A 121896-nucleotide genomic window follows, 5' to 3' on the forward strand; every position below is an offset into this window, starting at 1 on the left:
CTCACATATTCTCACTCCTCTCTTCACCGCTATTTTTCGGCAGCATTTTTTCCCCGCTTCTTAAATATATAATTAATAATAATAAATTAATATAATGCTCACGTTTAGAAACCAGTTCAGTTCAGAAGTGCTACCACCTTACCACTTCAGAAGTGCTACCACCATCGCTGGTGGGCTTGGCCTTGGCCAGCAGTGGGTCCATCCTGGAGCCGGCTGGCACTGGCTCTGTTGGACATGGGGGAAGCTTCTAGCAGCTTCTCACAGAAGCCAGCCCTGTCACCCCCCCGCTACCAAAACCTTGCCACGCAAACTTAATACAGGTGTAGAGTTGTAGCTCTCTTTCACAGCCCCGTAGGTCCTGGTTCACCCTTCTGCCCTGCTGTTGCCTCTGGTCTTCTACTGCACCACAAACAGCATCAAACTGGCCCTTCTCGTAAAAGCTGGGTGCAAGCTGCGTGGTGGATAGTAAACTTCCCCCAAAAGGTCAGCCCTGGTGAGCGACAGAAGGTGTATGGAGTCAGGCCAAGCTCAAAAAATCACCCCCAAATCCTGGGGAATACAAATTCTAACAACAGATTCAAGTGTGACATTTTAAAGCAACGTCACTTGACACTTCATTTTGAATGTGAGGTTAAACGTCTAAAGGAGACTGCAAGTGTTGAAAGTGTTCAAGTCAACACAAAATGGAGCATTTATTTTTGTTCCATCTATAACTGATCTTGTTCTGTTCTGTTTCACCAGCCAAGCCCATATTTTCCCATCCTGTAACTGGGAAAAAGAATCTAGCTTCCCCACTGGGGACCAGCCTCACAGACCTGGGAGATGGAAGATATGCTATGTGGAACACGTACCAAATAAACCCTTTGCCCTGCAATGCAAATAAGCCTGTAATGGTTTTACCTCCCCAGCTGGGAGGAAGGTTTTTGTGCACACATCCATCTTTCTGGTGCATGCACAGCTCCACAGGTTTAAATCTCAGCTTGAGACCCTGACATTTTCTTCTCACTGTGATAATAATCTCCGAGTGAGCAAAACAGAACTCTAAAAGCTTCCCCTACCAAGTCCCACCCTAGCTAATGCCACCTAGCTGCTGAATCCTCATGCCTGTGAGTTGGATATTCCCCTTGGCACAGCCCAACATTTTTTGTTAAGGCTTGCAATATTTTGCATGATTTTGAAAATTTTCAACCCTCCTCCGCAGTGCCACCTGCTCTGCGTGTCTATCTGCCACCTTTCACTCTTTATTCAGGTATATAGATGCTCTAGGACAAAGATGATCACGTCCAGTGCCCATGTGCCATCTAGCACAGTGAGGCGATGGTCCACACATGGGATTTCTCAGAGCCGTGATTATGGAGGCAGTAGTGATATCACCAAGGGATACAGGAGGGTGACGGGCTGCGAAAGGCCACAGCAATGCAAACTCATGTTTTCTACAGAGAAGCCCTTGGGTGACACATATGCTGTGATCCAAATGAACTGTGATGACTGCTTTACCTTCTGGACAGATTTCCAGGAGCTAACAGTCCCTCAGTCTCAGACTGCCCTTTGCGATTCGCCCTCGGCTACACGTGCAGCCCTGTCTTATCGGTGTGACAGCTGCCCTCACCCCAGGACGGATGACTCAGTTCCCAAGCAAACCCTCCTCCCTAGCCGGGAACTGCCATGGAGCCGTGGAGAGAAAAACTTTGATCTTTATCAGCATGAAAATAAAGACTTCTTGGAGGCCACCCTTCCTCAAACTCCCAGCTGCTCCAGCCAAGCAGAGCTGCAGCCACTGCCAGTAGAGCTGAGCATGCCAAGAGAGTGGTAACACGTGGGGGGGGATTAGGAAGACACAACTGCTAAAACAACAGCCTGTGCAGGTCAAGCCCTGGGTGCAGGCAGCTGCCGGTGGCGTGGGCAGCCAGAGCGGCTTATGGAATCACCTGTTACATGGTGGGGGCAGCTCCTGTCGGCACTCTTGCACACACACGTGTTGGTAAAACTGATTTTCAGCCTCATTACCATTATTAAAAGCATGATTTATTCAGTGGCACACATGCAAGACCATAGTATTTCCTTGCTTGCTGTATGAACAACATGGTTTCAACTTCAGACGCTCCACGCTCCTGCTTGCACCTGCGTCTGCTTTGTCTTCCATTTTCCTTGTAAAATGCTTAGTGTGGAAGAAAACGGGCAGAGGGGGAAGTCACACGTGGTTGGTCCATGGTCTGTTTTGGCAGGACAGTTGGGACCAGAGGGCTGCTGTTGCCTCTAAGGGACCACAAATGCAGATCTACCCAACGGGGTCCGGGCTGTCAGCACGTCATCCCTGAGTTCTCCTGTACTGCTTCTTTGGCCTTGACCATGAAGTAGGTGATACAACCTGCTCCCTGCTTCCTCTGGCAGCCTGCTGAGAGTTCACAAGCTGCTGGGCAAACACTCACTTTTTGAATTATATTGTCTGTGCTATCTCTCTCCTAGCAGGGCAGCTATCTGCAGCATGTATAATATGCCAGCTTTTCCTTAAAGCTTCCACCAGTGTTCATGGTTTTGTTAGTGAGGACTTTCTCCTATGGCATTTCTGTACCCTACACAGGCATTGGCAGGAGGACCAGAGATGGAAATATTCCATGCTGGGGGATCAGGAAGGAGAATTAGACAAGCCACTGATGCAGATGTTGAAACTTCCATGCATCAAACTGCTGGTCTGAATAAAGTGGTTGTCCCTGATGAGTTGGATACAGGCTTTAAGTGTGATAAATACCCATCCTAAAGTGAACAGAGTTGGGAATCCATGAAGTGCAGAAAGCAAAGGAGCCACAAGCCAAGGAACCTTATTGTGCCATGATGTATCTCTGAAATGCTTTGCCAAGCTCAAAATCCTCTGAATCTTCATGTCTTGCAAGGTAAGGAAGATTTCAGCAGTGACAGTTGACTTGCAACATGGCAAGCGACAGCCACCTGTGCCGCCAGACCCTGTCGGTGTGGCAAGGCAGCCACCCTTTCAGCTGGGGCTGACAGCCGGAGCTGGTCCCATGCTGCCCCTCCATGTAGGAGGATGGGGATGGGGCCTCTTCCTCTGCTGCCCACCCAGTCTGGTTGACAGCAGAGGTTGCTCTGACAGAGCAGATGGATACACACTATAAAACAATGAAAGAGGACTGTGTCCTCGCCTGCTGCTGGAGTACTTCCAAGAAAGGTATGAAGGGTAACGCAAGTCCATGGCCTTGGCTCTGCCCAAAGCAAGATGTGCAAGAGGACCTGTTGAGGTCAGATTGGCTCTTTCACAAATAAAAAAAATCCACCAAGGTAAAGTGTAAATATCTTTCCTTTCTTGTAAGAGAAACCTTGGTGCTGGCAATCAGGGTCACAGCAGGTTTCTGCAGCTCCGTGCGCCTGCTCTGCTGCAGCCCTCGCCTGCAGGGCTCAGCGTGGCTGCCTCCACCATCGCAGTGCTCAACATGCCTTTTCTCAGCTGGCAGAGAAGAAAATGTGCTGGAAGGAACAGATGAAAGCTTCACATTCAAAGAGCTCAAGGTAAATGAGAAGGCCGGGGGAGAAGCACAAAACGTACTACAAGGTGCACCTACTGCACTGGTGTTACAGCTACCCTTGAGCAGGCACAGGAGCAGGGGCATTTGTCAGCTCAGAGGTCAAAACAGACCAAAAAGAGCACAGGTCTGGATTAGCAAGTTGGGCAGGAGAGCAATCTTGAGCAATCAAAAGCACTTAGTTCAACCTGAGCATTGCTGTGTTTCCTAACCCTATATTTAACTCCCCGTATACTTAAGGTCACTTATAAAGGAAAAAAATGCATTTTAAAAATTTCCATTGGAAATTCAAATAGTTACAGAGGTCCTAAGGTGAAACAAAGGGGAAAATAGAAGATGTTGAAACAAACGTAGTTTTCAGCTGTATCTGTTGTTGAAATCATGAGTAATTTCAGTTCTCCCAAATGCCTTTGTGCATTAATTTTGTGAACGGGAGATGTGAGAACTACTCATGGGCATCAGCTCAGGGGCTATCCAGCAGGAGAAAATTGTGGAAGAGTTTAAGACAGAGGCAGCTCAAGCCTGTGCCTGTGACCTGGTGTGCACATGATGAAACAGGTTCCTGACTGCACTGAACTGACTGCATATTTCTTATGAACATATAATCACCAGACTGCAAATAGCAGTGGGTGTCATAGTTCATCAACCCCTGAGCCTGACATCTGGCTTATATCTGATAAGCCCCCTTCAGCTTAGTTTCTGGAGTATCCACGCTGGAGGCAGTGGCAAGAAAATGGATCTTCCTTGCCGTGGAGCAAGACGGGCTCAGCAGCCCAGAGGCTGTTGGTACCAGGGGGAGCCAAGGGTGCTGCCAAGCAGGGGAGCCTGGGGTTTTGGGCTTCTATGGTTTTTAGGGCAGGATGGTGCCAGACATACCTTTTGGCACCAAATCTCCTTCTGAGCATTTATTTGGGACTTTTCCCTCAGCACTGCCAAAGTCAGGGGCAGCTCAGGTCAAGGGCGGCAGTGCATCAAGTGGGAGAAGGGAGTGGCATGTGGCACCTTTTCTTTCCACCTCCCTGCCAAGATGCCTCCCAGCCTGTGGACTTTGTGTTTTGCAGGTTTCCTGTATGGGAGCATTTGGACCTCAGTGTATGGTCTTTTCCCTTTGTTCTGAAAGGGGATATTTTTTTAACAGATAAAGCATGAAGCAAACAAGTGTTTTAAGGGGATGTTAAATTATGAAGAGTTTTGGAGATAATTTTTTTGATTGTGAGTTGATTACCCAGAGTACAGATGAGAAGAGCAAGAGTGGCTGTGCAGAGGGGCTGCTCTGCTGGGGCAATATGCTTTTTCTGTTTCCTTTCCAAGAGGCATCACCAGTCATGCATCCCAAGGTCCCTGATGCCTGGTGGGGAGCACTCAGGAAAGATCCTGCCCCACCCTGTGACAGCAACAGTTATGGTGGCTCATTTTTTGGAGTTGGCATCTACCCCCACAGCAAAGCTTCAGATGCATTAGAAAAGTGGTGCCAGCACCGGCAAAAAAAGTGTCCCTCAGCTAGTGTGACCATCTCAGGTTTGGACTTTACCTTTGACTGTACCCACTGCAGAGCAAAGGAAGTCAAGCTCTTAAAAAATCCTTTGTAATGGCTTTTTATATCAGAAGCGTTTTGATCCTGATAAGATTTTAAGTTGTCATATGCTAAAAGCCAGAAGTTCTTTGAAAAATTGTCTTTCAGCTTCAGCAACACCATTCAGTAGGAGGACAAGCTCCTGTCCATGATACCAAGGTGGCAGAGAGGAGAAATCACCCGCAGCAGTGCCTGCCTCTTCCCCCGTCTGACAGCGATCCAGGGAGCACAACCCACGGGCTGGCTCCCACACGGTGGGGAGCTCCCACACTCCTGTACTGCTGCTGGAGAACTGGCCCCCAAAATCCATTTCATGCACAAGCCTGGGACACAACCCAAGCGCTGCCACCCAGCTTCCCCTTGTGCAGCCTGAGAAGCTTTTCCTGCCATGTGCCCTCCTGAGCTCTACAGAAAGCACAATGCAGTGACCATGGCTCCTATTATAAATAAGGTGTCTGATCCCCTAAATACCATGCATATATCAACTAATATCAGCTAAATAAGGATGCACTCTGTGCTGTTTAAGGGGGATCTTCATGATGTTGTAGGTTGGTTTTTGGCCCAGAAATACAGGTGAGCAATGCCCTTCCTAGCACCCTGCACCAAAGCAGACGAGCTCCTTGCAGTCTTTACCATGTTACACTCCTGATGTTGCCAGATGGTAGGTGAAGACACCGTGTTCAGGGGGTCTGTAGGCTGATGCTGTGATGCTGTTTGGACACGGGGCACAGTACCAAGAACGTGCACCGTCCCTACTCACAGTGTTGTCAGCAGCCAGCATCATCCCTGCAGCACAGCAGGGGCCACCCTGGGCTGGGGGACGAGAGCCAGTTAGCATTACCTTCTCCTCTTTAACCCTGCAAAGGTCACCACTACAGAGAAAGCTGGTGGTCAAGCAGCACTGCTTGGCCTGATATTCTGCAGAAACGCCACACAGCTTTCAGGCTGCTGAGGCTGAAGGTGGTATCACAGCAGCCACGACGCGCTCTCCCTTTTTCTCTCTGCTGTTTACACTGTACTTACTGCTTCTTTCTAAATAATAATCCCCCTGTTACCCAGCATAGCCAGAAAAATCAAACATGTGTGTCTGAGAAGCGAAGGCCTGATTCCTCTGTTGGATTTTGGATGTCAATGGCAGTAAATCAGTGGCGTTTTCCTAAAATGAGTTGCCAGAATGAGGACCAGGCAGCAGCCTGTTTCAGCTGTGTCTGTGATTCCTTTGTTATGATTCACCTTCCACAAATATCCAAATAAACAACTTTGCTGGCAGGAGTATTCTGGTGAGAGGCAAAAAGCTGTAAAAAAGTCACTGAACTCTCCCTTTGAACAGAGAAATCTCCTCCTGACAATTTGATCATTGAAGATGCCCTGGCTTGTGCCCCGTGACCCCTGTGCCGGAGGCAGGTATCTGCACCGTGCACTTGGCGCGCTGCACAGTCACACCACAAATATTCACAGCTCTCTTTTGGCAAGTCTCAAGGAAATGCATATTTTTCTGCTGCGCTGTCTTTTTGAATCGTTACATAATAAAGTATCATTAAATGCTGTTCCAATATTCTCCTTGTGTTTGCTGATCCTGGTATCTGGAAGCAGATTATGTTGTTACCAGGACTTCACCATTGCAACAAGGATTTCTCCCTTATCAGAGACTTCCACAGACTCTTTTATTTCTTGATAGATTCTATGTTCCTAAACCAGCTAATTTCCCAACTATAGTGACCAATGTATCAGTAGATCAAGCGATTTCATGTGGATCAATGCATATCTAGTATTGCTTTTACTTATCTGGACAAAATCCTTAAAATTCTTGTGCATATTGTACAGATCAAAATTATTTTTATGCATATTGAGCATGCCTCTGCCTGCTGTCATGTTTTTAGGAATCAAATAATGTCTTTGCCATTCCGAACTGAACTGGCAAAGAACCATTTTTGGAGGAGAGAGAAGTAAATTACAAAATATTGTTCACTAATATATTTGGTTGTAATATATATGTATTTCCCTCTGTGTTCCAAGAAAGAAAGAAACGAACTAAGCCCTTCACACAGCTCATCTCTATAACTGACCAGATAAGGTTTTTTGGCTTTGGTGTCAACAGTATGACCAAGACAAGGTCCAGAGTCCCTCCCAGGATTTCAGTGTGTGCAGCAGTGCCAGGTTAGAGCGCGACAGTAATGAAGCAAAATGTGGCCTCTTTACCCAGAGTGAAGCCACCATGGTGGTGTCTGCAAAAATTCAGTACAGTTGCGTGAGATAGCAGCTTGCAAAATATTTGAGATGCTGAAATATATCCAGAAGACAAATGCTTTGGACAGGCTGACAAATGAGCCTGTTATCCTCTGTCCTTCAGCAGATCTCACGCCATGTATTAACTGCTGTCTGAAGTGGCTCAGGGCTGATCCCCTGGGTGCAATGCTCTAATTTTTTTGGGTTATGTATATGGGTCACACAGAAGTCCAAGGCCCGGAGCATGCACAGCCTGAGGCGCGCAGCTCACCACACCACAGAGGTCTGCTGGCTCTGCAGCCATCTACAGCCATTGCACAGGAAAGTGGGTCCACGGAGGGGTGAAAAGACAGCAGAGAAATAACTCTCTCCTGAATTCAGGGCTATAGATTGTTTCCTTTTTCTTGTTCTTAAGAAAGCATTCACGGAGCATTTCTTGGCTTGGGCTGTTTGTATGTTTGCATTATTACATGATTAAGTTGCTAGTGAATAGGTACCCCAGAAAAAGAAAAGAAACTACAGACCAAGGTATATTTAAATGTAATTTGTTGTCTAAATCCTCTTTCTAAAGCTAAGCTCAAAAGTAAAGCTATCCTTCCCATTTTCTTCAGACAGTGCACACGTTCAGGGTACAGAAATAGCCCAGCATCCCTTTTCAACAGTTTATGAGTTGTCAATTGATGCTCACTGTGTTCTGTGTTTAGAAACCATCCAGAGCAGCAGGATGTAGGTACCAGGCCCAAGAAGTCTGTTTATGTTTCATACACGTAGTTATTTAGGCCAGCTGTGCTTGTGAGATTTCTTCGTATTACTGCTATTGTGCAAAGAGGCACTGAAATACCGTATTTCAGAAGGCTGCTAAATGGCAATGTTTGAAGTCTTGACTGCAGACCAAAGCCTTTCTAATTTGGATTTCTGGATCTTTTCCTGGAGCTGTGTGGATATTTTGGGAAGTCATTTAAAGGAGCAGCTTTTGGGAAGGGAGGTGGTTCACAGGAGGATCTTTTCCTCCCAAATCAGTCCAGGTCTTGAGTACTTCTGAAGAAAGACCAGTGTGTTGAGTTGCGTGCTGACTATTTTTGCGCTGTCTCATCAGATATGTGCCCCGAGGACTGCCGTGAGAAGCCAATGCGTTCAGGGAAGGGGTCCCACCCAGCAGCGAAACCTAGCGTCCTTCCCTGCTGACGAATGGCACAAGTAGATAATGCACAGAAATAACGACCATGAAAGAAGCTAGAGAAGGGGCAGGAGCAGATAAACATGCAGAGACACTGGACAGCACCATCCTTTCTCTAACAGAGAAGCTTGCATGGAAACGTGCTATCCCCTGCTGTTGACATCCCTCTAATTTATATGATATTGACTTTGCTCCCAGCAAAAGGGCAGAAATCTACAATGAAAATATTACAATAGCCATCATAGACTAATGCAGAAATAATTATTAATTGGTTGTGGATCTGCTGTTGAGGCATGCAGCTCCATGCAGCCAGGGCTGTGGAGATCAGCCGTGCTGCTGGCTGCCCCGCAGGACAAGTCCTGCTCCAGCTGCAGCTCCCTGGCCATGAGCCATGCCTGCTGCTGTGAAGAATAAAGGAATTTGTCTCTTCCAAAGCTCTTGAAACTAGAAACTCATCTTCCACAGGGATACAAAATATTCCAGGAAACTTATTTTTTCATACATTAATATTTTTTTTGCTTTTGTTTTTAAATTTGAATAAAGTGATCAGCAGTTTTCAAAAATCAGAAACGTGATTGCAAAGGATGCTAAAAATGTCAATCTGTTTTCTCTAAATCCTCAGATTTGCTCCTACACGACCATGTTCATTTGGCCAGACATCGAAAGATTTTGATAAAAATCAAGAATTCCCTTAATCCTGCAAATCTAGTTAATTTTGTCTGTTTAAACAGCAAATAATTTTTTTTCTTGTTCTTCATTAGGCAAGGAAGGGGTGAGCTGAGAGGCTTATCGTGCCCCTATGTCTGTCTGCCACAGGCAGCAAGCTGCAGATAACTTCCAGAAGTGGGAGCAGAGGGATGCAGGCATACCTGTGAGGGAGTCAGAGCTGCCCGGTGAATGCTGCCACTATATGAGCTGTTGCCTCAGAGGAGCTCTGCCTGCTGCATTCCTGACACCCAAATGGAGGAGGAATGGATATGCAGGTATGGCCTCTCCCTAGGTTGCTCCTTTGGTGTGTAGATGTGGCAATGTCTGAGTGTAGGCCGGCACAGAAAGCAGCTGCCTGGACTGGAGGAAAGATGCTCCCCGGGGCACTGGCTTTCACATCCAGTGCTCTGCAGCAGCCAGTGCTGTTGCAAATAATAACCTCCAGGCAGGCAGGAAATTTCCAAGTGAGGCAAAGTTTGCCTGGAAATGCCCATCGGGTGCTATAGGAAGCACGTGGTGACAGCCCCTGGCCTGAGGATGCAGGCTCAGGGTCCAGGTGTGGAGCCATGCTTGAGAATGGAGTCATCACAGCTGTCCTGGGACATGCTTTGAAAAGCATTTTAAACCCTAAAAGCAAATAGAAGCCTTATTTTTATGTCTCTGTGAGAGGATGGCAGGAGGTGAGCTCTCCTTCCTTGCCAAATATGTATATTTAGGAGACCAAACCCCGTCCAGTCTGGGGTGGGAGTGCAAGCCAAGCTGTTTATGAAGCAATGCCCTGTGTCATTTGTGACACGTTATGATTACAAGTTACTAAACTAAGCTTAACTCAGTAACAAAACTAAGGTCGACTGAGTAACGGTTACCCACATGCCTTCCCCCATTCCCTGAACTGCCATCTCCCCTTCGTGCTGTACATCTACCCTCCACAGCCCAGAGGTGTTCAAGGTGAGGAAGAAGCGCCCATCCCTGTCCCAGTTCCACTGGTGTCTCCGCACACGCCATCACTGCTGCTCCCCGCTTCCCTTCAGGGCCGATCTGCTGATGGAAGGGCTGCCTGCAGGCAGCACGTGGCTGCGGGGACACGCGGGCAGCACACCACTGCTTCTGCTGTTCCTCAGCTGCCTTTGCGGGCTGACCTGCCCGTGCTGCGCGCCGTCTCATGGCTTCCCCCCCCTCCTTTCTCCTCTTGCATGGCAGTACAGAAAAATCTGCAAATTAGTGTTCCCCCAGCAGAGGTGTTTTTCTTTTTGAACTCTTTTTGGGCAGCAGTAGATGGGGTGCATGTGAGAAAGAGACAGCGAGACAGGCTGATGTTATGGAAAGGCAGTGCTCTAACCCAGGAGGGGCAAAGGAAAACTTATTTTGTTGTTTTTGGATTAGTTTACCCAGAGTTCCTCTTTGTTTTTCTGCCAGGGCTGCTCTTAAATGTCTGACTGTACACTTTTCAGTGGTTATTGAAAGATCATTGCTTCCCACAGCTCAACATTTTTTCCACCCAGCTTGTAAGCACTCAAGTGCCGTGCAGCTCTGACAAACTGTGCTCTCCCTCTCTGAAGCTTGCATGCCCGGCCCCGGGGGCAGCTCATGGATGTGGGGAGGCGGCCAGCAAGAAGGGAGGCACCTCTGCGAAAAGCATCCTCTTTAGATTTGATCAGCTACAAAGCTGGGAAAGTCCAGAGGTGGAATCAGGAACAGCTGTGGAATCAGGACTAACGGTCCTGAACACGGTGCTAACCGGTGCTAACCGTTGGCTGGGCTGGGTGTGAGGGAGCTGCTTCCAGTTGGGAAATTGCCATGGGATTAATTGAAGGAAATAGCAGAGCAGAGGTGGTGTCGGGAGCAGGGGAACACCGTGTACTTGTCCTGCAGGCAGTCCTAGCATGTGGCTGTGATGGGCTTACCCATGGGACATCAGCCCCGCAGCCCACACCACTGCAGTGAGCTGATGCCGTCCTGCTCCCCCCACTGACACGCAGCTGGGGGGAAGCGCTGGATGTCGGGGCACTGTGCTGTCCCTGCTAATTCCTGGTGCAAATCAGTCTCTTCACAGCAGCCTTGTCCTCAGGCTTAGGTTAGGCAAGTGGCTCAGGCTGGCAGCTTCTCCTGAACTGCGAGTTTGGGGCAGTAAGTTTTGATGCTCTGGGAAGAGTTGGCTTCTCTAGGCTGTCTCAAAGGCAAATAAAGACACAGTATTTTGCAGGCTTGGAGGGAATATGCTGCCCATCCCTAGCTCTCTTCCTCAGCCATTATAATAGATGCTGAATGTTCTTTTCTTTGCTGTCACCCTCACAGGTCCCTTAATTTTAAAGGTGACAGAGAAAGCAGAGGCCATGAAATGAGCATGCCAGGTATGTAAATCCTGACTGAGAACAAGTACACCATAACAGGGTTTGAAATCTTACTCCAGCAGATCACCTTGACCCCCATCTGTCTGCAGGGAGCACCAGCAGTGCAGAAAGGCAGCTGGGGAAATGGGATGCTATGGGTGGATGGAGCTGAGCAACGCAGTCCTCTGGGCTGGGTACCATGCCCTGTGTGCCAAGGTCAGGGATGGTCCCAAATGGGGCTGATGAGACACTGACTTTTGTGAGACATGAGCCAGGATCTGCTGTCCATCTCCTGGAGGCAGTTAAATTGACAGACTCATGTAGATGCAAGGCTGATGTCCCTTTCCTTGCCTCTGACTGCGATTCTGTTTCAAAAGTGGTGTGTTATTTCTGGCTCTCACAACAGCAACCTGTGTTCAGTTACCAAGTGAACTGGCCTCCTTTTGTTGCTCTTAAGTGCTTTCAATCCCTGTGCCCTGCAAGGAGAAAGACTAGCTGCTCTAAGAAAAAAAAATACATACAGTAAATTCAGAGGCATTTTAGGCATCCCAGCAGTGCACTAAGATGTTTAAGATGCATTTGATGAAAGCTGCCCCTTGTTGAACTGTTTCACCACACTCTGTTTAATGCAACTTCTGTCTCCTTCCCTTGAATAGCATAATAATAACCACCGTTAGTCTTGGTTGCTGGTGTGTGAATAACAAACAGCAGCGATGGTCGGAGGCTGGCCCTGGTGAGGAGGCACAGTGCTTCCACTCTCATCTCCACAGGAGAGGAAGTCAGCAAACACTGCCAGCCCTCACAAAATAGAGAATTCATGCACGCCGCTGTGCACACAGTGCATTACTCATCGGACAGACATATAAGCATCCTCTGCCCAAAACAGTCAGCAGTCAATATTACCACCCAGCTGAGATTGCATGTGCTGAAACGCACCGTCAGCCGTGAGAAGGGCTGCAGCGTTCAGGAACAGGGCAGCAAGAAACACAGCAAAGGAGTTTCTGCCCCAGGGAAGGTGAATAGAATTGCTCCAGCCATTGACAGGTAGCAGGATAAGAACCAGAGGAGAAGTCGTCTTTTCCCAAGCGATATTTTTGTTCTACTGGCTCCTGGAACAAGGATCATCTAGGAAAAATTAAGACATCCATATGGTTAGGTGGCCCATGGAGTAAACAGGTAACAGTGAACTGTGGTGGTGGGTTACAGAAGGAGACTGGAGCACAAGGGAGAAAGTATTAAGTCAAGCACACAGGGCTGCAGCAGAGCAGCCAGGAGAAGAAAGAGGCATTAATAAACATTTTTTCCACTATGTTGCAAAGGAGGGTTTGGAAACAGTCATAGAGGAATTTAAAATGTTTTATTAACAAACTCTCATCTTATCAAGGGGATTTCCCCAGTGGATCTCAAACACTTTACCAATGAGGTTATCTCTTGTGTCCAAAAAACTGATAAGAAGGCTGAGGCTTAGCTAAGGAAAAACACCTACCCATCAGCTATGGAGAGAGCGCGGTCTGAATTCCTGTCCCACACCAAGGTCTGCCCCATTTCACACTCCCCATTGCAGAGGTGTGTGTAGCAAAATTCTCCTTCTCAAAGCGTAAGGTCCAAAGTGTGATGGAAGTAGCAGCGTTCCTCAGTTACGTAGCCCTAATATTCCCCGCAGCCCAGCTGCCACCGCTCTCAGCACGACAGTGGAAGCACATTATCACGAAGAAGGTCACGGTGCAGCACACTGAATACACAAATATTATTCTTTGCATCTTTTGAGACTGAGATGTAACACACACAGAGAAATGTCCCTTTCTGACTTATCTGAAATGTCCCCCAAATTAGCTGATTATCCTAAATATTACAGCTCAGGTGAAAGTTGAAAAGAGGGAAAAGAAAAGCCTGGAAGCTTTTCTGTAAACCTGTAAGCTTTCCACACTGGTTTCTTCTCAGGCCAGGCATGCTGTCCTGCAGATGCCCAGCCAGTTTTGCTAATATTAATTTCCAAGTGGAGGCAGCACCTCAACCTGCACTGGGTCGAGAACGTGCAGCATCCCTGCTGGTAACAGCAGCCTTGGTTGATTCAGCTGGTAGGCAGCATGCTGCGTCCGGCTGATAATGTCACACAGGGCGGTAAGAAACCTGTTGTGATAATTCCATCCTCTTAATCACCAGCTGCTCCTAAATTTCTCTGGAACACGTTTGAAATCAGTTAGTGTTTGCATAATCCTGCCACTGGGCTGAAACTTGGCAGCTGCAGAGAGGGCAGGTCTCACCAGTTGCTGGCGTGCAGAGCCGTCGTGTTCACTAGTCACCCTTCACCTCAGCAGCTTTGGGGGGAGATGCTGCTCAGGCCCTCGTGCAGCATGAGCCAGCCCCGCCAGAGCCTTTGGGCACCATCTCATTGGAAATGTGCCATAACAGAAACGATGTATTTGTGCACACTCCAGAATCCCAAGGCAGGAAGGGTATAATACGGTGCCCTCTCTTTTATTTCTGGAGTTTCCTGCCAGAGTGCAAAACTCTTAGGCTTTCAAAGGGTCTAAAGGGGAGAGAGGGAAGGCAGCAAAGTGCCCTACTTCTTGCTTTCATTCTCATCTTGGCTTGACAACACATTGCTGCCGCTAGCACATCTCCTTTCCCATTCTCTCTTATTAGCAAATGCGCTTTTGACTGGTTGAATTATTCATTGCAAACAATTTACCAGGCCACATAAGGCCAACTTTTCTCTGTCTGTGAGTTATCCACAAATGAACATGTACTTTTTTTATTGATGTATTTGTTGTCGGTAACTGTTCAGTAAAAAGCCTGTGCATGCTTGAGATGGCGAGTTGTTTGTGAGCTGCTTTTACCTTGGACTGGCCTGTCTCTGGGTAAGAGGTTTCTGGGAGAGAAGGGAGCAGCCAGGCATGGAGTGAACGTGGAGCAGTCTGACCCCATTTATACTGGAAGACATCTAATAACCATTGTTCCTTCTGTCTCACAAGTGCCCTGATTTGTCAGAGCAGCGGCCACCGTGAACATTAACACTAGCGAAGCCCTGCGTGCATGAATGTTTGCACAAATGGGACAAGGCAAGGTGATGCACTTAGTTGAACATATCATCTCAAGTGAACATTCTGCAGCATTAGGTCAGGATAACTGCTCATACACCATCAATTTATGCTGTAGGAGAGATCTGAATCAAATGAAAATCCCAAACTTCCTAGACAAATTGTGCAATAGGAGTTTTGTGTAGCCAGAACAAACACCTGCTACAGGTTTAGACAGTCTTAATCTGTTAATGAATCAATAGGATTTTCTCCAAGTGACACATTTTTCTAGCAACTCACCCATCTACTATGATATTTTTTATTTTTAAGATGACATTCAGTGCTGGCTGTGCAAAATTTAACCATGTCATGGGGTCTGGAGGCTCTTTGAAGAAGAAAAGTGCAAGTATTCATCTGCTGTAATAGAGAAAAACTGCTTGAAACAATGAAGCAGCACCAGTTTACACCAGGCAAACATTTCCAGTATATACCACAACATCACCCAGCTATTTCTTTTACGGAGTGGTCATAATTTTTGGTTGCTGGAATACAGTTTACTGTAAAGAGCATTTCTCACCAGGGAGGGTGCCGTGCTCTGGGAGATAAAGGCAATACAGCCGGCAGTGGCTGCTCGATCCACCCGTATCACTGGAAACAACTCAAAACCATCAAGGATGATTCTGTGACTGACAGTCTGAGAACAAACTGCATTATGCTGTTGAGAAAAAAGATGCATTATGAGAAGTGCTCTTTGCAATACAAACTTTCTGTCTTGATTTAGCTAAAGTTTTTCCTATTCTCACCACATTTCTGTAACTACGCTGTTTGTTATCTTGCAGAAGGACTTTAATGTCTTTGCACACTTTCCTTCTTCCACAGAAAAAGAATTAGGGCAGAGAGAGAGAAGGAGCTATACGGGATTGCTCACCATTGCCTGCATGCACTACAGACAGGCTTGCTACCTTCCTTGTTCTGCTGTGCTGCTGTAAATCCTGCCAGACATTACGTTTCATTCACAAATTCAGGGTCAGGCTCGAGCATTAAACTTCCATGGGCATATCTCATCTTGCCATCTGCAAAAAAATCACTGCTGGGTGACTGCTCTGCAGCAAGATAAAATGTGAGCTATGAATTCACAGTCACTCACAGCTCTGCCCACAGCTGCATGCTCCCAGTTTTCTGCCTCCTTGCTACCTTCAGACTAATTCTGAGGAAAAATCTCCTCTTCTCATTCACTCCATGAACAAGCCTGGCAAGGGTTGAAACTGGGCTGCTCAATACCTGAAGTTCCATCTCCATGACCTAGAGAGTGCAAAGGAAGAAATGTTAGCATACTGGAATCTATCCTAAAAACAAGCTGAAATATCCTAAAAAATAGAGAACTACTGCAGAAAAACTATAGGGGAGGTACCATACTACCACTCTAAGTAATGAGATTTAAAAGTGATATAAAATCAGTATGAACTAATCCTGCAGGTGCCAGTATAGTCCTCATCTCACTGATGAGCCGAAAAACTCTAAAATATGCTGTCAAGTAGGTAAGAAATTTTTTTTCTCTCAGTGGAGCCCTTTTCCTGAAAACTTATCAACCTCTTAACTAGTTTCACTTTCCCTCAAGAACATGAACTGTTGGAAATGACTAGAAGTGTCACCTCTCCAGTTTACCCTCTCCATCTGCCTGTACTAGGCAGCAATGCAGAAAACCAATACAAGGAGACTAATAAAATAGTCCACATTTCTAATTCCTGCAGTCTGGGAATGGAATAACAGAGGGCATTGTGTCATCGGCCCCGTTCAGCTTGGGGCAGCCCCTCCCTGCCCACTGCCATCAGTCCCAGTGGGCTGAGGCTGGAGCAGCTGAGCTTTCCCCACCACTGATGTTTCATGGCTGCCTGACCAGCTCCGCCACATGTGTAATTAGGAACAGGTTATTAGTAAAACAGGCAAATGACAGAGGAGCTTAAAAATGGTGCTCAGGGCAGGTGATTTGTTAGACCTGGGTAAATTTCATTGTAATGGGACAAAAAAAAAAAGACTAATTGTTGACCTCTGGTGGCTTGGTCTGGTTTGAGGGCACGGTGCTTTCCAGCCACCCTCACAAGATGTGGTGGCTGCTGTCTAGACTGCTGCAAACCCAGACCTTGTGCTGGCACAGTTTGAAACCTCATTGTCAGCCTCGGGTCCTGCTTTAAAATGCTTTTCTCCTTTTTCAGTGGAAACTCCTTAGAAAACAAAATGGCTCCCTGCTAGGCACACAAGTGATTCAGATCATGCTCAGACAGCTTTTCTCACACAAATTAATTCATGGTTACTTGAACTTGAGATTCATGCAGGATGGTCATTTGTGCACATGAAGCAGTAGTTTGCTCTACAAAGCTGAGGGAGCAGAAGGGGGAGAAACAGACAAACAAAATCCAGCACCTCCCATTCTGATGTAAATATATTCCAGGGTGCTCAATGCTTGGACGAGGTTCAAGGGAGAGCCACAAAAATTACTTGCAATCTAGAAACATATCTTCAGCATGAGAGAATGGAGCTGAGCAGTCTATTCATGCAGAAGGAGAAAGGGGGGTGACTCAATTACAGTATGCCTACATAAGGATGCATTTTCAAGAACAAACACTTTTAAAATTGACCTAAAATGGGAAAATTGAAATTAAGATGCAAATAGCCAGCAATGAAGCTAGGTAATCGTTAAGGCAATTCAGAAAGAAGGTAATTTTCCCATCGCATTAATAGCAACAGAAAGAGTGGTTGTTGGCCTTTTACAAAATATCCTGCAGCTCAATCAGTAGTGACAGGCTGGATGCAGAAGCTGCTCGATGAGGATGTACAGCCCACATTAATGTCTTCCAAGGGATGTCATCCTCTATCCTTCCCTTTTGCTTGGAATATATCCATGCATCGCGCTCCCAGGTATAAGCAATACCATCTATTTGGCTCAGGGAATTGTTGTCCATCCATCATCTTCCTTTTAATAGCAATAAGACTTGTAGAGTTTATTGTTATTAACATCAATGGGACTTTTCTTCACGTGCCTCAAAGAGTGAGGGAGAACTCCTGGGCTGATCTGGATTCTGCAGCACTGATGGCAGATTTTTCTCCAAATACTGTGAGCAAGGACTTCTCAGGAGCCAGATCATCACAGACAGGTTGATGGTGTGAGCCTGTGTAGGTAGTAACTACACCTAAGTAAAATGTGCCAAGTCTGAAAGTAGGAACAACTCATTGTATTCATCAGAGCAACCCAGAATTTTTGGAGTGACTGTGGACCCCATCTGAGGTTGGAGCAAGTCATAGGAGACTAGAGTGAGTGCTTATTCCAGCAACCTTTCCAAGATGGTTGTGTCAGCTGAGTTTTTCTTCAAATACTCAGTTCCTAGGACTGGGAGCCCAAAAACTGTGTGACAGTGACACATCAAGTCTGGGATGAAATGATACAAGCAGAAGAAAAATCGTTCACATCCTATTACAAAATTATGTAGCATCTTAATAACGTTGAACTACACTTTTTCTATAGAGCTCTGAGCTGCTTTTTCCAACCCACATTCTCTGGAAAATCTCTCTGCTAAAAAACACTAGTTTGTGGTGACATTTTTTGCTGGATCTGCTCTGTCCTGACAAAGATACAGCACAGACCAGGAATTAATTGGGTGAGTTGAACACTTGGTGGCTATCTTAGATCTTGCTAATATGATTCTTTTTTGTTGACTCCAGCTTTTTAAAACTGGGGCTTATATTGACTTCATGCAGGAGCTATGAGACCTTCTGAAGAAGCACAGGGGATGGCGGTGCTACAAAGAAAACAAGACAGTGATCTGCTGTCTGGCTGGTCTTGGAGCCAGCTCAGGCCTTGCTGTGGCATTTGTGGAGCCAGGAGGAGGTGGCCAGGGTACCCGGTCTCTATTTAGCCTGGCACCCACAGAATGGCACAGGAGCCCATGGAGCATCTGGGCACAGGGAGACCTTGGTGGCTTACCCCTCCTCCCGACTTGGGGGTACCCACAAGCAGAGCTGCTGGATCAGTGCCAGGCCCCTTCTCTACCTGAAGGTGGCTCATCTCACTGGTATGGATGTGGCTCAGAGTGTATTCAGCTGTGTATCATAACCACGGGCATCCCTGAGACGCATCGCCCTGAGCCTCAGGCTCAGCAAGACCTTCCTGTCATTGCTCTTCCTCCACAGCTTCAGCTTTTCCTCTATCACTTGCCATTGCAAGTGGTGCTGATGTGGCGGTTCAGGCTCCAAGCTCCAGGCATGGCGCTGGCCTCTCTGCAAGCCAGCTTGTTTCCACTGCTCGGATTGATCCCTGAGGTGCCCTCCCAGAGCACAGAGGGACTATTCCTGCAAAAACGCAGAAGTGTTTTAACACTTATAGTCCAAAAGCACAAAGACAGTCTTACTGTAAAGAATTACACAGACTTATAATAACCAAATTATAACAGTTAAGCAAAGAACTACCTGGACACTGGACTGAAGTGTCTCCACTGTGAAAAAGAAGGTTCAGATATGAAAATGTATATTTTGGTTTTAAAATATGAAATCAAGTCCTTAGTTTGCAGTTTGTTGCTACATGATATGGTTCTTTTTTGTTCTTTTTAAAGGAAAAAGGAGTCTAAGATACAAATAACATTTCCTGATATGGAAAGCAGAAAATACTCCTAACATATTTTCCAAGGTCAGCTCAGAAGGCGAAGCTACTTCCAGACTATACGTACAAAAATTAACAAGCCGAAAGTTAGAATCCTCTTCTATAGTTAGTCTGTTTATAAAAAAGACTGAACACCTTGGTCCTCTCTTCACCCCAGAAACATCCTGTCTGACCTCAGTGGGAGATTCTGGGTATTTGGTACTCTTAAAACTTGAGCAAGTGTCTAAATATGGACTCAGGAGCCAATGTTTGAATCTCTTACGTAAAAAACCCTCGAAGCCTGTCATTTCAAGCAATGAGACAGCAGAAGAGGAATCTATAGTTTCCATGTCTTCACATAAATGAAGTCTGAACCTATTCTCTCTCCTTTTTGTTTACTGTGCAAACTGCTTTCCCCACAAAAAGAAATGAGCTTCTCAATCCAAATGTCATTTTTAAAGCAGTGAGTAAGGAGTGCTCACTGACCTCCCAACAGGCTCCTAAACAAACAGAAACCAAAGTGCTGATCATGGCAATGCAGCCATGAAATGATTCAGTAGCAAGCTATGTACGTTCAAGGATCAGCAGCCAGGCAAAGCACCATAATGAGTTTTAACTTGGGTTTGCTGAGGACTAAGAGCTGTAACAGAGATCTGCAGCACCTCAAGAAGCTGCAAGGTGTGTCCAAGTATTCACATTTGCAACGGCTGAATAAAGGACATGTGCCCATAAACACTTGCAGCTCCTCAAATGTGAGTCCACCTTACTCAGGATGGGTCAAACACACCGGTTATCTTCCCATTGCTGCTCAGAGCGGCCCTAAGGACAGAGTCCAAAACAGATCAGCTGTTTCTCCATAGTCCTTGTCTGCAGAGATGCCCATGAGGGCATCCAGCAGCTGCTCTGGAGGAAGAAGGGGCAGGTATCTGCAGCTGCAGCTGGGCCTGGCATGTTGTGCAGCTGCAAGTCAAAGCATTATCCTGCCTGTTTTCTGATCAGGCAGAATCAACATTGCTCGAGGGTCCCTGTGGATTTTCCACTTACAACAAGGTAGAGACATCAAGAGGCAGGACAACACATCAGGCAAGGATGCATTAAAAATAACTAAGAAATACAAAAACAGAAGTGTGACTTCTTTGTGTATTTTGGTTGTCCTGTGATCATCCTGAAATAGCGCGTGTCATCCAGAGCAAGCCCGAAGCCGCAGTCGCTCTCCTGACACCTCCCTACCAAGCAGCTCACATCAGCCACAAGACCCTGCTGCCCACAGGCAGCAACTGTCCTGCCTCTGAGTTTAAACAGTGCTGGGCTGTGCTTGGCTGTAATGAAAGACTAAGCACATTGGACATAAATAATCTAAAGGCAAGTTATACTCACACCCTAATCCAGTTACAGATTTAATTTGCACATTTCCTCTTTGAAAGCAGCTCTTTTATCTTCTATATAGAGCTGAACCTCTCCCAGATGCCATTTGCAAGCCAGGAGAGGCGCTTTGCATCAGAGCCAAGGCAACAGAGAGACCTGCAGGAGCATTTCTGACCTACCCACCATACTCTGCATGTGAAGTGCAGGACAGAGTCCTTCCGTCAGCCCTGTTCAGCAGCAGTTCCCCAGCCTCCCCCAACTTCCCAGTTAGCTCTAGGTCCAGATGGGATAAGAACTCCAGAGTTTAACAATAGTCCTTAGCTGAGCTTCCCACTCAGTTACTTATTACAAGCAGCTATAGAGCAAAGCAGAAGTAACTACAAAGAGCTGGTTTTTACTAAAGCAGTACTTGTGGCTCTCAGTTTATAAAACCTGCTCCTTGTTTGCATCCCTGGCACCTCATTATAAAGCAGAACAGGCTACCAGCTGTTCTTTTCTAGTTCCTCTCCCAGTTCTCTGCTCCTTTCTGGGTCAGTGGTGCGGCTGAAGGTGTGCTTGTGTAGCCGTCTTGGGGCAGAGCAGCAGCATGCTACAGAGCAGAGCTACAGTTTTCTATCTCTATGCAGCAGGAAAGAGGTATGTGCATAGAGATGGCTTGTTATCTGAATCTAGGCTAAAAAAATCCAAACTTGTTGAAAAGCGTGAGGAAAAGTACTCGATCACAGCTCTGTGTTGTCTGGTGGTCCCAGGAAAAAGATGTGGGTGTTTCCAGTTTCTGTGGATAGCTCTGTTATCGCGTTATTTCCTTCTTTGATGTTATTTGTTATGTTCCTGTAGAAACTGGTGTCATTCTAGCAATCACAGGCACCCAGCCCCTGTGAGGACGTGCTGTTGGGGCTGTGATAGCCTGGGCACGTACTCTTAGGCTTTTGTCTCTGTTTACAGATATTTGGTTGTACTTGTCGAGCAGCAAAGTATCACAGAAACATACTATTTAAGAAACCTTGTAGACGAGGTCTGCCAGCTGCAGACAATGACAGAGGGAGAGCACGATGTACAGCCTGCTTTTATGAAAATATTTATTATTTACCATTCCAGCATTTCCTGCAGTTTTGGGATGTTATAGCTGAAAGGTTTCATTAACAACTCTTTCATGAGACTCTTCTGTTCTCTAAGAAATCTCATATGTATAAAAACACACAAAACATGAGGAATATCTGCTGGAGACATAGTCTGGCCTTTGAAACACCTAAAACTAATTCCAGAGCAAAGCTGTGTTTGTATAATCTTAACGGGTTATGCTGCTCTGAGAGGCCAGGTGCCAGCTGAGCTGGCTCTGTCTTTGCAGCTCTGCCCTTACCCCACTCCTGCCCATGTGACAGGGTCTACCTGCCACCACCTTCCCACCTACGGCAGGAAACCTGACCTTAGGTGCTCCTACGCAAGGCTTCTCCCATGGCAATCAGGGCTTTAATCCCCAAGTGAAGCTATTTTCATGTATTTGGCAGGGTGACACAAGATTACAGCAATGTGTAGGGGTGTTATCCAGGACAAAAGGGTCAGGCTTGTCAGCAGCAGAGCTAGGAGAAATGCCAGCGCTGGTCGGTGGGTCCGTTAAAGCTGCAGACAGAGGGCTGGGAGTTGCTACAAAAGGCAGTTCAGACATTGTGGGTCCTGCTGCTCCCTCTGTGTGGCCTCTGAGGCACAACTTTCTTGAGAGGAAAGTGTTGTCTCACGTCAGAGCTCCTCTGTTCAGCAAAAGCTTGGTTTGAGAAGTGCTTTCCAGCTAATGACGATTTTTCCTGGTGGCAGAATTAAAAATTACCGTTACCCACAGAAAAGAGATTTTTACCAACTAAGGAGAAGCTTGTATTTTCCTGTGCAGATAAATGGAAGGATTTCATATTCACAAGTGGAAAAAAACCAAACTAAAATCCTGGAAGTGGCAGTTTTGTCAAAGAACCATAAGCCTGGCTTTGCAAGAAAGTTCAGCGCAAAATCTGAATCTCAAATTCCTATGCTAAGATGACGTTTAGCAAGTCTATTGTTTAGAATAATTACTTTGGCTTCCTTTTTGAGAGCAAATGCCAGCCAAGACTGGGAAAAGGGTTTTTTAAAAAATGTAACAGGATAATTCAGTAATTGGCCTCCTAGCAAAACATGTTTGTGTTTACTCAATAAAAGCAAGTCATTTTCTGGATCAATATTTGGATTACCTCCAATTCTTCACTGTTTAGCAAAAAATGGGACAAATCCACTAAAAACTGTTATTTATTTGGAAATTGGTAGTGGTTATTATGAATCAGCTTCCACAGGCCCTGATTCAGCTTAACATTTAGCCTCTGGGCTTTTTTATTTATTCTCCTGAATTCCTTAAACCTACTCAGTTCCACCTCTCTGCTTCCAAGGCCTGACCTGGTGTACCTTTCTCCACCAGTGTTGCTGGTGTTGCTGGATGGCAGATGTAGGTCTTGGAGGAGCGGGAGGTCAGTAAGATCAGGACACTGGTGGTGGTAGGTGTTGCTGTGAGAGACACTCATTTCTTGATGACAAAAATATTCTGAGCAATTCAGTTCTGATCATTAAAGTCCCTCACACTATTATATCAGAGAATTCATGAGGATGTTGGCATTCTTCTCTGGTTAGGAGTATTTGCCGTAGGAGATTAACTCTTTCCTACTCACCTTCTGTAGAATATGTCAGCTGAAAATTATTCAGTAGTTTGCAGCAGCAGAAAAATGATAAGTGTCATTAATACAGCATCTAAAACCATACATTTGAAAGAGATGCACATGGCATGGCCAAAATCTTCAAGAGGCTGTACATACATGGAGCTGCCTCCCTGGAGGACTGCTGGTCTGGAATTAAAGCAATGGAATTTATTTGGTCTTGCCCAGAAGTGAATGGCATGGGGGAAGGGAGCACACTGTCTAATTCCAAGTGGTTAGTTGCCTGGGTTTGGTGTGAAGTCATCCTTAATAAGCGTTTTCACGACATGGACTTCAGAAGGAACATGCCGTCTGGAGAACTACACTGAGTCTGCTTTATTTTGTGGTGATCACGAGGCAGAGCAGCAAGCCCAAATGGCTCTGCCTCCTGAAACCTCAAACATGATGATCCACATGTGTTGGGAAACCAGAGCGTTGCATGGTAGAAAGAGACTGTGCTGCAGTTTGCACAGAGATAACGGGCAGAGTTAGGAAAGTTAGAGTTTCTCCTCCACAGGAATTTGACATTTCAACCTTTCCAGTCTTTCTGTTTAGGGGAAGACTTACTGGCTTTAAACAAAGCTTCCACGCTAATGATGCATTTAATATTGTGCATCTCCACTCATGCAGACTTTCCTTATCATTCATGACACGTTCCCTTTTTCAAGCCTAACTATTCATGTAGCTGCAGACTGTGGGACTCCGAGGGTGACCCTGAGCACTACCTGATCGATTAGATGTCATCTTCCTTGTGGCAAAGGGCCAAGCTCTGCCTAGCGGATCCCGTGCTTTAAGCTGTAGCTCCACGGGTCCCAGATGCCATCTGCAAGCCAGGAGAGGTGCTTTGCAACAGAGTCAGGACAAGACAGAGCCCTGCAGTTTGTGCATTATTTCCTGCCCCGGGGGGTGCTACAGGGACTGAAACCACTCCTGGCAGACCTGGCTGCTAACCAACTTCCTTCCATTGATTAGATGAAACAAATAAACTCATGCAACTGTTGTAATAAGGTATCTGAAGGCAAACAAGGCTGCTAAGCAATTAGTGTCCAAACCATGCTTTATTAGTCCCTTGGGTACATCTTATTACCGAACAAAGCAGAAGATGTCTCTGTCTGGTTATTATATTGGCAGTGTGCAGTTCTGATCTGATTTGGGCTGGTGCAAGGCAGGAGGAGTAGGGCTCTTAGATGATCATTTCCAGGCCATGTCTGGGGAGAGAACATCTCTTGCTCTCACTGCAGCGGTGACAGGTCTGGGTCGTGCAGGCAGTTTGTGCTGGCAGGGGAGGGCAGGAGAAGGGCGCTCAGTCTGTAAGCAGTGCAACATAGAGAGCAGCAGTTTTTATTCTGGATTAGCTGTAAAAGATAAGGCACAGATAAAAGGCAGTTTTGTGTAGACTCTTAGACACACAATGTGGATCTTAAAGGCTTTGTTACACAGTAAAATTTACAATGTAGGTGCTGCAAAACACATGTTTGTTTGGGCGGTAATTACGAGAAATGAATGGTCTGCTTCTAATAGATAATATAAGATATTTCTTAGCTAAAAACATTCAAAGCTGATCAAATGTTACCATTAAATTCTAAATCCAAAAATACACAGAATCCGAATGGGGACCAAAATCAGGCTCAGTAACTGTTGGCAAATCCCAGCAAATTACACTTCTGTGTTGAAAGGAAAACACAGGCATGCATCGGTTGGTTTTGGCAGAGCCGAAACAAATTCGCTTTCTCAAATCTGCTGATATGTTTATCGGGGTAAAGTGAATGAATGCATTGCACTTGCCAATACAGCACACAGTGGCAGCAGAAGATAGAAAATTATCTGAAAAGAGATGACAAACTATTTTGCTGCATACACAGGGCTGTTACTTGACAATGAATTGCGCTTCTGAGGAAGACGAGACCCAGCAGCAAAGCTGGCTGCTGACTGTGGCTCTGGGAAAAGCGGTAGGGGACATTTTGGGGAGAGGCTGGTCACCCAAGCCCTGCAGCACCCGACGCACCCGATAGCCCTGGACCTCTGAAGAAGAAGGGAGGGTCTTTGGCCTTAATGGGTATTTCTTTTTCAAAAGCCTGAAAAATCTTTTCATCACATTTGCTTTAATTCTTATGTAGAGTTTGGGCTTGGGTGGAACAAAGAACATTCAAGAAAAGGGACAGGAACTTATGACGAACAATATCCTTTGCTTTCAGTTTTCAGCCTTTCTGTTAGCTGGAAAATAACAGATTTTTCTTGGCAAATATCAAGAGACTTTTTGTGACTGAGTCTGCTCTAATGGACATGAACTGTGTTGTGCTTCTTAGGCCTGGTGCACTTTCAGATGATTTCACCACTTTACAATTCAGCCTTTATGATAACATTTAGCACATACTTGTTGAACCATTCAGTGCAAAGGTGGCATCAAGTCCAGTGAAGGGTAGCATTGTGCACAATTGATCTCTAGATGGTCTCTGTCTTACAAAAAAAAGCAAGCGAACAACACAAAGGGCTGAGATGTTGTAACTTTTTAAGGTAGGCAGTAGAAATTTATTGACTGTGCTAATGTGATTTAGCAAATTGAGCAAAATAACATGTGGAACTATCTTTTAGTTCTCTGGCACTGTGTGGGTTTTACTTTGTCAATCGTTTTAAAAAGCAGCCAGCCATTTCTGGGAACGGGAATGCTGATTAAAAAAAAAAAAAAGGTGGGGGGAAAGAAAAACCTTACCGAAAACTTCTATAGCTTAGTGAACATGATCAATCCAACTCAGCAAGACTAAACCAAAGAGAATTCATTGACCAGCTGATATTTAGAAAAGTTTTTGTTTAAATATGGCTAAAATGCCACAAAAATTGGATCTACTCCTGAAACCTTGACACAAGCAAAGTTCTTATTGTATGTACCTCTGGGCTTATGGTCACACCTATTTTAACATCTTTAAAAAATGCTAGTAGAAAAGCAGAGAGTCATCAGGGCTTTTGCAGGGCTTAGAGGAATGCAGAGCAAAAAACAGTTTAAAATTAAAGTGCCTGGCCCAAAATATGTTCTTCACACCCCTTTTTACCTGCTCCTCTGCATAGTTGCATAGTCCTTCGCAGATCTGCTGCTAGCCGGGTGATGGACAGGACTCCCCTTGGATGTCTCTTAATCTGCCTTTAGACAAAGGAGTTGAATGTGCTGCTCATCCACCAGCATAAACAACCCTGAGGAGCACCAGGCACAGGGACAGGTGGCTGTGGTGCTGTAAATGTGATGTGTCACCCAGATGTGCAGAAGTGGGGGATGGCAGATGAGCTACAATCCTTGGCCCTGCAGCCTACCCTCAGTGGTGTCCCCTATCCTTCCCCTGCTCTAGGGGAGACCCTCACTGCAGTGTGGCAATGCAGCAGCTTGGCCAAGGGCCAGCCAGTACTCAGCAGCACATGTTCAGGTCTGAATTGTGGAAAATGCAAGGTTTAACTAGCTGTGGGCAGAATCTTTTATCATTTTTACACTACCCAAGATGTTCATCCAAGTTTGGGCAGGATGAAATTAATTGCTACTGCAAAATGATGCAGCACCTCCAAGCAGGGCCTCTTTCAGCCCATCTGACCCTGGCATACAAATCATGTTAACTCCTATAATTTGCTGAATATTCTTTGAAAAGCTTTTAAAGATTTTCCTTCACCACATGCAGAGTTACAGCTTACAGTTCCCAGCAGCTGTCAGGAAGGAGAGGACAGACAGGTACAGACAATAGCAGCTCTTGGAAGGGAGACCTGTTATAATGGCACCTGCAGAGACTGATACGATGTGGAAAGGAGCCCATAAATTGTTGCGTGGTTCTAGGACTTGATTTAATGTATACAAAAGAACCTGGAAAAAAGGCTGAATATCCCCTATCTTGTCAGGACACTGGTATGTAATAAATAACCCCTGTAAATATGTTTACCTCCTGTATTCACAGCAGTGACAGCTTCTTGATGAAACACAGCATTTTCATGAAAACATTTCTGGTTCTCCTTAAGAGATAGGGGAAGGTTCACCTGAACAGCTGAAAAAGTAATTTGTCCATCTTTGCCACCAAAATGACCAGTTTTAATATTTGAATGAAATCCAGAATTCCCTCTCCTGGTTCTAACTGTCATCTGTCAGGATTTTATATGTAGATGACAGCTGCTTTAGCTGCTGCTAGAGACCCACGTGACAGCATTCAAGGAAAAATACTATTTTGTTGGCAGTTTATTGCAAGTTATCAAGTGGTGTAGGTCTGGGATGCAGTAACCTCCCACAGCCCTTCCATCACCCAGCCGACTGTCTCTGATGGAAACATCTTTGGGAATCATGAATGACTATGAGCTGGCTTCTAGCAGCTCCGGGCTCTTTCTCAGCTCTACTTCCCTCCAGCTTTCTGTGGTGGTTGGAGGTTGCCAACGTGCGTGGCTGAGCAGAGCAGGATGCCAGCAGCTGAGATAACAGAGGATCTGCCCCTGGTCCTGAGGTAGACAAAGTCCTCAGTAGCCCAGATGAGCAGGAAATTACCCAGCTATAAATCAGCACTCAGGTAAATATACCAAAGATTTCTGGTTAGATGGAGAGAGTGCTGGACTTGAGACTTCTGCAAGGGTTTTCTGCACATGGATCGGGGATGGAGCTGGGCTCTGGCAGCTCCAGTACAGTAAAGGCCTCCGTGGCAGCAGTCAGGCTGCTGGACCATGGGCCTGACAAGTCCAGGGTGGGCAGCAGCCACAGGTGCTTTTATATTATGAGCTTGATTCTGCCTTTGCCAGGAAACAGCAAGCACTGTGCCGGAGCAGGGACTGCACTCTGCCCAGACGGAGGAGTTGCTGCAAAGCAGCTAAAGAGGTCATGGTCTTCACAGCATACATGGGGACAGATCGAGAGCAAAGGAGAAGGTGGGAAGCTAGTTTAAAGGAGACGAAGTGTGGCCAGCAGCTGCCTGCGCTATGGTCTGTGTGCGTGCCATGGTCTGTGCAGAGCTCATTTCTAACACAAGCTGTGGCAGGATGGCTCAGAGAGAGGAAAAACTCTGCTCTAGCCCTGCCTAGGCTCTGCATGACTGCCTGGAGAAATCCTACCTACCCCATCAGTATACCAGTTCGCCCTCAATTCATGACTTTTTGAATATTTTGTGGCTGGCCATAGTAAGAGAGCACCTCAGCAGAGAACCAGCCTGTAATTTGAAATGGATACAAAAATGCACTTCTCTAAATACATATGATCTGTATCACCTAGCCTATTTTCAAGCAAAGACAACCACACGTAGAAAGATGTGATCAGGGACCTAATTAGAAGATAAAACCTTGCATTAAAGCTAGGTGCAGTATGGAAATTGCTATTTCCATTGAAACTGCATTTTCACATTCTGTTTGTGGCTATATGCTGTTATCGCCCTGCTTTAAAAGTGCTGCAGTTATTGTCTGTTTTCATGAACACTGCTGAAGCTGATATAAACACATCACCAGAACATCTTGTATGCAGTACACAAAAGTCCCTTTTCCTTCCAGAAGTGCTGTGGTGTTCATTTGCGTCATAGATTTGTGACCAGGCACATTTAATAGCATGAATCAAAGTGCTTCTAAATGCAACATTTGATCCATTGCACCCAACGAGGCTCTGCATGTCCGTCAGTAAATCCAGGTCAACTCCAGAATCAGACCAGCATAGCCATACCTGGGGCTGTTGGTGTGTTTTTGGATTGCTGTAGAAACATAACAAGCCAAAACGCTCCTTTTTTCCCCACTCGGGTTGCTTAGCAGGGATTGCAGCCACAAGCTGCAGCAAGCAGGGCGCTGGTCATCCAAATCCCTGGGCAGTGCTAGGGACCCCCTGCCCAAGGAGACCCTGGAAAAAAGGGTATCTTTGGCACTTGCTAACGCTTAGATGCACCCGCCAGCATTTCATGGCTGTGGTGGGGTGCAAAATGCCTCCGTCTCACCAGCTTCCTTCCTGCTGCCAGTGTTTCCTAGCCTTGGAGAAGATGATCAGGGAGCACAGATAGGCAACAGAGGGGAGCTTTGTGCAAGCAGCTGGAGGGTCCCTCCTTGAGCAAAAGAGATCTCTGCAGTTTCCACAGGGCTTTTTATTCTTTTTGCTTCCTCTTGCAGTCTCTCCATCTCCCCCGACCCTTCTCAGCTGTTTGATGCTGAGGTACTTCCCTGATGGTCCTTTCCCTTTTCATCACAATCAAACAGGGGAACAAACGTATGGTTTTTCCTCTTGTGTAGAGCTGGTGAACTCTTAAAAGGCTGTTGTTTTTTTTTCTCCAGGAACCAAGATTCCTGAGGAATCTGCCTCCTCTGCACCATTCTCATGCTGAGGTGGAGTTAGTAAAATTTTTTGCAGATGATAGCAGTTTCTCAGAAAAAGGAGCGAGTTCTGGACAATTTATAGGCTTATGCAAAAAAAAAGTAAATCAGTCTTGTTCTAGTCTCTAGCAGTTGGGACTGTGCTCTCTCTTCATTGCATACAAGCAACTTCCATCACCACTAATATGCAAATAAAGATATTTGACCTCAGTCTTTCGTACAGGGAGAAAACCTTCAGCCATGCCACATACCCTACAGCCAAGGCTTGTTGCACATCAGACTATATTTTCTTCCCCAGCCTGAGTCTATGTGGGCAAAGAAACCCACAGGCTCCTGCATACCCACAGTTATTAGAGAAGACCCAGACCTCTAAGGATGTTTCGGCCCAGTCCTTCCTCAGGTGAGGTTTTTCACAAATTATTTTCCATATTGCAGAAGTGTTGTAACTACAAAACTATAGTGATGGAAACTGGGACTCAACCGGCGAGAGCTGTTTAGTCAGTTGTTAATATATAGCAGGCAGCTTGCAGACACTGAAAGTGCAGCTAGATTCCTGTCTTCACCCAAGCATTTTCTGCATACCAAAATTAACTGTGGTCATCAAAGAAACCTTGGATTGGTTGACAGTGAAATCCTTTAAGCAAATGCACAGATGAATCATTGTGCTGGGTCTAGGGCAGGGGGAAAATCTGAATTTAGGATTTGTGCTCTCTGCAGGCCCAGGGGAAGGGTGAAACCCAGGAGCTCCTGCAGATACCTCCTTAGCAAGGCTTACTTAGTGTGGTGCAAAAGTGGCTGGTATTAAATATTGCTCTCTCAACTGGTAGTATTATGTGGTTGTGCTCCCCAGCAGAGCCGTGCTCCGTGGTATGACACAGAAGAGATGTGAGGCTCACGTATGGCAGCGGGAGCGCCGCTCCGTGAGTTAAGCTCTCGGTGCTCTGCCAGAGCATCCATGGGGTGGGTTTTTTGCATGAAGCTACGAAAAATTCAGAAACTGAAGGACTGTCCACCTACAGCTATAGCCTTCCTCATATCTCATACTTAAGACAACTTACTCAGCTACCGTGTGTTTGAGAACAGGATGTTAGGATTGGGAATTTTCCATTTGTGGGCTTTGAGAGGGGCTTTTAATAGGGCTGGGACAACTGTGCTGAAAGAGACAACTGAAAGTGCTCAGCAAAATGCAGGCCGGGAAGGGACTTCTGCCTATGTATACTCCTGAGGGGACACAGGACAGTGGGGAGGGGAAAGCCATTTCAGCAGGGGATAAGGCTGACTCAGGAACAGGCTGAGATGGCCACGGACTCATTTTGGCTGGAAGCTAGGAAGGGTCTTCAGAGTAGGCGGTGTTGGATGCCCCGCAGCAGAAGCGGAGGGAGAGCCTGCCTGCCTCAGGTCCTGTGGGTGCCTGTGGGTTGCCAGACTCCTTGGCTCTGGCAGCCCCTTATTTCTCCAATGACAGTCACTGGGAGGACAAAATATGTGCAGAGCTTCACCTGTTCCTGGCATTGCTAATAACATAGTAGGCTCCATGAGGTTTATGAATGCTCCTGACAAGAATGACAAGAAGCTCTGCTCCTGGAGCAGCTGGGGGAGACATTACCAGCTGCAAATAAACTCACAGGCAACATAAAGCAGCCTCCCTTCCTCTTCGGTGCTTGGTTTCACTTCCCACCCCAGCCAGGGTCCTGCCAGTATCCACACTCCATCTTCACCCCATGGTACACCTCCTCAATCCACGGCCAGGGACAGGGACATCCTCAGCCTCCAGGGGCTGGAGAGTGACAGTGCCATTGCCATCTGAGGGCACAGGGTGGGAAGCCTCACCCTGTCATCTTCCTTCTGGAGCCCTGCAAGAGGAGGGTTAATAGGTGCAGCCTGGTGCGATTTAGAGATGAACATCCTCTTCTCCAGCCTTCACCTACGGAAAGAGCAAATCTCATGTTTCTCAGACATATGTGCTTTTGCAACAAGCTGTAGCTATTACCACAGTGCAACAAAGTGCTGCCACAACGGCTGATGCGGGCACAAAGGTCTCCAAATGGTGGCGGTGGCACAGAGATTCCCACTCACAATGAGACATGTCTGTGGATTAATTCTGGCCCATCAGTGTGCTCTGAGCGTTTCAGTCATGAGTCAAGCTCCAAACGTCATGAGGTTGACTTAGAAACATGACATTCCAGAAAAAATAATTAAGAGGTTCCTTGTGTTTTTGGCATCTGGGGAGCTTTGAAGTTAATCTCAAGTCACGGTCTTCCCCGCACAGCCACAGCATTGCAAATTGACTTTTTAATACAGGGAAGCTGAGATTTTCACCTCCTGACCTGCCTCCAGGAACTGGGGTTTTAACTGCAGCATTAAACATCACAGGACTTTCAGTGAAATCATGAGGGCTGGCAGCAGTCCTGACATAGCTAGGAAGGATCTGCTTTAGGACATGGCTTAATACTAAATCCTATACTTCTGATCTTGAGTGGATAAAGCCCAAATCTGATTTTTCTGTTCCTCTTGCCTCCACATTTTATCACTTTATGTTGCCTATAAAAGTGGTCAGAGTTGATGCAGATGAAGAGTAAGACTTCAGCAAATTAAACTTGCAATTGGGAAAAATAACTCTGTCTTGCAAATGGAAGTTAAAGGCCCATTAGCTGAACTCTGGAAGAAGCTACCCCTTTTCCAGGGTACAAAGCAGAGCCAAGTTTCTGCACCTAGTGCAGAGCATAGGTTCCTGACTAAATTAATGCTGGCTTGGAGCAGGGCTAGCAGTGAAAGCAGGGCATCCTGCCCATTGCAACACCTCAGCTGGAGGGGCTGGGATTGCCCAGTGCTGTCTGGGTGGACGCTGTTAGTTTTCTGGTCCTCTAGAAAGTTGCGGTAAATCGTTCAGGTTTATAGCACTTTCCTACATCCCTTTCTCACCCGGCGCTGTGCTGGGGTAGCATGCTGGTTTGTTCAGAATTGATATGAGATGTCTGGAAATAAGTTAGTTGATAAAATACCATTTGACCTTCCACAGGCTGTTTTGCCCCTCCAGGTTGTTTTGCTCTCTGGGGTCCAGTTTGGGGCACCCCTCACATTTCAGTCTAGGGGTTTGTGTGTCTTTTCCCGGTTTGTTGTGACTCTCTTTTCTACTGGGTTGCTGCCTGGCAAATGCTCTTCTTGTAGCTCAGTTTATGCCAGCCCCTGAGGGCACTGCAGTGCTCAAGATGCTCTTTGGATCTCACGTTTCTCTTTAAATATTTTGCCTGTGGTTTCTGGCTGTCTGAATCCCTCCAAGAACCCCTAAAAAATAACAAGCCCTGCTGCTGACTGCAGGCTCCACCTCCACCAATGCTTCCCCCTGCACCTTCCAGTCCGGGCAGCAAGTTCATGTCCTGCCTGACTCCGTTTTGCAGCCAGTCTGACAAATGCCAGCACAAGGACCCCCATGCAATGTGGGAGAGACTGCCAGACCCCGAGTGCGATGCCTTGACTGCTGCTTTGTTACCAGGATGGATTTGACCAACAGGTCTGCTCCAAACCACACATTTTTATTCTTGAGACCCCTACTGCCATGCTGCTCCTGGGGCACCACTTTGGGACCCTGCCCTGTGCTAGCTTGGCAATATATGTGCCCCAAAATACTGGGGAGTAAACTGATGCGCATTTCCTCCTGGTCATACGACACTAAAATTGGCAAGAACTGACACACGGGAAAATTCACAGGGAAAACTGGCCTTTTACCCCCTATCTGTTAAGCTCATTAAAGGTAGCTTTTAGCAGCAAAAAAGCCATGCCATGAACAGCTAAGAAAATACCTAAAGTCAGTGCTAGTGCTTAGATGGGAAAGTCGGACCCTTGGGCATGTCCTCTTGCAGCCAGCCTTTCCAGGCGTCCTCTCTACCACCAATACATGGGCTGTGAGACCAGCTCCTTCAGAAAATGTTTCTTGGGAAGCTGTTTCATTAAACCAATATAAATGTGCCTTTACCATTTCCTACTCCAAGTGGCTATTCTGGGTTAAAAAGCAACAGGAATGTTAAGAATTATTAGGAGAGGAACAGAAAACAAAGCAGAGCCTCCCTATAAATCCATCTCAAATATCACATCTGCTTCAGCCCTGCTGTCTCGGGCAGATACAGTGGAGCTAGAAAAGGTACAAAGGCCACCAAAGGGATGGATCAGCTTCCAGGCAGTGGACCACTAGACACACTGAAGCTCTCCTCCTAGAAAGGAGGTGACAAGGGAGAACACAGCACGGGTCTGTAAGCTGCAAAGGATGTAAAGGAATGAATATTCACTTGTAATACTGGCCTTTGGAGGCATAGCCTAGAGAGCAAGCAAACAGCAAAAAGCAATAGTGGAAGAAAACCCCCACCAAATGCTGTTAAACACAACGATACAAGCGGCTAAAGACAGAAATCACCGGTACTGTGGGTTCAGTGCAGTTTCTGGCTGGGGCCACACGCATGTGCTCGTGTCCCCGCCCGGGATGCGCTACGGGGACTCTCTTCTGGCCCTGTACCGTCGCTCCCACAGTTCTAAACTTCCCAGACAGCATCGGAGGTGCTCTTCTGGAGACGGCTTTGGCTGGCCCGAAACAGAGCGAAGATGTTTTCCAGGTGGCGCAGCCGCCCCTTGGCAGCGGCCGCCGCCGCGAGCAGCCGCCCCGGCGGGCTCGGCCCGCAGCCGGCTGCTGCCGCCTTGCGTGCCGGGGGCGGCCGCACGGCCCGGGCACCGCGCGGCACCGCCCGGAGCGGCCCGGCGGGGCACACGCGTCTCCCAGGCTCGGCTCGGAGAAGCGCGCTGAGCCGCCTCCCGCAGCCCCCTGCCCGAGGAGCGGCCGGGCTCTGCGCCCGGCAGCTGGCGTAATTTTAGAGACGGTTATTCTGTGGTTTCGGTACCGCGGCAGAAAGGGGTGTTTTACGCCTGTTGGAGCGAACTGACTCTGTGCCCTTTCCCAATAGGTTTTTAGCATGATGGTTAGGCTTTTTTGTTCCTTATAAATTCAGTGCCCTTCCGTGCAAAGCCTGTTTCATCTCTTGCCGCGTGCAAAATCACCCAGCCTTGTGGGGGAATCAAGCTAGGAAAAAAATGTAGCTTTTACCATTAAGCCCTCAACTGTAATCTAAGGACTACTTAAAAAACACAAGGTACAGATTGCTCAAAAACATCTATTTGGAGAATAGCATCAGAGCATGCTCCGAACTCCGAGGGGATGCCGCACACTCAGCTGTTCTTTCAGCACTGAACGGCCCCATCCCTTTGCAACCTGGTTTAAGTAGTGATCTGGTTTTCTTAGCGAGACTACCGTCTTCCGGCAATATTCATAGCGGAGGTGCAAAATCAGGGAAATTGCCATTTGTGACAGTGTTCCTTGTTCCTATTCCATGACATCCGGATTATTTGCATGAGGGCGGTGATGTCTTCTCCCGAGTTCATTAACCGGGAAGTCAGCTTGCATTCATTTCACTTTGGACATACTCGGAGCCAGGGCTGCTCTGATAATTTTGCCGATAGCATTAAAGGCAAAAGAGATCATGGCAAAGATGTTACAAAATGCCTACTGAAAACCTCCCGCTGCTTCGGCTGTGCTGTGGAGCCAGTTTTGGGAGCAGCCAACTGCCTGCACGGCCAGGCCAGCGCCCCGCTGCCCACAGGTGGGCAGGAACAGGGACCATGGCCTCCCCCAGCGCGCCACGGCGGCAGCCCATGTGGCCACGTGTACTGTGCCCCGCAGTGCCACACTGAGAGGCTGAACTTGCGCCAAAAGCCTGTTGAAGGAAGGGAAATAACTGGAGGTGACATTTGACAAGTTAGTTCTTTATTCAGTGCATTGGACTCGTACATCACTGCTTCATCAGCTAACAACATTTCACACATTCCTATAAAAACAACGCCGAGTCCAGTCTCTTGTTAAAAACGCTCAGTGTAAAATGTAAAGCAGTCTATCAAATATTTCTTGAATAAGTATAGCTTAGATCCCAGTAACAGGCTGTGTCCAGTGCGCTTGGTGCTGGGTTGCAGCAGCGGGTGGAGAATGGATCAGTGGCTCATGGTTGGTGCAGGGCTTCATTAACAAATGTCTAGACTGAGCTCATTAACATCTCAGCCAATGTTTATTGGACTGCTGTAGAGCCTGGCCTCCCTCCTGCAGCTGCTAGCTCGATTATGCTGCTGCTTTGAGCATGGGTGCATCTGCACCTACAAAATCCCTAATGCAGAACTACTGCAGCACTGGAAAACCTGATTTGGGCTGGGACAGCCTGTCTGTGCCCCGCACTCAGGACAGTCACTGGCGGCACAGCATGGCACGTCTCACCCCGTCCCTGCAACCGGGCTGGCAGCAGCAGTCAACAGCACAGCAAAACAAAGAGAAATGCAAGGCGCTCAGGCCTGACTATCGGGCTAGAGGGAGACGTTTTCAGGTTGGAGGGGTCTTACACTGCAAACCTCCAGGCAGGGATGCCTACACGCACATCAAATTGGGCAGTTAGGTGGGTGCTGGGGAATGCGGGCAGTTGGAGCATCCCTGCTCGTGCTACCGCTGGGGTATGTCCCTCAGCCCCACACATGCTCTGCTCCCCGCTCTGTCTCCCACACAGGCAGGTACAGTGTCCTCAACCCTGTCCCACCCATGTGACAACACAGGGAAAGCTCCACAGGTATGGCTTGGACCTGGTCCGCCCTCTCCTGCAGGAGTCACTCGGGGCAGCACAGAGCGCCCTGGCAGCGGCACAGGGCTGGTGCCAGCCCCACCACTCCCTGGCAGAGCGCTCCCAGCAAATCTCTCTCTGCTCATCCCCCTCCCTGCTCATGTCCCACCTGCCCTGTGCTCTGGCCCCAACTATCACCCTGCCTTATCCCTGCCCTCAATTGCTCATTCATTCTGTGTGTAAGGAAGGAGACGGCACATTGCCAAATTAGCTATCTCAGACAAAATCTATTGAGTTTTATTGAGCTGCCCATTATGGGGCCTGGACTGTTATGGGCAGTCCCTGTGACGAGTGTGCGGTGCTAAGGCATGGTGACCGTCCGTCCGGCGCTCCTGGCTGCTGTAAAGTGCCTCTTATTCCTCAGACCAGAGAACCTCTCATCCAGCGTCAGGCTGGTCTGCAGGGGAAGGGGAGAGCGAGTCAGTCCCGTGTCTCGTGGCAAAGCATGGCCAAACTTGTAGCAGGGTATTGATTAGGGCCCATCAGTCAGGACGGTGCTTCACAGCCAGTTAGTCAATTAAACCACTCAGCACACGGAGACAAGGAGCTCGACAGACTGTGTGGCTGGAAAACCTCCAAGCAGCACCCAGCCCCAAGACACTGGGCGTCCTCGGCAAGAACAGGAGCAAGCAGATGGCATTTGAGCACAAGGCATCAAGTAAAACCAAACCGTCCAGACAAGAAACACCAGCAATGAAGGAGGTGAAGCAGGATTTCTGACCTGCCCTGGGGCTCTTGGACCATACTTCAGCATTGGCACCGAGAAGGTCACCAAAGCAGAGAGAGAGCAAAGCCCAGAAGTGCTGTGTGTCTCTGAGGAGTGGGAGCCCTGACAGTGAAACAGTCCCCCTGGGGCCAGGACCACTCACAAGGAATATCTCCCTGCTCCAAGCAAGCACATGGACAGGCCAAGAAGGACCAACACAGTGGAGAAAATTGGGGTGAGTCTGTAGTTGCTGAACAGTCTTCTCAGGTGCCTTCAGTTTTGTGAGCAACCTAGCCAACACAGCTACGGGACTTTCCTCTCAGGTTATGCTAGATAAACCCAACTGGCAGCACCAAACACCTGAGTGTGATGTTAACAGCTTAGTGGCAGGGCTGCTGCAGGGTACAAGGTGCCGCCTGTGCCGTTGACAATCCTCTACCTGGTTGGCCATCGCACGGAAGTTGAATCTCAGCAGCACCCCCTTGGGCTGGGGCTTGGCTGCCCGCGGTGGGGGCCTCTGGCTTCGCAAGAACGGGCGCTTGGATCCAGGCCTGGGGAAAGCACAGATCTGCAGTCACTCAGGACGCTAAGGCAGCTCGCTTCCTATTGTCTGCAAACCAGCAAGGAGTAAGGGAGACACTGCATGCCCCATACGTCCCCATATGTGCCCATTTCCAGCCTCCGCGCTCCTCTCACATAGTGAGCGTGCGGGGTCCCTTCGGGGCGTGCAGTGTTTCCCCTGTGACACCCCACAGCAAACACAACCAGCCTGCCACCTCCCACACACTGCCGGTGCTTCCATTTCTCCTTACTCTGGATAACAAATGAGCCACACAGTAATTACCGTCTCCTTTCAGATACTCCGTCTCCTTTCAGATACTCCGGGAAGGGAATGAGACATCATTTGCTAACCATTTTGGGTCTGAACCATTCATTGCGCATTTGTTATAGAAGTGGTGAAGCTGCAATAATCCTAAAGAGATTTGCAATGGCTTTTGTAGGGCTCCCATCCTAACAAATCACTGCATTTACTTACATGCCAGTCTGGCCTGCCTGGGGATTAGCCACAGAAACCGTCAGAACTGCCCCAGGGCTGGGTTTCACTTGCCACCTGCCGAGACAGGGAGATGCATCCAGCTTCAATTCAAGCATGAAAGAGCACGTCGTGTTTGCAGCGTGCCTTTGTTCATCAATTACCTTCTCATCCTTGGTGGTTTTCCTTCTCCATTTGCATCCATCTGCTGTGAAATATATTTTTTTAAAAATTACTTAAAGAATTAGCTCTCAGAAACAATGATTCCTTTTCCAGTATTTCATCTGGTGTGTTCAAATAGCCCTTTCCTTGCATGTTGTCAAAAAAATTGCTAATTCTGGGTTGCCTGCTGGCACAGTGATCTGTATGGGGTGGCTTTACTTTCCCCTGCTTGTGCTACTGTATAAGCTGCAAGGTTTACTTTTACCACCTGCCCAGGTTTTCTTTTCCAGCTGCCACAATAATCATAGAATGTTCTGAGTTGGAAGGGACCCACAAGGATCATTAAGCTGTACTAAAAATTGCCTGACCTGCAAATCTTTTCCTAGGAATATATTCCTTGTTAAAGTCATCCATCTCTCCCAGCTACTTTTGGAAGCAAACAAACAGCTGGACAAAGGCTGGTAAAACTGAAGGCTTCTCACCATCAGCAGGTTGCAGAAAAAATGTCTCGATACTGACCCTTCTCTGGAAGTTGGCTTTGGAGAACCGCTGCTGCATCCGCTTCTGCTGGAAGGCTGGTCCTCTGTTTAGCAGAAAAGGCCTGCTGGTAAAGGAGGAGAGAGAAGACATAGATTAATATGATACCAGGACTCTTCTAATGTTTAATGCTGAAATACCTAGCCCAGTGTGGTATTAAAAAGTAGTATGAGAATCAAATGAGGCTGCGTGTTACAAAGTTTAGTCCAACAGGTTTTTGCTGCCAGCAAAGGGTTTCAGAGAAACTAATTTTTCTGTTCAAATGAAACAATAGCTTGTCTTTGTTCTGAATTCTGCTCACGAAAAAAAAAAAAAGATTAAAAATCGTGGAAGGAAATCGTAGTGAAAAATCTGGTCAGAAAGGACCTCTGGAGGTCATTCAGTCACTGCTCTACTCAGAGCAGCAAAAGACGGGATTGCAACGGAGCTTCCTTTTGAGCTCGGTGAACAGAAGGTCCGCAATGAGACAGGCACCAAGACTGCGCCCAGCAGCCTGCCTTCGTCACAGCTCCTGGGGCGCAGCGTCTGCTCCTGCAGCCCCTTACTGGGACAGACTCCCTCTCCCTGCCTATCCCTTATGGCTGGAATCTATATTTCCTGCCGTTATGAAAATAAATGCTACTTCACCCTTCACAAGTTTTCCCCAAAGTGACAGAGGAAAAGTTTAATAAAAATACAAAGGTCATATTTTCTGTGCTTTCTAAAATACAATGACGCATCTAATACCTGAATTATTAACTATCAGCACAAGGTTGTTTGATTTCCAGGTGCTTTTCTAACATACCCAGGGGTATTTTTCTCACGTTGCATGAGCACATGGCTGTAGCTACTCCCAGCAGGCACAGGCTGAGAGCAGAGCCTCTGGAGCTGCACAGGGCAAAACCAAAAAAGCCCAGAGTTACCAAAGATTTTACCTTCTCCCCGGGGCGTGGGTGCTGGCAGCAGCTGCTCTGAATCTCCTGGGGCCTGGGGGTGGCCGTCGCCGTCCCTCTGGCTGCCCGCTGCTGCTGCTTTTGGTGAAAGCATCGTTGGTTTTGTTGCCCTGAAAGAGCAGTGAGACCTCAGCAGTTGCCACCCGCGCCGCAATCTCAGTGCATGACGAGGGAGGCGAGCGTGAGAGATGTCACCCAGCTGTCCTTCCCTCCACCGACTGCCACTGCCTGGAAAGCCAGTGCATTTATTTGGCATTTTCTTTGGCTCTGTCTAGGGGGAAATCCAGCCTGCTCCCAAGAGCAGGCAGTGATTGCTGACGCTGCAGCGGTTCTCTCGCTACTCTTTGACATGTTCAGCACCACTTGCAATTGCTTCCAAGGGGGCTCAGCCCCACGCTGTGTGCTCGGCATTCCCTGTATTCTCATTCCCAACTGTTCTGCCGTTGCAACTTCTGCAGTCTTGCAACAGAACAACCCTGCTCTGCAAGTGCTTTTTTCTTTTCTCCTTTGACTTTCTTGATGGGAAACTGATTCCTTGCTAAATCTATTAAAACCTGGTCTTTTCCATGGTCTTTTATATCTATAGTAGCAATATTTCTACCAGGCAGTCCTGCTGTAGTCTCAACACTTGGATTTAGTACACACTGTTGCCAACAATCACTATGTGTGCCTCGGTTCCTGGGCATGAAACTACAAGTACCACAAAGAATGTTTCATTCCAGTGGTGCAGAAATACCAAAAAAAATTAGTCCATGAAGAGCAAATCTCTAACAAGCCAGGCATTATAGCTTTGCTCAGGTTTTTTTTTTTGGTTATTGACTCTTTCTTGTTTGGACACGTATGTTGCCTGGTCCCAGCCCTGAAGCATGAAGCACATCAGAAGACCGCTCAGCAGTGTAGGTCCTCCTGCAGTCACTTATACAAACTGCCACAGACTCTGTCCCATTTATTTCTGTGGGATGACCACCATCACTGTTACTATCCACTAACTGCGATGTTTCCACATTCTTCCCACTTGGTTTATTTCTGCAAAATGGAAGCTACTGTAGAATTATGCCTCCTAGCAACTGCTTATTACTTTCTGTTAATACCCAGCCACACTCAATATCTGAGTCATTGCAGTCTTTATCTTCAGGAATAACCACACTCCATGCACATGCATGCTCAGTTTAGGGCTCTCTTATTCATACCCCCAGGACACAGCCATTAAATGTGCCACCATGTTCGCCACTTTGCTGTTTTTTAAAAAGCTTGCTGAGCTTACAGGGCCTCCTAATTGAGTGGATTTCCATCTGTGCGGAAAAAACCAACCCCCTCTCACAGAGGACTATATACCTGCTTGATTTCCAGCTTCTACACCATACCAGTCTAATATTAGTGATACTCAGAAGAAAGCTGTAAGAATTACTTTACTGGTGGACATGTACCTTCCTTCCCATCTCTTTAGTCTTAAATATAACTCAAAAACCAAACGAAAATATTTCAATCTTTTTTTTAAGTGTTTTTGAGCAGAGACAAGACTTAAACATTTAAACTTGAAAAAGGGAAAGCCATGAATGAAAAAGAATGCATTTTACACTGAAGCACGTGGGCATCTGACCCATGGCTGTACTGGGAATCACTGTCTCAGGGGGAACACCCACTTGCTAGTGAAAAGTATGTCTCTGAACCAAAGCCACCTGAAGTCAACAAAAATCTGTCCTTTGACTTCAATGGACCTTGGAAAATGCTCTGGGTGGAGGACAAATAGTGGTGAATCTTAACATACCTCCTCTAAATTATAATAGTAAGATGCAATGACATGGAATTTGGTTTTATGGAAATATTTTTAAATCTTTTAAGAACACATTTTAAAATAATATTTTTTGTAAAACCCACGGAAACAGATTCAGTAAAATTATGCCAAGTCATAAGCTTATAAAATCAACTGGAAAATTGCTATTTTATATGCATGTGTGTCTGTACTCACCTATGCATACAAATGCTGTGAACAGGCATATAAAAGATGGTGCCTGTAAATTTTTTATGTCTATTGTTCTTTGGGGTGATCCAGGATCATAAAATCCAGATTTCCACATGACATTTGGGAACAGCTGTACCTTTCTTACCCCCCTACCTCTTGGGCTGATGCCTGGCGATTTAAAGGGCTCACTCCATTTAATGCGGCAGCTGCTCTTCTCCTGGGACCAGGCACAGTATTCCTGAATTGTCTCCGATTGTATTGTTGTTGTCCAAATCCTCTTCTAAAACGGTTAGGTCCTATGAAAATAAATCTTGTTTTAGCATTCTTCAAAACTCGATCTATGCTTACAGTTTTGTAAATGGATTACAAGGGTAACTTAATATTATATAGCAGTATCTATATAAATAGTGATGCAAGAATCACATTAATTTATTCCAGAAAAGTAAATTAATTTTGCAGATTATTAAATAATTTATCTTTCCAATGTCTCACTAACATTCTTATTATATGTAAGACTGACAAACACATTATATGATTTGAAAGAATATAGAAGAGAAAAGGCTTCCACAATTCTGATTCCTAATAAAGGCAGGAACACTCGCATCAGGAAACCTGTCAATCTGCTGTCAGAGCTCACATTGCTATGAATTATCTGTGAAATGGAAAAGTCCTTTTGATACAGATACACAAGTGACTTGAGCCAGCCCCACAGCAGCCTGGAATCGCTCTGAGTGCCCACATTATAGCACTTGATAAGTGAAGACTGGACCATAATTTATAGATGTGTATATACATATTTTGTATATATATATATTTTGTATATATATATTTTTTTTTAGCTTGATATATCCTTACTGCATATATTGAAGGGGGCACCTTCTGCTGCTGTTTTACATAACTGCACAGTACGTACACACCAACAGCCCATCTTGCATTTAACAATTTCCCCTAAGCCTGTTTATGATTTTGAAGTGTGCTGATGTGTCAAGCGAGAGCAACGCACTCCGTCAGATGGAGGCACAGTGCATTAAAAACTAATTACTCCAAATGATAAACTTCTGTAGTCATAATGAATTAGACATTTTCCGAGTTGCTATACCAGTGAAATGTGCACACATACTCAGAGGGGTGTATAAATCAGGCATAAAGCAGTGCATGGCAGAGGGCAGCAAGCGTGCGGTTAAATGCCTGCACCATACAGCAGAACCTCACTGATACAGACCGCAGAGCCGTTAGACACATGTATTGATCCCGTACCATCGATTTCTACATCACAGCAATTTATAATGACTTGGAGCAATTAGAAATGAAGTGTTCTGAGGCAGTGGTGACATTGCTGTCAGGGGCCATCACCACAGTGATTAATGAAGGCTCCAGCCTCAGGGTGTAACACTGGCCAGCACCAGCATGGGCTGGTTACACTGGAATACAAGTGAAGATGATTTGAGCTGCTCTGGCTCTAAAACAAAAGGGCATGAGGGCATGCCCATGGGAAGCACCTCCCGAAGAGCACGTCAGGGTGCTTCACTCCCTACAGCCCGAGGTACTGGTTGGGAACACTCACAAAGATGCAACACTGTTCACAGGCTCTGTGGGGCCAGTAGTTATTTTCTTTGCAAACAATGCCCTCTCACTGCAGAAGTGCAGGTGTGTACATGTTCCTCTCCTGACAAACACTTGAATTTTGGCAACCTGTGTGTTTTTGACCAGTCGTGGTCCCACTGTGTTTAATGGCCCTTTTTTTCCTCCTGATTCTGTCCCCCGTTTGTTTTTGCCTTTTTTGTTCCCTTCAACAACCACCCTGGGCTTGCCCCTCTCTCTCGCCCGTTTGCCAGACCACTCTCCTGCTGGCCACCAGGCCTTCCAGCACAGCTCTCCTGCACCCCAGAGAGGGCATCTCCTCTGCAGCAAGACAGACAGAGCTCAGCTGCCTTTCCTGGGGATTTCATCAGTGCAAGGGGAGGGACTGATGTAAAAGGCAGCCCTGACTAGAAAGTCATGCCCCTGCCAGTCAGTTCCTATTACAGAGCCTCTGCTCAGCGGTGCACTCAGGCAGGCCTCAGCCAGTGTAAATAACTAACGACAGAGCCATCAGCCTCCAAGGGGTACCCCGTGTACAGCAGCTGGGGGCCGAGGCCTCGGTCTGTCACGTGTATCCTGGAGTGTGACACACGTGAGGCTCCATCGCTGCAAAAAGTCTGGCAGGTATTTATTAATGAAAGAACATTTGAATAAAACCCCACAGCATCAGCAGCTGGGGAAGAGCCCCACTTTGTTTGGGTGGATGCTCAGGGCCTGGTGCTGAGCACACCTGAGGCACCTCTGCCCAGCAAGTCCAGTCTGGGGACAAGCTCCAATGTCTGACAGACTCTTTTTCTGAGGAGATTTGAAATTCAAATTTCTTGTCATTAAAAATCATCTTTCCCCCACAGGGGAGATGGTTTAAGCCATATTCCAGGAGAGATAACAACACTTCGCATGCATGAATTCTCTTGCTGGTTTAATCAGTGTAATACCCTTCTCCATGCTCCGTCATTACCATGCTAGCCTGTTCTGATCGTCATTTTGATAATGGTTATCATGTCTCAGCCCAGAAGGGACTGCATTTCAGCAGGGACCAAAGTGAATTGAGCCCCCGAAGAATTACAGGCTAAATTCCCAGTCGTGCTGAGCTTCCCAAAATTGTTACTGACATCAGCTCCACACAGCATGGTGAGTTCCTGTACTTTGGCAGGGCTGAATTCAGACTCAGTTAAAACCTATGAAGTACTAAGACTAGCAGAAATAGTTCTATAAATGAACAGAAAAGTTCACCTTTCTAAGGAATGGCTAAAAAAAATATTTTTTAAAATTTATTTGACTCTGCATGCAGTAGTCACTTGAGCGTGCAAGAATACCAAAGAGACTGTTTTTGACAGAAATATCAGTTTGCAAAGGGCAATTATCATTATTCTGTTTTGAACTGGAATGGTTCTTGGTAAGTCAGTATGTGGTGTAGACCAAGAACATGCGAGTGGGAGGCAGTTCAGAGACAAGCAAGGTTGTTCCCAGCTATCCCACTGTCCTGATACGCCATTGGCACTCCAAAGGGAGACTGCAAAGACATTGCTGCAAACTGTCACTACACTATTCAATGAAATGATATAGCAGTAATTTTTTTAAAAAGCAGAATTTTGATAAAGATGGCATTTCATGCAGCAGATGACTTTGGTGTTGTAGATAAAAGCTAGAGGAACCAAACATAGATTAGTGTGTGATCGCATGGAATTATAAAAAAACTCATCATAAAAATAGCATGGTTGGCAAAAGTGACAAATTAGCTCCAATAGCTGAGCTATCAAAGACAGTTACTGAAGGGGTAATTTAAGTGTGTTCTGGGAAAAAGAGGATTAGGAAGAGGCATAATTAAAATATGCAAAGCCAAATGGGAATATTAAGTCACTTTGAATTAGTAATTCATGAGAGGGTGGAAGGGGGAGAAATGGATGAATTTATGCTCTGAAAGGGCCCTGATATTCCGTTGTTGCAGACAGAAAAGCTATTCAGAGCCTGAGTACATCTTATACACACACAGGAATTAGATAGGAGAAGCATTTAAGAGCTGTATTTTGTTACACAAATGTGTTTTCTAGCTTGGCAGGCCTCCACCATCCCAAGGTGCTCACCTACCTTGCAAATTCCTCTGCATCCAGGTGCGGAAACGGGGCCGCCCGTACCCATATGCCGAATTCCTGTTCTTGACCTGCTGCCTTCGACTGTCCCCCGCAGCGCTGGCATCTGTTTGCTCTTTCCTGTGGCGTTTTATGATGTCATCTAGGTTCAAATGGCAGAGGGGAAACCCATAAAACCTGCACTTTCTACAATCAGTAATTCCCCCTTTCAATGCTTGCAATTGTCCACAGTAAAAATGGAGCTTGTGGCTCTGTGAGCTATGCTGGCCAGACAATAGAAGATTAAGCTTAGCTCAGAAATTATAGGACCAATTCACTCAGCTCCTGCAGGCTGGAGATTAGAGTGCAGCAAATTATTTTAAAATGTGCTACCATCCGGCACACATCCACAACGCACAGCACAGAAATTTCAGAGACACGTCCCACCAAAGGACCCAATCCTGCAGATTTCCCACAAGCATAAGGGAATATGTTTTGCAGGGGCACCAGGAGCTCGGTGCTGGGCAGAGAACGTTTTTTGAGAAGGTCTGACTTGGGAGGCTGCGGGAGAGGTGGTCAAAGGGGGGAGAATGGGCAGAAGCACCCATGGGTGCACCAACACTGTGATGGCCACTCCAAGGGCTCCCCCTGCCATGCGTGGGACATGGGCACTGCCCTGTGGAGAGGATGTGTCCCTGATGTATAAACAGTACAAATGCTGTTCAGGTGACATGCAAACACAAGTGGGATGAATGTTCCCCTAGCCCCTACATTTGTAAAGGGGAGAACTGACACTTGGTGCAGTGAAGGCTGCGATGCGAGGGCTGCAAAGGGCACAGAATCTCACTTGTACAGGGCAACTATAAAGAAAGGGGACATCATGGTCCTGCAAACACTCATAGAATCATAGAATGCCCTGAGTTGGAAGGGACCCACAAGGATCATTGAGTCCAACTCCTGTCCCTGCACAGGACAGCCCCAAATTCACACCATGTCTCTGAGGACATTGTCCAAGTGCTGCTTGAATATCATCAGGCTTGGCGCCGTGACTGCCTCCCTGGGGAGCCTGTTCCAGCGCTCCACCATCCTCTGGGTGAATAACCTTTGTTGGTCACCAGAGAGGAGAGATCAGCGCTTGCCCCTCCTCCCCGCCTTGTGAGGAAGCTGCAGACCACGACAAGCTCTGCCCTCAGCCTCCTCTTCTCTAGGCTGAGTGGAGAACCAGGTGGTGGTTCTCCATGGTTCTTCCATGGTTCACCAGGCAGTTGTAGGATGGTTTCATTTCAATTCCCATCTCCTGGAGTCAGCTACCTGCATGTCCTTCCTCAGTGCTTTAAAAAAACAAAGCAAGTTTCTAGCCCTCGGTGGTATGAGGTGAAGCTTGAAGCTATAAACCTCTGTGGCTCAAAAACCAGTGAGCAAATGTATGTAACACGCATGATGAATATCAGCAGTACTTTGTATTTTAAGTTCCACAATCTTCCACTCTTTCTTTTCTGACTATCTGGGGTAGATGCTCCTGCTTAATTACTTAATATAGCTAACCAAAAAACATCTGGATAAGGATGTTATCAACCGCAGAGCAAGAACCTCTTAGCTTCTCCCATCGTCTGGTGAAGCAGAGAAGGAGAATATCCCAAATACAGGCTAACTGTGCAGGGGATGCCTGCTCTCTCCTGCAAAACTTGGGTTCTCCCATATAGACCTGTCTGCACCACACCAAGGGAACCAGCTCTCATGCTTCACATTGAACACATCAATTCAATTTCCATGCTTGCCCCACTGCCAGCAGCAGTAAGGTATTTTGGGATCCCTGCACAGCTCTCTGCAGGCAGGAGGGTGGGCAACCAGCCAGCTCCTGTGATGCTGCAGTACAGGTGCTGGGACCAGGCACAGATGCACTCACCTCTGAGTCCCCATCGCTGCCCCACCACAGAAGGGGTATAAAACAGCTTGAGTGCAGCAAAACGGACCCAGGATGTACTGCCAATGTCCCAGGACTCCCCTCACCCAAATTTCTTATTAGGCAGCTCTGAAAATGTACTCTGCTGAGCTCTTCCATGAACTACAAGAATCTTCTCACTTTCTTCACAAGGCATCATCCAGATACAGTTCCCAAGGCACAGCACCTGTCTGAAACAACCAATTCTTTTCCCCATGATTTAGCCATTTTTGGTTTAAAACTCTATTAGTAGCACTGAGAAGACGACACAAGATTTCTCCCAAGGACATTTTGCCACCGTGCTTTACCACTTCGGGCCCAGCCAAACATCCCGGGTGCTTCCCTAGGCACTGCTGCTGTAACCAGCTGCACATCCCCTGAACTGCACAGAAGTGCTGTGTTTTATGACAGAGAGAGCACAAGGAACATAAAGGAAGGTGGTGGTCCACCTGCAATATCCACAGTATACTTGACAGGGTTTTGAAAGCTCATGTCCACCCTGAACAAGTGTTTTTAATTCTTTCAAAACCAGCACTGGAAATTAAGGTATCGGGACGATGCACAAACTACTCTTAGGTACAGAGCTCTGTCAAGAAACAGCTTAAAGCCCCTCAGTTCTCAATGAGTTGGTCTGAAATCAAGGGGATCTTCTTAATTCAAGCTGTTCTGATGAAGAGGAAAGGAAGGCAAATGCAAAGGGAATCTCCGCATTAATTAATATTTTCTAACTATTTCTTCTTTTAACCTCAAATCTTCCAGAAAATATTTAGCAACTAATAAAGCCACATCTGTTAAGCTTCAAGCACAATGTTTTAACTTTACTTTATCAAATTAGCAAGGAGAGAAGCATCCAAAGCAGGCCTTTTCTGAGGCAGTGGCTACTCCAGCTCCTTAATGAATCACTGGAATGGAAGCGTAGAAGTGCCATTAGCTTTCAGTGAGTGATGATCATGAACAGCACATCATACCTCCAGCACTTGTAACTTGTCATTTTCTATCAGAAACCCCTGTGTCCAAATTAATACAAAGCCCAGAGAAAACCAATGACAGCAGATGTAAGAACAGGCTGCGTGACTGCTTTTGTGATTTCCCTATCAAGTCTGCCAGGAAGAGAGCACGCTGGCAGAGGCTGGGCGATGTTCTTGGTATGAATGCGCTAATGTTCTCAGCTAAGTGTGCCTTTGTGACATGTGCTATTTGGGGCACAGGCTGTTTTGAAGCATCCCTGCTTCCTCTGCAGGGAGCTGGACGCAAGTGTCCAAGGGTGGGCTGCCTACAGCGTGAGGAAGAGCTCGCTGGGAACAGAGAGGAGACGAATGTTCCGAGACCCAGTCTGTCGCCTTTCAGAGTCTTTTTCTTTGATTGGGTATGAGTTGTTACCAGGTCTTTTGCGCCCATAAATACGATAGGGTTAACAGAGCAGTGTAATGGAGTACTACATAAGGCTGGAAGGGATCCTGAGAAGTCATTTAACATATGCCTACACCCTCAAGGCAGAATTAGATTTATCAGGGTGGCTTTAGAGTAACTCCAGCAGTTTCCTGTGACTGCTAAGGTAAGGCCCAATGTGTCTGAACACACAAAAACAAGCACCTGACAGTAAAAATGTCAGTTCTTCACTAGGGCTCTTGTTTTCCAGTTCTCTCTCCCACCCTGAGTAAGGTGGTTCTGGACTGAACATGGAGGAGGCCCACAGGAGGTCTGGCCGAGGGAAGCACTGAGGGGCAGCAAAAGCAAAGGGAGTTTCACACTTCAGCAAACAGAAAAAGGGTACGCAAAACCATGGGAAAAAACTGGACAGAAAAATTCAGGGCCCGCTATTGCTGTAAAACCTCATAGCGCCATTAAAATAAGGGTGCATCAGCCACAGGATCAGTTCAAGTTTGCAGTGGAAAATGTTCTGCTATTCCTGACAAGTGGCTCATTGCTGGGAAGAAATGACACAAGGTTTCAGTTGGGAAGCTGACCCAATAAGAAAAGGTGCCGGTGGACTCTCCTTACGCAGCAGAGATGCCAACACGATAATCCACCAAGAACTATCGTCCAAGCATTGGAGCGCAGGCCTTCAGAGTTAATAAAAGGGCAGCTGTTTATGTACAGTTCAGATATCCAGTGCCAGAGTAATGGCGAGCATCACGAGCAAGCTGCTATAAATAGCCTGCACACCCGAGGATATGTCTCGTATCTTTATTTCAACAGAGAGCTCCTTTCTGTAAGCCTCTCCCAACCCGCGGCGCTTGACACTTTCCCCTCCGAAGTTACCGGGTGCTGCCAGCAAAGCACAGAGATGGTTTGAAGCTGCCGTTCCTCCCCCACCCCGCCCCGGCTATTTCTTCGCCTTTTGCTGCCCGGTCCCCTTCCCCGCAACCGGGGCCGGGCGTACCGGGGGGCACCCGCACCGCGGACCACGCCACGCTCCTCGGCCCGGCTCCACCCGCCCCGCCGCGGCACGTACGAGCACAGACCAGCCCCCCGGGCCCCGCCGGGCGCGCGGAGCCCCGGGCCAGGCCCTCCCGCGCGCCCCGGGCCGCCGCGCCCCGCCCCGCCGCCCCCCGCCCGGGCAGGGACCCTGGCCCCGCACGGACCTACCCAGGGACATATCAATCTCCTCGGCTCCCGGCTGCGGCCCCGCCGCGGGGACCGGCCCCGGCCCCGACTGCGGCCCCGCCGCCTCCATGGGCTCCGAGCGCGCACGGCCGCCGCCCCGCGCCGCCCAGTGCGCCTGCCCGGAATGTGCCGGCCCCGCCGGCGGCACTGCCACCGCCCCCGCCACCGGCACGGCCACCGGCACCGGCACGGCCACCCCGCCCCGCCACCGCCACGGCCACCGGCACCACCACCACGACTGCCACTCCGCACCGGCACCAAGTCCAACCCCCCTGCAGTGAGCAGGGACATCTGCAACTAGATCAGGTTGCTCAGAGCCCCATCCAGCCTGGCCTGGAGTGTCTCTAGGGATGGGACATCTACAACCTCTCTGGGCAACCTGGGCCAGTGCTTCACTACCCTCACTGCAAAAAAGTTTTTCCTTATATCCAGTCTAAATCTACCCTCCTTTAGTTTAAAACCATCACCCCTTCTCCTGTCACAACAGGCCTTGCTAAAGAGGTTGCCCCCATCCTTCCTATGGTCCCTCTCTAAGTACTGAAAGGCCACAATCAGGTCTCCCCGCAGCCTTCCCTTCTCCAGGCTGAACAACCCCAACTCTCCCAGCCTGTCCTCGCAGCAGAGCTGCTCCAGCCCTCGGGTCATTTTTGTGGCCTCCTCTGGACCCGCTCCAACAGGTCCATGTCCCTCCTGTGCTGAGGGCTCCAGAGCTGGACGCAGCACCCCAGGTGGGGCCTCACCAGAGCGGAGCAGAGGGGCAGAATCACCTCCCCTGACCTGCTGGCCGTGCTGCTTGTGATGCAGCCCAGGATAGGGTTGGCTTTCTGGGCTGCGAGCGGACATTGCTGGGTTATGTCCAGCTTTTCATCCACTGATACCCCCAAGTCCTTCTCCGCAGGGCTGCTCTCGATCCCTTCATTCCCCAGCCTGTATTGATACTGGGGTTGCCCTGACCCAGGTGCAGGACCTTGCACTTGGCCTTGTTGAACCTTATGAGGTTCTCACAGGCCCACCTCTCCAGCTTGTCCAGGTCTCTCTGGATGAAGAAGATGGAGCTGGTCCCACTGTGAGGACAATGTGACGGAAGGTTTCATGGCTTTCTGCAAAATCATACATACTTGTAGCTTCAGAAAATCTGAAAGCAACAGGTGAGAGATTTCCAGCTGTGCTTCCATTTGATCAAATTTAGTGAAACAGACATTTGAGACAAAACAAGACAAAGGCAGAGCTTAGAAATGCAGAGAGCAACTTCTAAAATAGTATTTCAAATTAGAGGTTTTTTATTTAATTACAACACAGCTTTTGCAGCAAATTCTACTTCACCAGGTGAGAGGTTTAATCATCTGTTTTTCTCTAAGCACATAGCTTTGAAGGCAGTGATAAAACCTTTACAAGCCATATTTCTGCATCTGGGAAGTATGAGCTGATATGTACTCTGTTATCTCTCAACTGTCAGTGTCTGACCTCTTAATGTCTTGGCAAGTGTCCCATTTGCTTAGTATGTCTAAGCACTGCCATTAACTCAGTTCTGAGTAATTTCTCACATTACCAGTGTAGGTGACACATGCTGGAGTTGGTGAAAGGGCCTTAAGAGCCAGAACCTCCTCTAAAGCACAATCCCCCTCCACTGGAGAGGACTGCAGGTCTCTGGCAGACAGACTTGACCCTGCATCCTGAGAATGGAATGCCAGTAATGTGACTTTCTAAAGGTTAAAGTAGGATTACTAAAAAAAAAAACAACCCAACAACAATAACAACAAAAAACCCCTCTACCTCTGCTGAAGGTGCCAGGTATTCCTTCCCTGGAGGGCACATGCATAATGAACTTTTTCACAAAGAGCAAGCGCCATTTCAGGGCAGTGAGCCTTTCAGCCCAGCAGGTGCTCTTCTTGTCACATAATCAAACCCCAAGGAACCCTAGAAGTCTTTTAGCTAAAAACAAATAAAATTAGAAGTCAGTGGGAGAAGGGAACACATGCCAGCATTCTAACACTTGTATTATCTGAAATGTTTTCGCAGTCTTTTAGTAGATTTAGTCAGTCTTCTGCATGTTAAATAACTTGTGATGATTTGTTGTAGTAATAAATCTTATGCAGCGATATAAAAATATGTATCTTAAAATCAATGCTGACCACTTTGTCTGTTGTTCCCAGGGGTACCTCATATCAGAGTTATTTAATTCAGAATTACAAAAAATATGACTGTCCAGTTTCAGTGAAATGGACCCAAAACTACATAATGCAATTGCAAATAAACGCTTTTTCTTGGGAATTAAGCCTGAGTGGCTGTCGGAGTATGTGTCAAGGAAACGTTTAGCACCTGCATCCATACAGCTGTGAGTATGGAAGCACTCCACCCTATGCCAGAATTGCTCAAACCATAAACAATTGCTTATCTCCATGGGCCAAAAATCCCTTTGTGATGTTTTGTATTTTGCCCACAAGGGGGGGGTGTTTAGGCCTTTTAATTGGTGAGAACTACGGCTGCATAATTCTCAGCTCTTAATGAGGAACACTGGTAGCAGTACAGCTTGTTAGCTTGCTCCGAAATTGGTGCACCACCACTGAAGAGCTTATGTTTTATTGTTAGATGCTGAACATGGCCTTCTAACCATATGTTGCTACTTGAAAATCGTCTTCCTGAGAAGATGGAAGGGAACAAAACTGTTCTTCAGGCTTTTTGAGAAAACTCTAGATTACCCCAATATTTCCCTACGTTACCCATTCCCAGAACGTGAGCTACACTGATGATAGTACTTCAGGTTTTATGTAGAACTTCTGACTGGATGCAATAAAGTGACTGAGGTGCGCATATCATTGAGTTCTGCTCAGTGAAAACGACACTGACAGGTCAACCCCTTCTTGTTAACAGTTTACGACAAACTCTGTGATTTGCTTCTTACACAATTAGCAGCTGTAGCCTGTACATTCTAAGGCTGCCAGGTATTTAGAGAAGGGTTGGTGGTGGTTTTTTTTGTCTCTCGCTCTGTACATGTATTAAAATTGAGATCTCAGCCTGGTGCATGCAAAATTACAATACCCATTACCTACACCTCTGGACTATGTAGAACATCCTTAAAGTCATCCCATAAAAATGCACATCTAGATCTGGAGGATGCAGGATGATTTAACATTTGTATTAAAGCACAATGCCATTGATCATCCTGTGTGCAGTTATCTAGGACAAGGTGACAACAGCTACCTCTTATCTTAGACTGTCTTCTGTGTATCAGAGATGTGGCTTGTGAAATGCGTGGCATCCTTCACGAAAGATAATTGCAATGGCACATGCTTGGACTCAACACACGCTTGTGCAGGGTGACAGGGGAGCTGGTAGCTTCAGCGCAATCTGTAACCAGCCTAGCTACATCCCAGTAAACTGAGACACACAGACACACCACACCACTGCTTCTGATTGCAGGGTAGGAGAAGTTTTAGTTCATGTTGCTTTCAGGATCTCTCTGGCTTCACTGAAAGGGCTACACCTCTGATTTTACCAAGAAACAAGCAAGGCAAGTATGCTTCTGCATGGCAAACTAGTTATTAAAAATAGAATAAAAGGAAAAAATCCTGTTAGAAACCACACTAGAATGATCAGTTAAGGATAAAGGCAGCACCACGAGGAGGTATTTCCAGTGCATGCAATTGGAATAAGTGGTACTTGAAATTACATCTCTCAGGGTAGAGGCATCTCCTTCCCCCGCCCCCCCGCCCCCCCCCCCTTCAGAAATGTATTTTCTGGTGCTCGATGAAGCATTGCTAGCTGTACAATTAATCAGATGCTCCCAGTGGAAAAGGTACCAGGAATCTTCTTATTAATGGATCTACTCTCTCATTGTGGTCTGTACAAAAAGACTTTTAAGAACACATATTGCTTACCAAAGCAGCTAGACAGAATCCTGCTTGCTTCTTTTCTATTCAAGCATCAGATGCTGGAGTATTTTGAGCTATTTCTAGCTCTTTCAAAATGAACCACTACCTTTTAACATGGACAGTGTGGCATTTGCCTTTTGACCTAACTAGGAATATATGGTTTGCTTGCTTTGCCTTCAAAGTGAATCTGATTATGCCATTTTAGCATGAATCTTGAATCCAGTTATCTGGAGATTATTTTAACTCCCTGTGTGAGGCTGTGTACACTCACAGGTCTTGAAGAAGAAAAGCAGTATCAGTTAGGAATAGAGCATGCACTGATATGCAAAGTGAGCGAGAAGAAATTGAAGAGTAATCAAGGAGATGGCATAAGGATCATGTGAGTGCTGAAATAACAGTGAATGTGTTATCTCAGTACCTCGTACATGTAGGAGGACTGAGGCTACTCATAAAGAAGCATAGTAAGAACATTATGAAAGCTCTGGTCTTCAATTGCTTAAAGCAAGAACGTCTCTATAGAATGCAAAAAAAAGGTCAGTGCTGACATCTCAGGAGGATTTCATTTCTCACAGCAAAAGGCAATCTGGACTGACAAAGATCTGCTTTGTATTCATCTCAAGTATTTAATTCAGGAATGCTGAAACCTTCAGGGGTGTATATGCTTTTGGCAATCCCTGTTGCTCAACCTTAGGTGCCCAGAGCTTGCGTTGCCTGGCAGAGGTTTGCAAGTCCGGTGGAGGTGTCAAGGGAGCATTGCACTGCATGACACCCCAGGCAGCATCTCATCTTTGTTACTGTGCTTTGATGTTCTCATCACATGCACTGACCTGACCTGGGACACAGCCTGCAGTATACTCTAGAGAATTGTGAAGGTACAGGAGAGACAAGGGACTCCACTCTTGCTTTCCCCAGTCTCATAATCAATTTTATACTGACATTTCAAGTACAGATGAACCTGTCTGGCTCTCTCCAGAAGGAAGTGCTCTGGGGAAATTTGGAGCTGTGAGAGATGATGCTGAGCAGGGGTCAAAAGAGATGTGGGAGCAGCGCAGGCAGGGCAGCAGGATGGGCACACAGCTCTCGCTCTCGCTCTGAGCGCGGCTTGGGCTAACCATGCCAAGGACTACGTCATTACAAGACTTGTGAATAACCACATCTTGCAATCTGTGTTGAAAGTTAGATAGATCAAAGCCTTATCTAGATCTCGTTCCTCTAGGCATTAACACTACCTCTTAAAATTCATTGATGTCATATCTTTATGAGTTATCTCATCTAGAGCGGATGTGGGTAACCACAAAGACTTTCAGAGTGGAAGCTCTTCATGGAAGTGTGGGATTTGCAGTGGTTTTCAGACTCCTGAAACATAGACTGTCTGTGGTGTGGCAGCAAGGAAATACGTCTTGTGCAGTCTCATTACACTATCTGAGTGTTTCCACCTCTGCCTGTACTCATCTTAACTGCCTTAATAGATAAGAAAATGCTATCGTCTCTGTTTTACAGAAGAAACTGAGGGATGGCACAGCTATGACTTACTACTCATTATGACAAGAAGGTTGGTTTGGGACTCTTCTGCCACTTGACTAGTGACTCTGGCTTTGCTTGTGAAATGAAAAAGAAAGAGCAGTGGGGGGTGTGGGGAGATAGAACTGTTGAAAGGATGTGAAATACAGTATAAATAACATGAATTAGACTTTAGCGTTCCAGACATCTGTTCTGATTGTGCAGCTATTTGAGGTAATAAATGACCCCCAAGGTAAATCTGCATGTAACTATACCATAGGAACGTGCACTCAATTATCAAGCTTTTGCCTGAGTAAGCAGCAATTTGCTCAAGAGAAAGTTTGCAAATCGGGGATTTTTGGTTAGCTGTTAGAAAAAGTCTCAAACATTGCTTGTAGCTTATTATATTGGACACTTCAATGCATTTGAAGATGTGAACGTGTGCCTGTGAACACTAATAGTGCTTGGATTGCTTCTCAGGAGGAACACCTGCAGACAAAGTGAGTATTTTGTTAAAGATAAAAAGGCCCATCATACGTGAGAATTTCAGCATGACTAAATGGTGTTTTGAGTCCTCTGACAATTTGTCAGACCTATTTCTTACAAAGCAAGCTGAACCCCTTTCTCTGTCTAATGTTGCAGAGATCAGTTAGGCTTTAAATAGCAAGCAGCTGTGTGATGTGGCTTAGAGGGAGGATACCAAAGCTGCATCTCTGAGCTGGCCCTGTGCCAAGCCACCGACTTTGTAAACTCAGAGCAACAATTTCTAACATTTAGTAACATTTAGTTACCGGGGCTGGTCCTGGCTGCTGCTCTGCTTCATTCCTGCCAGCTGCAGAGACGCTGTACCTCCCGCTCCACGTCTGCAGGGAAAATCATCACACACACTTGACCCAACATCAGTCTGTGAGTTTATTCAACCTCCACCCTCTCTGGTTGGAAACTCGACCGAGGGCAGCAGTCAGCAGTGTTTATGCAGGTTTGTCTGATTTCCCTGCTGCGAACCCAGGGAACAACTTGCTTTTCCAGAGCAAAAGCACAGGTTCTGGCCCAGGCAGACTGATCAACAGATATTCATCTGTAAGCTTGAATCCCACGGCCCACAAAAGTATCCACAGCTAAGATTAAATGAAGCGGACAGCCACAATATTTGCAGGTGAGAATGAGAGCCCTTCCCCCACCACACATAGGCCTCTTTTGCTGGAAAGCCAATGTACTTGCAATGACACAGTGATCCCGAAGTCCATACAACACTGCACCAAAGGATTAAACCCTTTGCTCTTCAGTACCGTCTTACTGATCCTGGCTAATTTGGTTCTGTTGAATTTCAGCCAGCTATCACCCACAGAATATTACAGGGCTGTTCCTCTTTTGACTAATAATGGCTCAGCTGTCTCTCACTGACATATTGCTGACTGAAGGCTAGTCTCTTCCATAATGCTTGTAGATGGAATTTCCCTTAGATCCCCAAATTAGTCATGATACATGCCTGCAAAAAAAAAAACCATTTAAGGACCTTCAGGAGGATCAAAGCATAAAAGCAGATTCTGCTTATCAAACCCACAGCTATTGCATTAATATGTGGGTCTACGAGCCTTTCTTTAGCATTTTTTAATTATGGCTCCAGAGTAATTTTTGACAGATAAATATGCAGCACCTAACAAGTACAGATTACATAGTAATGGAGATAATTATTCATCCATACAGTATTCCAGCAATTGTATATCATTTTGCTAATATAACAGGGCCCTGGACATTGCAACCAGCTTCTGATTTATGTTTCACTACTCCCCTTTCACATTCTGGTTCAAGAGCATTAGCATCTTTGAGGCTTTTGTGAATGTTTCATAACCCATTTTAGGGTGACAACCTTACCCCTGGCCCCTTTGTTCTGCCATGGGAGATTCCTCACTGATTTTTTTTTTTTTTATGCCACTAACAAGGATCTGCATTTATCGACAGGCGCTACCCGTTATTAGCTTTCAACACAGAGGAGATGCTCTGATGCATCTGGCTTAGGTGACTTTTTAACCTGGGGAGCAATCGATAATCTCCGTTGCCATAGATACGAAAGCCAACCCGAACGCTGCCAAACGGCTCACTGGAGTGAAAATTGCCGATCTGCCACGCCGCCGACCAGCGAGGCTGCTCCACCACCGGTGAGGGATGCCGTTCCACCGGCGCTGTGCTTGCCGAGCAGTTGTTTGCCGTGTCACATAAACGTCACTTCAGTTTTGCGGGGCGGCCCCTGCCCCGAACCACCCCCCCCCCCCAAGCTGCGGCCACCCGCTCCCGGAAGCACCCTGCTGCCAGGCTCCCCGCCCGGCCCCGCTCGCCACGCCGGCGGGACGCCCCGGGGCTGCTCCCGCCCCGCGCCCGCCCGGTCCCGCCGCAGCCCTGCGCGCGCCGCCGCAGCGCCCGCGCCCGGCCCCGCGCGCGGCCCGCCTGCCACGGACCGCCCCGCCCCCGCGGCGCGCACGCGGCCCCTCATTGGCGAGCACCGCCTCTGGGAAACACACCCCGTTACCCCCGCCGCCGCGAATTGGTGGGGAAGGCGGAGAGGGAGCCGCGGGGCCACGCCCCTTGGCTCCACGCCGCCGCGGATTGGTGAGGGAGGCCTAGGGGCGCTCAGGAGCCACGCCCCCTCCGAGAGCGTCCCCTCCATCTCACTCCCGCGGCCCCCCCGCCCCCTGCGGGCCCCGTGGCGCCTGCGCAGTGGCGGCGGGGCGGCGGAGCGGCCCTGGCTGTTGTTATTGTGGGGCTGGTCTGCGCCGCGCGAACATGGCGGCTGGGCAGGGGGGCGGCGGCGGCGGTAACGGCAACGGCAACGGAGCGGGGGGGCTGGGGATCCCCGCTCACCTCACTCTCTCCTTCTCGGCCGGGCCGCACTGGGGCGCGGCGACTCTGCCGCAGCCGCACACGGTGCGCAGCCTTGACCGGGCCCTGGAGGAGGCGGGCAGCTCGGGCATCCTCTGCCTCAGCGGGAGGAAGCTGCGCGACTTCCCCGGCAGCGGCTACGACCTCAGCGACACCACGCAAGCAGGTGGGGAACTCCGGCTGTGAGGAGTGGCGGGGCCTGCGGCCCAGGGGCCCCGCTGCGGGGGTGATGCGGGGCGGGGGGCCCGGCTGCGGGGGGGCGGGGGGCGCGTCCCCGCTGTGGTGGTAGTTGGGGGCGAGCCGTGGGAAGGGGGGCCCTGGGATGGCAATGCGGGGTGCCGGGGCCCCACTGCGGTGGCCGCGGAGGGGAGGCAGCGGAGGGGTCTCCTGTAGTGGCAGAGGAGGGCTGTGGGGGGGTGGGGCTGTGGAGGCAGTTGGGAGGGGGGCGGCACGGGAGCGGCCTGGGGGTGCTCGGGGGGGCCATGGAGAGGATGCAGCGGGGGGACCCGCTGCGATGGCATTTGGGGGGAGCAGTAGGGGGTGCATGCTGTGGTGGCAATCGGGAAGATGTAATGGGGGGCTTGTGTGGTGGCAGCGGGGAGAATCGCTAAGGAGTCCCCGCTGGGGTGGCAGTGGGGGTCTTGGAGCGCCTGTGGGGCTCCTGTGGTGGGGAGGGGCTCCCGCTGTGAGGGCAGTGGGGGATAGTGGAGAGGATCCACGGTTGGGGTGGGCGCGGGACAATGAGGGGGCTCCCCTGCATGCAGTGGGACGGGGGGGGCTGGAGGATCTGGGGTGCGCAGTGGTGGGGGGCTCCCCCTCTGCGTGCACTGGGGGTTGCTTCTGCTGCTTGCGCTTACGGGGCGGGCGTTCCGGCTCTGGGGGGGGGGGGGGGCGGTGCGGTGGCGGGCTGTGCACCGGGGGGACCGTGACTTTACTGCGTGCGTGCAGAGGCGGGGGTGCCCCTGCGGTGTGCCCGAGGAGGGGGGTGCAAGGGGCGAGGGTACCCCAGCAGCACGCGCCTGCGCGGAGTGCGGCCGCTGTGTGCGTGCAAAGCTGCTCTGCGGGGAGAGGGGCTCCCGCTAAACCCCTCCGTGCGTGCGCCCGGCGGGGTGTTGTGCCGAGTGCGTGTGTGCGGTGGTAGGGTTATTGTGCTCCCTGTGTGTGTGTCTGCGGTGGGGAGGGGCGCTGGGCTCGCCGTGTGCCTGTGCTGCGGGGGGAGAGGGGCTGGCTGCCTGCAGGCAGCGAGGAGAGAGGTTCCCGTCGGTGTGTGCTTGTGCAGGGAAAGGTTGTGCTTTCTGTGGTCGTGCAAGGGCGGGGGAGCGTGCACAGGGAATTAGGCGTTACATTCTGTGTGTCTGTCTGTAAGTGCCATAAGGATGCATGCACACGGTGTCTGGAAGAGGGTGTGCAAGATGAGGGGAGCTATTTAGTTCGCGCCCTGGGGAATAAGAGTTCTATGCTGTGGTTGGTTTGTACCTTCAAGGGTGTCAAATCCCTTGCAGTGAAGCTTTATTACCTGGGGTATTTGAGTAGGTCCTTCTTCCCAGCTCAGCAGGAAGATGGTTACAAGTGCGGCTGAGATGGATGTGTGTGCACCTAGCAGAGAGCATGTCAGAGCTTAATGTATTCACCGTGTTGACAAATGCTTAGATATCATGTGTGTGAGCCTGGATTTACCCAGGCTTTTAGGCGAAGTAAACTTGGGAGACATTTTTCTATGTAGTTCCTAGAAAACAAAACTACATTTTTCAACAGGGATTCTGATATGTTTTTGCTCATCTCTGATGTGGTTCTGGGTTATTTGCTGCTGGAGTAGCTGCTGAAAATGGATCATTTTGAGTAATGGGTTAGAACAAAATACTGATGAGAGGTCTAGCATCTTTTGTTCACAAGTGTTACTGGCTTTCCACAATGTTGTTTGGGTGAACTAATTCCATGGGGTTTTTTCTTATTTGGTTTTGGGGCTTTTCTTGCCCCATGGGTTATGAATAGCTGGCTTATTGTTTTGAATATGAGACTGTCCATTGTGGTACCTTATCCGTCTCTGACAATCCTGTACTCCTGGTCTATCAAATACTCATTCTGTTGCTCTTTGTTGTGGGCTGCATTTGTGCAGCGGGTTAAATAATGATGTACTCATTCTTCTGTGATATATTAGGTTGTGTAGGGCACAGAATTTGTGAAGGACTGATTTTGAAATCCAATTTCTGTATCCAGTACCAAGTCTGATAACAATTTGTGCGTTATTAGCTTTTTCCTGACAAATACGATACATCCCTATGTGCCATGCAGAATAGGGGAAGGTAAAAGTGTGTTAGTTATTTCATAGTGGAAGCACAAGACTAAAATAAAAACAGGTTCCATGAAATAATAGCTGTTTTTCTTTGTAGTAGCATGAAACTCTATTCAGCAACATAGTAGGTTGCTTCTGTGTATAAATATTCAATAGCTAAAGCATTAAAAATGAAGCATTATATATAGGTAATCTATTATTAAAAAGACATTTTCTGTATCCTGAAACAGGTGTATCAAGGATCCGTATTTTTTGTTTGCTTCTAATTATTGCTAATTGCATTTTGGGTTTAAGTTTTTTGTTGTTTTGAGTCTCAAAATATTTGAGTAAAAGCTGTCTGCAGTGATCTTGTCTTTATCTCTTAGGATGTAGTAGAGCCCTATCACTACCATCAGGACTGAATTTTTATCATGAAGGATTGTGTGAAAATGTTTAAGGGCAGTCTCTGACAAAACCAGCCGTGTTGCTTGCTGCTCTGAAAAAACTTGTTTAAATAGTTGATGTGGGTCTATGCAAGTACTGTCTCGTAATAATCCTGATTTAATGTAGCACTAATTTACAAACTAATCCTGTGAAATACAAATTTTAGACGTCTTTCAGAATATGCTTGTAAGCAAAAGATTTGTAGTCCTTATTCTGACTTAATCTGTATAATTTTTTTGGTAAGTGGTATTCTGCTGGTGTGTCACAACTATCCTTTACGGAGTATCAGTATGGCACAGAGCTTCATGGAGGATCAGCAACTGCCTCAGAGGCTGTGGTCATTCACTTATTGTCATTTTTGTAGCAGTTATTGCTATTGCACATTACACTATATGAATAAGGTTATAGATTTAGGCTCAGCATGGGAGATGAGGGTTGAGTCAAAAATCTTCACTGTGTTTCACTTTCTGTTCTAAGTCAGTGACTCTGAAATTCAGTTCTGTGGTACTTGAAACAAACATTTAAAAAGACAACCTCTAACAAATCTGGATGTAAACGATTTCCATATTAGAAACCTTTCTGCAGTAGGATCAACAGTGTCATTGTAAATTCAGAATATTCTGCCTTAATGTCAATAAAATCAGCAATAGAAAGTTATTTCTATGACTGGAGTAAAACACTACAGTTCTCAGTAAGTTCTTAGTAAGGTACGGATATATATATAGATTAAAGAACAATTGCTGTTGATTTATCAAAAATACCCTGGGATTTTTTGTTTAAGGTCTGACCATATTTTACATCTAACTTATGTAATGGCTTCCCATTTTGCCATATACAAACATAATTTGCAAATACTGTAGCACATTTTGGGCATCTTAAATTATATGACAAAAATTACTGCTGAGCTAGAAGCATAATGATGATATCCAGCTGTTTACCTCAGACCTTATAATTTCCATATCTTTTTTCAACTGTGAATTGTCACTGTAGCTCTTTGGCCAGAAAAAACTTATTTTATTACTTCCCTGAATTTGTTTTCTGGTTGTTCAACCAGATCTTGTGCTACTGCTAAATGGCCTTCTGGAAGAAAGAAATTGTAGGTCATGAGCAATCACGAAGTATATTGAATATTCCAATAAATTTATTAATGTGTGTAATTTTGCTTCTCACTGCATAAGCAACATTAGGCCCCCTGGCAGTTAAGTAATTGAGTATATCACATCAATGTAATTGCTGTCTGCTTAGCCGAAGAGTTGTGGGTTGTCTGTTTTCTTTTTTTAAAGATAGGTTCCTGTGCTATATTGCCATGCTGAACTAAGTCAGTGTATGCCTTTAGGAATTTTCCCACTTTTTTGTGAGCATTTCTTAAAACATGAATTTAATAAATATGAAGGGTACGAGACTGACAGCTCAATAAACAATTTGCTCTGGATGAATATAGTGTTGCCATCAGGTTTACTTGTTTATGACTTCATCAAAACAAGCTTGATTCTCAATTTTTAATTCTGAGGGAACCTCCAAGCAATTACAAGTAGGTGAATGATTGCCTGTAAATATATTAACTTAGAAGTTTCTCCTTTCTCACCACCTGCTACCTCCTTCTATAGCTGAGAAGCAACACCAGTGTATTCCCAATATGGCTTCAGGATGAGCCCTCCTGTCATGGCCAATAACAATCTCGGCACCACAGGCAGAGTTCCCACGTGGTGGTTCCTGCGTGTGCCTGCTAAGGGGATGGGATGGGAGAAGCCACACTTGCCATTCGAGATATCATGCATTACTTGCATGACTCTGATTTTTTTTTTTTTACATAATATTTCTGGTCCTTCTAAGGTATTTAGTAATTCAGGTGATTATGGATTAAAACTGACAAAACAGCTTAATATTGAGTGTGAATTGCATGAGAATGTTAATTTATAATACTCTTCTTCTGCCTTTATAATATACACTAAACCAATTATATTTTCCTGTCTGGATAAAGTTATTTTTGGTGGTTGTACCGATGTAGATTAAAGTGATGGCAGGTAACTGAATAGCAACACCAAATCCAATTTTCAGCTTAAGAAAATAATGATATATGATGTATATCCTAAATCTAGATTACATTCTAAAAATGAAACGTTGAAAAACATGTGGTTCTTCAGTAATGACTCTTCAGATTTGAACGAAAAGAGAAATTTAGATTATATATTTTAGGGGGGGGAGGTAGTGTTTATGCTCAGAAGTGCATCAGATCCAAAATCTGGAAGTGACACAGTTTATAAGCAAGTAATTGTGGAAATTCCCCACAATGGTTTTCTAGCCTATCCAGGGATTGGGCTAAAGGAAATGGGTTGTATATGTTGTCTGAGGCCTTCTTGCTACAGGCCAGTAATAAGGATAGTTGTTAAGGATACATGGTATTACAGAAAACGTAGAAGTCTCAGTTCAGTGAGCTGAAGGTAAAACAACTGATTAGCCTGCATAAAAGGAATGCATTATGAAGACTACCACTAATATCTTGATCTAATCTTAACTAAAAAAAAATCCATGTTAGAGTCGTATCTGAAATACGGACCTATAAGAAATGTGCAATGTGTGATTTTTTTTTTTTTTTAACTTTTTATATTCTCCTATCCATCAAAACGAAATTTGCCATCACATTGACTATTTTTGTGCCTTGGAATAGCAAAAAGATTTAACCTCTGAGATACTTGTGCTTTTGATTGATCTAAATAACTTTTTGTGATACATATTTCTGCTTCGTTACTTATTATTTGAGGAGAGGGCAAATGTATTTAGATTACTTGTATTGCAAAACTTTGTGCGATAAAGAAAAACAGACTAGCCTTTGCTTTTTCAATTTTTTTTGTTTGTGAAAAGTATCTTATTTGACTTGTGAAGCTTTGTTAGAGCTGATTCAAAAGTATATATTCATTTTACTCGCAAGGCTGGCATTTAATGCTGAAACATGTCTGTAGCAAAAAGGTAACTGAAGGAGGACTGAAGGCTAGAATTCCACAGAAGATGCAGAGATACTCACTAGACCTTTTTTGTGGTAAAAGTTCTACAAGACAGCGTGGAGAGAATTCTGAATTCCCTCCTTTCTGAGGCTGTCCAACAGTCTGATTTTTATCATTCTTCCATCCAACCTGGCATTGTTTGCAGCTTGCTAGGAGAATCTGCTATCAGGTCTGACAGGTCTAGTGAAGGTCGAGCACTTTAGGCAAGGAAAAAAAAAATCATATCCTCTGTTACAGAGCTAAAATATTTCTTGCTTGGCAGACATGATTATCACTAATGTGTTCCCAAGTGTCCAATGCATGATTTCTCAAAAGAGGTTTTTGTAGTTACAAGGCTTGAAGGAACCCTGCGTGTCAGGCCTGTTCATAGGCTGCTGACCAGCAGATGTAACTGCACAATGAGCAAATCCCTGACCATCTGGGTCTTAAAACAAACATCTACTTCCATTTGTCACTTTACCACTGTTTTAATAGGTGCAACCAGTATGGAGTAGACAAGAACTTGATATATTAAAGACTGGCCTAGAACTAAAAGGTTTATCGAAGTGTTCACTTCAAATCATTACATGTGGTAATCAGTGATACTGCATCCGTATTTTTAAGCTAATAGAAGTGGCTACAGCCATTCTTACATGCTGCCATGGGGTCTGGCATGAGTAGGACAGAGTCAGCGGGGGGCACCAGCAAATAAGAACAGATGCTGAAGCTGCTACAGCAGTGGCCTTGGTGTCTCAAGAGAATATGCTGTAGTTGTTGCTAGACCCCATTCACTCTGTGCTCATGGACTGTTTACTCATTTTCTTCAGCATTTTTTTCTGCTTCAGTCTTACTTCACTCGTCTTGTTTTCTGGTGCTCTTTGTCTTCTAGCAGTACAGCTTGCTTTGAAACTGTTTGCGGTTAGTTTATCCAGTGTCAAGCAATTTTACCCCCACAAAATATAAGTCATATAAAGACTGGCTACAGTTGATTGGTTGTAGCCTTTTGTCTCTGCCTCAAATCTATTTAGACTCTAGTAAGCTCTTCATGTTAGCCCTTGGATGTATGTAAGTGAGCATACAGAGCCTAGCATAAGAAGCTTTACTTGGAAGTTTTGTATGCATTTTAGTTAATCCTTAACAAACCCAGGCTTTGCTTCATTTACAAATGATGATTAGTTTCCCATATATTACTTCTCTATGAAAGAGTTAAAATAATTTGAAACTGAAACTTGGAATTTAAAAATTAAAAAAAAATAAAAAATTGACAGAATTAAACCAATAACTAATGGCCAATTTAAGTGGGGAGAAGATGCCCTGTGCTATAATACTTAAGCTTAGCAAGTCTTGCTGACTTGTCAGGAAAACACATTTCACTCTTTCTTGTAGTAAGCTGTTTTAAGAATTAGTGTAGACTAAATACTCAAGTGCTGTGTTCTTTAGAGCAAAAAATAAGCTTCCTGTGGTGTTTGCTGCTTACCATCTCAAGCTACAAAAGACTTGTGGTGACAAGACACCTTCAGAAGTGAAGAAGATAATCCTTCGCATGTAGTAATGTCCTTTTGACTATACAGCTAACTGGTGTGCCAATTTACCCCTCCATATGCCAGTTTGAGGAGTAAATGATTCCTTCCTCTTGGTGATGTGTTCTTTAGTTTTTTTTGTTTTAATCGTGCCATGCTAAAATAACTGAACACATATATTGAAGAGTTCGAGCAGTGTGCTGTCTTGTCTTGGAAATGCCTGGATCCTTCTCATGTGGTAACATGGGGAGGAATTTCCTGAATTCATCTGTTGGTTTCATCCCTGCATTGGTGTGCAGCAGGTCAGCACCGGCATGCTTCCCAATTGTTCCAACCTTTAGATCAGAGCTGCTGGTTTAGTTTTTGATGAATGTAAATTTCAGGAAAAACCTCATGTACCTGAACCAACATGTGGAGAGTGGAGACAACTTAAATTAAAAACAAGAATTGCTTGAACCAAACTGCCAATTTAGACATGTTCAATGTAGATGAGTTCAGCGTAGACTAGGAGTGTAGGTTCCATGAGGACAGGCTGGAATAGTGGGTTCCTCAAGAATACTTTGATTTCAAAGCCAGTGTGCTGGATCTCAATCCTTCCTCTCTGGTAGTAGAAGGCTGTGGGAGACAACTGTTGGTCTGTTCCAGCTATAGAAACATGTATTTCGCATGGAAGAGCTGCATTTTGATCTGATGGGATGCTTTTTTCTTTAAATCCCTAAAGTACTAAAGTACTTTTTTTTTAAAAAAAAAAAAAAAAGGTTTTTTTGCTTTGGTAGTGCTGTTTAGTTTGATGAGCCAAGAGCTCAGAATCTGTAAAATACAGTTTGTGGTTCCCTGTACAACTTTCCCTCTGTGCTTGATGAGAAACTTTAATTACGTGGTTGTATACAGTTTCTTCGTTTGTCACTTTAACTGCACAGATGAGTGTGTAACTGGAGTTAGTGACATGGACAACAATAAAGCAGGTATTTCTTAGTTCTTCAGTTACTGGATTTAGAATCCCAATACCACTTTAATCTCTTTCTGTAATATCTCTTTCAAAGAAGTAGAAGCTATTCTGTCCTTTGTCAAACACCCGGTTAAAAAAAGAAGTAAAAGCTGCTTGTAGCCACCTACAGTCTTGGGAGTGTTTTGAACAGTTTTGAAAAGCTCAGAGAAGAAACACAAGCAGAGGAATATGGAACTGAGACGCAAAATAAAAAGCTTCCCTCTAATATGGAGCAGCCCTATGCTAAAAGATTTTGTGGTGTAATGCTATGAGGAAAATGGTCATTCACATTAGCACAGTGCAGTACCCTGTGCTTCACTTTAGTAGTGTATAAGGAGACATTCAATGTTAGAAGACTGAATAATTCCAGGCACTGGAAGCTGTGTTAAGCTGGCTAAAATAATTCATTTTCCTAGAAGGGTTTTTAATCTCTCTAGCTATTAAACAGAGGTGGCACTGGTAGTAAGGAAACACCTCCTTTATGCCTTTTCTGAACTTGGTCAGAAGTCCCGGGTTTCTCATCCGTGCATGTTGGAATTTTCTGACTGCATAAAAGCTGCAATTCTGTATCAGTGCTCTTTCTCCTTTCAGAAACTTCTCACTATTATTTCCCTTACTGTCAAATTACTGTCACATCACTTGCAAAGGCTTCTTTTTATCTTTGCTGCTGTCTCCCACTGATTAATCAGCATAGTAGGTACTTGGAAGGGGTGCTGGTCCTTATTTATGTGCAGTCTCTCTGATCATGGTTAGATGTAGGATTATATACTATATAATTAGAAAAAATGTAGAAAATTCTATACACACTATATATTAGAATTTTTTTCTAAGATATGAATTGTATATATATTATATGTATATAATTGACATAACTGTATTGATAAAAAGAGGTGTATCTAGCTCAGGATTCTCTATTAAAAGCTTATAATAATAATCTTTAAAACCTGTTACATAACTCCCTTTGCAGCCTCATATTTTTACTGAAAATAATGAAAATAGATTGTGTCCTCAGTTGTCTATTCCAGGCTGATGAAACCTACTCTGTATAATCTCTTCTTATACCAAAAAATTCTCATGTGTGTGCATATACTTTTCATATATGTTGTACTGTACTTTTTTTGAGATAAGCCAGAAACTGCATGCAGTATCAAGATACGGGTATGCAATGAAATAACTTTCTGTTCTCTGTTCTTAGCACTGTTCTGCACCTTTGCTTTATGTGGCCATTTTCAAAAAAACAAGAATTGAGTAATATAGCCGGATGAATCTGTTCGGAAATGTCAGAGTATTCCCTTATGAGTTACTAATTAAATACAATACATCAAAGCTAGAGAAGTATGTGAAAGTGAAATCCTCACTAACTTGTCTCTAAGATAAATAGGAAGCAGCACTGGAAACACAGAAGCAGAACTATCTGCGCATGTAATGTTGCTGAAAATGCAAAGTGCGTGTAAGACTTTTCCTTCATTTTTTTTTTAATCATAAGCTACTGCAATATTAATCGCGAAGTTCTGGTAACATCATTTAAGTTTGTTTAAATGTGAAAATTCTAACCATACAGTTTTTAAAGTCCTTTTGAGCAGGGACACCAAAAAGCTTATTTCTTAAAATGGTCTTTTGCTTCTGTAGAAACTACAAGTGATCTGCTCTTTCTGCACATAGACTTTATGCTCAGGTTAAAAAGGCTTACGGTCTTCTAAAAGTTTCACTGGTTTGAGGGAGCTTTTCTAGATGCAGGTTTTACAGTTAATATTCCAGGTGATTTGGAATTAAATTTTAACCATGACAATGTTGTATTAAAAAAATTCAGAACATGATCTTTTACATGGCATTAAATACTTCCATATGAAATCTTATCTTCTACAAGTGCCTAATATTTTTTGAAAGTATAACATCAGTGTTAAATGCTCAGGCGTTACTTCGTAACAAGTTGTGTCTGTGTCTTCTGTTAAAAAAAGTTGCTTCCCATTTGCAGGAAGACTGTGCTGCAGAGTGTGAATACTGCTGTTTGTGATTCCATAATAAATGCTTTTGGGGCTTATGAACCAGTTCTGAGTTTTTGTCTACTCAGTCATTTTGATATGTCAATTAAAATATATAGCAACCACAAGGATTAGATGAAGACAGACTATGCTTCTGTTTTACCTAAGAGTATACACAACAGATAAAAATAAATTCAAATATTACTACATAAACTTTTAACAGTAGACTTTAAATGTATTTAACTTCCCTTGTGACAAGGGAATTACCTTGGTCAGTTTAGTTTCCTGAGAGCTATAGGTGTGTGACAGGTATATCAGAGAGAGCTTCCTTACTGCACATAAGAGCTGATGGGTGCGTGACAGGTATGTCAGAGCTTCCTTATTGCACATAAGAGCTGATGGGTGCTCAGTTTGTTCTGTGTAGTCATTCACCACAGCTCTTAATGTTGGAGAGCAAACATATATTTGTATGTGAAATACATGGTTATATGCAAAAATTACTTTTCTGTAATTCTTCAACATTCTTTGCCAGTAAACTCTAAAAATTTTGTCTGTTTTGCAGCTAAAGTGGTTGCTCTTTGTCAGTATGCACAATCATTCTACATTTGGACATATTTTAATTGTTCAATGCTTAATTTTGCAACATAACTAATACCAGAATTCTTAACATTTACTTATTTAATTAACCAGGCTTTTTTCTGCTCTTTCAGAGGAAAATTGTAAAACATTTCTATGTTTAATGACACTAGTCATGCATTAAGATTTGAACTCTGAACCTGCAAGTAGGATGTGTAGAGTTTGAGCAGAATGCTAGAGGAAATTCCATTTGATATGAGCTTGGCAAGCTTAAGAGTTCCTTTCTCCTGAGGTTCCTGAAAATCCGGATGAATCAGGAGTTTTAGAAGCCTGGTTCTGTTTCAGCTGTAATGGAAAGTGCTAGGTAGCTCATGCAAAGGACTTGTGATCAGAATCTACAAGAAAAAAAAACCTTGAATAGTCTCTCTTCCTCGCAACAAATCTGTCTTTCAACTTCTGGCTTAGTCTTGGGTGTGGGTTGTGTAGTGTGGACACAGGATACGCGCTGGTTTTTTTTTTTTAAGGTGAATGCAACTTGTTTTGGGGGGATATTTTTGTGGGTTTTCTGTTTGTTTTGGTGTTTTTTCCTCCCTAACTCTGTATGTGAGATGAAGATCTGTGTTTCATTACTGCTGTCGTCAAAATTCATGGCTGGCAGAATTAAGACCCTTTATAGGAAGCAGATAGATATTTAAGCACACTTGGCTTCTCCGATGCATCTTTAGTTTTCCTTTTTATCATCATAAGGAACTGGTATTTGAAGTACCCAAACAGTGTTATGATGATTATACTCCTGTAATACAAACAAACTACAATTTTATATCCTGTAATTACAGAGGTTGAAAGAGATCTTTGTAGGTCATCTAGGCCAGTCATCTGCGCAGAACAGGTCCAGTTAGAGCAAGTTACTTGGGGCCTTGTCCAGTTGAGTTTTGAGGATCTCCAATGATATTTCAGTCTGTGTGAGATGTGTCTTCTGGATTCTCTTAGAAGCCTCAGTTAATTTCATTTTTCTGACTGAAGAAAGCATTGTTATATAAACAAAATTGGTTTGTTCCTGCTAAGTGCCATTTCTGTGGTTATTAATGAAAGCCAGATCTCTCATTTCTTTTTTTTAGTTCCTCAACAAATTGGGCAGGAGGCCTCAAGCTTTAGTAGACTTTGAAACATACTGTTTTCTTAATTTATTTTCTTAATTTTTCTTTTTTTTACATGCATTCTTTGTCACTTAATATTAGGCGTATAGACTTCAGCTTAAGCTCAGTAAATTCAAATAGTACCTTTGAATACCTGATGACTCATGAATACATTTTACCCAGTCTTAGAATGATCATGTCATTAATATAGTACTTAGTGACTCTTTTGAAGGTTAAAGCAAGGTAGAAAACAAGGATATTCTTAGTGATTACAATAACAACTACTATATACTATTTCCATGGTTTTTGTTACCTTTTTACTTCTCAAAGCAGGATTGCTAAAACAAGGAAGGAGGAAAATGTAATGCAAGTGGGTTTATTTTCTAAACTGTTTTGTTCAAACACTTTTAAGTTGCTAGCAGCTCTTCAAGGTCTTTGGAAGCTTGATACTGGCAGTAGTAAAATGAAGGATGATGTTTTCAGGTGCAGAAAATTAACGTTTACTGTTAGGTCATCAATGTTTCTTTTTAGTAAAATTTCTGAGTGTTTCCATTTAATTATTCCCAGTAAAGAAAATGGCAAGACTAATGATAATGCAAAAATACGGTTTTTGTAGCATTACAGACATACCTGAATGGGAGATGTACAGGCTTGGAATAGTCTCCTGAGGACTAAATTAGCACTTTTATGGTTTGTCCATGCAAATTGTGCTAGCATAAAATAGAATGGGAGCTAATGAACTTATGAGACTGCTGAGGAATTACTTGTTGAGCTAGGGTCATGAGCAATAGCAACACTGCAAGAGACTTGGAGGGTCTTTTTCTACTTAGCTTTGAGTTTGTCTGACTCTAGTTGTGCAGCCTTGGTGGTTGTTCATCTGCAGTAGGTGAAAGATTCCTCCATTACATGTGTTAAAGCTATATAACAACATTGCAGGGTTCTGGAAGTTGACCCCAACATTCCAGGAGACCATGGCAGGCATAGCGTAGGTGAAGTGTTGGATTGCTTTGGCAAGCTGACCTATTCTTAGTTTAGGATTTATACTTTTCCTTCTGTGCTCTGCTGGAATCTCCATTCCTGGTAGAAGGTGGGCAGGTCATGCTCACAGGAGCTCAAAGTATTAGACTTTTGTAGTCCGACTTAGGGTTTGCTTGTTTGGGGTTGTCTGTGGTTTTTTTTGTGTCCCCCACCCCGTCCCCATTCTGTCCTGTCCTGTTGTTCCCCCCCTTCGCTATTTCACGCATGCATCTTTGCTTTATGGTTAATCTTAAATGCTTGGCAGCTTGGATTTAACTTTTATTCCCCTTCCTTAGGGAGATAGGGAAATGCATATATTTACTGGCTGATTCCTTTAAATTATTTTGATATTTCAGCATCTGGAGTATCTTTGTGGAACAGAACTTTATTTCTTAAATTTTAAATCCTGTCTCCTGTTCCTTAATGCTGTGGTACAAATAATGCCCATCATTTACCATGCTTGGTTGTGAAGTTAAAGGTGTTTGAAGTCTAATGTCCTTACTTCTGGGTGGAAGTGACACATTAGTAAAGCCTTAGACTTGTCTGTGTTGCTGATACAACTCTTGGAACTCCATCAGATAGGGTGCAAATCTGGTAATTTTCTATTTATAGGACCCTCCTCAAGGAGGGAGACTTGGCTTTCTGTTTGAGATGGGAGAAAAAGGCAGGGTATTTGCGTAACAGAAGAATAGTTGGTAGGACATGTGGTCATGAGGTGGTTTTGAAGGGTTACACTAAGAACATTTGCCTGCCTGTATTTCTTCAGTACCATTGGCCTGTCAAGTGAATTAATAATCAGTGTGACATATAATTAAACTGAGGGGTTTGTAAATGCTGTTATTGTTCAGTATAAATTTTAACCATCACAGGATTTGAATTATAAGGTGACTGAGTGTTTTGTGGAGATGGAAAACTGCCTCCTGGAATCACCATGCGCAGGTGTTTCTGCAGTGTTTGAGACTTCTTTTCTTCTGCAGAATGATCTTGCATCTGACAGACTAATAAATTTTACCTGTGTTCTGTGTGTTGATCGCAGATTTGTGTTTAGATTGGCTAAAAGTGTATATTTAGGATCAGGTCTGAGCAGTTTTAATTTTATACGTTCATAGGCTTCTGTAGGACTAATGTAGTTAGTGTTGGGCTTAGGTGTGTTTTGGCTTAGACTTGGCTAAAGCATTACTAGAAAAACTGTATAGGAAAACCTATTATGAGCTGGGAGAGCAGGCTGTTGTTTTGTTTTCGATCTAGTTTCTAAATAAAATTTTTGAATGCTTCGAGCAAGCAAAAACTCAACACCAATATCATGGATCAGCATATTTTTATGAAATATGTTGTAACATCAAGAAGAGGTTCAAAGGTAAACTTCCCAACTAAGCTTTGTATTTCAAATTCAACATGTAGTGCATGCAAAGCGTGAATATAAAAATGATTATACTGGATCAAAGAAAAGGCCAGTCTGTTCTATGCCTCTGATAGTAAGCGGTAATGAATGCTTAGGGAAAAGTGCAAAAACAAGGCAAACATTGACGATAATGCTATTAGACTACCTTACTGCACACTGCTGTAACCTGACAGCTTGAGCTTTTTGTTTTTCTTGATCATGGCTTAAATTTATACACGGTACCTTCTTCTAATAGCTTCCCCTCCAAACTCTGTCTGAATTCCTAAAATTCTTCCCTTGTGAACTTTCAATAGATTGTCTTTTTACTGACTGTAAGACAATGATTAAGACTTCAGTCTTTCTGTTTAAAAAGAAACTAAGCTGCAACCAACTTCTTCATATTTTTGTAGTTCCTCTTCTAAATTTAACCTTAGTAATGGTGTACTTCCCACTTTTATTGTTTCTGCAGAGGTAGTGAATTGAAAACCCCTGTGATTCATGAGCAGTCATGGATACTGTCTTCTATTTAGTCTTCACATAACACCCCCAATTTAGAGTTTTCCAGTCTAAACCGGTTAAGCAAAGAATTCCTATAATCTCACTTGTAGAGGAGTTTTAATTTTAAATCATCTGTGGTTGTGCATTCAGCAGCTTTCCTTGCTTCTTCAGTCTGTTAACCTTCACAAAACCATTCTCATTTTAAGTGCCAGCAGCATGCTTCCATTTTGATTGAGATGAAGTCTGTCTTGTTTATAGAGGCATACTGAGTACCAGAAGTTTCCTCATTTTTTTCTTACAATATTTTCTCAGTCATACGTTGAGTTATTAGTCTTCAAAAGGTACTGAAATTGCATAAGTTTCACATCTACATTTTATTTAGCGTAGTAGATGAACTCATCTAGAAATTCTTTGTTCATTGTGAAAACGTTTCTGCAGTAGAAGTTGTTTTTCACTTTAGATAAAGAATAGCATTACTTTTTTTTAAGAAAGCTTGTAAGTACATTTGTTATATGAATGTTGTGGAAAACTATATACTTGAATTTTTTTCTTTAGAAAGATCTGAATCCCTGGGGCTATTCTAATACAATTTTGCAATGGATTTATGAAAAATCACTTGGAAGAGAAGTCATACTATCTCCCAGCTCTTTATTTACCTTTTTATTTCATTATTGACAGATTATGGGTATCATTTCCTATTTTAATATGACTTCTGTCTTTCATAATTGAGGAGTGGAGTCCCTGCCCAACAGTGTCTTAAGGCATTGTTTTCAGGGAAGTGTTTTCAACGGCAGTATAACAATTTCACAATATTTGTGTATTTTCTTCTAATATGAAATCCTATGGGTTTTTTGTATGAGGGTACGCTAAGGGACTTTAACCAGACTGTGCCAATGTGACTCTTTTCAGGCCAGGCTAGAGACCACAGCTGGTTTTATATTGTCAGTTGAGTGCTACAGTTCTGGTCCAGTCATTGTCCAGATCAGAGAATTGGTGGACACTATAGTTGTCTGGCCCACCTCTGGGGGTTATTTCTGCAGAAGAAATGGCAAAGTTTTTTAATCTGTGTCTTTCCAAGATGTGTGGTTGGGATATGGCCGCACGCACATACAGTGTGTTTATGTTCTCATGGTACTCTTGAATCTTCCAGCTCAGATACAACCTACAGTACTGCTCTTTGGATCTGTGGCAGTAGGGTAGGATCCTGTCATTTGTATTTTGTGGACTAGATCTTTGTACTAGCCTCCAGTTACCTTTCCAGCTGCTGATAAAACAAAATCAGGAAGAGCCTTAGAGCTGATTTCTTCAGAATGGGATTGTATCAAAGACTATCGGTTCATCATGTGGTGGAGGTTGTAGAACTGTGCTGGCAATAAAACTCTGTGCATCTTTTCTGCACACAGTTGTCCCACTCTGCTGAATATTAGAATAAAAGAGCCTTTGTTTAACCTAAAAAGGATTTTGCAGAGAACTCTTTAGTGTGAAAGCTGCCACTTTTCAATAATGTTTTGAAAACTGATGTGGTGGTAAACAGAAAACAAACCTCATTATTGTGAAAACTTTCTTGAGCTATGCTAAACTTTTATTAATAAAGCTTTTTAATTTCATTTGTGATGTTTAGTTTTAGTGAACTTTATTCCATTTTTCATTCACTTCGTTAAGAATGCCAATCCTGCAACATTAATCTTTCTGCTTTTTGCAGCTACAGTTTGCACAATACAGCGTCAGCAGTAGATAGCCTGATGTAAAGGAAGGCATCGTGATAGTTTAGCTTGAGAATGTCTGTTAGAAATTAGGGAGTTTGTTAGGAATGATGGAGTGACAGCCAGTTAGCTCACAAATTTCACATATTCTAGACTTCAGGAAGCAAAGTTGAGGCTAATTCAAAAAATAATGCCATTGGAAGGTGATGCTTCATTGTACCAGTCCATTTTGTTTGGGCACCTGCAGCACACTGTGCGGATGGCCTTCCCCACTGCTAGGCACACTGGTGACTTGCATTCAGCCTGTTGTGTACCAGCATTGTGTGTTCTCTGCAAAGCTATCTTCTACCCATTTCTTCTCCAGCCCACGCTATTGTGAGGAGTTATTCTGCCACAGGTGCAAGACTTTGCATTTGCCTTTATTAAAATGGGTGGGGTGGCTGCCAGTCAAGGTCACCCTGGCTGGCATCCCATCCCTCCAGCATGTGAGTTGCCTCTTCATTCCAGCTTGGTGTTGACTGTGTGCTCCCTGAGGGCATGTTCTATCCTGTTCTCCTGGTTGTTGATGAAGATATTAAACAATATTGATTCCAGTGTTGGCCCCAAGCAATGCCGCTGGTTTGCCGGTTACACTTCAGGCTGTTGAGCTCTCTTCTTCACTGATGGTGACTTTGAGCCCCTTTTCCAGCCACACTCTAGTTGGTTTTTTTCAGTCTGGTGTAGAACAAACTGTTTGTTCCTGTGATAATGCGATAGGAGCTAAGCAGGAACACATTTGTTTCATGCAAGTGTTAAACTGAGAACTAAAGCCTGAAATAGCAAGGGATCTGTATTGCTTCTTTGTTAAAAGAGTTTGTTCAGAGTTTTTCAGAAACTATATCCTTTTGAAATATCTTGGGTGGGAACCAGAGTTACTTTTAAAAAAGCAGGCAGTCCTTCTCAAGAAAATATCTCTTTCTTCCAAGATAGTTTCATGTACTTTCTATGACGCAGGTTTTGGGAGTTAACTGATAATTTCCAGGATTCTTGGGTCACACCCCACTTGAATTTTCTGGTCTTTTAAAAGATTTCATATAGTCAGAGATAGTATTCATTTTTGCAGTGCAGCGTTTTTTTGTATCTTCTGCATGCAGATTTGCATAATGCAGGCACGCCTTGTCAAAATAACTCTAGTTCAAATATTATGTTTCCATTGTCAAAGATATCTCCTCTTTCTGCTCCTAGGCTAGGCTAAATTGCATCCTTATTTTTATAGCTAGATGAATTTGGCACTGGTTTTTGTGACTTTATTCTCTTTTTAGTTAAGTTATAAACATGTAAATGGAGAATGTCTTGGTTACTGTGCTTACAATGAAGAATATTCTTTAGATGAGAATTGTAGTTCTTCAGCAAAATAAATATGTAAGGTTTTTTGCAAACTTTACTTTAGCGTTGTAGATATCTTGCACAATGAAATTGGATTTTAACGTAGCTGTCAAACAAGAAAAGTCATGTTTAGTGGGTTTGTACCTTGACTTACTGTTGTGCCTAAAATTGGAGGAAAAAACCCCCAACAGTTACACAGAACAAAGACTGATAGAAGAGGGGCAATCATAATTGATATTCAGTTGCATTTTAAATGTTCTTAATTATGTAGTGGGTAATACATTTTAGATTTCCTGTAATATTTCTATTTTCTGTCATAATTGCATATCAGACAATAATCTTTCAAAGCCTTTTTCATGTATTAATTAATGCAGTAGCGTCTGGTAAAACTGAATTATTTTACACTTCTTGCAACACCTTAATTTTTAGAGCATGACAAGAATAATAGTGGGTACTTTTATCTCCTCTTACTGCAGGGAAATTTTTTACTAAAAAGACTTTTTTTTTTCTTCTAGATCTTTCAAAGAACAGATTTACTGAAATTCCTTCTGATGTCTGGCTGTTTGCACCACTGGAAACTTTAAATTTGTATCACAACTGCATCAAATCCATTCCAGAATCTATTAAAAACCTGCAAATGCTTACCTACCTTAACATTAGGTGAGTAATGCTTGTTACTTTTGGTCTTTATATAACTTACCTTGGAGAGGTGGCATTCTACTTCATCAGGTCATCAACTGCCTTTGTGCTCACATTTTTGCCCAGGTAGATGGTTACTCTGTTGTTTGTTTGCCTTACCCTTGGCGGTTTAGGGCCAGCAGTTGTTGCTTTCTTTGTAGGGGCAAGTTGACTGCATGATGAAATTTCAGTCAGTAAACTATGGTACCTGAGAAGAGTTTATAGTTTTCTTTTTTTGTAATGTTATGCAGACAGATAACATTTAGAATACACATGTAAAAATATACTCGTCTCAAGAAGGTAGATTACTCTGGCCAGAAGGCCCTACTCATTTTGCACATCATTTACATCCATTGCTGTATTGCTGTTCTTAAACTTGGAAAACATGGTTGGATCTTCCCAGAAGAACAGATCAATATGAGCTCTGGATGGAGAGGGAATCTAGAAGAACCCTTCCATAAAGAGCAGAGATTCTGTGTTCCATATTATTCCTTGTTTCTTATATTGACTACATCAAGTCCAAAACAGTCTTCTCAGCTAAGACCTATTTAACATATGAGATTTGGTTCCAGAATTTCTTTTGAAAGAAGCCTGTGAATTGATCCTTAGAAAAGAAAGCAGCAAACAAAACAAACAAAGAACCCCCACAAAACCCCCCAAGTATGTCTCGAAATCTGCAAATATTGTACTTATAGTGGTAATTTAAGAGTAGCCTGTTCTGTGGTGGTTCTAAAGAGGATTAATGGTATGATAAAGCACAGCATTTTCTGAAAGAAATTTGACCTAACTTTCTTCACAGAGCAGCAACAGCCCATTTCTCTTCTGACTGTAATGGAGGTGCTGAATACAATTCTTTACTGTGTAAAGTAGCAAGTAGTTCTATCTGGGCATTGTGTGTTATTTTAAGAGCAGACTCCTCTAATCATCATTTGCCTTACTGTGCATTGTCTTCATTTTTGTGCTAATGTCTGAGGACTGTTTTCAGAATGCATGAACATGTGGACTACAGTAGTTGAAGAACAGGCTAAAATCCTGGCTGGCTTGTTTCAATATTTTGTTACAGAAGAAAACCACATGATATCAAATTTTAATTATGGATTCAGATGACTGAAGAAATGCATTCTGCAATGCACAGTAAAGTAGGCAGCTCATTAAAAAAAAAAAAGAAATTTAAGTGATGCAGAGAATGACTGTTTCATTGCATATTTTTATAATCAATTTAAAAAGTTCACTTGAAGATGATATTTTTGCTTCTCATGCTCTCCAACCAAAAATGCCTGTCATATGTCTGAAATACAACATAAAAAAAGAGACTTACTGTATACCTACATCTAAAACATACTTGTATTGTTCACTTAGAATTAACAGAATAAATACGTTACCTTTATAAAGATACTTTTAGAAGTTTACTTTCATTTTATGGTCGTCAAACTGCAGTACTTTTTTGAAGCTGAAATGTTGCAAGGACATAAATTTATTTTTGTTGGCTCTGCAGCGCTATAAACTGTAGTCATGGAGAAAAATAATGTAAAAAGCTTTGGTTAAATATGAAAACAGCGCTCTGATACATATCAATTAAACAGTAAAACTTCTGGGTTTTTCTTAGTATAGTGTGAACACAAATGTCAACACTTAAAAGGTTCGGGGTTTTTTTAGATAGAACTTCTGGCCTCTACACAGTTCTACTTAAAGCAAGAGCAATTACTGAATTTTTTTTACTTTTATGTATGAAAGGAATTGCTTTCATACCACATCTGAACAAGCTGTTTTCCAATGGCTTTTTAAAATGTCCAGGTACCTTATTAGAAAAGTTCTATGTATTTCTGGCAGTGGCAGTCTGCAGCTGGTAGTTTTTCCAATATGGATTTAAATCAAATTGTCAGTAACAGTATATTTCTTGTGTAGAAAGCAGACGTATGTGCATGCAGTTGGAAAACGACATATACAAATCAATTTTAATTAAAACTTACGTTCCAGACTAATGCTCAGCAAAGTAATAAATAGACGTTATGAGTTTTTTGTGATGGCTCGAGTGTGATATGACCACATGACATGAGAAGCAATGGCCTTCTAAGAAGTTCTGGTTTGCCAAGACCATCAACTTTGTATTAGTAGACTGTCAGATCAGGTGGTCCTTCTGAAGGTATCAGAAAGCAGAATAAAAGCAAACATCAAATATATTTATTTTAACAGATTGTTCATTTTAGTGTTAGATTCAGTTATAGTACATACTTATTTCATCAAGTGAGATGGGGACCTAAAATTCACATATCTGATAGGGGCTTTATCTGGTAAGGAACCAATGATGGAGACTGCAGCTTAAATTTAGATGAACTGTAATAGGTGGAGAATATCTTCTGGAATAGGAGAAAACTTGTACAATGTGCATCTCGGACTCCCCATCAGACTTAAAAAGAAGAATGTAATCTAGCCTTGCTTGTTCATTTTTCTTTCTTTCAAGTCGAAATCTTTTATCAACATTGCCAAAATACCTGTTTGATCTTCCACTTAAAGTTCTGGTTGTCAGTAATAATAAGCTGGTCTCCATTCCTGAAGAAATTGGAAAGTTGAGAGATCTAATGGAGTTGGTAAGTACAGTTGTGAACCATTTAACAAAGTAAATTATAAGCAGTTTATTTACAGTGTAAGAAAAATATAAATAAATTTTTAAATCTAGAACTACAAAATACAAATTCAGTTACTGCTTTTTCTTACTGTTTAAGCTCAAATTCCAGGTGCAATATGCTGTAGAGATTCAAAAGTGGGGTTAAACACAAATCAGTATGTTGGGTTAACTAAAGCCTAAGAGGTTCATAAATAAAATTGCTCTTCAGATTATTTCATTTGAGGTGCTTGCTTGTATGAGTATGTATGAGCTTGTATGAGTTTTTCTGTTTACCTTCCTTAGTCATCGTAATTGTTTATTTTTCTCATATGTTATCAGGAATCTTCTTTCCAGCTGAAGAGTTCATCTCTGTGTACTCTGTACTCTTAGACAAGTGATGCCATTCAATTGTTGTCACATTCTGTGTCGGTCCCGTGTGTCTGTCTGTGTGTCCTGTGCATCCGCACCCCTTTTCCCCTCTATTTCTGCTATTCCTTTATTTTGATTGGGGTAAATAGAATGATGCGTGATATTCACAGTTTATGTGTCTGTGCAACGATTCTATCCTATGGCATAGTAAAGGTTTGTGCTTTGTGTGTGTGTATATATATATATACACACTTTCTCTATATTTCTTAATATTCTGGGCTTTTCTGATCATTGCACTGTGTTAATCTCGTGTTTTGAAAACAATGCACAATTATTCATGACCTGGTGCTTGGGCTAGGTCTGATTCCCCCTTTGCCCCCAGTACGTGTGATCTCTTTGGTTGCTGCAAGCAATCCTTACCCTGTTTCCAGAGTAGCTGTATATGCCCTGGAGATTTCTTTTAACATGACCCAATTTCTGAGCTATAAATCAACATTGTTTTTTAGTTTACAAATAATATGAGATATTGTGAATGTTTGTGAGGCCTTTCTAGTGTCCTCTGCTCTGGTGACAAATTATTTATACTCACTTCAGTGTCATAGGATTTCAAGGTGGGATCATGGCTATTGATTTCAGGAAGCGATTGTTTTCCAGAGTTGCAAAACAGTTTTTGGTATTTGGTATTTTTGGCTTATTTTTCAAAATTGTCAGATTAAGGACATATTAGAGTTCTGTTCTAGTACCTGTGTTTAAACCTGTTTAAAATATAAGTTATTTTTGTATATAATGTATATGTGTATATATGTACATTAAAAAAAAATTAACTAAGCCATACACTGGAAAGATGCTTTTAGGAAGGGAGTCCCATCTTAAATTAGGTGACGTGGACAGAGAAGAACTTGCAATAGATAGACAACGTGTGATCCCAAGCAACCTGTATTTTCTGTAACGACCAGCTATGTGCAGGCATCATGGTTGGCAAAAGTAGACGAGCAGCGCCTATGCTGAAGCTCTGGAATTGTGTAGTAGAAAAGGAGGCTGGATTTGTCTGGTTAAGGCCTGGCTTCTGGTTGATTCAGCTTGCCTTTAAAATGGGCTTCCAGTTTTTCTAGTCTAGGAAACTAGTCTGTGAAGTAATTTTTATTGAATCAGAAAAAAAAGTTAGAAACAGTCATATCAATGTGATTGACTCAGTCTGGACTACATAAATAAATGCTAAATTAGAGGCAAAAATAGCTGTAGTCTGTGCTCACTTGGTACAGCTTTGTCACCCTCTAGTGCTTGTATCCAAAAAGTTGGTGAGCCTGCTATTGCTTTTTGTAAATTTTTAGTTACATGGATTGGTTTAAGGTTTTCTAGGGAAGAAGAATTTTTATAAAAGGAGCAGAATGCAAATCATTTGTCAGCAGTAGCACAAGAAGTTTTTAACTGATATGGGAACTACACCAGGAACTCCTGCTTCCTAGGCTACAGTTTTAATCTCAAACCCAGTCTTTCATCATTCATTGGTTTAACTTTTTGAATTGAATTTCTGAAACATGAATCACTAAATGCTGAAGAAACAGTGAGATCTGTTATGGTATTTCTTCCCTTTGTGGAAAAAAATAGAAAGATATGATTTTTTAAATAGTATGCTTTATAGTATCTTTGATATCAGTTTTCCTTTGTTTAATTTCGCTTAAGATGTTATTTTATTTTATCTTTCTTAGGATATTAGCTGTAATGAACTTCAGGTTCTTCCCCAGCAGATAGGAAAATTGCAGTCACTTAGAGAATTAAACATAAGAAGAAATAATCTCCATATGTTGCCAGATGGTAAGCTACTAGTCTTCATTTCTTTGATGCAGGTAAATTAGGTGAAGTGTTAAAACAGTACCTGATTCCTTTTTTTATTCCTTTCCCCCAATACAGAATTAGGAGACCTTCCCTTGGTAAAGCTGGATTTTTCCTGTAATAAAATTACAGAAATTCCAATTTGTTACAGAAAGTTACGTCACTTACAAGTTATAGTTTTGGATAACAATCCAATGCAGATACCACCAGCACAGGTTAGTATTAAAGCATACTGATTGAGAAGTTTGCATTAGGATCTAAGAGGAAGGTGTTCTAATTTATACCAATCTGGTTTTCATTTTTTTCAGCTGTATTTCTTCTAGTGGGAAGTTGTGGGTACAAACTGAATGTAGAAATTATATGTTGGGGTGCATTTTCAAAAGACTTGCTATGTAAGTAAGATTTTTTTTGTCTGTTTCCCAACAGATATGTTTGAAGGGTAAAGTACATATATTTAAATTCCTCAGCATTCAGGCGTGCCTCAGAATTGATAAAAAACCAGATTCTTTGGATCTTCCATCATTAGGTAAACGAATCCCCTCCCAGCCACTCACAGACAGGTGAGGAGTGGGTTTTTTTGTTCTATTTTACTTTAGCATTTGCTGTGAAGTGATCTGTTTATTACAGATAACAGCTGTAATTTCAATACTTTAATTGTTCTTTGTTTAGGGGTCATAGTATTTAACTTCTAAGGTTGTGTTACTGGAAGCTTAATTGGATCATCTGAGTTGCTATGAAAAATTTTCACTGTACTCCCTAAAGATTTGGAAATCAGAATAAAGATGTATTTTAAATTTATTTATTGGAAAACTTCCCAAACAGATATGTCAAAACAGTAGATGAGAAGCTCCCGTAAATGTCCTGAATATAGAGTTAGTCTGTTGGATGGAAAGTCTACCTCCCACTTACATAATAAGGGAAACAAACATCAGCGAAATACCATGGATTTTTTTGTTAGATTAGTCAAGGTCAAAAAGTGCAGAATATTTTGTTGTACTTCTGTATTGCATACCTCTTGACTAATAAATGGGAATGCTTTTGTATTTTCTGTCATCGGTTGGCTTGCCTTTGGAAACCATATAGAACAATACTTTTTGCCTATTTTCTTAAAATACCACATGCAAATTGTGCCTCTCTCTGTTCAAGGCTGAAGGAAAGATGAAAGTTATCAAGAGAATCACAGAATGGCAGGGGTTGGAAGGGACCTCTGGAGATCATCTTGTCCAACCCCCTTACTTGAGCAAGCACACCCAGAGCAGGGGGCACAGCGCCATGTTCAGGCGGGGTTTAAATATTTCCAGAGAAGGAGACTCCGCACTCTCTTTGAGCAGCCTGTGCCACTGCTCTGTCACCGTCACAGTAAAGTTTTTCCTCATACTGAGGTGGAACTTCCTGTGTTCCCGTTCATGCCCATTGCCCCATGTCATCTTGTTGGGCACCACTGAGAAGAGTCTGGTCCCGTCCTCTTAACACCCACCCTTCAGATATTTATAAGCATTGATAACATCCCCCCATAGTCTGTTCTTCTCCAGGCTAAATAAACCCAGGTGTCTCAGCCTTTCCTCATAAGAGAGATGCTCTAGTCTCCTGATCATCTTCATAGCTCTCCGCTGGACTCTCTCCAGTAGTTCTGTGTCTTGAACTGGGGAGCCCAGAACTATACAGCACTCCAGCTGTGGTGTCACTAGGGCAGAGTAGAGGGGGAGGATAACCTCTCTCAATATGCTGGCCGCACTCCTTTTTATACACCCCAGGACACCGTTGGCCTTCTTGGCCACAAGGGCACGGTGCTGGCTCATGATCAGCTTGTTGTCCACCAGCACTCCCAGGTCCTTCTCAGCAGAGCTGCTTTCCAGCAGGTCAGCCCCCAGCCTGTCCTGGTGCGGGGGGTTGTTCCTCCCCAGGGGCAGGACCTTGCACTTGCTTTTGTTGAATTTCATGAGGTTCCCCTGGGCCCAGCTCTCCAGCCTGTCCAGGTCTCGTTGGACGGCAGCACAGCCTTCTGGTGTATCAGCCACTCCTCCCCGCTTGGTATCATCAGTGAACTTGCTGAGGTTACACTCTATGCCATCATCCAGGTCATTGATGAGTATGTTGAACAGGACTGGACCCAGCACAGACCCCTGGGAAACATAACGTCACTAGTGACAGGCCTCCAGCCAGACTCTGTGGTGTTATGAATAAAGCTTACACACAGCTATCTGAACCATCATATTCAGTCCATGGTCTTGGTCTCAGGCAACTGTACCATAGGGAATTAGTCCATAGTGCCTGTATCTAGCTTCTAAATGCCCCTTAAAACTGTGGTCTGCAACTGCTCCCCAGAACTTCTACTGAAATTAAGGCTTGAAACTAACATGTATTGCAGAGGAATAAGGTCATGGCTATTACCACTGTATGTCATGTTTGTAGTAGTGAGAACTTGTTTAATCAAACTTTTCAGATAATATTATGATGTAAACCAAGCTCCACTGCACAGTTGGAAAACATATCCTGCTGATTCTGCTGATTTTATGTCTTTGAAAGACATAAATTTGGATGAAATTTTTAATAGATATTCAGGCAGAGTTAAACAGTTATAATGTGACAGTCTACTAGGGGGTATATATTTGCTACTAGTAGAAAACCATGTCTGCCAATAGAATTCAAGGAATTGCAGTTTTTCAGAGGAGGCCTTTTTTTCTAAAGATGATATTTTTGAATTAAATAGAACAATTCTAAAATGACACAGATACAGAGAGGGTACTGAGATAGATTTGTTTCCACTTTAACTTTGATACTTTTTTCTTTAACAACTCTTGTAGGAGATGAAGAATTTGTTCTCTGCACATGGGGCATTGTGCAAAAATTCTGATTCAGCAACTGTAGATGAATATAGAGAACGTATTTTTAAAAGGGTATTTGTTTTCTTCTGGAAGAATAAAACTACTGTTTCTTTTATTCCTTCGTGGTTTTTTTGTGTTGATTTTTCTTGATGTAGCATGGAGGACTTTTATCCCAACAAAAATCATGGACCAGACTCTGGCATCGGAAGCGATAATGGGGATAAAAGGTTGTCCACAACGGAAGTGAGTATTTTTCACTGTCGAATTTGTTACTTCAATGTGTTAGAATTTTCCTCCTTTTGTATTTTGTATTTATATCTAATACTTGTATTAATTAAGTTGCATTCAACATTCTTTGAACACCTGTACAGTTGAGTGTAAACCAATGGACTGCCAGTATCAGACACAAATTATTTACATATTGCTTTGACTTTTCTGGTTACGGTTCAGTCCAGTCTAAATTTCATATATTTTAAAACTGAATTCTGACCTAAGAAATTGTTTGGATCTTTTAATGTGTGAAGTGCATAATGGCTTTCTACACAAAATACAGAATATATTATTTTGTTATTAATGAAACTAATGTAATTAAGAAAGCTTATTTGGACTAAACTTGTGTTGTATATGTTAATAATCCTCATTGTTTGAATTTTGATAAACTTCTGGATGATCTGCTATGCTTAAAGCAATGAACAAAAATCCCTACAAGTTATCGGTGTATCTGTAGATATCTAGATTAAGGAGCTGTAATTAATAACAATGATATCAAAGCTGAATAGTTTAGAACAAAAGATTTCCTGAAACTTGGAAGAGAATTATTTCAAACGCAGAGTGATTGTTAGTGGGAAAACTATATAACAAGGTGTATTACTAGGTGGGTTTTTAAGAAAATGCCAAATGAATAGAAGTAAAGCTGTGATTTCCCCACACCCAGCAGTGCTCTAACAAGGGTCAGTGTAGTTGGAGGCTTTAGATAAGAAAGTACCTAAGTACAGTTTTCTTAGTCCACTGACCAGGGCTGGACTGGACCTCTTTGAATAAAACACTGTATTTCAGTATTATAGTATATACGGAATGGTTGCTGTTACTCCCTAAACTATGATTTCCTTAGATGCTCTTCCCATCCCCCCAAAAACACCCACACACCTGACTTGATGTTACTTCCTCTGTCCTGGAAGCCATCCATCATGACAGGGTCAGTTGCACTATAATTTCTGAGTTCATAGCAAATCATAATATTGTAATTTATATGTAAGTTCTGTATTAAATGTGACTGTCTTTGCAGCCATCTGATGATGATACAATCAGCCTTCACTCCCAGGTATCGGAATCAACAAGGGAACAGACATTAAGGAATGACAATCATGTAACAGGAAGTAAACTCGATCCACAGAAAGGTAATACCCATTGTGCATCTGTCATTTTAGGTAACAGAAGTACCTTTGCTTAGGTAATATAAGAAAATTGCAGAAAATGATCATGTGCTGGCATTGTATTTTCATCGTTTCAGAAAACAATGTAATAATCACAAATAGACAAGGCCAGTAAGAAAGAAAAATTATTTCTAGCACAAGGAGACATGATCTCATGGTTTTATCTTTATCTGATGTTTTTCTTCAGTACTTTACCTCTCAGGAATAACATTTGGTTGAGAGAACTGTTTACTATCATCTTTCTCATTCTTCATCATTCCTCCCTAGACCACGAGCTCTATGATTATATTGATCCAAATGCAGAAGAGGGAGCTGTTCATGAGCAAGGAGATGTACAGGTTGGACCATTGCCGTCTTATATCAAGGTAGCATAGCTCCACAAAAGAAAAGCTGTTCAACAGGCTTTTTTTTTTTTAATTCAAGTCTAAGTTTATTTTTCATTCTGTGTAAGGAACGGGGAAAACACCCGGAGAAATCCCAGAAAATAGAACAGAATGAGGACTGGGGAGATGAAAAAAGGTACGTTGTCTTGATCGTTTTTGGGAAAGTTTTATTGATGGTTGGGGGTGAGAGTAGTTTTGTTTTAAGCTCCTTGCATATGGAGGAAAAAAGTCTCATATTGAACACGTAAGTGCTCCTTCTTGGACAGAAAGTAAGCTTATAGGAAGTGCTTCTTAATTATTGTCCAATAATGTAGCTGTTTCTGTGTCTGGCTTTCCTGAAGCCAGGCAAGTCACTAATGTTTAATTTTTCAGACTTCAAAAAGAACAGCTGCTGGCTGAAGATGATGACGAACTCAAAGAAGTGACTGACTTGAGAAAAATAGCAGCTCAGTTACTGCAGCAAGAGCAAAAACACAGGTATGACAATATTAGTTAGGATAACTTGTGTTACAATTATTGCTTAACCTGCCTTATACCCAAAACCTCTTGATACCTTATTTTGAGAACAGTTTTTTGTCCAGCTGTTAAACAGTTAAAGTGACAAGCTCTTTCAAGAAACCTGTTTTGTGTTATTTTTCATTAAATTGCTGTCTACAGAAGCAGTGATGTACCTCCTATGGAGAGGAAGAGATGAATGTGAAAGTTTCTTGATTTTCTGGTTTGATGTATGTTAACTTTGTTTTGTGTTTTTTGTTTTTCAAAGCAGTATATTTAAGTAGGTGTGATTAATTGTTGTATAAGGAGATTATTGGTAACATTAAAATGACTTTGTCGAAGTTTGAGTTATAGAACCTGCCTACAGTCTGTGACTGGTTATTTTTATTCAAAAATGAGGTAATTTAGGTGGTATTTCCTCACTTCAGTCTGATGTGAGCTATAAATTTCCTATAGACTAAAGGGGACGTTTGTTCAACTATTCTGTCAAATGACAGAGCATATGTATATTATAGAAATAAGTAACTTGAACGGTGTGAGTTCATCCTGATGAACTGTTTGACTTTTGGCACTTCATACTGGGCACCACAACAGAGTGATTCTTGAAAAGGAGCTGTTGAACAAGCAGCAGAGTAGAGGAATGTAATAGAACAAGTTAACAACCATGTGAAAGGAAGAGCAGGAACGAATACCTGGAGTTGTGTAGGATGTGGAGAGGCTAGGGTAGAACCCAAGTGCTCTCTGGTTCCTTCACCAAGCAGGCAAATAACCAGTGACGTACTTTGAGAGTAAGCCCTTTCTGGAAAGGTGAAAGCTGTAGTTAGTAGTTAGTTCATTAACTACAATAGGTTATTAGTCATTCATTATCCCACAGTAATGGATTTAACTTCATACTAGCTTAAACACTGTTTCTGTTCCTTTTGAATTTCTGTATAATGATGAGATTCTGCACTGCTGTTTTTCTTTTAAGATAGTTCAAATACACATGAAGCCGTTAGAGAAATTGATATCCTGATACTATGTATTGCAGAGCTTTAAAAATTCAGCAGCCTTTTATACTAGTTAAAAATAATAGCAGTAGTGTTTGTATGGGGAAAAGATAAAATAGGTTTTACTTATAACTCCATGCAGTGTATTTAAGAATTGGTTGTTCACATTGGGAAGGGAAAATAAGAATGAAATCTTAATGCTAATACATTCTTATTACCAAAAGTATAGCGAAAAAGGCTAAGAATGCGGAATTTCCTCATTAATTTGTTAATAAAGAGAGAATAAGTGTGGGTTTTTTCTTATATTAGGTTTTTATATGATGGTTATTTGTATTGCATGTGGGTCTCGTTTGAATAGTTTTAATATTGCCTGGCTATCTAACCATTTGAAATACCAAGCCACTCCTCTTCTGAAGTACTGCAACTTAAATTTTACTCATCATATGTTGTATGCAGCTATCTTGCTAATGGTTCTGGTTTGCTCTTGAACTGTTCAGATATATGCAATCTTATTAGTTGTTAAGTCTTACTTCTTAGCTTGGCATTTATATTTCAGAGCTTGCTTGTGTATCTTTACGTGAGGGCAAAATCACCACTGATGTGAAATTTAGCCCTGATTATAAATCCATACTTTTGTGAACTAAAAATTTATTGTCGTAAACAGCAATAAGAAAAATATTTAGAAGTTTAGTGGAGCTATTTGTGTTTACTTGTGGAAAATATGTTCAATCTGAGTAAACAGAATTCTCAGAAAAATGAGCATCAGAAAATAATTTCTTACTAATCATATTTGTTTGTTCAGTGTGGGGTTTTTTTTTTTAAATATTATGCAGTCTCTTTCTTTTTGCTTGCTATGCTAATGACTTCCCTGTCCTCTCCCATCAACCTATCCTGCTTTCTTCCTCCGTCTTTGGCTTTGGTGTACATGAAATATGAATACAGACGAAGGCCATTAAGCTGTAGAACTTCATTCAGTGAAAAACTCTTCCAGAGGACAAGGGCAGCAGGACGTGCATCAAGGTATAAAGTGTTTGTAGAGCTTCAGATTTCCAAAGTTAAAATGTGGAAAAAGAAACATTTTTTTGGCCATTTCTTGAACAAAAACAGAATAAAGGGATTGGCTAAGTTAGCCTAAGATAATTTTGTTATCAAAAATAGATTGCAATGCATTTATTGTTCTTTAAGATAAAATACTATATAAGGAAAATATTTAATTAGGCAACTCTCCAAAGAACATTTAAAGGAGTCCAAAGCTGAAGTATAATTTCCTGTACCTTTGGCATGCTTTCTCTTCAGGTTTTTGTTTTTTAATAAATAGTACCTCAAGTATAGAATGTCAGGCAAAAGTTATTCAGGGTTTTTTTGATTTTTAAGTAAAGTTGTCTTGGTTTTAAAGTGACCTTTTTCAAATTAGCATGACCAGTGACGATTTGTTTTGCACTTGACAGCCATGAGGGAAGCGTTTGCAGATAGACAAACCTCACAGGTAACAAGAAATCTGGAATGGGCTGTGTAGACTATGCTCAGACATGTAGGTGATGAATGAAGTGATTTCAGACTTTGAAACCCTGTAGCTTACTCTGGATATTCCTCATCTGTTTCAAAAGGAGGTAGCAGAGTTTAGATTAAATAATCTTCATTAGTACCAAATAAGCGTGTTTCAGTTTGTATCAAAGTTAAGTATGGTTTTTTACCTGACAGCAGTGACCTCCGAAAACTGTCTAAATCCCTAAGAGCACAGCTTAGGGTCACAAAGAAGAGCCATATGTGAAGACTGACTGCTCCTGAATTAGTTTAAAATCCATAGGTTTTCTTTTTGTCTCACTGTAAAAGATTTCTAGTGCCCTTATACACTTTATAGATCCTAGATAGTGCTTGCTTGATTAAACTTGAAGATAGATAACCTTGAAATAGCATTACTATCATTCACTTCATTTGCGTCTCTTAATCACGGTGTTATGTTTGCTCAAAATACGGAAGTGCAAGTGACCGAAGAGATTCCACTTCTTAAATTGTCAAACTTTAGAAAATATTTTCCGATATCATCATTGGTCTTGCCATCACCTTTTTCTCCCATCTAGTCAGCAGTTTGGAGCAGATGTTATACTTGCTTGATACAAAACTAGAAAAATGAGTCACAATGTTGTTTTCTGAGTTTAATATATATGAATATGTGTCAATGTATATGTCCTGTTGGGTAATTTATATTTCAAAGTTTGTATGAGTTTTAGAACCCTTTCAAAGTAGTAGTCTGTGTGCTACCTCTAACAACAGAATTTGTGTGGTTAGTAGGAACCATAAGTAGGAAATTAGTTGCAGTACTAACACAGGTCTTACGCAAGTTCTTATTTAGTGATTCAGTATGACCATCAGTAAGTAATTAGCCTGATAACTGATTTGTCTTATCAAATAAAAAACTGTTTTATGAGTTGTAGTATGAATGAAGCAGTTACTGTAATCTTTGCACCATTACTACCACACTTAAAAGAGCATGACTTCTGAGGTACTTGTGCTTTCATTTTGCATACTCGGTTTTGCATTGTATTTCCTGGAAGACAGCCCTTAACATGATTCCACACACCCCACCCCTGCCCCCTCTTTCCAGCTGAAGAAATTATTTTGCCATCAATTCCTTAGTCTGCAATTTAGTAAATTCAGATTAATTTTCTTCACTGTTTTCTTTAACTAAAAACTTCCAAGTTCCTTGTTGTGCAGGAAATTCATATTTCTCTGGCTGGACTAGTAACTGCTAACCTGTCAGATACTGAACTTGCTGTTACTTCCCCACCAGTATTCTTCAGTTTTTAAACAGGAAGCTTCAAAAATGATTGTGATTTTGTTTACATAGTATAAAAATATACTTTGTTTATTATAAACCAAGTTTATAATAAACTCAAACATAATTACATGTTTCATAAAAACAGAGTAGCTGAAAAGTGCATGTGTGTATATATGTTTGAATTAGCCTGAATAGTTTTTCTTACATTCTATAAAATGAGTATAAAAAAAAAGCTTGTGTTACAATCATTGAATTTACACTGATAGTTTCAGTTTTGAGGCAAGTGTTACATCAAACTCTTCAGGTGACTTGAATGTCTATTTTTAAAGTTCATTTTATTGTAATGGTCACGTCTTGCTACAAAGTCTTTCTGAATTTCTCCTGGCTTGCAGTGGAAGATATAAGGCTAATTTAAATGGGAATTTGGTCTAAAAATTAATTACTTTAAAATAGCATGCTTATATTATGGTTTGATAACCTATGCTCTGCATATTAAATTTTTGTAACACTTTTTCAGGCTATAGTATAATTTAATTCTAGAATGCAACTCAAAATTAAGTTTCTGAAGAAAAAATATAGGGAGCAGATGTTGCAGACTGTGAATGCTGCAGTCTGTGTTGATTTACAGGCTTAACTTCTCATAATCCCATTAAATTGAGGTTCACACAGAGATTTAAGCTACAAATGAGATTACTGACTTCAAAGTTATCACAATCAGAGAAGTCTCAAAATCATCAATCATTTAAAGTTTGTAGTTGTACTGCCCTATGTAATTATAATGAAATATAACAAGGTGCCTACTGTTCTGCTTTCTTCTACTGAATAGTCAGTGTTATAATTCTTTCTGATTCTAGTTCTCTGTATAACTCAGTGTAAATATACTTTGATCAGTTATGCATGAAGTCAGTGTCAAAATGTAATATTACCACCTCCAGGAATTCAGAATTATTCATTCTAGTTACTGGTCAACATGACACTTACTTGAAAACATTTAGTTTTAAGTGTTACTGAGAGTTTTGTTATTTTTAACACTTTAAACACCCATAATAGCTCATATCTTCTTGTGTGTGCGCATATGTCTAGTATGTGTTTGTTCCAGGTGAAAAACGGTTTCTGAATCTATGTTTAGGCTTTTTTGTCTGTTTACTATTTAGAAAAATGGAACTTCCATCGGTTCATTTCTGCATTAGACTTCTCATTTAGTTCTCAGTCTGTTTCTCCCTTTTCCACCTCTCCCTTTTCCCTATGTTTCATTTGCACTTGCAGTGTTTCTTACTCAGCTCCCTTCTTACCAGCTCCTGCTGACTGACTACTTGTGCTCAATCTGTGTGTCATTTCTTGTCTGCTTTAGGTTGACTATCTTCTGTCTTCTAATTTTGTGTTGAGGGCAGCATAACTTTACACAGGTGTAAGATTAGTTGAAATAGGATGTATTTAGGGAGAAAAATAAGAGGAGACCTCATTTTGGATTGAATTTTCATAAAGTTTTACTTCTTTAAAATTTAGAACTTGAAATATTTGAAGAGCTGGAAACAATATTGTTGATTTAAATGGAAGCAGGATTGGGCTTGGATTTCATATGCGTATGCACATACATATTCTAATTTTATAGAAAATGTCACCTTAATGTTCAAAACTTTTTATTTACAGGGAATGTTACATAGTGAAAGTGACATATGTTCTAAGAAAAGGGTTTAGCTACAAAGCTGTGGAATAAATATGTTGTTTTTTCTTTCTAGGCTTCTTAATCATTCGGTTTCAGTAAGCACAAGGAACAGGCCAAAGCAGCCAATGGAATCTGAAAAATGGTATTGATATACTTAAATGTGTCACAGCTTTCAATATTTTAATAATTTAATTTTCATATTTTTGTTGCTACTGCCATCTTCTGTCATAATGTGTTTAGCTCAGGATGAAATAGTAGCTATGCAAATAATCTGTTCTTGAGCTTCTTCAGATTTAAAAAAAACCCCAAACCACTATTCTTTTGAGCCTTTAGCAAACTTGATGTCATCCAGAAACTAATTTGTGGGTCTGATTATGGCAGCAATTCAGATGGCTAAAGATCAGCATTCAGTGGGGTTTTAGGTATCCAGTTCCAGTCTGGAAGGTCATGTCTTCCATAGGTAACAGTCCTGTGCAGATGTCTTGGATCCTGTGTTACATAAAGGGGTTCTGTAGCTGTGCTTAGGCATCTAAATTGTCCTCCCTGGCAGTCCTTTTGTGCTCTTAAGAGGGAGCTGGGAGTTCAGCCTGCAAAACCTTTACTGTTTGTGGAGGATGTGTCGATGAGGAATCCATTGTCTGCAGAAGCTGTACGCTTATACTCTTTCTTTGAATTAAGAAGAACCACCACAAACCAACAGCAAACAGAAATACCCAGAGCCTTGTCTTTAGGAAATTGGGAAATCATAGCCTCACATTTCTGATTACACAGGTGAAAGAGAACTAACTTAGCAAGTTTTCAGCCCTCCCTCCCTTAAGGAATCCTAGGTCAGTTCTTTTAAGCAATTTGGTCAAGAAAGAATGTATTTTAAGCTAAAGAGGGGGAGGTTTTACTGGCAGCTTCCTAATGAGAACTCACATTTGAATGGTGGCTTTCGATTTTTGCAGCCCCATAGTTTTGTAAAATCTGTTCCTTCAAAAGAATCTGCATGTGCTTGTGTCCAGATCCTGGTTTGTCTGTGAATCTTGGAATCCAAAGCCATAACTGCTGTAGGTGTTGCTAGAGAGCGCTGGGGGTGGTAACAGCTCTCTACAGTTCAGGTAGACATCAGGAAGGCCTTTACTTGAACAGAAAAGGGACACAGTGTAGATATTTGATTGTGATACATACTGTTTTGGCTATCTTCTCTGTCATTGATATCTGTGGTTTTAAAGAACTAGTTGCGTACATGTTCTGTGGTTACATGAACCTTGGTGCAACTACTGTTCATTTGGATTTGGAGCTTTGCAGTCCTTGGTTAGTTAGCATACAGTTTCTGTTCTTTGGGATGCTGTCTCCTATTGTAGCGTACAGCTATGTTAGGCCTTCATATTATAGGATAATCCAGGAAAGGTTAAATTTACCTTTTCCTGTTTTGTTAACGAAACAAACAGTTCTGAGACTTAAAAACAAAACTCTCTCTCTCTCTCTCTCACACACACACCCCCTCAAAAGAAGCCCCAAACAAACAAAAGCCCACCCTCCAAAAACCTCCAACCACCCCCGTGTGACATGTGCACACAAGATAAGATAGATGTTGCAGGATATTTGTTGGTTTATTGCACTGATCTATAGGAACACAAATCACATGCATAAGGAACAGAGTAGAAAGACTGTCTTAACCCTGAAGAATTTACACATGTAGAACATGTCCTAGTTAATAGATACATATGTATCTACAACAAAACTCAACTATTTATTGCAGCATTTCCTGCAATTCTCAATTGGATTGCTTATCAAGCTATTGGACGTTATTCAGTCAAATTTCCTGTGCCTAAGAGCTTTAAAAAGTAGCATTATTGCTTTGAGGCAAACAGGAAGGAAAATGAATACAAAGTAGCAGAAGCTAAGTGCCTAGGTGCTTTCCCTTTAGGATTTTTTATAATTGTTCCTGGTGTTATATCCTTCTTGCATTCGATCTCCCGCTGTTAGCCTTTTGGTATACTGCACAGCTTCTAAGCCAGCTGTCAGAATGTGAATGAAGTGGTTGCTGGTAAGATCATAGAAGTGAATTTCACAGAAAGATCTAGAAAGAAAAATTTGAAGTGACACGAAATCTAAACATTTTTATTTTCCTGAGAACTTTGAATGAACTCAGGCAGTCCGCGTTCCAGAGTGTATTTTTGAGATTTTGCAGTTTCACTGTCCCATCTTAAAATGTTGTTCCCTTCCCAACTAGTATAAGCTTCTGCTTTACTGTATAGAGCTAACAGTGAAACGTAGCATGTGAGTCTTCCAAAAGTTCAAGAATAGACATTTTGTCAGCTTTGAACAAAATGTTCCATTGATTGCTTTTAGAAACAAGATCAGCATGTTTAAGAAGCTTTATCTGAATAAAGTATTGTAGTGTGAAAGACCTTTTGTCAGTATGTGGTAAAGGAGAGTGAAAAGTTATTTGAGATTTTAATAAAATGGTCATGCTTTTTAGCCACCTGATGACAACCATATACAGGTAGCCAAAAAATACTGCAGTGCTGCAGAGAGGCTGCTTTGTAATAGTGATCACTTTTTTGGTACTTTAAAGTATACAAAAGAGTAGTAAATTTCATGATGCCTCTCATCTTAATTTTTAGCATCTCAACAGATGAAGTGAATTCTCCGGTGTCTCCATACAGCTGGCAGGTAAATATTCAAATGTAAATGTGGTGGCTTCATGTTTGAGTGTGGGGTTGTTTGGTTTGTTTTGGTTTTGTATTTCTGGCAGAGAACTTGTATATGTTTATACGGTTGGTTACACGCATAGTTATTTTATGTATGGAAGATATAAAACTTTTAAAGAACTTACGCTTCAAGAGAATTGGACTTGTATGTAATGGAGGCCTTTTAAGAGCATGTGGTATTAGCTTTAAGATTGTGAAACTGATGAGACATAAGTTTTACTTGGCTTTAGTATTTCTTTACACATAATTTTTTATCTCACTATAATGTTCTTTTTTTGTTAAAAATTTCTAAATGGTTTGAATTATGTAGGCCTTTCATTCCCCATACCTCACGGAGAAACTTGCATGATACAATAAAGTTGCAGTGCAACTATAGAGAGTACTTGTCTAAAATTTTAGACCTTAACCCATCAGGTATTTACAATTGGTTTAATTAGCGATTTAAATGGCCTGATATAGTAATATGAAGAAATAATTGGAAATGTAGTTTTAAACTTACGAAATGATGCCTTCAGATTGTCTGCTTTCAATTTTCATAACGTAGACATGTATACATAGTCATTGGTATTTTAAGAATAAGTCTACTTTAGCTGTCTCTGCAGAATACATTGCATAATACAGTACTTTGAAAGAAAGATTTCTTTTACAGCTAGTTGATGTGTATAATCTTTTAGACACAAACAAATACTTGAATTATCTTGTTGTAGCCATCCTTTTCCTGTGCAATGAGTATTCAGATTGAGAAATCAGATATGCCAGTGCCTAACCACACTTCTAACTGATTCTTTGAAGTTATTTATGGCAGCCTTAGACGGCTTTGTAATACACCTGCAAAAATTAGGCTCAATGTAGAAAAGGGTGTTATTTTTCTTAAGAATCATTTCATAGATTCTTTTTCTTCTATGAAATATATTTTAGGAATTGAAAGGAAATAAATGATTTCTACCAGGATCACCATTAAGACTGATGGCACTTTCATGTCATAAAGCTAGATTGAGGGAGGCAAAAAATTCATAATTGTAGTTCATGTTAATTTATGTTAATGCACATGAGGTATGTTTACCTTTTATGTAAAAATATTTCTGAACCTTGTAGCCACTGGAAAACCAGAAGGACTCAATGGATGAGCATAATTGGCCAGAAACACAGCCAGTGATATGGCAGAATGAAGAAAGGAGGAGAAGTAAACAAATTAGAAAAGAGTATTTCAAGGTAATGGGGGGTGGGGGGTGGGGGTGGGTAAGTGACACTTTTTTAATGAGTGGAAGAAACTGTATAACTAATGTAAGTAAAGGTAAGAAAACCTCAAAGGTTGTCATGCTTTTAATCTTGCATGTGGCCTGTAATTCTTTGTTTGGCTCTTTTGAGTTAATGTATGTATTAGGGTAATGTGAGAGTGCAGGAAAATCAGGAGGATAAAATAGGCTGAATACTTTGTTTATCCTTTAAATAAAAGAAAATAATTTACAGTTGTCTTCTGGTAAAGCCAGAAACTAATCTTCAGTCTTAGGTCCTTCCCTATCCATTTTGAGGGATGATTTTTTTTTTGTGCAAGGAAAATATACATTATGTTTTTGTGCAGCTTGGTTATAAGAATGATTTATGCGTTTTGCTTCTCACTGCATTAGTGTGCACTTCAGAGAGGAAATTTTCTCTGTATTGCTTTGCTGCTGTAGTGTGTACCATTGGTCAGCAGATGTCAGTGTCTGCTCATTGCAAAACAGATATGAAGTTACAGCAGCATTAGGTAAAATTTCTTCTGGGGTATGGTAAAGAAATAGGAGAATTCTAACCAGTGCTAGGTTGAGACAAAATTAAATTTGTCACTTATGAAATTAGTTTCTTCAGTCTTTTGCCATCAGACATCTTTATGAAGTGCTAGGGAACTTCAACAAAATTAAATTCTAGGAAAAGCAGAGCTTTCCATACAGCTCAGATACATTCCTGTGATTATAGAAGCTATTAATTTTTTTTCCTGAAGAGTTGTATCCTAATTTGTATTTTACTGACATCTTTCCAGGGTTTTCACCCCTAAATTAATTTTGCCCTGCAGCCTTTGAGGGGGAGGGGAGAAACTTCTAAGAAAACCAGAATTTAGTTATTTGACTCGTAAAACAGCTGTGCTGTCAATACAGACGACCTGCATTAATGATTTCTCTAACTTTAAAGGATGTCTTTAAATGGTAAGACAGATTGCAGTTTTGAGCTCTGTGATGGAAGTAGGTACCTGAAACTACATTACATACCACTGTAGAGATGTCTCAAAAGTGAGTTAAGCAGGCTGTACCAGTAACAAAAAAACACTGTATCACTGATAATTGCTTATTGCATCATTGTTGCAGATGAAACTGAAATGAAGTCTGTCTTCCATGGCAAACTGAGGGGGAAAAAACATAGGTACCGCTGCTGTCCTGAGAAACCAGTGAAAATACAATTCATATCATGTCCATGTTTTCTTGGTGAAAAAGTTCATTGAATAATCATATCTGTACTGCCAAACACAAACAGCTTAAGAACACAGGTCAAACTACTGCAATGGGCATCATTAGAACAGGGAAAACTTACATGGATCAGCATCCAGAAGTATTTGTAGAGCATCTCTTTTTTTACATATTATATATTTTTATTGTGCAATTGTACTGTGCAGCAGAAGGGTAGGAAAACGCCCATGAGAATCAGAACTCCTTTTCACGTGGCACTGCACTGAAGTCTCGCTGGGACCTGAAATCCTTGTTGCATTAAATATGTAAAAAGAATCTTACCACTGAACACAATTTTATCAACCAAAATGGTTTTCTGTAATTTTTTTTGTACACTTGCTCTGCAGACAATGAAACACACATTTTCTTAAAGGAAGAAATTTACAAACGCGGTGTTCTGTCCCTCCTTCATTTCCTACACTTTCAGGATAATTGGGAAGTGGGACAGTGATGAAGGCAGCGAGCAACAGATCAGACAGAACTGTGGAAGAAGTGCTGGTCTTAAACAAAATGATGTGATCAGGCTTTGAAGTTGTAAAGGAAATACTGATTTCTTATTATTAGTTTTTTACAATGTAAAGTCAATCTCTCAAAGTGTAAGCAATCTTAAAGTTACATAACAAAACACATTGTAAAAGTAACTTTCACAAGTTGCACATTTTTTTTTCTAACAAATAAGGCATCGGAGTAGCAGTTGTTAAGAACTTTTCTGCTGGATCAACTGTTACATGCAGTCAGAGTTCACATTATAAAAGTATTTAGTTTTAAAATGCTCTTAAATTCTTAGTAACCTGAGGATCCTGCCTAGCCTAGGAACTAGATGTTCCTCTTCCATTTTATTCCTTTTTTTGCTCCTTTGATTCTGTAACGTGTTTTTTTCCTCAGCAGCTTTACCAGTAATAAGTAACATCTGAGTGATACCCAGCCATTTAGGTCGAATGAAAACCATACTTCCATTTTTAAAGTAATAATTGTGTGTGTTTTGCAGTATAAGTCTTCCAGAAAGAGTTCAAGTGGAAATGAAAATGATGAGGTGAGAAACAGTAATTGTGTAAAATACTTGAGAAAATCTGTTTTTCATTTGTCTCTTATGGACACCTATGAGCCACAGTCACAGAACAGCAGAACATGGGCTAAAGTCTGCGCAAACAAACTTTGCATTCCAAAGCCATAGTGGAAATAAATATACTCCTTTATTTGAAACAAGTCGTTGAGATTGTGTACTGGGGAAAAGTAGGACATTTGCTTGCTTTGGTAATAGGAAAGTTAATTCACCTATCAAGCAGAGGTAACATTAAAAGTAATATTCGACACAAATGGTGAACAGCGTTTCCTTGATTTAAATTTTCTTAAATTTAGTTGCTGCCAGTTTGTCAAGTACTTGACAAATGTTGCATGTCTCATGTATTGTGTATTTCATAATTTCATGTTTCTTGTCAAATCATAATTTTCATTTTTATGATTTCATCTCTTTGATTTCTTTTTAGCAAGACAGTGATAATACTAATGTGTCCCCACAGTCTCCTGTGTCATCTGAGGTACAAGTTTGTGGTTTTGTTTTTCATTCAACAGACATTTCTTTGTGTGCATTACTTGTCACCAGGTTTTCCATGCAGATATAAAGCTGTTAGTTTCCTTTGAAACTGCAATTAGAAGTATTTCATCATAATGAAAATGGAAAAAGAGATAGAAACTAGAGACAGATATTTGAGCTTGTTTTACCTTTGCAGCTATCTGATGTCTCCTAGATTTTCTTTTTGACTGATGCGTAGAAAGGTGCATTACTATGTCTCCATTATCTTTCCTAAATAGCTAATAAAACAAATATAAAATTTGTCATATTTTGTAGGTGTCCCCTATGCACTAGCTAGCCAGAGGATTTTAAGTAAAACTTGTGGTTTCATATTTTGTATATCACAGGGAACCCAAAGGTACTGACACTTGTTAGGGTTTCATCCTTTACAGTTCTGGCTGTCGCCTTTGTGGTGCAGCCTTGCAGCTTCACTCACTGGTTGCTTCCTTTTCAAGGAATGTCCATGTCATCTCTGTGAGCTCTGAATAAAGTATACCAAAGATTTAAATTTCCACCTCACGTCAATAAGGATCCTGAGGGAGCAGAGTGAGAACATCTCCCAGATACAGTGAAATGAGTTGAAATAAGGGTTTCTCTTGTACATACCAAATTACTGAGTGTGTGTGACTCTTTAGATGGTGAAATGAGAAAAACCTGTATCTTCATAACTGAAAGTAAACATTTCTTAAGAAATATTTTTATGCTAGGTGTTGGGAAGATACTTGCATTTGCTTACAGCTGGCTTAGAACTGTGTTCACTGAAAGGTTTGCATAGTTTGAAATGGTTTAGAGTAGATTTTAGTTAACATGGTGCTGTTTTTCTTCCCCAGTAAGGTGATCTTATCTGCATGTAGTGAGCTTATTTTCATTCCATTATTTTATACTGTCCCCTTCAAAAGAGTGTGTTACAGTTAAGCAGGACTCACTTTTCTTAGGCAAGAATGATTTAAACACTATCTTGATGGGAACAAAAGTTTAAATCTCTTAATGAATGGAAGAAAATTGACTTTAATCTCTTTCAACAGGATTATGAAAGGACAGATAGTAATGCTCATGGTCCATTTGGTCTCAAACCAAGGTCAGGTAAGCTGTTGTTCTTTAACATAGCATGATAGGACAGATGTTTATTTCCCAGGCTGGATTAGATGGTAAGGATAGCAGATGCATGAATTGGAATGAATGTGAAGAGGCACCACAGTACAGCAATCCACTTAATGTACTTATCACAAGCACAGTGCTGGGGTAGTACAGACAGCTGCTTTGGTGAGTGAATAATTGAAAGCTCCCTAAGTTGCACAGTGATTTTTTTTTTTTTTAAATTATTTTTTTCCCCACTGATCTATTTTGTTCATAATTAGTTATTGCCAGAGAGGAGGGAAACAGCATGCAATTGTTCTTGAAACCCTCCTGCCTCAGCCGTCAGGACTCGAGAGAAGTAGATATTTTATTTGTCCTGTGAAAGGATGCTTTGAGCAGAGCTTTGCTGAGAGTTTCATGGCTTAGAGCTTTGTTGTACCCCAACTCTTCCAGCTCTTCCAAGACTCTGCCATACCCTCAAAAGTTGTATTGTCTAAAGCAGACTTTCAGTCCTCTGAAATCTGGGTGGAAAAAATGCAGGGGTTTTTTTTTGCAGTTACATTCTTTTGTTTGCAGTTGTCTGTGTGAATATTGGATGTCAACAGTGTGAAACATAGTTTGAAAAAGCCACTGTGCAATCCTTTTTCCAGTTTATACCACTCTTCTGTGTTTTTAAGGGAACAGTCTTTGTGCAAATTCATTAAGGCAGAATGGTCTCAACTCTTCAGTTTTTCATTCAGTGTTTATGTTAGGAAAGCTTGACCTCCTTAATACTAGCCTTTGAGCCCTTCAGTAGCAGAATATCACAGAATTGTAGAATGGTTTGGGTTGGAAGGGACCTTTAGGGGTCATCTAGTGAGCACACACACACACACACCCCGCAATGAGCAGGGGCATCCTCAACTAGATCAGGTTGCTCAGAGCCCCATCCAGCCTGACCTTGAATGTTTCTAGGCACGGGGCATCGACCGCCTCTCTGGGCGATATGTCTGGCTGAGGTCACGCGAGGGGCTTCTTCAGGGCCCTTAAGTCACCTGATCTTTCTAAGAAGCTGCATGAAACTTCTGTGCCAGAGAGGTTAGTCGCATGTACAAGGACATGCATGGCTGCGCTCATTTAGAGGCTTCTGCTTTACCTATATCCTTGGCTGCAGGAAGGTGCAGATTTGATAGGAGGAAGCAGGCTTGTTAGGACTTCTCAGCCCATCTTTTTTCAGTTTGGCGTTAGGCTGCTTAGGAGGTACTGCCAGCTCATGTCTGTAAAACAGCAGCACCCCTTTCACCCAGTCCTAGGGAAGTGAATGGCATTTTGTTTAAGTTACAAGCCAAAATCTTTGGTTTTAGATGCTTCCATAGATACTGTCAGTAACATGCAGTTGTATTTTTCTGTATACAAACTACATACTCTCATAATGTGTAAAATCAGAGCAGTGATTTTAAGAGTATCTACAAAATTTCTGTTATTTTTGACTGGATTTTAGCAAGAGATCTAACAAGCTATTAGAAACAATGTAGAAGGTTCTAAAGGTATAAGTATTGATTTCTTTGCTCAAAAGCATGGTGTAAAATACTTAAGGATACAGTGGCATTGCTACAGAAAGGTTTTTATTTGCTAGTGTTCTATAAAAGAATAGAATTGTCATTTGAAGGCTTTCTGACCATGAAGAATAGTAAAGTGAATGTAATTATTTAACAGACCTCCTTTTTAAAGAACTCTGAACTTCTGTATGGGACACTTCATATTTTTCAATTAGTTTTTTCACTGTGTCTCTGCATGTGCACACCTAACACATGCATATGTGTGTGTGTATATATATATGTTTTAAGTCTTTCATTGTAAGTTATATCAGGGAGTTCTGTCACTTTTTTTAGTCTACATAAAGACTTGATGAAAAGTAAAACACAATGAAAATACTTTAAATGCTAGATTGCAAGATATGCTTGGAAAAGCACAAATGGAGTTGTATATCTCAAACAGATATTTGAATATTGAAGTCAATTCTGTCTTCATATTTTCTAGTTATCCATTTGTACTTTAGTAAGATGATCTGTGTGTTTTATTTGAAAGTTTCATAGACAGCATCTGTTACATCAGGATGCTTAAATATACTTTGTTCGGAAAAGTTCCGTAGCCTTTTTTCCCATTTTTTGCTTGGTGGTAGATTTTTAGTCATTGCACTCTTTTAATCTGAATTCTGCAAACTAACTTCACGCATGTTTAATAGCTTTCAGCCGTGCATCTCGCCAGGACTATGGTGCAGTGGATCCTGGATTTACAATGAGGAGGAAAATGGAGCATTTAAGGGAAGAAAGGGAACAAATAAGACAGCTTCGCAATGTATGTACCATTATTTACTATATGGGTGCAGCGCATTTAGTTTGCTCTGAACCACAATTTAAACCTTTATTATAAAGGCCTGCAAATCATTACAGTTGTACAAGGGCATCTCTGTAGTGATATTTCTCCCTAAGGAATTTCACGTGACAGGCTACACTGGTACTGTTTGTGGTCCAACCAAAATACCAACCAGGAACTAAATGGATTTTTAACTGAAAAATGAAGTGGGATGAAAAATGAATTTTTTGTTTCTGAGGTTTTAAGTTTTTCTAGGGAGACAATAAGTCTGCTTATGTTTGCTGCTATTTGACCTGAGGTTTGAAGAAAGCTGGTCGTAGTCTTCTGAATAGCCAAATGCTTTTTAAGTATAGAAAGTTACTACAAGTTATATAATACTGAGTGGGATCTAGATTTCAGACTTGCAGTAAGTTATTTCCTGTATAGTTCTGTTCTCAAGATATTTAATAGTTATAGTTAACCATAAATCATAGCAGCTCTGCTTTCCAGGGCAGTACTAATTTCGGGTGTGACTTCTGTGACGGATGTTTCTGTCTTGTCTGATGCGCTTCCTGGGCAGTGAAGGCTTGCTTCTGAGGTGGGAAAAAACATTCCCCGCTTCCCTTCTCTGTTTTGCAACACAAGTGTGGGCACTTCTTGGCCGCCCTGTCCTCAGCAATTTAGCTGTCATCTGCATAAGTGAAATGGCTGTGCCCAAAGTGGTTGTGTTCCCCTCTTTTTTTTCCTTCCTCTTAGTAAAATTGTGTATGATTTCAACACACAAACTCTGCATACTAAAAGCTAATGAGCTATTTAGCCTAACATTTCTGTCTTTAAATTCTGTGCTTTCCTATTACGAGTAGTGAGTTCATTTTATGGCTTTGAGAGCCATGTATCTTGGTAGTTGTTGGCGGAATACTTTTCTCAATGTATGTAGTTGTGTCATTAAAAAAAGCAAAGGGAATGAAAGGTTAATGATAGAGGGTATTTGTACTCAGTGAAGTGAGTTGACTCCATTTACTTCAGTATTAAAATGTCCCTTTTAAACTGAATGCTTTATCCTGGATTCAAAATTAAAAATTAGCTAGCGTTGTAACTAACTTACTTATGGACTTTTTAATAGAATCTTGAATCAAGGTTAAAAGTAATTTTGCCAGACGACATTGGAGCGGCATTGATGGATGGAGTAGTTCTTTGCCATTTAGCCAATCACATAAGGCCACGTTCTGTTGCCAGCATTCATGTACCATCGCCAGCAGTGGTAAGTAATTTATCTCACTTTTGTTGCATCTTACGTGAAAACAAGCTTCTGAAGTTCGATACTAAAATATCATGAATCATGTTTACTATAATTAATTGGCTACATTCCTCGCTTCAGTTTTGCAAGAAAATTAAACAAAGCTCAGAAGTTTAGTTTGAGCTGTTTTCATATACTGAGTCTTCATAGAACTTGTTTTGTGTTTTAGCAACTGTTACTGAATTTGCTTCAGAAATATACAATCCTTCATGAATGTATGATGAAGATCTAACATCCTGTCTTTACAGCCTAAACTCAGTATGGCAAAGTGCCGAAGAAATGTTGAAAACTTTCTTGATGCTTGTAAAAAATTGGGTGTTCCACAGGTATGCTACTTGCTTTATTGACTAATTATTAATAACCACAGAAAATGTCAGCAAATACCACAGTTGAGAGTTTTTGGGAGGTTAATTCAGGGAGCAGTAGTGATAGTAACACTGACCAGGGAACTTGAAGATTTGAAAGGGAGTCCTGTTCCCGGCCTGTGGCATGAACTTGTGGAAGCTACTTCATAGGTTTCTAGACAGCTCCTTATAGTAAAAATAACACCGACTTCCTTGTAAAATAGATTATCATCTAAACAAAAGAACTGTAATATTTAAAAGTCTTGAGTTTAGCAACTCACTTCAGCATGAATTTCAGTGTCTGCCTAGAAAAAAATCCTGCAACTACAGAAGTACTTAGGCGAACTGATTAGCTATCTTTTTTGGCACAGCCATGGTTGGAGCCATTGCATCTAATTCATGCTTCTGTTGCCCAAGTTCATCCTCTTACTTCCCTGTATGAGTGGGAAAAATACTAAAGATAAAATTTCCTGCATATTATGAGTGACGAAACTCCCTCAACCCATTTTAGTGGAACCAGAAAATCAGTTCATGGCTTTAGAAGCCTGGGTTAATGCTCTGCGACAGCATCTATCTAACATGGAGCCACAAACCATTCAGAAGTTAGAGATGCTAAGATTTACCTCCTGAATTACATGTAACACCAGCTAGCACTTGGGAAAATTGTTCAGCTTGTGCAGAATTTTGAAACTGAAAGATGGCTTTCTTGGGGAATCTCTCATTACCAAGGACCCAGTCTATCAGCACTTTCCTTGGGAAAAGTTGGTAATAAGCCTACAAAACAAGGGAAGAGGGAAATAGGCCACTGAGCCAACAGTGATCATCAGCCTATTTTTCTTGCTCAGCTTCTGAAAAGAAAGTTGTGTTGGCTTTATGAAGTTAGCAGTCTTCTGTGACAACATCAGAAGATACATAGTTTTAACGCTTTAAACAGATCTTAGATATAATTAGTTTGTAACCATTATGTTACTGGAGAGAACCACATGTGAAATTTAAGGCCAAAGGTGTTTTCTATGCAAGTGTCTCATAGTGATGTATGTGTGACTTTAGAGAGAGTGTGTTTGTTACCTGCCTTGGGGGAAAAAAAATGAATGAAGCTTGATACACATACTGCTTTATTTTGCAGGAGAGACTTTGCTTGCCTCATCACATTCTGGAAGAAAGGGGTCTGGTCAAGGTTGGCCTCACAGTTCAAGCTTTGCTTGAATTGCCAGCGTTGAAAGTGTCTCAGCTTTCCTCCATGTGACATGACTTCTTGGAAGCTAGACAACTTACCATTCAGTTGATTTGGATTGCTCTGAGGCAGTTCAGCTTCCTACATAGGAACATCCAAGCCATCAAAAACTAGTATCTGTCCAGATGCTGTAGAGAGCCTTACTTTGGAGTTGTACATGAAAACCTTGGAGTCAGCTGACAGTTAAAAGAACATAAGTGTTCTTCTTTTCTTTTGTAATTGGATGCACAAAGAGATGTGGTAACATCAGGTTCTCTTTCCAGTTAATTTGAATTCAAAGCTGCCCTTCAACATTTCACGTTGTTAGAGTTAAATGCTGGATTTCTTTTCCTACATTGAAAATGTTGTTTGAATTATTTTAGAACTACAAAGTACGTCTCCCCTCACTTTAATCTTTAAAGTCAATCATTTGATTTAAAGGTAAGACAAAAATGTAGCGATGGTATGATGGTAAAAATGCGAGCGACTGATCACTTGTAATCCACTTTCACTCTCTCAGAAAGCTTAATATTTGTGTTCTGTCTTTTGCACTCCTGATTGTAACTTACACACTTCTAACCTTGCCAATATTTAGTCTGAGTGTACGGTGATTACACAAAACAGTATACAATGGGAAAAGGACATATTTTGAGTTTTTTCCAGTCTTCTAGGTTGGTGCCAAATATTTTTTTCAGTTGTACTGTAGATTGTTTACATGTGAAGTGCCTGTGTAATTGATAACTCTTAATAGTCTTAAACATTTTTGAAATTTCTTTAAAATAGATCAAATGGAAATTTTTAAATATTTTAATATTTTTTGTAAAATCAGTATGTGAAGGTTTAAGTAATACTTCACATTTTTGATGTTGGGTGTTTTTAAGTTTGTTGCACAATTGGTTATTTTGTTGTCTAATAATTAGAAAATACTGTAAATACTTTTTATTTATGATATTTAATTTGATAATACCTGATCACTTTTGGTTTAATGTATTGTTGGACAAAAAAAGTTGTCTACTTTTTCTTTGTTTGGGAGAAACAAATATACACGGTGAGTAAGACATGAGGACTAGTGATGCATACAGAGTAACTTAGGACGTTTTGATAAAACTGCCAAAATCTCAGGTTTACGCTGTGACTTTCAGGATTTTGTGTAATATTGCTCCTGATCTCACATTACATTTTTACAACAGATATATCCGTAATTTAGTTGAGAAATATCAGTGTTTATCTTTTTAGTGTTTATGGGATTTATTGTGTAATTTACACGAGTGTGCCATAGCACACAAATCAGTTTGTACAAATGTCACTGTGCTGAGACAGACTTTTCTGGATAAATGTGAAAAAAGAAAAATTTTCACTGTGGTGGCTTTTTGAAACTTCGGAGTTTTACGTATTTGTTTCTGCACAAATATTTGGTGTTTTGAGAGCATTCTGACACAGTTGAGTTCTTCTCCAAACAAGTTGCAAATAACTTCATGATTTTAGTAATAAATCTGTTTGCATTAGTTTGTTCTTCATGAGTAGGTAGCTCAATTAGGAAAAAAAAAGTTGTCACAGATTTGATATTTCAGGCTAAATCGGTCTCGATTGAGGGATGTTTGCTAAGTGTGTAACAAGATTTGATTCTGTTCTTTCCAGTTGATCACGACTCTATGTAATATAATTCATAAAAGAATGAGGGAGGGTATAATTTACTCCTTACTTCATTTACTATAGTCCTTAAAATCAATAGCTGAGAGAAAAAATATAATTTTTTCTAATTACAAGATTTTTTAAAAAAGATATATTAGTTTGAAATCCATTGAAACAAACTGATTCATGTGTAATGGTTAAAAACCACTATGATTTATGTAGTGCTTTCTTAAAATACAGCTCATGGAGAGGCTGGTGTAAAACTTAATTTACAAAGTCCTAGATATAAATATTAGGTTACATAAATACTTGTTCAAGGAAACTGGATTGCTTTGACCTTTGAAACATGGCATTTCAAATATTTCTAATTGTTTTTTAAATAATTCACATATTACTAATTTTAACCACTTCAATCCCTATTTATCATTAAACGCAGTATGTGAAAAGCCATGCTAAGACTAAAATGAAAAAGTAATATAATTCATTAAGCAAAATGTGTGTGTGTCTACCACATTTGGAGAACACAACTACTCAAAAAGAATGAGTCAGTCTTTCATTCTTTGCTGTGGTATTTGACAACAGCAGCAAAGTTCTATTACAGTATGTTAGCTGTAGAATTGCTAACAGTAAATTGTCACTTTTAGTTATCAGGCTTTAAACTGATTTACACTACTATTTCATTGTCATAGAAATAGTTTTCTGAATGTTTTCTGATCTTAAAGTAACTTTTTTCCTACTAGAGCTAAATTTATAAAGTTGCATCACAGTGTAAACTTTAAGAATTGCCTTGGTCTAGCGTGCCAGGTGCTTACTGTTTTTTTAAGCTTAGCTTATTTCCCAAGTAACTTGAAAACTGGATATGAAATTAATGCACTCATTTTAAACTGTATCTCTGAAGTTCAGAACTACTATAAAATTACTTTTTTTAGTACTCTGGAGTTCTTCCCCACAAACTTGCTTAGAAACAGCCTTGCTTTGGCATTCATTGGAAACTATTATGGCTGCCTTCATGCTTATGGGGAAGGATAGTCATGATTCTTCCAGGGCTTCCTTTTCAGCATTTAGCAAAGACTAAGGCCTTCAAATACCCTTAGGAGCAATCTGAGAAATGGTCCACTGTGCTGGGATGAATCTTTTCTTATCTTTCTTTAGTTGCTTTTACAAATAATAATAATAATCTAAAGCCTTGCTAAAATTGGCCATTCCCATTGTGATTTTTATTAGGAGCAATTGCAAAAAGAGATGCTGAAAAAGCTTAGAATTTTAAGAAAAGTTTAGAAATTTAAAGAATTTAATTTTAAAGCTGCTTGTGGAAATTGTGGCTGTCTTCCCTGTACAAGAACTTGCTCTACTATCCCCTTTCTCCCTTTCCATTTGATTCCGAGCATCATTTTATTTATTTTTTTGTTCACAGATCTAGTGACTTCACATTGTTCATTACTGCATGCCACTTTCCTCCTGCATCTTTACTTTTTTTTTTTAAGAAATTGCTCCAGTGGCATTGGAGAGTTACTGTGATTCCAGAATCCCTGTTCCCAACATTTAGATGTTTGAGAGGTTCTTTCCCTATTTTATTCAGGATGCAGTGTCACCACTTCATACTTGGTACAGCTGATAGGATGGTCAAAACCAGGCCTGCCCAATTCCTATTGTAGTCACTCATTTTTTACTTTGGACATGAAGAAAAGTTAATGTTAAAAGCTGTAGGAAACTGCATTAAGTTTTCCTAATAAATTCAAGAGTTATGCTATACAAAGTTCCTGCAATAATGTGGTATGAACTGTAAATTACAGAGTGAATCAACAGACTGACAGGGCTTCTGGCCTTGTGTGCGTATTCTGTTTTTGCTGTCATCGGATGCAGTATGTCACACATGAATGATCTTTTATTTAAGCAATAATGTCCCAGTTATTGTGACATCTTAAAGCAGTAGCATTGAAATAATTGTTGTAAAGTGTGGTGAATTCCCACACAGTATGTCAGAAATGCTTCACACCTAACACTGCTAATCCGGTGTGCTCGTGGGGGCACTGCTGGGCATGCAGAAAACCATCCGTGCCCATGTGCCTGGAGGCCAAAATATATCGTATTCCAAAATATTATATTGTTATTATATTGCTCTATTCCAAAATATAAACCGAAACCTAAGATTATAATAAAATATGGAGGAGTAAATTTGAAACAATAACTATGACATGAATCATAAGAATTTCTGAGTAAAATCGTAGCTTCGTTGAAGTCAGTGCAAGTTCTGCTCTTGACTTCAGTAAAGATTTACCTTTTTAATTTATTGAACACCTGAGCTGGAGACCATATCAAACATGGCTTAAACTTGCTTGACACTAGCAAAGCTTTAGTGTCAAATTCTTGACTGAAAATAGCGATCTCTGGTAAGTCAAAGGAAGCTGTAAAATAGTGCACTGATTCATTTATTTAATACAAAATCTGATATGCCATATGCAGTATTAGGACGGTAGGAAAAATGACTTCGAAGCACAGCTTTCAAACTATGGGAAGGAATGTCGCCTCAGTAGAATTGAAAGTGAGGCCTGCCATCAGTTACGTACCACACTAAAAACTTTATTTCAGATATCCTATTGTTTAGCGTCAGTCTTCTCAGAGTTTGACATAAATCTGTAGCCAAATTCAATCAAAAAATGAAAAGGCATCTGTTTTCACTAAAACCAAATTTTCATATGTCTTCTCAGTATTGAAGAGAAGGACAAAGGTCTGATGCTTCTAACTTCTGCTGATTTCTTAAATGCTTGTATTAAAGGTAGCTGTTGTATGTAACAGAGCTGCAGTCTGCCTGTTTGTCTCGGAATCGGTCTGTATAGCAATGCAGAGATGAAGCACGTTAATAATTCAGCTGATTTCAACAGAAAGCAACTTGTGGGAGTTTTTAGCGCTTTCTGCAGATAGGAGATGAAGTTTGATTTACCGATACAAAATCTCTGTTTCCTCACTAAGGCTAATGTATGTGTTTCAAGAGGTACATCATATTAAACAGTGACCTCTACTTGAAAAACAGAAGCAAATAAACAAAACACCACCCCAACACACAGAAAGTTGGTGAAATATTTTGTTTACAGGTTACTATTTGGAATTAAACAGAAAACCAGAAGTCATTAAGACCAGGAATGGGAAGGGCAAAGTATAGTTGTCCAAGGAGAGGGTGCTCTGAGTTGATTTCAAGCTGAATCACTTCACAATGAAAAGCCTTTAGATTTAGTAGAGAATGAAATAGATGTTTTGTAGCTACTGCATGCTGAGGGAGAGAGATCCTTAAGTGCACGGAGCTTTCTGTAGAGGTTACAATCACAAGAAATCTGGCATCTCTGTTTTCCCAAAGACTGTGTATTTTGGATAGCTCTATCCCAGTGCTGCAGAAAGAACACTGCCCATTCCAAGCCCTGGATAGGGTACCTAGCTGGTGCCATTTGTGCTACCCTCTGGCTTTGTAAAGATGAGACTGGCCCGTGTGGTACAACTTCTCAAGGAAACGCCTCCTTGCTGCTGCCTTCTCCTGCATAGGCTGCAGAATTATTTTAAATACATGTTTGCAATCTGAATGAAAACACTAAAGAAAGCTATAATGTTACTTGAGATAAGTAGATGTTTACCAGTATTTGACTTCCACCAGCAAAGAATGATGTAGTGAGACCGAGGAAGCTTGCTCTAGGAACTACAGCACTTCACTGGCTGAAAATTGCACCAGGACTCTTAACAGGTTAGTGCGTCACTCGTCTCATGTGAGTGAATCAAAACAGTAATACTCCTTGTTCCATACACAACACACTGTGGGATATATGTAATTCATTTACAAACGGAGGGAAGGGCGAGCTGTATTTTTTATTCAGGAGTTTTATGGCACAGATCTCTTTGGTAAAATAAATACGAAGGTGAATAATTTTTCTCTTCACGTGAAGAAAATTTCTGCTGATCTTGACTGTTAAAATAGAGAACATAAGTGATTAACTGAATTTTAGTTTAAACTTGCCGCTGCACAGGAGCAGTTCTGTGTCCTGTGTTTCTTACATAATAAAATGCTGCTTTGCTTTATTTGTCTTTAAGTATTTCACATAGTACAGTTCTGACAACATGTTATCTTAAAATTGTGGTTATATGCAGTATTTGTTCCCTCATTGGTTTTGACCTTTTTTCTTAATGTGGGAGGCAAAGGGAGGCAAAATTGCTGTAAGCTACTTGATTGATTTCTATGGCAGGAATACAAGTTATTATAAAAATGACATAAGTTCAAATTTTTATAGCGAACTACATCTTCAAAGAAGAATTTTTAATGTGTTTTTTCCATATCCATTTTAGAATCCTAATCTTAAAACAAACAAAGTCTTTCCAGGGCTACTTTAGTATCTTAGCAAATATTGAAGGAGAGGAATAGCTTAAACTGAGAGCAAATGTAATTGTTTTGGGAAACTTTCCATTTTGGCAGTGTTAGGTGTACAGTTGGACTCGATCTTAAAGGTCTGGTCCAACCTAAATGATTCTATGGCTTTAGTGAAAGCAGAATTTCTCGCAGTAGTTTTCACTGAGCTACAACATGAAGTCAATAATTTAAAATTCGTTCTTGGCACTAATAAGGATTTTCTCACTTCTTTCAAAATTGTGTAAAATAAGGCAAACTTACCATTTTTTTAACAATAGTTTTATGAAGGCAGGTTGTGAAATAGAGAATATTTGGAAATAATCACAAGGATACTTATTTGTTTTGTTTCATTTTGAATAAGAGTGAACCAGTGAAATCTTTCCAGAATTGCTGTATTTGGTTTAGGATTTGGTCGTGCCGTTCCTGGCATGAGAACTCCCATTGTTCGGTATCACCGCGCTTTCTGGAGCGTGTGCAAGATTATGCTCTTCAGATGCAACTCTTAATACAGTTGTGTCTGCTGAACTGATGTGTTTCATTAATTATGGCTGCAAGGGTGGGAATTCCTAGCGGCAACTGTGCATGTCCGTTGCACCAGCAAAGCTTTGATGCCCACGAGGGCGTACACAGGCGATGCAAAAGGGTGGTTTGGCGTATTACGTTGCGAATAATGTGAATACTTGTTTACTATTATGTAATGTGTAGAACAAGGAAAATACGATTGCTTTACAATTATCGTTGAGTTGGTATTCAGTTATTTTATTTTGTAACTCATGATTATAAAACTCAGAAAATGCAATGTAACCGAACGGTCAATATGTGAATGTGTGCAGGACATGACGGCAGTAGTTCTGTGGCGCAGTTGGAGAGTGATCATTTAAAAATAGATGCTTAAAATGTGTATATACTTGCAGCATCTTTGATAGTGCATTTTAATTAATTTTGCATTTCATGTTCTTGTAAAGTGCATCTTCCATACCTCTGAAGATTGTCTACTTGTACAATACTGTATTAAGTCTTTTTTCAGGACTTCCATTATTGCTGGAGCTTCCAACATACATGTTTCTTCTGAAAAATGTTCCTACTGTTATTTTTTTGTAAGTAGTTTTTTGTATTAAATTTGCATGGATAAAACCCACATTTCCAAAACCAGTGTACATACTCTGTGTATAAAATACAAACTTTCATACCTTTCATGTAGTCAAGTTATTCAATTTGATTTCACTACAGTTTTTCTATATTTGTAGTGAATAATGAGAATTTGTTGTATGTTCTTTCAAATGTCTGTGTTGCCTTTTGATAGATCAGTGACCTGTCTCATTATATATCAGGAAATACATTATTTTACAGTGACAAACAGAAGAAATGTTAACTCTTACTCCAGGGAAATACAGGATCCTTTTATATATGAAGTTGTGTTAGGACTTTCGTTTTGACCAACAAGGACATCAGTGCTGAGAACACGTGAAGATAAAGATGCCTTTGCGTGTAGCAGGGTCTTTGTACAGTTACAGCTTTCCTGTCTTACACAATGTGAAAACCACCCAGTATCTCATAGCATATATTTGGAATAACATAGTTTTTTGTATCTTGCTAATAATAAGCTTAGTCTAGTACGGAAACTCCTACTGACAGAGGTGATCTGCTTCCCTTCTGTTCCCTGGGTTGGATCTGGCAATAGCACAGACCACCTTTTGTGTGGTTTGCAGTCATTAACTGCTACATCCAGCATTAGGGAAATAGAACTGCCAGTTCTGGGAGCTGTAGTTAGGTTATCCAAATACAGGTTAGACTAAAATTCTATAGTATGAAATTGATTTTATCTTAATTCCTTTCTGTTTACTTAAAGATTTGGGCAATTTTATTACTAGACCTGAACACTGAAATTAAAAGATTCTCTTCTGAGATGTTTTATCCCTGTGAGACTTTTCATTCTGTACCTGCATGCACCCAGCTGTTCCTTGTTTCCTGATCAAGCACAATTTGGGACTATAAAGCAGAAATTGAGGAGCAGCGTTACAAAGAAAGTGAACACCATCCCTTGACAAAGGCATCTAAACAGTTGGAACTTTTTTTGCAGTTAGTGGTTTGTGGTTGAAATGTTCTGTGAGTCTGTTGTTCAATTTCCAGCTATAAAGAAAACGTTCCTCTTAGGAAAAGCCCTTTTGGGTCTACAAGGGGAATGATACAGTGTGCAGAGGCCTCTGCTCTTGGCTGGACTCCGTGAACCATGAGACTCCTGTCTGTCCTTGGTCATCTTTGTGGGGAAGGTCACTGTTGAACAAGGGAAGTATTGTAAGAAAACAAAACCAAACAAAAAATTATAATCTACTGCTTCCACAGGAGTTGTATTGAGAAAAACATAAAATTCATGAAGCTTTGCAGTGTAACTTTCTATTTGAACTTGGTACATTTGATCGGGGTGTCACAAACAAGTATGTTCCTGTATGTTTAGATAATCGGCTCTGGATAATGTGGCTCAGACACGGACCTTTTTCACTGAGTCATGAGGTGTTAAAAGTTTTGTAAATGGCAAGGTCCAGCCATAAACAAAACATAGATAGCCTACATCACCTGCCTTGGTAAAGGCGGCTGCTGCCAGCAGGCTGAATTGATTCCAGCAGGATTTGAGTGGCACAGTACGTCTTACCGGTCTTTTAGTGCTTCCGCCACCCAGTGATTCTTCAGGAGTAATTCTTAGGTCCGTATAGATCTTGCTGACTGCGTCGACCTTTTAATGTCACACGGAGCTTACTCAGCTTCTGTTTCCTAAATCAAAGGTGGTGAGCTACTGCTAATAGAAGTCTTTTGTTTTCTGCTCAAGTTTGAAATCTGCATCTCCCTCCATAGTCTGTCAGATACCAGCGGTGTATGTTCTCATGCTGTGTCTGGTTTTACAGTCTCTTTCTAGTGTCCTGCTTACAGACCAGTCGTACATCTCAGTCTTCAGCGCCGGTTTGCATTGGTCAAGCATCATCGTTGTGACTGTAGCCTTTTAACTTTCCCCTCTCATTAGGATACGCCTGCACCAGTGATGGATATAACTAGAGTGCCCCAGGCTGGCATCGCTGGTCTGATACTCTTGGTTTGTGGAAACTGTAAGAGTTTTTAAAAATAAAACCAACTCCTCATCCATGGTTACACAGAATTCTCCTGTTTCTGGTTCTGTGTTGAAGCACATTAATTAGTCACACTGAGTGGCCACAAATACCACCCAAACAGGTGTTTGAACCCTTCCAAGATTACTTTTTTAAAAGTTTGAAGTTTAATGTTGCGGTGACTTCAGGAGATTAAACCTATTTGCAAAATATGTATGTAATTATTTGTGGTTTCAATTAGTTAGGCCTCATTAATAATGGAAATATGATGCTAATAATATTCTGATTATATAGCCAAAGAGTAGATTCTAATATGAGTATCTAGTTTTCACAGCTATACTACCTTGCCTTCATAACTGAACAACGCATAACTCGGCACAATAGCTCGTAGCTACTAGTAAGGGCAATATAAGAAGAACTAGAACATGTTAACTTCTCTGAAATTCACAGGTGATTGTAAAGGTTTGACTTTGTATCATCTTAACATAGTTTTCATTATAGTGGGGAAGTGGAACAACTAGACTGGATGTGCAACTTCTGTATTTTTTTTAGCTAACATTTAAATGTGACAAACTTACTGGAGTACTTGTATTTTTCGGCAACTCAATAAACATCTATCTTTGGAGTATTATAATAGTGGCTTTATTATAATTGTTTCACTACCAGAATTCATACAACTTTTCCTATATACATAAAGATAGATACAGTGTGTGTGTGTGTGTGTTGATCTCTAGATCACTGGCACAACTTGGTGAAGTGACAAACGGTTTGCCCGGAGAGTGCCATGTGTTCTGTGTTAGCTGATCCTGTAGGACCTCTGCTTATATACCCGATTCTGGTGCAATGTCCGTGATAAAGAATCACTTCTACCGCTGTATCCAGAGAAGGAAGGAAAACTAAGTTCATGTCTAAGAATGCATCTGTGGGACTGTATCTTGTTGCCAGCACCCTAGCACACAACTGTGAAAGCTCATAACGGCATGGGGACTGCAGGAGGCACTGCTTTTTGCATCTTCATCTTGACACCTTTCCATCGCACTTGCACATGGCATTGCATTCCTCTGTATCTAAGACACTCTGCTGAAGCTGGTTGTTGGAAGTCTGGCTGCTTCAATGAGTTTAAGGTGCAAACTTCCCAGAGTTCTCCCTTGCTCTCGTCCTTTCACAGGCGAGGGCGCCGGTGCCAGCGGTAAGTTGTCCCATTAAATGACAAAGTACTATTTTTATCTTCCATGAAGCTGTTAGAGCTCCATTACATTTCCTGCTCTTCAGCATTTCAAAGACGTTCGGTGCTTTTTCTCATAATGCATTTACAGATGTTTTTCTGCTCCAAGGTTAGTGTGTTTTTAAAATCCTTTGCAGCTTGAATGACAAATACTGATACCTTAAGTGTAAGTGTTGATATATGTTAATAAGAATATGACATTCCAGATGCACGCATATGAATTTATCAGTTGATGAGACATTGTTCATTTCAGCCACTTGCTTTTGATTTCCAGAATCTCCTGATCTTCTAGAGTCAGGAGAAGAAGAAAGCAAAGCAACAGCAAATATTATGCTTCTTAGTGTAAGCTTCCAAGTGCGTGAACTTCTGAGAAATATTTAATAAGATAAACCATCTCACACTCCATGCGTTGTCTTGCCCCTAAGAAATTGAAGCAAAAGAAAGGAGGATTATCTCTGAGAACTTTCAGCGATATCATGTAGAAATGGGTAAGCACTATTGAATTCAGTCACAAATGTTTGTTAAAGCTAATCTCCACTAATCGGCGGGTGATGTGTCTAGCTTGCACGTTTTGCTGTGTACTGAGATGGCAAGTTCACCCTGTTCTTTCCTCCAGTAAGACATTTATACAATTATGAAATTGAGACACTTCTGCCAACAGTGATAACTTTCATTTTTTTTGGCTCCAGCAACATAAACTTCTACTTCCCAGGAGTACTGTTTCAATTATTTTGTTTCTGGTGAACTGGTGGGGGAATTGTCAGTTTCCTTCCTCCTGTGTTTGCAAACTAAGGATTGCAAAAGAAGAGAGGTAATAGAATAGAATTCCTATCTTGAACCACCCCAATGAATCAAGCATCATTCGTTACCCAACTTTCTTCCCTTCTGCGAGCAGTCCCGTGCTTGCCTGTTTGTTATTGCAGTATTGCCTGTATATGGCATCATTGAGCCATATGTGTGTTTGGGAACTTCAGAACTTCCTTTGCCAATTTTTAACATTTGCTAGTGGCTTAGAAACAGCTTTATTATGGAGGCTGGGTTTGACATGTGCTTTTTCAGTAATTTGCATTAACATTTTGTTCAAAGTTCTTTCACTGAAAATTTAAGAGTTCTGTTTGTATAAATTGAAGTGACAAGCCTTGTTGCATTTAGGAAAAAGTACCTGATGCTTTCAGGATTTACATGCCCCAAAATTGGGATTTCATTTCATTTGGTTAGATTATCGGGCCTTTCAGATATCAACAAACAACACAATTCTGTTTTAACTAAAGGCAACCTCAGAGTTGCCATAATGCGCTTAGAAGGCATCTACAGAGCACAGAGGATCTTACCACTTCTGTTCCCACAGGTACAGATAAAGAAACCTCTCCCCTATATGTTCTTTCTCACTTGGACTTTCATATAAACCAAGAAAGCCTTATGCACAGAAGGTTAGATTTAGTTTCTCTAAATAGGAATATTTAAATCTGACTTTATTCTGGTCTTTTTAAAAGCAGCAACAAATTCACGTCTAAATTGACGGGTTACTCAACATCAAAATCTGTAAAAGCACACAGGTATTTTTAACTTTCTGATGGACCACATCTGTTTGACAATGCTGCAACCTGCATTTTTCTGTGATCACTTCTGAGCACAGGTTGTGCTCTGCCTGTACGTACTTAACCCCTTTATTTCAGTAGTAGGGGGCTGCTTCTGTGCTCTGGTCGCCAGGACTACAGAGCATTCTGCTCTTTGTCACTTGTTCCGCTTGTTTATACAAAATGCCTTTACTTGATGCCACCCAAGCTGTTACCCTTGCAAGCTTACAAACATGAAAAACAAGCAAAGTGGAACTGACATGCAATTAAAAATAGGCATCTGCGTGGGGGTCAGGGCTGCCTGAAGGGGTTTCAGTTCTCCATCAGCCTCCATCAGCACCGCCGAGTGTTGTTACAGTCTCAGCATCCCTTTGCCCCCTCTCCAAACTAGGTGAGCTCCATACCTGCATCCTCTATAACCCTTGCCTCAATGAAGTCTAAACTGTATCTTGCTTAAACTTTAAACCAGTTGCCTGTTACCGAGTCTGACTCATCTCTGCCCGGGAGGTTGCACTAGATGATCTCCTGAGGTCCCTTCCAGCCTTGGCTCTGCTCTGCTCAGGCTGGCAGGCATCTGCTCGTGCTGCCTCGGTGAGCATCCCGCTCTGCAAGGTCTGCTCCGCACTGCTGTGCTTGCTGGCTCATGGTCTCCCAAGGACAGTGCCTTGGGAAGAGCTGTCTGGCCAGCAGGCTTTAGACAGCTGTGGAGGGTAGTTTGTGCCAAATCCAGTGATTTTTATTATTTTTTGTTTTTCTTTTAAGGGAAATGGATGGGGCGCATACAGGCACGCCTCTCAGCTGGCAGGACAGAGGGCGGGATGTTTCTTCACAAGCGAGTATGCTCTGACATTTCCAAAATGAACAGCTGGATTGATACGAAAATGTATCACTGTTGCTAGTTTATTTGTCAGGCATGCTGTGATTTTGATGGACCGAGGGAATCTAAAGGCACTTTTACCCTGCCCCACACCACACTGTTTAGTTAAGCTCACAGTTTTGAGTAGCAGTTCATGTGTTGCAGTACCATGAAAAACACCCACGAAAAAGTGCTGCTGCGGGCCAGAAATTTTTTAAACAGTGTGGGAGACACATTTCAAACCAAAATAAGGAGTTTGAAATTAGGCTGTCAAAAGTGATTAAGAGTGGGGAGCATATTTACTTGCCTTTTTTTTTCCTTTTTTTTTTTTCCCCCTCACAGCAGGAAGAAGGCAATGGCGAACTTATATTCTCTTGGGTAGTCCATCCTGGTGGGAGAAATTTCTGACCTCCAGTGAATGCTTTCTGTGCCAGACCTTCACAGACAGAAAACCTAAAAGTATGGGAAAATTCGTTTTATGCTTGGTGTTCTCAGACTATAAAATAGGGAGCCAATGAGGGACAGATGCTGTGGGCTGGAAGATAAGCCAAGGCAGTTTCCCTTGTGAGCTGTGGCTCACTTGCTTCCTCTGGAGCAACCTCCCTGTTGTGCTGGGCAGCCTCTTTCTTCTGACTCCAGCCCCTTCTCCTCTCCTCCAGCACACGCACAACCATTCCAGTATCCCCAGCGCTCTCCCCTTTCCCGCAGCTGCCCCTCTGCCCAAGGCAGGGCGGGCAGGGTGGGCACCAGGCTGAACCAGCAGCTCTTGGCCCGAGCAGGGACGGCAGGGCCGGTAACCCCTGCCCATCGCTGCCTCCAACCCCAGCCTGTGTAATTAAAGGCAATGTCCTGGGGTAGTGAAGGCATGACCATTTAAATGGTTGAATGTCTGTGAAGACCTTTCCTACTTATCCTGTTCCTGGCAATATATGGGTTTTCTTCAAGCCCTGTTTTCTTAAATACAGTTTGGTTTGCAATGAGCCATATCATATAATGGTTTGGGCTGAGCCAATGCATGGATCAGGGACTTCATGTCTTCAGGGACTTAGTGGGAAGTATGACTTCACTAAGAAAGCAGCAGAGAGTGCCTCTCTTCCCACAGCATGTTCCCAGGGGTTTCTGTAGAAAACCTTTCTTGGTGCAGGGCTGGGAGTTGTTTCAGAAGGCAACACTTCAAGGTTCAGGGTTATAGTTAGATTAAAAGTGTACCCTAAAGTCACCGCTCAGTCAACTTGTGAGGAATTTAGGAGAGCACAACTCATTTTTATGAGAGTGCAGATTGCTGCACTGATGGGTTTAAGGAATGTCTTTTACAAATCAGGCAAACCGGTGCGGTCCTTTCATTAAAATACATATTTCCTTTCCTCTATTAAGAGGAATCTTCCTCTTCTAGCAGAAATCCATTTTGTAAGTGGTAATTGATTAACCTGTTGATGAAGGTTGTATTGGTATATTTCAAGTCTGTTGAAATACTTTTTCCTGCTGTACATCTTTGTAGTATTACTTAAATATACAAGATCAATTCTGAGCAACATAGGGCGAGCCCCAACTACAGAGTCATAGCACCAGTGGCAGAAAACAGAGCAAGGAGGAAAGAGCATGATGATCTTTGGGCTTTTAATCTCACACACCCACAAGCACCTGTACCTTTAGGAGTTCTGCATTTCTCAAGCGTTAGACTTAAAATGCTAGATGTTGGCCAATATTTTTGTGTGTGACATGCCCAAGCAGTCTTTGAACAGGTTGAGCCCTGCCTGCAAGGGGAAGCTGGGCAAATGCTATTTCTTTCCCACCAGTAACTGATCTGCTATTGAGCTATCCCAGCCCGCGTTTATTTTGGGAGGTGGCGGTGCCTCTGACGGTGCCCGAGCGTGAGAAATGCAGTAGGAGAGCTGTTTTGTTTTGATTAAGAACCACGCTCTCTCCTATTTTTCCTCACTTTGCATGTGGGCATAACCTTTATTACAGCAAACATTATAATCTTACCTCAGTGAGGGTAAACTGTGAATCCGTTGCACAACGTGGCAGGGTGAGAACAACTTGTGACCGTGAGGTGTCATACTCCAATCTCCTGCTGAGAGCAGAAAGGGGGGGGCTTTCCAAAGCCCTGGCTTGCAGCATCCCTGTAACTTGAAGTTATGCACCAGGGAGTTCAGGCACTGATACCTGACAACTTGAGGACCCAAATCCAGCCGTTATAGGGGTACACAACGGACGTTGGGACACACTTGACTTTCAGTTGCAGGAGTCCTGGAAGAGGTGGCTTGTTGGGTGTTAGGAGCCCTGTATGCTCAGCAGTTGCTGAATGGGAGCCCAGGCATTTGTTTGCTTATAGGCCCTTGCAGTAGTGTCTCTGGAAGGACCAGACCAATAAATCATTGCTCTTACAGCTGTTCAGTACTGCCTCAATTCACCTTTTCACTGGACTACTCAATGCATGTTCTCCGTGACATCAGATTTTTGGTTCTTGCAATTTAGTACTCCTTTATCGATACTGAATCAGTTGCTTTATGTCAAAGATGATGTATTTCCTTTGGGTTTTTTTTTGTTTTACCATGAGATAAAAAGGCTGTGGTTGGTGCAAATGCGGCTCTGTGAACTCCTCCAAAGGGCCAGCCCGACACAGCTCCTACTAAAAAGGATCATGAGGAGACTTGCATGGGGATGGCCTACCCAGGGCTCTGGCTTCAGAAATCCCCTGTGCTTTTGTAGATCTTTGAGTAGAAAGAACAAACGTATGTAAGAGCATCCACAAGCTAAATTATACTGGTGAAATCTAACCTCCTCCTGATTTCACTGGCCAATAACTGTCAGTGCTGGGGAAGACCAACCAGCTGTACCTGCACCTCCCTGGAGAGCAGTCCTGCCAGCAATTCCTCCTTCAGAACTGTAATTGATAGCTGAACTGCCAGCATCTTCTCTCAGGAGGTGCAGCTCGATCTCTCAGTAAATCAGCTCCAGCCTACACTTCTGCATGTAACTGTTTGGGGCGGTTTTTTCCATCTGCACCTGCTCTGCTCCTGTCTGAAAGCAGCAGTCATTTGATCAGGATCTTGGTCAAAACGTATTTAATGGGAAATAGCAATGGAGCAAAGCTATTTCTTGATGAGAAGGAGTTTCATGCCCAGGGGAAGCACAGATCAAAATTTCCTATTTGAGAAAAAGTTAGTGTTTTACTTTCATACACTTAGTTTTGTTTAGTTTTTCCCTTTTTCCCCACAAACAAAGCAGTCCAGCTTCCGTCTGCCTGTGGAGACTCACCTGCTCGTAGCTGGGATGCTGAGCATTGGTTCAGGATGCACAGAGCTGCAGCAGCCACCACATTGCAGGTGATGGGAGCTGGGAGACCTGCAACCTCTGAGACCAGCCAGGATTTTCAAGGTTTCCCCATCTGCTCACAGCAGAGTGCCTAGCCCAGACCTTAGAGACCTGAGCCCGCAGCAAGCCGCTTGCTGCCTGCCGGTTGCCTGTGACGCTGTCCCCGTGCTGGGATCACTCTGTTACCAGCAGCTTGCTGCGAGCTGGCTGGCAGCCAAGCAGGAGTCTGTCAGAAGTTAGCTGGAACCAGCGTATTTCCACAAAAAACTTCAGTTCACATTAATCAGGGTCTTCTGATCAAATTGCATCTTGTGGCAGGAAAATCCCTCAAACGCTGGTGTGGGGCTGTTTATCGCCTGTGTGTAATGTGTTTATTTTGCTGTCTGGGAGGGGATGCTGAGCCAGACGCCTGCCACGGGGAGTGAGCAGTGGTTGTCTTCCCTTCCCTATTTCTTCATGTGCATCCTATACACAAAACACTTTCAGGCTGGCTGTTCAGATGCAGCTGCTTGAAACTTGCTCTCTAGAAAGAGGAACATATACAGGACTTTTTCTTCCATTTTGCTGTTCCAGTTTTCTTTTTTTAGAGCTAGTAAATATTTCCATCTTGCGTGTCACCTGCCTCAAAGGGAAACCCCGACACATTATGGTAAGCCGTAACTATGCGATCAGCATTAAATCTCAGCAACTCGCTCAGCTGCATTTAGCCTAATGGGGTGGGAAATCTGTGTGCTTTATATTATGATTTTATTGTGTTATGTGTGTGCTTGAAACTTAATGTAGCTATTCAGGTGTAATGCAGAAGACAGATTTATGCATACCAGC

General features: G+C 42.5%; 2 protein-coding genes and 1 long non-coding RNA gene across 10 annotated transcripts; 1 reads left to right on the forward strand and 2 right to left on the reverse strand.

The window, feature by feature from the left end:
- Positions 1–24312: 24312 nt before the first annotated feature.
- LOC135315352 (uncharacterized) lies at positions 24313–34178 on the reverse strand. 2 transcript variants are annotated; one of them, XR_010374807.1, is made up of 3 exons: positions 33973–34178; positions 26321–31488; positions 24313–24581 (listed from the first exon to the last, which is right to left on the reverse strand). It is a non-coding gene; the product is annotated as an uncharacterized LOC135315352 (long non-coding RNA). The 2 variants fall into 2 exon arrangements; XR_010374806.1 differs by having other exon boundaries at positions 26321–34178.
- A 2291-nt stretch (positions 34179–36469) lies between these two features.
- On the reverse strand, positions 36470–49931 carry LOC104049195 (UAP56-interacting factor). Of its 6 annotated transcripts, none has more exons than XM_064463013.1 (9): positions 49777–49930; positions 45265–45408; positions 41749–41891; positions 39615–39742; positions 38683–38764; positions 38166–38209; positions 38005–38079; positions 37408–37519; positions 36470–36659 (listed from the first exon to the last, which is right to left on the reverse strand). In XM_064463013.1, exons 1-9 carry the CDS (start codon positions 49862–49864, stop codon positions 36564–36566), a joined length of 912 nt encoding a protein of 303 aa, XP_064319083.1. In that variant the 5' UTR covers positions 49865–49930; the 3' UTR covers positions 36470–36563. The 6 variants fall into 6 exon arrangements, with proteins under 6 accessions (XP_064319083.1, XP_064319082.1, XP_064319081.1 ...); XM_064463012.1 differs by having other exon boundaries at positions 38683–38767; XM_064463011.1 differs by having other exon boundaries at positions 36470–37519; positions 38166–38206; positions 49777–49931.
- A 7930-nt stretch (positions 49932–57861) lies between these two features.
- LRCH2 (leucine rich repeats and calponin homology domain containing 2) lies at positions 57862–114723 on the forward strand. 2 transcript variants are annotated; one of them, XM_064463014.1, is made up of 22 exons: positions 57862–58209; positions 76422–76566; positions 79046–79172; positions 81268–81373; positions 81470–81606; positions 81818–81951; positions 84372–84459; positions 85502–85613; positions 85917–86014; positions 86101–86168; positions 86405–86509; positions 88459–88536; positions 92035–92103; positions 94574–94622; positions 95756–95872; positions 98129–98173; positions 98628–98678; positions 99739–99796; positions 102015–102127; positions 103248–103385; positions 103670–103747; positions 104892–114723. In XM_064463014.1, the coding sequence occupies exons 1-22, from the start codon at positions 57948–57950 to the stop codon at positions 105009–105011; spliced, it is 2298 nt and encodes a 765-aa protein (XP_064319084.1). In that variant the 5' UTR covers positions 57862–57947; the 3' UTR covers positions 105012–114723. The 2 variants fall into 2 exon arrangements, with proteins under 2 accessions (XP_064319084.1, XP_064319085.1); XM_064463015.1 differs by lacking the exon at positions 88459–88536 and having other exon boundaries at positions 57863–58209.
- Positions 114724–121896: the final 7173 nt, after the last annotated feature.

Source organism: Phalacrocorax carbo, chromosome 11 (assembly GCF_963921805.1).
Source record: "Phalacrocorax carbo chromosome 11, bPhaCar2.1, whole genome shotgun sequence".
Lineage (NCBI taxonomy): Eukaryota > Metazoa > Chordata > Aves > Suliformes > Phalacrocoracidae > Phalacrocorax > Phalacrocorax carbo.

Bases quoted from the DNA above. Each gene is read 5' to 3' on its own strand.
- LRCH2 (XM_064463014.1), top strand. From the start codon at position 57,948: ATGGCGGCTGGGCAGGGGGGCGGCGGCGGCGGTAACGGCAACGGCAAC. The intron at 92,104-94,573 runs GTATTGATATAC...CTTAATTTTTAG, and splicing joins CCAATGGAATCTGAAAAATG to CATCTCAACAGATGAAGTGA. The intron at 103,386-103,669 runs GTAAGTAATTTA...CTGTCTTTACAG, and splicing joins ATGTACCATCGCCAGCAGTG to CCTAAACTCAGTATGGCAAA.
- LOC104049195 (XM_064463007.1), bottom strand. From the start codon at position 49,864: ATGGAGGCGGCGGGGCCGCAGTCGGGGCCGGGGCCGGTCCCCGCGGCG. The intron at 45,409-49,776 runs GTAGGTCCGTGC...ATTTGAACCTAG, and splicing joins GGAGATTGATATGTCCCTGG to ATGACATCATAAAACGCCAC. The intron at 38,080-38,165 runs GTAATTGATGAA...CTGTCTCGGCAG, and splicing joins AAACCACCAAGGATGAGAAG to GTGGCAAGTGAAACCCAGCC.